At 46.7% G+C, this 142,328-nt stretch overlaps 1 protein-coding gene across 1 annotated transcript; it reads right to left on the reverse strand.

The window, feature by feature from the left end:
- Window positions 1-46,442: 46,442 nt before the first annotated feature.
- On the reverse strand, window positions 46,443-104,969 carry WNT9A (Wnt family member 9A). Its single transcript, XM_086614916.1, has 4 exons — window positions 104,875-104,969; window positions 63,985-64,244; window positions 59,347-59,609; window positions 46,443-46,916 (listed from the first exon to the last, which is right to left on the reverse strand). Exons 1-4 carry the CDS (start codon window positions 104,967-104,969, stop codon window positions 46,443-46,445), a joined length of 1,092 nt encoding a protein of 363 aa, XP_086471042.1.
- Window positions 104,970-142,328: the final 37,359 nt, after the last annotated feature.

The raw sequence follows: 142,328 nt of genomic DNA on the forward strand, positions 1-142,328 counted from the left end.
AACAGATACAGATGTGAGAACTCAGAGGCTGGGAATTAAGTGTTTACAGTTAGGTGGAGGTTTCTCACGTCCAGCAACATCAAGCCTTCTTCCACCAGACAAATCAGTCACCTCTGCTAATGACTGACACCATGAAAAGAACTTAGTGGTGTGATTATCCTGAGCAAACCTACATGGCTAGTAGTGCTATCAAGGCACCACACCGTTCTCTGGAGCTAATGCTACATGCACCATGGACTGTGAACCTCACCAGACAGTGCTTCTCCTTCTCCTGCCCATGACAGTGGCAGAAGAAGGTATCTGCAGCCAGTTCAAGGCCAGGAGGAGAGTCTGTGGTGGTGCTGGGTTACCAGTTGTCCAGACCCAGGTAGGAGAGAAAGCAAAAGGGGTCTCATAGCTAAGAGTGCCATCTCTCGCCAATGCCATCACTGTGAGATGAAAGCTCCTCTGAACAGGTCCCACACTCCAGGTGAGCTCAGAGCAAAGAGAGAGCAAAAGAGAGTTTTCCCACTCTAATTTCACTGACATATCCCATTAAACTTCAGAATTCATGAGATCTCCAGGCTAGTGAAGAAAATAAGAAGTTTTGCAGCAACACGCAGAGTAGCAGAAGGGCCATTTGCTATTCTGTTCAGTCCATTGTACACAAAGTTTTATGAGATGAAACAGATGAGATTCACTTTTCCATTCTCAATACAATCTTTTGCTAGACTTTGTTAAGCCACTATCAATACTTCAATGGAAATCACAAGTTCAGTGTCACAAGTGAATGAATCTCTGGTTACCTGCAGGTACACACCTGCATGCTCCCTTCTTGATTCCTACAGGTCTTCAGCTCAAGTCCCAAAGCATGAAGATAAGCCGAACTAACCACATAACTAAGCACACAATCTGATCTTGTCAAGTTGCTCTGAAGTTCCTCTAATCAGGTTTTGTATCCTTGATTTCTTGCAGCTGAGCTCTCCAATACCAGTGGTGCTCGTGGGAGAGGCAGCAATGGGACAAACGAGACAAAACCAAACAGAATTTTTTTGAATTTTCAAGGATGTTTTGAAGAGAAGACTTCGGGGCGACCTAATAGCTTCCTTCCAATACGTGAAGGGAACCTACAGGAAGGCTGGGGAGGGACTCTTTACAAGAGTGTCCACTGATAGGACAAGGGGAAATGGGTTTAAGTTGAAGGAGAACAGATTTAGATTAGATCTTAGGAAGAAATTCTTCAGTACGAGGGTGGTAAGACTTTGGAATAAATTGCCCAGAGAAGTTGTGGCTGCCCTCTCCCTGGAGGTGTTCAAGGCCAGGTTGGACAGAGCCTTAAGTAGCCTGATCTAGTTGAGAGGCGTCCCTGCCCATGACAGGGAGGTTGGATTAGATGATCTCTGAGGTCCCTTCCAGCCTATGCCATTCTATGATTCTATGATTTTAAAGCTCCTCCCCAATTTCATGTAAACTTATTTCTTTTCTTTCAAACCAAGTTCAAAACTGACATGCTGAAACTCAGAATTTAAAAAAAAAAAAAAAGTAAGAAATTTGAGGATTTTCCCACCCCACCCCACTTTCAACAGTTTCCAAACCTTTTTACTACGACAGCCTGAGAGGGCTCTTTATTTTTACAGCTGCTGCATACCTCGTTCTCCTTGCTGGAAGACGCACACACAGCTCCAGCGATTCTAATCTTTTCATTCCAGGAAAGGAACCAGCTGTAAATCCACTGAAGCAAGATCAGGATACAGCACCAGGGCTGTTGTTCTGGCCTCCCGCTGGTTAAGACTTCCCTTGAACTGCTCTCACACAGTCCTGTCGTGGGTCCAGGAGCCTCTGTTTTAAGAATTCCTTCCCACCTCCCAGTTCTGACCTCAGTAAGCCTCCAAAGGCAGTGGTACTATGATTTTCATGATCTAGTGAGACACCTCTGCAAAGCAACAGTTGAGTTAGATTTGGAGGACTGGGGAGTGCTTGATTTCTTCCATCCTGAAAGCACCTGAGAGACATCCTATGTTTGCATCCACTCCCAATTTCCAAACAAAGGGTAGGGATAAAGTTACTCCATGCACACTCCCTGTCCCTGGGTGATGCTGTAAATGATTTTGTGTGATGATGTTGTAGCACTCGATAGCACAGCTCCTTCCCTCTTTCACTCTAAGCAGGGCTACCACCATCCCTGCTGACATCATATCAGCTTTTCACTATAGGGTAGGCTATAAGAACAACAAAAATTTTGGCACCGATTAAAAAAAAAGTCAGATCAATGTTTGCAAAGAGTGACAATTTCCCTGCACCTGTGGAAAACTGCTCAAAGATTCACCTCATGGTGGTGAGAACGTCACCTCCAGGATGAGTTTTTCCCCAGTCTTTACAGTAACCTGGCGCTGAGTGTGTACAAACACTCACAATGACTCCTTAGCAACATCTCCTGCCAACCCAGGCAGTGGCAGAGCGAAGAAAAATGTGCGCTGTGCTCTCCAGCTATTCCTGCCATGAAAATATATCATCAAAGAACAGTAAAACCTGTGTTGGGTTGATGGGGATGAGGTGGAGCAGGACCTCCTGCCTCTCTTTCCACACCACTAACACAAGTCTGACTTTGTCTTCTCGAACTTGGCAAGTCTCGTTTGGGCTCCGGTGAGCCTCATGTCCCCAGTAAAAGCTGGCACACATGGAAGAGAGCTATATATCTGTAATTGTTGTGTGAGAGGATGAGGGAGGAGGAGATAGTTCTGCAGCAGAAGCCAACAATAGCTCCTACGGGCCAACGGTCAAGAGATCTGCAGGATTTTTCTAGACATAGGCTGTCCCTTCTTATCCTGTTTAGATCAAAGGTGGCTCAACAAGGGGGAATGTGGCCATTTGGCATGGAAAGAGGCTATTGCTCTCAAGACCAGGGAATGAATATATTCTGAGATCAAAGGCCATGATACACCTCCCATAGCAGTCCTGTAACCTTCTGCAGAGCATCCTTCAGTACTGTTCAACATACAGCAGGACAGGTCTCCACTGAAGGCTAGCCATAACTTATCTCAGGTTATCCACCTTTGGGGTATCCATTATGATTGGTTTTGGTGACAGTTTTGGAGGTGGGAGTGCCTGTACCAACTAGGGAAGACTAATCCAGAGGGTCCTGAGCTAAAATAGGGGTGAGCACATAGGTGATATGCAAAAGTCCAAAAGCCTACTAGCCATTTTGTGGGTAGGAGGGATGCTACTAATCAACTACATCGAAAGGAAATAAAGTGGCTTGTTCTAAACCCTGCTGACATTGTCACATCACGGCTAGCTTAGGGGCAGACCTGTGCATTGCTGAGTCTTTCATCCTCACATCATACCTCACCATAAAAAGCTGTTTCTTTGGTTTTCGGAGAGGCCAGGCAGAAGACTTTCCTCACTGGAGGACAGTTACAGGAGATGGACTTGTGTGTCAATAGGATAATCTCCATTTGCCACCAGCTTAGCTGACAGCAGGCTGCAGGTCTATTTTTTTCGTAGGCTCTCCTGAATGTATTAAATTAGCTTAAAATCCAGGGCATGGTATGTGAAGCCCTACTGAGTGCGTGCTAATGATTCCTAGTCAAAACTCAACGACAAGGCACCGTGCAGTTTCTTAACAAGCGTTTAGTAAGTATAGAAAACCTTGCAAATATTTTTTGTAAAAACCCCTCGTATATTTGGGACTTGCAATAATTTTAAATTACTACTATTAGGTAGCTTCTCCTACAGATATGCTTCTTTCTATTGCTGTTAAATAAATACCCCCGGTGTCCTTCACAGGTAACTTCTCCACGTCAAGACTGTGACTGTAGGACACCTTCAGAGCTGGAGAATAATGGCAGGATCTCAGATGTTCACCTGTTCGAAGGTGGACATCTCTGTCACATCCTATAATAGTGTCCTTTTGAAGAAGAGCTTAACTGAAGACATTTACATTTACTTCCACCCCCAGCAGCATTTCAGTCTTGGGATTAATACCTGCCTTAGCTTCATGTAGACAATACAACATAAAGCTATAAAAAGTGAACCTGGACCACACAATACATATTTCCTGGTCCTGCATCCACCAAATCTTTGTCTGTAATTTGTATTTCCTGCCCCTGCCTGTGCCGTTTGTGTTTCAGTTGTATGAATGTCAGCTAAAAGTGACACCAGCTGTTCTACAAGCTTCAGAGGCAGTTTCTAAGCACAGCTCATAAATACTGTTTCTTACATTTGGCTTCATCTGAGCCTTTCTAGCCATGATACGTTGTCCTGCTCTCCATGTCTGCAAGAATTACAGCTCCCCAAAACCCTTGCACCTCCCTATGTCTTTGATCCTTTTGTCTGGACTAAAGAAATCCAAGCTGATATATAAAGCACGTGTGATACATCAGCCTGGTAGAAAGCTCCTTCGTGTATTAGCCCTCTTCTCGAGGAGTGAGATTTTTGTGGTATGATGCACAGAGCCAAACCTGCCAGCGTTCCCTGGAAAGCAGGAATAAGGGGGAAAAAATCTGAGCTCATTATTTGAGATCTGATCGTATAATTATACATATATATCTTAATTATTAAACAAAACATCCACCCAGCTAATTTCCCAGTTGCCACCCTGGCAAAAGGGCCCTGGGAACTGAGTATTGGAGTCAGAGAATATTGATCCATTTGGAGGGTAAGGGCTGGGTTTGTCCGTGACGGTGAGCAGAAACATCTGGAGGGGAAGGAGGGTGCGTTCTTGAGCACAGCAACAGCTGGCTGCCCCGTACGTCCACCCCAGACACAGCTGGCGCAGGCACAGCAGCACCGCCGCAAAGCTTCAGCCTCCCTCCACGGCACCGCTTCCACATGCTATTGCCCTCACATCATATCCTCAGCTGCTCCATGTGCTGCTTGTCACTTAGACTGTCCCCACATGGCAGTGGCACAGCGCGGCTCTGGCCTCCAGCCCTATGCAGCATAAGGATACAGGGTGACGGGGGACCCAGGAGTTGTATAATTTGCATCCCGGGGGCATGAGTAAGACCGTTTCCAAATACAGCAGCAACATGCTGTCAGGGTTGCAGGACCATTCATACCAGAAGCAGATGATTTGTGTATACTGTCATACGACATTACTAATGCTGTTGGGTTCCCTCCCAAGTGGAATACCTCCTCCTTTGAGGCAAAGCCCGGGTGGTATTTAACTGCACAAAGGATCCCTATCAACTATCCCTTCTACTAAAGCTCTGACAAATCACTTTCCTCAATGCAAGTCACAACAGGCTTGTCAACCTCCCGACACCGTCCCAGAAACCCTTCTCTCCCCAGTCAACCACTGGTGTTCAGAGCCAGCCCATAAAACCAGCTCCCCCGGGATGTGCAGATGACTTCTCTTTGAAAGAATCCCCATCCCACCACTATGCCACAGAAGAGGGGGTTAGGTCTCCAACCCATGAATCAAGAGCCTCCTGTACTTGCTACAAAGCCACAGGGCTGTTTGGTGATTCAAAGATTTCCTTAATTAAAACTAGAAATCAAGTTCTCAAAATAGATATGATTTTATTTTGGGCCGAGTCCCAGATTTGATTTTGATCTTCCTAGTCAAACTGTCCCCTTCCCTTCCACTGGATTTCACTGGCTGGAAGCCTTTGGCACCCAGTGGAGCAGGCTTATTATAAAAGTGCTAAAGAGCAGACCAATAATTCCTGAAATCTGAAATAATGGGACAGGAGTCAGTTAAATTGTTGGCATTATCGTGCCCTTGTCCAACTCGCTAGATATGTTTGTCACCATGAAGTGTGGAGATTTGTTGTACTGCTGAGGTGCTAAAGCACTTTTTACCCTCTGCCACAACATGTGAGCTGCTCAGGACAACAAAGCAAAGACCTTTAAAGTCATGGGCAATATTACAAAACACAACAGTGCATGCTTATTTTTTTCATGTTGGGGAAACTGAGGGAAGACAATTTATCTGAAGGTTGTGGTGCCAGTTTGAGAAGCTTAAAATCTCTCTAGTGCACTAAATCCTACAGCTTTATTATAAACAAAATGATAAATGGATGAGCGGGAATATTACTAACATTTACTTCTTCTAATTCCACCATTAGAAGCCAACACAAACAGCCCCCAGGAAAATCTGGGCAAAAGAAAAGATGTTCTCAAACTTTACAAGGCAATAGGTTGGGAAGTACAAAGCCCTCCAAGATGTATTCAATACAGACAGGTCACGTAAGTCTTGTAGTTGCCCTAATAACTGACCACCATCTGGGAGTGGCCTGAGCATATCAGCTGTAAACTACATCACTCGCCCAAAGAACCATGGGCTAAAACCTAATCTCAGCTGTCTTGGAGGTAAATCTAGGCTAAATCTTGCAGATGACAAAAGACTCACTCCTGGCTGGGCTGAGAACCAAAATTGGGCTTGAACAGCTACATTCCATCTCTACAGGCGCCCCATCCTTAGGGTGGAAGGTCAGTGGAAGAGTCAAGGAAGGAATCAGGAGCTGCTGACTGTCTCTCAGCATGACTTCCAGGTTGGTAGCTTCCCACTCCATCTTCCCAGTACCAGCATTTTATTCAGCCCATGGCTCTTACACTTGCACCAGATCAGCCTTCAGCTCCAAGGTGATATGAGCATTTTGGAGCATTTTTTTCAAAAGCAGATGTTGGTCCCTCTTGCTCCCCTTAATGATCGAAATTGTGACAAAACTATCACACGTCTGGGTTGACCTGTAAGTGGGAATGGGAGAAGAGGAAAAGAAAGGTACTTAGGCACTGACATCTTTTTCTGTTCTTTATGTTGACTCTCAAGTCCCCTCAGAGCCAAAAGAGCTCTTCCTTCCTGTCGAGCCTAGGCCGTAGATGGCTTTCTACCTCCATGGCCTTTGATATATCTGGAGAACTGCTCATTGACTTTCCTGAGCTTCATTAAGACTGAGTGTTCATGGGCATCCATGAATATAGCAAACATGTTGAGCTGAGGACTGACAGACAAGCAGAAATTCAGATTCTGCTGGTTTGGGGTTAGTGACCACCTTATTTTGGGAATCATTTTCAGACTCCGATGGTAAATTCTGCATTCTACAAATTTCTCTTACAGAGATTATTTTCATTTTTCAAGCAGTGACTTTCCCCTTGGCTTCTCTTTGCTTTGTTTTATTTGGTTTGCTTTGGTTTTCCTAGAGGTTCAGAAATGGAGATGGCTTTATCCACAAACCCACACTTAATCAGGGTCAGAGCATCGTACCTCTTCCCACTTCCCAACCACTGCATCTTCCTTTGCAAAGACCATTAATTAATCCCCTACACAGAGCAGGGTTTGGCTCCTCTGCTGAATACCCTGAGAATTAACGCCAGCTGTTAAGGATGACACAGCCCCTGAGCGTACTGAGAAATGGGCTGAGACCACAAATTCATTTCACGTCAGTCACCACTTGCACATTAGAGCCCTTGACCACTGCAGCCAAAATAGACTACTCTCAAACTAGCCATCTAGAAGAAATAGGAGAGGGATATTCTGCATTATGTTTTCCATAAGACAAGTGGATCCACCTTCTTAGGTGGTAGGGGCTGGATGTCAACATTGGGACCCTTTCTCAGAAGCTCTACAGCAAATGCTGACCTTTATTTCCTGGCCAATTGTAATTCAGACAAATGACAGGACATGTTTAGCTGCAGGACTCCATGCATTACCTTCACAGCCATTTCTCCAAGGCAAATGCAGCAGGTTAAAGGGAATTGTCTTCATGGCCAGATCCAACCCTTGATTCCCCAGTTGAGTCCCCGACTCACTGACACTGCACGTGTGATCAAGCCAATTTATCCAAGGTAGTAGCCAGTCCTCTGGAGGCGTGCAAAAAAAACCCCAAAGGCAATCCTTTCTGTTTGTCTAGTGAGCTGGAACAAAAATGTGGCAACAGAGCAAAACGACAAATCCAAAAGAAAGGCCAAGACTAGACTTAGAACTGGATTCTAAGAACTCTTAGTTCTTGAGAGTCAGTTCTTAGATTTCATGTTTTATGGGAATTGTGTGACCAATTGGGATGAAAGCAAAGGTTTCACCTCACTCTTTCCATTATCCACAATGACACTGCTTGGCCTGTGATAAGTTCCATGTAACGTGGTCAGAGAACGCTGTAAACTACTTCATTTGATGACTTTGTGCTCTGTGCACTGGTCTACTCAGCTGCATTTGAGATTTGCAGTAATAGCAAAGACATATGGAGTTTGGAGCTGATCTGGAGAATGTAGAAGCAGAAGAGGCCCTTGATGGAAGCTGTGCCTGAAATGCCATTTCTACTCAATTATTGGACATTTCATCTTGAGCCTTCTTTCCATCTCCATTCGGGATCTTTCCATACCCTTTCTTTTCAAATACAGGCAATCCATACCTAAAATCATCCCAGATAAAGCGTATCCATCATCACCAGGATGTGTTGCATAAAATCATTCTTTCCTGAGATCTCCCAGTGCTGGTAACCGCCGAAAACACTCAATATACCCTCTCATCTTCTTTACACTCCTATACAATTCCTGTATGCCGCAGTTTTATGATCTAGAAAGATAAAAAGAAGCATGGCCAGCAGGTCGAGAGAGGTGATTCTGCCCCTCTGCTCTGCTCTCGTGAGACCCCACCTGGAATACTGTGTTCAGCTCTGGAGTCCCAACACAAGAAGGACATGGAGCTGCTGGAGCGAGTCCAGAGGAGGGCCACAAAGATGATGCGAGGGCTGGAGCACCTCTGCTATGGAGACAGGCTGAGAGAGTTGGGGTTGTTCAGCCCAGAGAAGAGAAGGCTCCGGGGTGATCTTATTGCAGCCTTCCAGTACCTAAAGGGGGCCTACAGGAAAGCTGGAGAGGGGCTTTTTACAAAGGCATATAGTGACAGGACAAGGGGCAATGGCTTTAAACTGAAAGAGGGCAGGTTTAGATTAGAACTAAGGAAGAAATTTTTCCCTCTGAGGGTGGTGAGGCACTGGAACGGGTTGACCATGGAAGTTGTGGCTGCCCCATCCCTGGAAGTGTTCAAGGCCAGGTTGGATGGGGCTTTGAGCAACCTGGTGTAGTGGAGGGTGTCCCTGCCCATGGCAGGGGGGTTGGAACTGGATGATCTTTGAGGTCCCTCCCAACCCAAACCATTCTATGATTCTATGATTCTATTTTAATCTATTCCAGATTCACAAAAATCCCCTAAAAATGCATGAATCATGTTCAGAAAACAAATTTGCTGCAAAGACAAAACATGGTGTCTTCTATCTTTATCCTTTTACAGGACTCGCCTTGGTCCATCACAACTGAGACTATTTGTACATGTCTTCAGTAGCCCCTGTCAAATGAGCTAGTAAATTCACAAGGAGAAAACCAGTCAATAATCCAAGTCAGGTCTTACATCAAATCCAGGACCTAGATAGAGGAAAGGAAAGCGGACACTTCTGCGCTTTGTAGATAAGTAGCAATATTTTAGTTATTAGTAGCCCATCTAGTAACCATGACAGTCCTTGAGTAGTGCCCTTGCCAGGGAATCCGAGTAGACAGGCAGTGGTAGAACAAACCAAGGAAAACAACATAATTTTTTGCCTACAGTTGAGGTCTCCCTACAGTAGAACCGAACCAGCCACAGTGGGGGAGGATGGAAGAGAGCTCCTCTGCTGTTGCTATGGTCTATTAGCCCTGTGGTTAATCAGAGGGTTTAAGGTCTCCACGCCATCAAAACAGGCCTACAATCTCACATTACGAATAGCATCAAACTCACAAATGTACACTGTACACAACATTCATGGAAACAAGTAATTCTCCCAGACTAATAACCATTCCGTCATTCCTTCGGGTCTCGACATGCCATGGCCCTCAGGCTCAGGTTATTTCATGTTCATTTGGCTTCTTTGTGGCCCTGTGTGAGGTCTTTCTGGAGTTTAAGCTGGAGGACAGCCAAGGTGTCAAAGGGACACCTTTCCTCTGAGCTGTTGAGTGGAATGTCCTAAGTTTATGAACACTGGAGTAATTCTAGGTATATGGCCCTCGTGAGCACCATCAATCATGGATTTTCATTTCAAACTCTCCCTACTTTTTATGGCACTTCCCATGGCTGGGTAGGAGAAATGCTGTCACTCCCACCAGATCACTGCAGCTTACTGAAGTTGCTGAGCTGGGTGCTAAGTTATTTTTAATACCCAGAGCTGAGACTCCAGCAGATTCCTGAGGAGGACTGTGGAAATCTGAGACTGAAAAAGAACTCCTCAAATATTCCAACTTGATCTAGCTTTAGTGTAAAACTAACTGTCCTGGTGCCTGCTGGGACAGGACTCGTGTAACTAAGTGAGACTGTGGACCATTTCTCATGGAGAGCTGTATGTGCCTATTCCACAAAAATCCAGAGCAGTGATAGATGGGAGTCTGTGGGACAAGGTGCTAACATCTCAGGCACTTTTAAATATACTGATTTATCCATATCTGTCTTAGACTATTATAGAAATTCAAATAACCAAACAGGCATGAGGGCTATCTAGTCCAGAGCAGGAGTAAAGACCATTCTTATTTTATGAAACTGCTCATGAAATAACCAGAGCAGACAGAACTATTATTATGCTTTGGAGATATTATAATTTATTGGAGATTTTCCCCTTAAAAAAAAAAAAGTCTGACTTGGCAGAATCAAATCTTCCCAGTAGACCACATCAGTCCTGCCCAAACTCAGTAGGAATTAACAAGACAGGTAGACAACATGTAAACACCTCCTCCAGTTTGCCACTCAGATAGGGCTGTTTGGGGATTTGCTGATGGGGCACCTCTTGGTTTCAAAGAATTTATTATTTGCTTTTAAGGGGGAAATGTCATTTCACTGAAAAAAAAAACCACCTCTGTTTTCCAGGCAGATAACACCTAAGAGTCTGTCCGGTTCAGGGTAAAATTTCCCATCGGAGTCTGAAAAAGTTTTCCAAGAAGTTAGTTCTAGGTTGGCACTCAGAAAAGCAGATTGAATGAGAAAATCAGAGTCAGTGACCAATTTCTAAGATTTATCATGAATCAGAATTCTTATTCCATAGCCAGCTCTCCTTCCCACCTTCTGGCCTGTGCAGCTCTCTGGCTTCCTGCAAGGTTCAGCTGACCGGCTCCTCAAACAAAGAAATATATCATTTCTCAACTTTACAGGTAGGACATAAAAACACGCTGAAAGCATCTATTTGACAGCTACGGACTTCCAGGGAAAAGCTGAACTTGGACCTGTATTTCCTATGATTCAGCCCAGCACGCTAACTCCAAATTCAACCTACTTCATTTTAACACGTGGCTCGGACAGGGGTATGGAGCATGTTTATTTCCAAAGGGCACATGCAAATGTAGTCCTCAATCCTAAAAGAGGGCTCCTTTCCAGAGAAGAGGATGAATAAACAGAGCAGGGCTAAGGAATCATCCATCCCACCCTTGAGTGCAACAAGCTGCATCAGCAGCAAGGAAGCACGAGACCGCACATCCCTCCTAGGTGCTCTGGAGAGCCTTGTCCTTCCCAGGACACCCAGGGAACGAGAAAATGAACCTCACCAGCTTAGACTTACCTCCCCATGCCAAAACTTATCCTTGCCAGTCCAGATCCCTCCAGAATCAAGTCCCTGAGTTACTATGCAAGGTGGCTTCAACAGTATGGTATCTCAGGCTTTCCCACCCTCCTCTTTTACAACACAATCTTCTTCCTCCCCGCATGCCTCCTGCTTAAGCCTGCCTTGAACTGTGGCCAATGACAGCTGAAATGGCAGAGGATTAGTTTCCTCTGACACAGAGGGGGCCAATGCAGGGCCAAGGTGCAGACAGGAATTTTCCCCAAAAATGTCATTACTCCTCCAGCCTTCCCAGACATCCAGAGGCTCAGCAGTCTCCATCTCCCAAGGCTACAGCCCAAGGATCCAGTGGCTTTGTCCAGTTATCCTGCTGCATTGAGGGAAACAAGGAGGGTATTTTCTTTGCTTGTCCCTTAATTCAGTCAGCAAACATTCCCTACACAAAAAAAAAAAAAAAAATAAAAACCCTGGGCTGGGAAGAATGGATCTATGCACCATCTTGCGTTTGCCAAATGGATTAGCCAGTAATTGCTGGGTGTCTCAAATGCAAAAGGGCTCCTGACTCTTATGTATGGCAGAGCAGGGCTTGGTCTTTACTTAATTTATTTATCATTATTATTTCCCTCCTCCTTTCTCACCCTTGACAAGACCCTGACCTGTTTCCTAAATCCTTTTTTTGGAGGGAGGAGCGGGAAGCAGGGGAGGGGTATGGAATTCTTTGATTAGCAAAGCCTGTGAGCCTAGAAGTGACTTTAGAAGGCAGGATATTAACCTTTACGGCTCCTAATGCCACATTACAACGTCTGATCCTGCATTCCGGGGCATGCTGAAAAATGAGGAAAGGATAGGTAGAAGAGAAAATATCACTCATTGTGCAGAATTAATTCACTCCAAAGGAAACAGAGGTCATTGCAAGGGAGGTAAAGAGACAGGACTAAAAAGGGACCAAAATAGACTTGGGTGGATTCTGCTGGACATTTACTGAAACTTCCAAAGAGCAGAGGGGCTCTGGAGGGATGATCATTTCATCTCCTCTCCTTGGTTTCACACCATTCCTCGTGTCCTCCCAAAAGTTATCTGCTCATGACTGTTATCAAGCATTTATCACCCAGGTGGTGGGGTCGGAGCAGTAGCGGTTGTGACGAAAAGAGCCTCGACCACAAGGTCCCAGCACACGGTCTGTTCGCGCCGCGCTCACAGGTTTCACTGTAAGGTCCGAGACAACAATTCCCTCGAACTGCGCTGGCAGATTCCGTACGCCACTATCGCAGGTTCTCATGGGTACAAGGGAGGGACGCGCTATCGCGATTTAAACCCCAAATACACACTATCGCAACACACCATCGCAGCACACGAGTCACGGGACGCGCTATCGCAGCCCGGCAGAGTCACACGACGCGCTGTAGCACACGCGGAGAGAAAAAAATCCATCCCTTACCCCCCAGGGAAGGGCTCCCAGTCCCAGGGAAGTGCCCTCGGCCGGCGTCCCCAGCAAGGGGGGAAGAATCTCCTCACAGACCAGCCGTGGAGTTGGAGAAGCAGCTCCCGATTCCCAGCCCAGATCGTGGGGCTTTTGGCCCCGATGTGCGTGACTGTGTAGGCACCGTGCCGGGGGGGTCTTTGGGGGGGTGACGGGAAGTTTCCCCTTATCGATTGTACCTGGGGGTGGGAGGGGCCTTTGAGGGTCTTCAAGGGTCGTTAAGGGTCTTCAAGGGTCGTTAAGAGTCTTTAAGGGTGAGACAGGAGCTCCCCCTTATCGATGGTGCCTGAATACCTTCTCTCAGGCAACCGGGCACTGGCTGCACTGAGACTCGGGGCACGTTCTTGGCTGAGGGATCCCAAGGCTCAAATCAAGTTTTGGCTCTTTGTATCACGCAGCACGGACCCATCAGACAACTCGGGGCTGAGCGATCTGCACAGCTCCCCGTGGGCCGGCTCTGCCCCAGTGCCATACAAAGCTGGGTGGCTTCTGCAACCCCCCTGTGCCACCTGTGTGCTGGGCATTGCCGAGATACTTGATTTGCATCTATGAGCTGGATAATCCATACAGCAGCCCTCACCAGAGCCAGGGAGGACCTGGAAATACGTTGGACAGCAATACAGCCGTGTGGTGGGATGGGAACATCCAACAACAGGGAGGAAGCAGTGGGGCTTCACAATGGCTCTCAACAGCCCTCTCCTCTGGATGAAGCGTGGGATGCCCCAAACTATTTTTTCCTGTGGGATGATAGGTTGGATAAGGCTTTGAGCAACCTGGTGTAGTGGAGGGTGCCCCTGTCCATGGCAGGGGGGTTGGAACTAGATGATCTTTGAGGTCCCTTCCAACCCAAATCATTCTATGATTCTATGACTGATAATGCTGTAAGCCAGGTAAAGCTCTCCTTCTGTCGATGTTACTTTACCACCAGTCCATCTCAAAGGGTGACAGCGTCTATTGCAGCTCTAGGACAAGCCAGCTCTGCTCCTGTAATCTCCCTGCTCAAATATTTCACTCTTTGTATATGGTAGGGATGTCTGATTTCATGTAACCAGACGTGACTGAGCCATAAGGTCATCAGACAATATAAGTCTTACTTCATGCTGCTGCCATGCATGCACACATGAAGTGGAAAGAAGAGGAATTTTGGCAGAGGAAGGAGAAACAGGCAACCCCAAGTAAACAATAAAACATCAGCCACAAAAGGAAAAAGAGAGAAGAAAGGAGGGTCAGCACTTGAAAATACCTGTGTTTGAAAGTTAACGTTGATAGCTGTGACCTGAAGAACATCTCAAGGTTTTGGTGTGTACCAAAATAGACTCTGAGCTTGAGTCAGTGATGTCTTCAGCACAGTCTTTTCTTTTCCCGTGGTGCAGAGTGAGGGACTACAGCAATGTCTGACAAGGGTTTGGTTGGTTTTATCAGTGCTTTTTAACCAGCAGCAGTGACAAAGCAAGGAACAGTGTCAAAATTTGTGATGATCTTCAATAGCAGTTGAGCCTCTGAGACATTTTACTCTGAAATATTCATTTTCAGGAAAAGAGATGAAAACATCACATAGGAATAAATTGATTTTGATAGCATTTTGTTCCAGGGAAAAAAAAAAAAGAAAATTAATGCTTTAAGATGAAAATTTCCATCACTGACATGTACAGGGTAGAATGATTCATGTTATTCAAGCAATCCAGGGGAGAGAGGGTAGGAGGGGGATTAGCTTCTTGGTAAAGTTTACAGGGTTTTTTAAATTACGGAATTCTCTTCAAAGCCAAAGTCGGATCCCACACATTTCGTGTGCCTTCCAGTCTGCCTCTCTGCAGATGAATGCACTGATACATACCCTTCTATAAAGCCAGACATCCAACTAATAATTAGTTTTCGTTACTGTAGACTCAAGAAAGCTCCTCATGTCTTGCTTAGAGTCCCAACTCCCCATCAAGTCTGATGGCAAGTGGGAAGCCAGAGGCCCTGGCTTGAGATCTGAGAGCTGGGTAGCTGCTGTAAAATTGCTCTCTATTCATGTTCCTTGATCACATTCTCGCTTCTCTGCTCAGACACCTCGCTTTTAAACCATTTTTCTCTTGGTTTACGTTCATGCAAATTAAACAAAATAAACCAAAGCAAACCAGCCCTGACTATCTTTGGGTTTGCTCCCTTTCTGCAAGACACACTCCAAGGATTTGCTTACAGCATAGCCAAAACCAAAGGACAATTAGACTTCAGGTTCCCTTTTCAATTCAACGTTCTCATCCAGGTCATGGATTCTGCTCCAAACAAGACAGCAAATCCATGAAAGGGTAGATAAAAGAGTTCAGCATTTTGGCACTCCGTTGCACAGCTCCTTGCAAATCACTGTCACGCTACAGACTTCAGTCACGCTGACCTGATGAACTTCTGGTTCAGGATGTGAACATCCTACTTTTTACCTAGGTTTGCAGACAGGGAAAGCATGTTTGTTATTCTTGAGGACAGATTATTATTTTTTTCCTGGATTCACAACAGCTAGCGAGGAGCAAAGGGGGTTGGAGAAGCTCATTGCCTTGCTAATGTGTGGTTTAGCTGCGGAGAGGCTTCGTGAAGGAAAACCAAACTGGCTTCAGGAATGAGCCAAACCCAAGTGTTTGGGAGGGATCCAGGGGGAGATAATGAAGAGTGGGGATGGGGAGAGGTAAAGGACAGTAATAAGAGCTGTGTGTGGTACTTCTACATAGAAAAAAAGTCTTGAGGAACAGATTTGAGATTCCTCCTTTTGGAAAGAGTCAGAAAAAAGGAGCAGAAGCTTGCATTTAAGAAGAGGTTATAAAGGCTTAAAAACAAATAGACAAAAAACATACAAAGAAACAACCTTGAGGTTTCTCTCCCATCAGCACTCTCATTTCAGGAGAGCACACTGAGTAAGGCTATGTGACCAATGAATGCATCCTGACCCCAAATGCACCACAAGAATAATAGATCTTATATTGCACTTTGCTTTGGTAGAGTTCAGAACAATTTATGGGAAAAGTTGTGTTTTCCACAAAAAATATTTTCCAACAGGAACTGAAACCATAAAAAAAAATAACAATAATAAAAAAAAAAAACTTTCAGAAATTTTCCATCCAAAGTATAGAATCTAGAGGGAAAAACCATTTGGGCAGGGGGGAAAGTTTTTTTTTAAAACCAAAACATTTTGCTTCTGAGAGGAAAGCCAAGGCATGGGGAGGTTCAAGTGGCTTGTCCAGAAACCCACTCAGGACTTGCACCTAGATCTCCTAAGCCACAAGGCAGTCTGCCTTCAGTTAAAACTGTAATGTCAACAGAGATTTCAGGCAAACATCGAAAAAAAAGAGTGTGGTATTACTGGTAAAGCCGGCGGGCTATAAACCAGCCTCTTCAGAGATCTCCGTGCCCACACACGTACTATTCATCACTGGGATGTAACAGAAAAGCGAGGCAGGCTGTTCCCAGTGAGACCATTTACCCCTCATCCCCCTGTAATAACCAACCCCCTAAAAGTGCGTAAAACATTCCTTGCGCAATCCGCTCATCTGCTGTCTATAATATCACACGTACTGCGGACATAAGGTCAAGCTGTACAGGCACAAGACATTCCCAAGGCTCTGAAATTCCTGCGTGAGCCACTCGGGCAACTTCTGTGAGTGAAGCCCCCTGAACGACGCCGAGTTTCAGCCTATCCAAGACCTCAAGATTTTCTCCTGAGCAAACAGCACGTTAATCCTGCATGGAGTTTTTACAGAGCACACGGATCATGTCACGTATGGAGACTCTCAAGATGTCATCTGCCACTTAAGAGGTACTAAGAGAGCCAAGAATAGCAGAAACCCAGAGCAGCACATACCCTTGGGTGCTCTACAGCTGTGCTCGAGTCTGGAAGACATGTAATTTTCACACCATTTCTCACCAACATACATTCAGTCAACTCCATTTTCCCAGTTCTGTGGTCTAAACACACAGATCTCCAATTTTCACTTTGTCTTCTCATTCAGAAGAGTTGGCAGTGTCTGTAGGCAAAATGCTTTCAGTCCACTGCATTTCTGTGCTCTGATTCACGTTTGCTCCTGGAATTGGCTCCCCTATTTTTAATAACTATTTAATTAAGCAGAGAACAGTGTAAAAAAACCAACCAACCAAACCTACCTGGATGGATTGATCAACATCGGTTGATGGCTTTACTACACAACATCTGGGAGTGAGAATGAGGTGGGATGCTGAGATTTGGAGATGAAAGATAGCCATAGCAAGGTGAAGCAGAAAATGTGTCACTGCCTCTTTCCCACCTCCTCCTTTCATGGGTGAAGTCATCTTTGCCACTTTCAGCCCTAGCCTTACCCATCTCTTCAAGCTAACCATACACACTGTTTTAGCTAATAGAGGTAGAGAGGCTCTACCAAGAAAGTCATTAATTAATGAATAAAAAAAAAAAAAAGAATTCTTTATTTGAGAGGTAAATTTGTAAATTGTCAGTCATTAGCCACCATACACATGGTGACTAGCATATGGTGGCTAATGACTTCTTCTCTCAGTCAGAACCAGTCACATACCATCAATACCCTATCCATAAATGAAGCAAATCTGCTCCAGATGAACAGAGAGATGTTCATGAATTTTACACATAAAAGGAGCAATAGGTGTAACCAATCTAAATTCTCACCAAACCTGACAGAAGAGGATACAGAAAAACACCTTATAAGGTGGATCTCTTTTCCTGACTTTGTGGGAATTGAAACATAAATGTTGGATCTGCAATAAGACCCAGACACAAACCCAAGACCTGTGGAGACAGAAGGATATTGTTGGGTTGGGTTAAGGGTATATTGTACAGCCATGTCCCCATTGTGTGATGCTGTCAGTAGGTCCAATCTCCGAGGCTTTCAAACCAAATTGGGCTTAGACATTTAGACTTGATATTTTTTCTTAGGACCTAAGTGAGTTAGGCACTGAGATCTCACTGAATGCCCTTTCTACACCTCTTATGGGCCTCTGGAAGCCTTAACTTTCTACTGCTGCTGTGCTCTCCAACTAGCTATGGTCCAGTTCTATAGAAAGTGCTGCAATACAGCCTGACAATGAAAGGGTTAACGAAATACCTAAGGCATGCTTTCAACATACAAAGACATTAAAAGTTAGACTTCGATGTGATTTACTGGCAGATGCAGCACGCAGAGAAATATCATCCTTTACCAGTCCCGATGGCCAATAACTCATTGCACTCCAATCCTCTCAGGTTCAAGAACTTCATAGATCAGATTCTTGGTGCATTTTATCTGCTTTTTTTAAAGGATGAGCCTACTATATAAGCCTTAAAACAAACTCCACATGAGAAAGAAACTTGTCAGCAACTGAGAGCAAAGAGAGAAACTGCAGATTAGTCCTTGATAGTCACCACGTCTGTCAGATATGCCTTCTTCAAACACCAGGTGATCAAGGTCAAGAAGACCTCTATCTCCCATGACAAACCTGGCTCACAACAGAGAGGCCCATACAAATCCATCCTCTGGCTAACAGCTCCTGTGAGGCATGAGGGATGAAACTCAAGTCCAAGAACCTCCTATAGAGGAGTAACATGCTGATGCATCTCTGGTAGCCAAAATGCTTAATGTTGCTGGACCCCTCTGTGCAGACATGGGGCAGGGATCTGCTCTGGATCTGTTGTCTCCTGCTTTTCTTCTGCTTTTGGAGAAGAGCTGGCTGAGACAGACTGCACATCCAGCATTGTGCCTATCTCAGCAAGATACTTCACAAAAGGGCTCTTGTCTGCCACCCTAAAGATGCCCACTGAAGTCAGTGGAAGAGCATCTGTTGAAACAATAGATGTTGGGTCAAAATTTAAGACAAATAGACCTCACTCTTAAAGATCCTGTATCTATCTATGAAGCATTATGTCATGTGTCAGCTACTAACAGGACACATTGGGTAAATGTGAAGAATAGCATCCCATGAGAGAGAGTCCCAGTGATTGGAATTAAAAAAAAAATTGCACTAATTTAAATTGAGCCAGACTTGCCCAGGAAAATTAAAGAAACAACAAAATGGATCTATCCACAGATGTACATTTCTATAAACCTCAAAAAAAAACTTAAAAAAAAAATCCCAGTTTGGTTTGGATTGAACTGAATTGAATATGAAGACCAAAACCAGTCATTAATTAATGGTGTCTGGTTTTCTGGTATTTATGCACCATAAAAATTAATAAGGACTTCTCTGGGAAAATAAAAGGTTAGCTGGAAAGCCCGTTTTGGCCTTTGTTTTTCTCTGTTAGTCATAGCCTCTCGGTGAGATTCCTTGAAACTTCAATCTGGTTACTTCCCAGGAACTTTCAGTGATTTCCCAAAGCCAAAGTTTCAAACAAGGAACTGATGTAGTCTCCCTGATAGCGGCATGCAGAGACTGGGCACAAAATTTAACTGTTCCTGCTAATTCTCAGACCTCATATTCTCAAGGCACACATATGCAGGAAGAGCAGGCACAAAATTTTAAAAACCTCCACGTATTTTTAGATGCATCTACATATATTATTTATCTGGGCTGTATCAAAAGGAGCGTGGCCAGCAGGTCGAGGGAAGTGATTCTGCCCCTCTGCTCTGCTCTCATGAGACCCCCCCTGGAATACTGCATTCAGCTCTGGAGTCCCCAACACAAGAAGGACGTGGAGCTGCTGGAGCGGGTGCAGAGGAGGCCACGAAGATGATCAGAGGGTTGCAGCACCTCTGCTATGAAGACAGGCTGAGAGAGTTGGGGCTGTTCAGCCTGGAGAAGAGAAGGCTCCAGGGTCGTCTTATAGCAGCCTTCCAGTACTTAAAGGGGGCCTACAGGAAAGCTGGAGAGGGACTTTTTACAAGGGTGTGTAGTGATAGGACAAGGGGCAACGGATTTCAACTGAAAGAGGGCAGATTTATGTTAGATATAAGAAAGAAATTCTTTACATTGAGGGTGGTGAGGCACTGGAACAGGTTGCCCAGAGAAGTTGTGGATGCCCCATCCCTGGCAGTGTTCAAGGCCAGGTTGGATGGGGCTTTGGGCAACCCGGTGTAGTGGAGGATTTCCTTGCCCATGGCAGGGGGGTTGGAACTAGATGATCTTTGAGGTCCCTTCTAACCCTAACCATTCTATGATTCTATGATTTCTTGGATATCAACATTTAGGCACCAAAGCCTCCATTCTTAGCAGTGGTAACCACCTGTAGTGGTCATATGGAGGTCAGCAGGGTTTGGTTTTTTTTTTCTACATAAGAAGCTCCAAAGCTAGGAAACATTTGGCTGAGCAGTGGAGCATGGTGCAGGGTTTTACACTAAGTTCCAGTTAGTCCCCTCCTATAATCCAGTCTGGCACCATGTAGAGATACCACCTTAGTCCTTTAAACAACATAGTGTAGGAGTATGGCACTAAATATTGTACCTGAGCTGAAAATGTCTGTTTTCCAGTCTGTTTAGCTGGTGCAAAGCTGTGGAAGCAATAGGAGAAAGCCACTCAGACAGCAAACAGCAGATTTAAAACAGCAAATTTTGCTTTGACCTCACCAAAGTCTCAGATATCTGCTATTACCCGCCTTCCTGGTGGAGTTCCCATACTCCTTATCAGCCTCTCAGTCTCCCGAGAGGCAAATCCATTGCACCACCACTATCTCCACCCGTGGAAGCAACGTATAGCAGCCTGGGTGGGCTGGCAGAGGGAGAGCGAGCGCATTGCTTTCTGCTGAGCAGACCTTGGTGCAGATCAGCAGAACCCAGTGGACATGGAGAAAACGAATGCAGGACCCCATTTGTAGGTCTTTGTCAGAAAAAGCAGTGCTGACACTGCATCCTTGCATAGCCACCGGGAGCCTCAGATTGAAGGTCCTCAGCCAAATCTTCAGCTGCAGTAAATCAGGATATTTTTTGACATTAACAGAGCTCTCCTAACTGACATCAGCTGAGAATTTCACCCTCCTCTTCATTTTTTGTTGTGTTTTTGTATTACTCCTTGTCATTTTCCTGGAAACTGTGACTTGAGCTTTTCCTCTTAAAGAATCCATTTCTTGCGGAGGAGAAGAGGAGGAGAAGAGGAGGAGAAGAGGAGGAGAAGAGGAGGAGAAGAGGAGGAGAAGAGGAGGAGAAGAGGAGGAGAAGAGGAGGAGAAGAGGAGGAGAAGAGGAGGAGAAAAGGAGGAGAAAAGGAGGAGAAAAGGAGGAGAAAAGGAGGAGAAAAGGAGGAGAAAAGGAGGAGAAAAGGAGGAGAAGGAGGAGTCCTGTTTGGGCATTTCTAGGCAGCAAGATCTTCTTTGAGGCCTGTGGAGAGCTGCAGGTGTTTGGCTTTGGATGAAAGGAGGAACTAACAATGCCAGTTTATTCCTGACATTAGTCCTGATATTTTGCTAGAAGTATTTCAGTGATGTCAGAGCCAAACCTTACGAAAAAAAAAAAATATATGTAGTACACAGAGTTGAGACCAGTGGATGGATTAAAGGAACATGATTATTTTGATTACCTTGATTTAGAGCGCCAGCGGCGCTGAATCATGTTCAGCCAAAGAAATATCACAGAGACAAAATTTACTTCTCTATGTGCAGAAAAGCAAAAGAGGAGGAAGGCAGGGAGGAAAGAAAAATTACTCTGAATCAAAACGCAAAAACATACACCAGTTCAACATTTTCTTCTTCTAATGATTCCATTTCTTAAGAAGGAGACCACAAAACATGGAGATGTTTAAACCATTAAAAGTGTAGTTTTCAGGACAGAATAACCTGAGTTTAGCCAACCCGCTAGCCTGCTTCTCACTGGGTGGGCTCTGGCTAGAGAGGGGATAGACTTTCACTCGATTCCTTCAGAACAGGTCAATGTGCCACAGGCTTTATGGACAGTATCTAATAACCTTTGCTGGCAGATTGTCAACATGAGCACTATGGGAAAACAGATTTTTATCAGAGAGCAGCACAGGTCTGAATGGAACCTTGTACCATGGTGGCAAGGGGGAGGATGACTTTTGGTGACAGCATGTACCTTGGGGGAGAATGAAATTCAGTTTGCCTTCTGATGGTTTCCTTCACCAGTCATACAGCTCTTCCCATTTTCCTCAAAGGCTGGAAAGGCAGAAAGATCCCCTGCTTTTTGCAAGGCACAGATGGATGGAGAGAGGTTTTGAAAGCTTGGCTTGAGCCAGAGCACTGCAAAGCATTTCTTTAGAAAAAGTGACTTTCCTTAAGTATTAGCACAGGCAAGGACAGTAAATGGATGCAGATGTCTCCTGACCCTTGCTCCACTCCTCTGAAACAAGAACACCACCAGGACCATTATGTTACAGTATTTACATACAAATACTGAGGGCTTGTTTGGAAGATAACTTGGGAACACAAAGCAAAGGCTTAGCTGGCATGGTATGAGCACCATCAAACCGTCACCCTCCCTCCAGCAGCTCTCATGTGTGGGGCTGAACTTCATCTTGGATGTGTGAGGTCTAAATTCAAATTTCAATATAGCCTTGGTCACTCTTAAGCATACCTGATCTTTAGCTGTTCTGCCATGGACCTACATGTCTCTTATTTTGTGACAAGTGCTCAAGCTTTGTCTTGATGTAAGAAAATACATGAAAGCTCACAAAAAAGTAGTACATCTAAGGTACTTGAGAAAAAAGAATGGTTTCCTGCTCATATTATATCCAACCAGGCCCGTATACAGCAGATGGGTCAGGAAATGTGGGCCTATATAGAAATGCTACATCTATAGGTACCAAGAGGTCTCCACATGGAATCAAGTCCTGACATCTTGGAGAGGGTCCAGAGGAGGGCCACGAAGATGATAAGAGGGCTGGAGCACCTTTCCTATGAGGACAGGCTGAAAGAGTTGGGGCTGTTCAGCCTGGAGAAGAGGAGGCTCCGGGGTGACCTTATAGCAGTCTTCCAGTACCTCAAGGGGGCCTACAAGAAAGATGGGGAGAGGCTGTTCAGGAGGGCCAGTTGTGATAGGACAAGGGGTAATGGTTTTAAAATAGAGGGAGGTAGATTCAGGTTGGATATTAGGAAAAAATTTTTTACCATGAGAGTTGTAGAACACTGGAACAGGTTGCCCAGAGAGGTGGTGGATGCTCCATCTCTGGAGACGTTCAAGGCCAGGTTGGATGAGGCCCTGGGCAACCTGATCTAGTTGGAGATATCCCTGTTCCTTGCAGGGGGGTTGGACTAGATGACCTTTGAAGGTCCCTTCCAGCCCTAATGATTCTATGATTCTATGATTCTATGATCTCCGCATCTCTGGAGTGAGCAGACACCCAACAAAGCCCTTTTGTTGCTGCATCCTGCTCTGGCAAGGCTGATGCATTAAGGGGCAAGGTAGGAAGGATTAACTAACAGAGGCTGAAGGTTGGAATTTCCTGGAAGGAAACTAAAGGACAACCATTTGCCTGGAACTCACTCTGGTGTCAGGCATCTGGCTGTGCCTCCTTCCTCATCAAAGTCATCCTAACTCTCTGCCCTGCATTTCTACCTGTCTTTGGTCATGGGACAGACCAGGCTTGCCCACCCCGGAAGGACCACAGAAAAACAGTCACTTCCTCCTGTTTTCAAGCATTTGAGGCTCAACGTTGGACCTCACCTCAGCTATAATAAAGATCCAAATGAATGAACACCTTGCCGGACTTAGTAAGCCAATACTGATGGGTAAAATACATGCAGGCTTAGGACCACCATGTACAGGCACAAACTTTGTGAGGTGGTCCCAAAAAAACACCTGAACACACAGGTGTTCTCTTTTCAGAGATGGAGCACATCTTGTGATGTCCATTTGGTACCATAGGAAAGAGGTCTTCACTGAGGATTTTCCCAGAAAGGCTACAACTGCCCAAAAAGCCCCACGCATTACCCAGGCAATAAACCACCCACAAACTGAGCCCCAGAGGACACAGTTAACTGCTCATTTCCCAGATCCCTCAGGCAATTTGTCGCAGGCTAATTAAAAAAAAAGTAATGGATCATAGGGGAAAATCATAATTAGGCTTACAAAACACACTCTAGGCTTCTGGTTTTGTTTCAAATATCAGACTCACCCAAGAAGGAGTATTTTGTGTTTCTATGATTTCCTGAGTAAAACTGGGAGGAAATCATAAAATGTGAAAAACACCCACAAATGAAAAGTCCTTATCTTGACATGAAAATATTATTAAGAATCTCTGTGGATTGTTTTGCTAATTTCCAAAATGGATGATCAAATACTGAGTGATCCTTCTTTGGCTGCCAGTATTTTTAATAGGCATCTTAGTCAATGTTAGTACAGCTGTCCTTTCAAATCAACTCTTCTGATGACTCACACTTGGATTCAGAGATTTCCCGAGGTTTTATCTGCTCTCCTAATGCTCTTGGTGGACCCGTCCTCGAATCCCGTCACATGAGAGAGCAGGAGGTTCCTCCTCATCCAAAACACACAACCCACTGGGCAGCGAAAAGGACACACACAATTAAAAGAGGCAGGAAAGGAAGGCGGAGAGGAGGGAAAGAAAAAAGAGGAAAAAATATTAAAAAAAAAAAAAAGAAAAAAAAAATAGACCAGCAGGGTCATTTCATGCTCCAGCAGATCAGCATTTATATATAAAGCTCTTGGAACGCCGTAGTTCTGCAGCCACCCTCCAGCCTTACTCATGGCGAGTTCACATCACCTGTTTCTCCTTTGAGTCGACATTTCCAAGGACTTTGGCTTCCTGACATGCAGTTGGAAAATTGAAAGGCGAGAAAGTCTTCACATTCTGAAGAAAACACGACTGCTTGCAAAGCCCCAGGGAAATGTAAAAAGCCAACGGAAACGGCAAAGAGGAAGCCATGAGACACTATCCCTCCTGTAGAAAACAACCGATGAACTAATATTCATTTGAGGAATTTTATTTCTCCCTGATCAAACTTTTCCCATGTCAATTTGACTGAAGGTTGAAGGAGATTCAATAGTGCAGTTGTGGAGGTGAGAAAACATTCCTCCATAACAGCTCGTTCTTCAGGTGGAAAAGTTGCTTTGTGGCCCAGAGTGTAACGTGAGAAAGGTTTTGTACAGATAACTGTAGTTTTGTTACTGCCCAGATTGCTCCTGATCCTCCTGAAAAAAAAAAATAAAAAAATGGAGAATTCTCTGGGCTGAATACTTTAATTTTGAATCCTCCAGTAGCTTGAAATATCTCCAAACCTATTAAACCCTGAAACCAAAATAAACATTTTGTCCTCCCTTCATAGAAGCATAAAGAATGTCTTAAGTCAACCTGTCCACTTGCCTGCCAATACCAAATTGCCCTCAAGAACATATTCTCCAGGGCTTTGTCAAATCAGCTTTAGCATTCCTCAAGCAACAGGGGGTTCTACCATGTTCCTGGAAAGTCTATTCCACAATCTGTTCCCGTATCCTTTTTAAAATGCACCATGAAGTGCCTGTTACCTGCAAGCACCATAGCTGGAGAGGAATCAAATTTTCCATTCTGTGCTAAATCCCATGCTTTCAAATATCTTTCCAGTCTGGATCCAAAGGAAAGCAAAATATTTTCAAAATTTCCTACTAAACGAAATTTTGAGAGAAAAGGACACTCGCAGTTGATAAAAACGTTATTGTCAATACAGACAAATTTTTGGATGGAATTCAAGGTTCATTGCTTCTATGCAACCAATATGCTACAGCACCTAAAATAAAAAGTAGAAATGAAAGCACATTCTGAAACTGAAAACCAAATTTTTTAATAAAATTAAAAAGTTCATAAGAACTAACATTTGCAAACCATTTCGCTCTTATCAAATTGGCTTTTTCCAAGGGGAAAACATTCCTTCAGAAAATTTCTCATTGGCTCTCAGAGAGATCTTTGCAATATCAAGGTCAGAAATAGTTCTTTTTGTTTCTGCTTTCCAAGAATTTAAACTGCCAAACTATTCCTTTCCCAGAAGATGCATTTCACAGAAAATTATTCTAGTGCAATTGAAGAATTCCTTTTAAATTGAAGGAATTTAAATATTTTAATCAGTGTGTTCAGCAGCAGTTCAGGATCTAAGACTAAATTGAAACAGACTTTAAGTAGAGCCGATTCTTTTTATTTTCTCATAATTTTAATTCTTGTACCCTTTGTTTTCTAACCATGTTTATCCAGTTAAGAACCTAAATGATCCTTAAATTAAAGAAAGTGTCAATACACAATTTGAGCTACTCCAGAACTTAAAATCAAGTCTAGGTTTGATCATCCTTGTCAAATATTGAAGAATGGAGAAAACCCCACAACAATAATACAAAAAAAAAAAAAGAAAAGAAAACCAAAATGATAAACCAAAGAAAAAATACATTAAAAAAAGAAACAACAACAACAAGCAAACAAAACACACCAGAAGGAATCTTTCTCATTCAGCATTGGCACAAGTGACATCAGGTCCTGGGTACCAACACAGAGCAACGTTCATCTCTCTGCTCTTGAGATCGTGTGACCATAGAACTGACATAAACACATATCCCCTCTGCCAAAACCCAATTCATGCAACCTCCCATCCGCTCCCATCTCAAAGCTTTGTTGCACACCCTTCACCATCAAAGCCCCCCAACATTGATTAATAATTGTTTGCAGAGGGAAGCTGCTTGCACTCTCAACCATTCAGTATTGATTGAGAAGCACTCTAAGAGGAAAGACTGGGTGGCTCCAGCTCTGGAAAGTGCCAACGAAAATAAAGCTGGTATTAGTGGTCCTCAGCTTCTTTGCTGGGGCTGAGAAAAAGGCAGTATTGTGGGCCTGGAGACTGCTCACCAAGATGTCAGTCTTTGCCAGTTACCTAACAACAATAACAAGCGTTGGGTAAATAGGTGGGATACTCACAAGGGCAACCAGAGGCAACTAAAAATGAATACAGACCAAGGAGGAGAGGAAAAAAAGGAAGGCGTTAGACTTTCCAGCATTCTGAGAGAACAAGGTTTTATCCTCAGTCGGGGGAAAAACAGTTTTACTAAATTCAGTGACCTCACTTGTTTGCACAGCATTCGGTAACGTGTATTTTATTACCTATGCTACCTCCATGCTAGCTTGCAAAGCCTTTCCAGCGGCCCTGTGAAGGATGCCGAGCATATGGAAAAGAAATAAACCACCCTAAGGAAGGAACAGCATAGCTGGGTGAAACAAAAAAACCCTACAGGCTAGAAACATATTGATTGGGCATAAATAAAACTGAGCGGGTGAACACCCTGGGAGAAAACATTTCTCTCCTCTGCCCAGTGTCAGCTCACCAGTGAGGGTCATTTGTACTGGTGATGGGGAGGTGCACATGGTGGTGAGAAGAGACCTCCTCCTTACAATGAGAACTTCTTACAAGAGAACTTCTCCTCCTTACAATGTATGCACCATGGACTCGTTGGGCATTGGAGGATAGAGGAGACATGTTAATGGGAAGAGGCCTGGGACCAGGCTGCAAGGTGAGAAGGTTCCATCTGGAGAAGGAGGCTCCTTTGAGGGATGAGCCTCTGCCTGTAACACAACTTCTGCTCCAGGAGCAATCACACCAGTCAGTGACAGTACTGGGTATGGGTAAAGGTGATCAGCCCTGCCTGATTATAGAATGGTTTGGGATGGAAGGGATCTTCAAGATTGTCTAGTTCCAATCCCTCTGCCACAGACAGGGACATCTTCAACTAGATCAGGTTGCTCAAAGCCTCATCCAACCTGGCCTTGAACTCTTCCAGGGATGGGACATCCACAACTTCTCTGGGAAACTTGTTCCAGTGCTTCATCACCCTCATTGTAAAAAATTTCTTCCTTAGTTCTAATCAAAATTGATGTGTGAGCACCAAAAAATAGGGAGTCAGACCATTGCACCACACACGTGAAGCAGAGCCTGTCTGCCAGCTCATGTGACATACATTGGTTATTTTTGGTGAAGGAAGTACCATCTTTATACTCAATCAGAGGAGAGAGTCCACCAAACGCGACGTAGATGAAATCAGAGTTGAGCATTTTTCTTACTGCAAAATTTGGACCCTTGGCTGTGGCCCCAAGATATAACCATAATGTATGAAATCGAAAAATGGGTGGTCTGCAGCCCAGAGAAGATCCAACAACAATTTCCTAGAGCCCAGCTCCACCTTAAAGATATCCTTTTCCATATCTTTGCACTAAGAGCATCTGTGAGCTGGAAGGAAGCAAATGAGAGCCTGTGAACCGAGTAGTAAAGTTCAACAGCACTAAAAAATATAACAAAAGGAAAGCAAATCCCACTGGAATAAAAATAATAATAATAAAAAAAAAACAGGGAGGGGAAAAGACTAGTATGAGGTGAAGTCAAGCGATCTCAGGGTCAGTCCAGTTTAAAAAAATAAAAACAAGCCATCAAATGACTTGTCTAATTCCATGTGTTACAAGAGCAGAGGCTCTGCCTGCTCCTGGAGTAAAGATCACACAGGAATCAGTTCAGGCAAGAAATCACCTATGCTGCTATTTCATATGGAGCTTAAAGTCAAAATAGGAGATGCAGATGAGAACCAGGTGGACCCTGTGTGCAGACAAATGGCATTTGGTCAGGTTGGGGTCTCCCCCATTTGAGAACAGGGCACCAAACTAATGCAGACCAGACCCATGCAAGCATCTGTGCATCACTTCTCCATCAGCTGATGAACCTGCCACTGCTTCACCCAGACAGGACTGGAGGTTTGCCTCGGCAGAGCATGGATAAGAGCAGAGTGGCTGTTCGAATGATCTCAAATACTTCATCTTGCCTCAGCCACGCTTGCTCCGTTTCCCAGTCCTGACCCTGTGTAATGCATTTTCTGACCTTGGGTCTGTCCCAGGACCATGCCTTTTCTTTGTCTTCCCCTTTATTATCTCCTTCCCCTATATCCTGGGGTTTAGTTAAACATGACAGCCATCCTTCTGCCCTGAACCTTAATTTAGTTTCACCCTTGGCTTCTCCAGCTCCTGATCATGAATGGCCTTGAACACAGCCCCACAATCCTGGCTCCAAATGGCAGGCCAACCTTCTGAGCTGCTTGCCCTCATCAATCCAATGAACTCCTAACTGCACACACAAGCAATGTACTTATTCTTTGACCTTCTGCAGGTGAATCAGGTCTTTCTGGGCCTTAAACAGTCATGTTACAGCAGATGTGACTGTCATGGGATGAGCCCTGCTCAGAGGAAGTAGCTATTAGCACACACACAGCATTATGTTCAGCTGCTCAAATGACTTTCAGCTCATAGCCCATTATCATCTGACCTCTCCAGCATGTTGCTGGGGCAGACAAATAGGAGCTGACTTCATCTGCGGAGACCCAGCAGACCTTGTGCAATAGATCCCCTCTGCTGATAATGCATATTAATATAAAGTCTCATTAAGGTTCCTCAAGACCAGGGTGAAAGTCACAAAGCAGCAGGTCACAACAGTGAATGAGGCCAACAGAGAATCATAGAATGGTTCGGGTTGAAAGGGACCTTAAAGATCATCTAGTTCCAACCCCCCTGCCATGGGCAGGGACACCCTCCACTACACCAGGTTGCTCAAAGTCTCATCCAACCTGGCCTTGAACACTTCTGGCAATGGGGCATCCACAACTTCTCTAGGCAACTTGTTCCAATGCCTCACCACTCTCTCAGCGAAGAATTTCTTCCTTAGATCTAATTTAAATCTCCCCTCTTTTAGTTTAAAGCCATTCCCCTTTGTCCTATCACTACATGCCCTTGTGAAAAGTCCCTTTCCAGCTTTTCTGTAGGCCCCCTTCAGGTTACCAGAGAAGATTTCCCCGGAGCCTTCTCTGCTCCAGGCTGAACAACCCCAACTCTCTCAGCCTGTCTTCATAGAAGAGGTGTTCCAGCCTTTGGACCATCTTCATGGCCCTCCTCTGGACCTGCTCCAACAGGTCTATGTCCTTCTTATGTTGAGGACCCCAGAGCTGAAAGCAGCACCGCAGGGGGTCCCTCATGAGAGCAGAGTAGAGGGACAGAATCTCCTCCCTCGACCTGCTGGTCACTCTTCTTTTGATGCAGCCCAGGATACAGTTGACTTTCTGGGCTGCAAGTGCACATTGCCATCTCATATTGAGCTTCTCATCAACCAATGAATGGCCACATATGATTTTATTCATCTAAATTGGGCCTGTGTGTGACCATCAGACTAGACACTAGCACTGTGGTGAGGGTGAAGGTCAAAATATACAGCATAGAGAAAGGAGAGGCATGGCAGGGTGCTTCAAGTGGCTCCTATAAGCTGTTAAGTGGGAGAAGCTGTCTTGGTCTCTACTGGGATGGGAGAAATGTGTCAGTAGAGCATTTCCACACGCTTTGGCTCAGGGCTGAAATAACAGAAGCAGTCAGCAACACTGCATCCAGCACCGAATATCTACCGAGGGATGAGGGTAGAAGCTCCATGAGACCAACTTGAACTCAGCCTTGTTCCCAGCAAGCCTGAGCGGGCAGTCCCAAGCTGCAAGGTGACCGCAGGCAGGAGCGAGGAGAAGAGCTAGCAGTCATGCACAAGATAAACAGCACCAGCAGCGTTGCATTAGCTGTTCCTCCCAGCCAACGAGTCAGCCATGCCAAGGAATGGTTGCAATGGCCAGATTTGCATCTCGGCAGGAGTTTGTTCTTTGAAAATGAAACCGCACGCGATTCCCCTCTTTTTTGATTTTCTGGAGGAAATGTCTCAGTAAGACAGACATGAATTCACTGGGCTGGGAGGAAGGGGGAAAAAAACAAACAAACAAAAATTCCTCTTTTCGGTTAGCCACAGGAATTGTGCAATCGTCCCAGGGTGTTGTCAGCTGTCCCATTCCAAGGAGCTCTCTCCCAGCTCCACCTGGTGGCAAAAGGGACGTTTGGGCTATCGCTGTGGGCATCGGACTGGGCTCCAAGGGGACGGGGATTCAGTTTCTGCTGCTGCCATTTCGCATGAGTGCCCCCCCACCCCACTCTCCTGTTCTCTCATGAGGTGGCAACAGCCCTTCGCTGCATAGGCAAGTAAACTCAGGTGTGCGTGGCGAGTGTGGTGCGGTTGGGAAGTCACAGCTGGGAGGAAGGCACCTAGCAAGGTAGTGAAGGGAGCCTTGGGCTGGGAGCCAGACATAGCTGACAGCTGTTTGCAGTATTTGCCTTGGAGCTGTATAGCTCCTGACTGTCAAAGATCATGAAAGACCATCTAGAGTCTTCTCTGAGTGTGGTTAGAGCAGTGATATCTTCTAGTTTGGCATTTAGGAGGTCCAAGCCTGAACTCAGTTGCCCAGACATAAGCATCTCATAGAATCATAGAATGGTTAGAGTTGGAAGGGATCTCAAAGATCATCTAGTTCCAAACCCCTGCCATGGGCAGGGACACCTTCCACTAGATCAGGTTGCTCAAAGCCTCATCCAACCTGGCCTTGAACGCTTCCAGGGATGGGGCAGCCACAGCTTCTCTGGGCAACCTGTGCCAGTGCCTCACCACCCCCAATGGAAAAAATATCTTCCTTATATCTAATCTAAATCTCCCCTTTTTCAGTTTAAATCCATTGCCCCTTGTCCTATCACTTATCCTTGTCCCTCTCCAGCTTTCTTGTAGGCCCCCTTCTGGTACTGGAAGACTGCTATAAGATGGCCTGAAGTGTCTCACCTGTCCTGCTTTCCATCTCACATGAAGGAGTAGAAGTTGCACCACCACCTCATGCTGGTGAAGATACCTTCAGGGCCATCAGTGTATTTGGCATGACCATAATGGTAAGAAGTTGTAAAAAGAGACAGATATAGACATCCCCAGAAAGCACTACATTAGTCCAGGACCCTTCAAAATCTTGACCCTTTGAATGAGTCAGACAATAAATCTTGATCAAGATAGCCCAGGTTTGGTGACCTCCTGGTCCAAAATACAGCTCAGGACAGACCTTACCACAAATTTCTCCACCTACAACAATCAGAACAGCAACATCATTATCTGGGGTTTTTTTGCTATGTTACCATCTGAGAGAGGAAAGAAAAAGAACAAGAGAGAAAGAAAAAGAAAGAAACCAAGAAGAAAGGAAGAAGAAAGCAAAGAAAATCCCGGTAGCTCCACATCAAATGCAGAGCACCCCTCCCCTAAAACCAGGAATTAATTACAGCTCTTTTTTGAATGCCAGAAATTGGATATTTTAAAATGTATAACAGAATATATTTCCTGAGAAAATAGAGATAAAAAGAAATCATGAAAAAGTCTCATTTTTTTTCCCTGAATATTAAATATCTAGCTTCTAAACATCAAAAATTATCCAAAATCATGAACTGGCAACATGTCTCATAGGTGGCTCTCAGCTAATTAAGACACTACAGACCCAAGCATGCACTACTTTGACTTCTAACATAAAGCTGAATACAAACACTGCTATCTATGGTTGCTGAAAATACTCCCTGGAAGGCTGCGTGTATCCTTTGGGGATCTTCCTCTAGTTTACGAGCAACAGACCTGGCTTACACACTCTAGGAGATGAAGTCACCGGTATGAGAAACATCAGGGCGTGAGAAGTGAAGCCTTTGAAGGAAGTTATAGGAGCTACAGAGGGCTAATGCTGGGTTCAGAAACACTGATGAAGCTGTGTAGAGACAGTATGGCATAAGGAAGGGCGAAATAAAAGAGGAGGCAATGTCATGCTGCCGACGCTTCCAAAAAAGGCTGCATCCCACTGGAATCCCACTTATTCCATAAACCACCTGAGTTTATCTTAAGCTAAAGCCACATGGAGACCAGCAAAGCAGATGTCAGCTCAGCCCAGAAAGCCAACCGTGTCCTGGGCTGCATCCAAAGCAGCGTGGGCAGCAGGGCAAGGGAGGGGATTCTGCCCCTCTGCTCTGCTCTCCTGAGACCCCACCTGGAATACTGCATTCAGCTCTGGAGTCCCCAACAGGAGAAGGACATGGAGCTGCTGGAGCAGGTCCAGAGGAGGCCACGAGATGATCCAAGGGCTGGAGCACCTCTGCTATGGAGACAGGCTGAGAGAGTTGGGGCTGTTCAGCCTGGAAAAGAGAAGGCTCTATGGTGATCATCAAGCAGTCTTCCAGTACCTGATGGGGGCCCGCCTCCATCAGGTAACACAAAGCTCGCTCGGTACTGCCAGCTTCTCCACAGCAAAGCCCTCACACTGCAGATCACTCCACTGCAGCACTTTCAATTCACAATGCAATTACTACCACAATAAAACAACGGTTGACTTCTCTGCACGGAACCAACTAGATCTGCACAAAACAGAAGTTTGCCTTCTTTTCTTTTATTTATCCAGTATTTACAAATACTTCCATTTCACTAGCTACCACTAACTATTCTTGAGGGAATCAACAGTATGAGACAGCTGCTAGACTTCACAGAGTTCCTTGACTGAAGATTTCCACCACCTCTAAAGTGGCGACTCACTTGAAAGAAAAGCAATTTAGGACAAGCATCTTCATGCCAAGTCCATCATGTGTGTGGTTACGTGTTGCATGCAGCCTCCACGCACGCTTTGCTGTGACCTGAAAATCAGCAAAAAAGTGATTTGACTGTCTGTAAAGTAATTTCTCTTGATGGTAGATGACTGATAACATTTCGGCGCCATTGCAGCTGTAGAAACTGAGGTGAGCCAGCCCAGAAATAAAACTCATTTATAAATATACTCCCTCCTCACTGTGTTCTGGTAGAGCCAGCCTGTGGTTCTGAGCTGGGTACATATCCCAGTGACCTGTCACAAGGAATAAAGAAAGGCTAACAGGCACACGTGAGCTCATTCACACCTAGAGAAGGGAAAACTTTGGTTTTGTTGAGGTTTCCTTGCCTCAGGAGACAGAAGAGCAAGAGAGAGGTTGCTCACGGAAAACATGATAGCAGACCAGCCTTGATCCTTGGGATAACTTGCCAGTTTGTAAAATCAACCAAGACACCAAATCAGGTAAAAGCCACCCACTAGTGCCTCAAATGTCTTATTCACATTTGTTTGTTGTTTTTTTTTTTAAGCTGCATCCAATACTTCAATTTAAATGCTATCTTGTTAGAAGTAACTAATCCCATTTTTTTTCATCTTTAATCCTTATAAAAAGCAGTGAGATCTCAGACGCGCTGAGTCCTCTGTCTGAATCATCAAGTAGGGTTAGCTGGTAGACTTTGTCAGCAGATGTTGAGGGATTCCCTAGGGCTGGAGGACCCTCCAGTTTACACCTCAGTGCCCAACCACCTTTGTTTTCTTTTTATTCCCTCAGCCCTCCCAGCAAGCTGTCAGCTCTCCTGGGACATCGCTCACAGAGAGCCTGGTCCTGCTGTAACGAGCATAATCCCTTGAGGGATTCTTCCGTGCAAATGAGGGGGAGAAATGAGTGATAATTTATGACGAGCGCCCTTGCAATTAGCACCTTGGAAAATAACGCTGCCTGGGGAAGCTGAGAAGGCCATAAATGAAAGCGTAGCCAGGCCAGAAGTGCCATTCTGATGCTAAGTCTAAATTCTTATTAAAGTCAGCAGGAGCTGGAGGTGGTGGAAGAGAGGGGTAGCACAACCTAAAGATGTGGGGAAGGCCCCAGGCAACCTGAGCTTTGAAACTCTTCCCCCTTTGCCTTACTTCATATAACATCAAGCTCTTTAGGGCAGGAACTCTTGGCCAGAGGGCACTTAGCAAACCAGGGCTACTGTCAGAGATTTTTCTATGAGTAGCTCTTCATCAAAGGAGAGGTGAAGAATGGACTGAAACACAGGCTGTGGACTTGAATTCTAGTATTCGTAACTGATATTCTAGTATCACTTATGTGGATGTGGGATTTCACACTCATCAGAGGCCCTTCTGTTGACTCCAGGAGGTTTTGTATCAGTCCCTTGGTTTGGTATTCTTGCAGCGAATGCTGCCAGTCATTAAATTTATAGGATATGTAAATATAAATATATGTACACACACATACAGATAATCCAAGGCATGAACAGTCAACGGAGAAAGAGACTTATGAGGAGCACTACTTACCTTCTCTGTCATTCTCTAGGTGTGACTACATCCCCATTAACTACAGGTGAAAGTTGTACTACCTACATTCCTTATATAGGTACCTCATTAAATAATTAAAAGAAGCTGTGACTCTGCAGTCCTTGAACATGTTGACTGAAGCAGGAAAAGGTTATTCAGGGCCCACAAACAGTGATAAGCACACAAATTAATTACCCCCACTTCCTCTTTTGGCATGAGGTCTTTTGCAAGGTCTGGCCATCTCTTATCCAAAAACTGATGAGTTTTGTGAAGTCTAGTTGTAGTTATTCACCACTACAGAAATCACATCAAGGGTACCTGAAGGCTGATGAGCTGGAGGAGCTGTGATGGACTTGTTTCTTGTTTCAGTCCTGGCCAACCAGGAAGATCAACCTTCCCTGAGATGTGGTTTCTCAACTAGCAGAATGACAGAACTGACCAATAAACACTCCAGGCTTAGTGTGTGAGAATTATTGGTAGAACACTTGAATTTCTGAGTCTATTTTAGCAGACTTAAAGAGTAGCAAGGAACACTCATGTTCACTGGAACTTGGTCAAATATATTGTTAAAATATTAGAAAATCCCCGGCGTGCTTTTGGCTGAGGTAGAAGCACACCCCCAAGTAATTCCTGGGCACGGTTCAAGAGTTAGCATAGGCCAAGGGCCATTCCCAGGAGACAATTTGCATAGAGCCACCTTGTTGTGGAAGGTAAGAGTATTTGATAGGTTGGATGTGGGCTGTTTTACGCCAGGTGGCATCGGCATGAGAGCTATGCTTAATTAACTAGTAGAGATGTAACCAGAAAGTCTAATCCATTCCCCATACTGACACTATGACTCTTGGAAATAGGAGCAGAGATGACCTGGGAGAAGATGTAGAAAGCGAAATGGCTCCTCCTCTTTTCCAAACAACTGGCAGCATTTCCTCTCACTATCTCTATATCCCAGATCCTGAGGGAAATGCTTCCTTTTGCATTTGACAGCAGCTATACCCTTCATTAGCCTGGCCACAGCCCACCAGTACCATAGCCAACAGAGCACAAGGGAGTCATATGTTTAGTGTCATCTCCAGACAGCTTTGATTCCCACTTCCAGACTGGTAATTGGCAGAAGTGGAGGACACAGCTTCTACTATAAGCCTGGAGAGCCAAGCTTGAAGCAAATCCACCGGGAAACACACGAATCATCCTGCTATCCCGTCTGCTTCCCGTCACAGAAAGGCAGGATATGAACACTGAAGTGTATCATGATTTGTGTCTCCTTCCTGGCCACTTGTGGTACCCCCACATCTCAAATAGTGTTGAGGGCACTTACCACTACCTGGTTCTAGGCCCAGTTCTCAAAATGACCAAGGTATGAGTTTGGGCAAGTCATATCTCCTTTCTAACCCTCTTTCATCTCTCTGACTCTGTGTCTGTACCTCTATTTAGACCAAAAAAGAGTAGGCATCACATCTGTCTCTTAAATAATTCAATTAGGACCTCTACAATGAGATGTTCAAAAGCACCTACACAGCTTGAGCTGTGTTAATGATGATGAATCTGGGATCTGACCCATCTCATCTCTTGGTGATTAATTTTTTGTCCAAGTAACAGTCAGATTTTCGTCTTTCATGTCTATTGAAGAGGAAGCTCTGTATAAAAGTTGTCCCCTTGTTAACTTTTCTCTCTTTCTCCTCATTCTGTTTTTTTGCTCCCAAATGCACATCCTCTTCTACATTTGTCTGTGCTCAGCCATTAGTTTCCTAGCTGAATCACACACACAGTTCCACACAAAACACATTCCTCAGACCTGTAGCTAGAAGCTTGTAAGAGGTTCAAACAAGTCCTTACTTCTTTCTAAGCTAAAAGTACCTTTATTTTTCATTGGATTTTACTTAGTTCTCATGCTCCCCTGCTGCTCAGCACATCAACAGATGCAGGCTGAAACCACCTTCTTGCAAAGACCTAGCAGTGGCCCTAAGGAAAGCAATAGGAGAGAAGGGGGAAGGAAACCTATTTTATTTTTCTGGAGGTGAAGTCTCTCATTTGATACTCTTTTTTTTAATGATTATTTTTATTCTTACAATTCGCATTCTAGCTTCACCCACTTCCTCTGTGGGAACAGCTGTCAAAACGCTGTTACATCCTCGGCTACTGCTGCTTTATGACGCACATTAGCAGCTCTTTAAGAGTCTGGTGGAGGCTGGCTGCGAGGTTTCAAGCCTTCGATTTCTCATTACTCAACTGCCAGGAAGTGTAATGCAAGGTCAGTTGGGAAGCTGAAGAAGGCAGGGAGATATGCTGCAGGGTTTGATGGGAGGTAGACCAGAGGTAGCTCCATGGATCCCCATCTCCAACCCCATCATCTCCAATCATCCATTCTTCTTGCTTAAAACTACTTGGACCAAACGTCAAAGCACCTGCCTGGTTCCTCAGAGCTTGGCGCTGATGATTCTCATCACCAGAAGAGGCAAAGCAAAGCAAAAGTAGCATTGGTTGTGTAGGGTTCCCACTAATTTAGTAAACATTTCCTCAGGTAGATGCTACAGATAATAAGCTGTGAGAAGTGCAACAGCGCGATACGATACCCACGTGGTCATGATACTGGATAAAGATACCATCATCTGTGAGGATGACCAGTGCTGGCTCTGTGTAAAGTACCGAGGAGCCATCTCTTAAAGGGTTGGTTAAAGGTCTGGAGGTGATTGCTGCACTCCAGAGGAAAATGAGATTGGAAGATATAAGAAGATGAGATTGGAAGATGATCCGAGGGCTGGAGCACCTCTCCTATGAAGACAGGCTGAGAGAGTTGAGGCTGTTCAGCCTGGAGAAGAGAACGCTCCAGGGTGATCTTATTGCAGCCTTCCAGTACCTAAAGGGGGCCTACAGGAAAGCTGGAGAGGGGCTTTTTACAAGGGCGTGTAGTGATAGGACAAGGGGCAACGGATTTAAACTGAAAGAGGGGAGATCTTGATTAGATATAAGGAAGAAATTTTTTACATTGAGGGTGGTGAGGCACTGGAACAGGTTGCCCAGAGAAGTTGTGGCTGCCCCATCCCTGGAAGTGTTCAAGGCCAGGTTGGATGAGGCTTTGAGCAACCTGGTGTAGTGGAGGATTTCTCCGCCCATGGCAGGGGGGTTGGAACTAGATGGTCTTTAAGGTCCCTTCCAACCCTAACCATTCTATGATTCTATGATTCTATGATAAAGGCAAATATTTTGCATGTATGGGAAGAAGAGAATTGGATAACCAATTCTGATTTTGTGAAGCGTTTTGAAGACACAAGCCACAGTTTTGAAAGTCCTCCAGCACCCCATCAAGAACACAGTAGCCCTTGTTTAATAGTCTAACCTGGGATGTACAGAAGTCTATCACGAGTATGCTGAAAGGACAGCTGTGGCTAGAGCTCTTTCCCAGCTCAGTTTTTCTATCACATGCCCAGTCAGCCTGCCAAGCAATTTGGGTTGGCTGTCTGCTTGTTTGAATCATTTGGACCACACTTAGCTGCCTCAACAGGGTGCCAAACTGTTGAGAAGGATTACCTGGACACATGCATGAAAGTCATTAAGTTACTGCAGGATAGGAAGTTACCTCCTGCCAGCTGGACTACCATTATTGGTCATGTGGTTTTTCTTACCCCACCCCATGAAGATGCTTTATGTTAACACGATCATTTGACCATTGAGGGAGATGACAAGGAGGCCTGTGCCTGGTTGCCTGCCTCAATAGACAGTAGCCCAATAATCTAAATAGCCTCTTACGTAATAGTCCGCCACATGCTATCTCGATAAGATCTTTTCTGCCACAAGTTTTGTCTACTCCAGGGCTGGGTTTTGAGTTGGGTTGTTTGTTTGTTCGTTTAAAACATCTTGAGCAGTTGGACCTCAAGTGGCTGCTGGTTGATTTCTAAGCTTTCTCCTCATCCACATGAAAAAGCAGCATCTGTGAACCATCCCACACCTGTGGTCCAGAGAAGCAGCATCTCATTGCATGCACCCACATATGGGGGTACTGTGTCGTTTCTCAGAGGCTTTGCAAACCCAAATCATCCATGTTTGAGTCATTAGTAGGTTGTAAGATGAGCAGCAACAGGCTCTGGTTATTTAAAGCTCAGCTGAGATTAATTTTAGGTACTAAATAGCTCCAGGGGGCCATTGTGAAGAAAAAGACATTTGATCAAGCAAGACAATATGTAGCCTGGGATAATGACAATTTTTTTAATTGTTGTCATTCAGCCAGACTAAATTTGGCCACACCCTCCCTATTCTGAGCTCCAGCCAGTTATTCAATCAGAGTAACTTTGCAATCACATCATGACAGTGACATTTTGCCAAGGTAACATGACTTCTCCAGCAAAGTACGACTAACGCAATCCCATGAAGAGCTGATGGAGTCCATCAAGCTCCTGAGCTTGTTTAACATTGTATTGTTCAAAACACGGGCACAGCATCTGGCCCAACCAGAGCACTCTTAACAGTCCTGAGTCAGATCATACTTTTTGAGCTGTTTCACTGGGAGAGTAGAAGATTTGGAAGGGAAAGCAGGAATCTGGGGTTTTTGGCCTTGCTGTAGACGGGTCAGTCCATCATCACGCAAAATCAGTGCACGGAAATTTCTCCAGCTCACGGTAACACTACGAGGACAACTACATTTAAACTTCTGAATCATAACATTGTCTGTGATTGGAGGGCCAGCTCAGGTACCTAAGATGGACAGATCCCAGAGTTCACTTGGCAAGGGTCAATTATTGCCAAGGTTGGGCTTGTTAAGGACCTGTTTCCTGAGCCATTGACTCTGCTTTCTGCAGGCATAATTACTGCAGAGAGAAAAGGAGAACACTTTCTCCTATGAAGGTTGTGAGCATCCCTTCCCCTGAAAGCCTGGGGGCTTTCAAAGGGGGGATGACTGCGACGAGACCAAATAGATAAGGATCTCCACCACCCAAACAAATAACGGGGATCATTTCACCTCTTCCAAAGCATACTGCAACCTCAGGCTGGAAATACACCATCCTACTCATGTAAGTAACATGCTTGCCACCCTACTAAGCTTTATGGTCTTTCCAGGCTCACATTAGCCACAGGGATAGGCTGGCTCCAGGACCAGAGGTCAGGAGTAGTGCTGAGGGAGGCACAGGGGCTCCCACAACCACTGAACATAGACCTTTTTCAACACATGCAAAGAAGGAGGAGCACACTTCAATTATAATTTAAAATACATTTATTGTTTCATTTGTTCTGGCTTTTTTTTTGTTATACAAAGATGTTAAATAACTTAAATACATTCTCAACAGTCACTCAGAATCAGATTTATACCTACAAGCTGTACATATGAGGTAGAGAAAAATAACTTAGGCTCCCATAAGACATTGGAAAAAAAACAAACAACTAAAACCAAAAGAAAAATACTAATCCTTCATGTTAGTATTCCCACCTCCCTTTAAAAGGAAATGCCATCCCAAGTGTGCAAAACAAGTCCCAGTCTTTACATTCAGGCCTCAAAGGGCATTGGAGTGGAACAAGTGAAAATTCCTCTGCTAGTTTGGTGATCGCTGTTTCGGATGGGTCCATGCCCAAGGGCAGGTGGCAGTTATCCACACATACCTTGATTAGTCCTGAATTCATCCCCACCTCTATTAACCTGAATGTCTATGTCTTTATCCCCTTCTATTGTCAGTGGGGAGAAATTGGCACCTCCACATGGGCCAAAACACCTTCTAGTGGTGCCTGCACTGATTGCAGACCATGGGCTCTTTATCAAAGGGAGGATGACTCCAGGCCCATTGCAAATGCCCCACTATGCCAAGCATGTCAGCATCTATCCCAGCTTTCCTGAGCAACCCTCTGATGAAAGGGAGGACTAGTTGAGGGAGAAATCTCCTGTCCCTTTGGGTAACCTTGCCAAAAGCTGCTGAGAAGGGTTTTGCCCGTTTCGGAAAACATTCAGCAACAACTGAGAAAAATGCATTGTTCAGATATGTCCCCTGATAGTCTGCTGAATTTTATGTGTCTGAATCATTTATGGTCGTAACTTGCACCCTACTCACTCCTGCCCATGAAGAAATGTAGTTACAGGAAGCCTACAATGATGCCAGAGCTAAAACGTGCTTACAATATCCTTTTGCTTGTCCTACCCACCCACAAATATTAGAGATTCTTCTCTTTTTTTTTTCTTAGAAACATTCTGTTTCTTGGGGTTTCCTTTAACCTGTAAATAGCCTGGTCAAATCCAATGTCCATCAGTGAAAAACAGATTTAAAAGTTATTCAATGGTAATATCCACGGCGCTAAGCTTGACTGCTTTAGCAATGACCAGAATTCTACAGGCCTGATCCTGTGCTGCTCTGAGTCTCCTTCAAGTTAGATGGGCAGTAACGGTCATAAAAGGCACTATTTCTCTGCAGGAAAATGTTGCTTTCCAAAAGTCATCACCTAATTAGCATCCTGAAAGCCAGGACAAGCTGACCACGGAAGCCAAACTGAACCCAACAGATGTGCACAGAGCTGGATAAACCAGGAACGAAGAGCTTTGCTGCACCTGTTTTATCGAGTACAGAACGGACCTAATTTTACTGCAACATCAACTGAGGAATTTTTCACAGGCACTATAATCCACCAGAAAATTACCTTAAGCAGCATCTACTCCATGAAAGTACCCTTGAGAAATCCGTCTCTTCATCTGGGTTCTCATCCAACCCTACTACAGCCAAACCAACCTAATTTCTCCTCATGTGTTGGCTAAAATAGGGCAGCTGAAAAACGATTAACAAAGAAATTCAAGACCTGGGCTGACGGAAGGCAGATGTGTATGAGCTGGCCAACCACAAAAAAAATCCTCCGAAATTATTTCACCCCAGCTCAGGTCTCCAAACCAGCAATCCCAAAAGCTCTTTTGAAAACAGATGGGCCATAACTCATCCCCTGCTTCCAAAGGTGAACGGCAGGCTTCCTGATCTACAGCAGACCAAGTTCCCAGCTCCACAGTTTTACACTGCCCCGTTGAAATAGATAAAAATTGCTTCTTTTAGATCAAGCCTGGGATTTGGTCCTCTTCGTTTAACCTTCCCATGTACTCAGATTATTATTTTTTTCCCCAACACCTTCTTAAGAGTCATTCTTCCCAGGCCAACTGCGATCAATGGCAAATATAAATTTTGGCTTTCCTCCATCCAGACGCATTTCAAGACTAGGAAGCACAACTAAAAAGGGTAAGCTTGAGGTTTTGAGATAAGTTTTTTGTACTTTAATTACAAGCTACTGATTCCTCATTAGTCATTTTTAGTGTAACGCATAAAAAAAAAAAAAACAAAAAAACCACCCTTTGATTAGGCACTGCTTGTTTCACCAACTGGAGTCTTTTGAGAGCTTGGAGATAACGAGAACGTAATGTTTAGGACTTGTTTTGCACTTCTCCAAATCCGGCATATATGAGTCAGTCACACAGAATAGAAGCTTGTTAAAAAACAGATGACGGGTGCAACAATTATTTGTGTGGGTTTTTATTTCTTTTAATAGAAAATTCTAATATAAAACAGCAAACATTTTCAGTTTGCCTTGTTTACAAAAATATTATATATATTTTTTTTATATTTCTGACATAACTAAATGCACTATTCAATAAAAATATTCTTCCATCAGCTAACTTCTCTTTTAAAAAAATTAATAAAAAAGTTATATAAATAATGGTTGCACCCCCCCACCCCAAAACTGATCTCGCAAGTCTTGCTGGATCAGCTTAGGAGAACCAATATTTTGACACTTTTCGGGGGACAGGGAGTGAAAGGGGATCAAAAAACCAGGGACCTCCCCTACACCCATCCATCCTTCTCCAGTTACAACGGTTGCAAAAACCTGTTTCTCTAGGGGTAAGAAAAAGGGAAAAAGTTGCTTTGCACTTTTTTTTTTTTTTTTAAGAAATGACATTATGAAAGATTCAGGGACCTAAATTAGCTCTTGTAGTAGTTTTACAAAAATAAGCAATTTCATTGAAATGCACTGGAGATCCAATGGTGCGGTGGTAGAATTGGCCTCTCTGGAAAAATCCAATTTCATGCAGCTGGAACCAAAAAGGTTTTACAGGACATTATCCAAAATCTTATAGAGGACGTTAGGGTCTCTTATGCAGGGTTTTCCGAACTCACGTATGGAGTAGCACAAGCAGAAGCTCCAGCTCCAGGGGCTAATTCAATTCCAACATTCTATCACCAGCAGAAAACCCAGGTTGAGCGCTTGAGAGGGTTCTGAGAGGGTTTGACATCTTTCCTACCACCTGCTACTTGTTTCATCCTACTCAAGCTCTACTGGATTTTTCCAAAACGAGGCTTTTACCCCCATTCTTTCTTCGAATATAAGGCAAACACCAGAAAACGCTGGAACTCAACACCCCCCTCCATCCAAAACACACACAACACGGTGGGGGGAAGAAGAAAAATAACCCACATATGTTTTACCACCCTAGGTCAAAAGGCCAAGAAGACAAGTTCTCCTGATTTCAGAGTGTTAGTATATTTTATACACTGCCTATACATTTAACACATGTGCCTCGCTACTATTTAGTTATTTATAATTTTTTTTTTTAACCACAGGAGAATAAACCTTGCTATTTACAATATATAACAGGCAAGTAATATATCCACATTAACATAAATACAATTTGTTTTTTGTGGGGTTTTTTTTGTTGTTTTTTGTTGTTTTTTTTAAATACTTACAGAAAGCATCCAGGCTTCAGTGCGTGAGTTATAATACACAGAAGAGCTCTTTCACTCAGTAGTTCATTCACTCTTTACCTCTTTCTTCTAGTCAAGCTTTGACAGTTTGTCTTACTGCCCACCCATCTCTCTCTCTCCCCCCATTGTCAAACACATCAAGCTACCCTACCCCATCCGACCCAGGCGTTTTCTCCGCAATGATATTGATGTCAACGCTGCCTTCTCTTCTGCATCTAGGGACTCATTCTCCTCTCACACCAGTGCAATGTGGAGTTACTCCAGCGAGGTCAACGGAGACAGAGACATCAGTGAAAAGAAGGAAAATGAGGCCCATGGTTTAAATATAACAATAATAATAATAATTAATAATAATAATAATAATGCACATAAATTGCGGCCCATTCTTTAATTAAGAACAAATATTATTTAAAAAGAATGGAGCCAGAAATAGTAATTCAGACCCAAAAACGCTCGCGTTTTGAGCAGGTTTGGATCCGGCTTTACTTTGCAGGGGAAGAGCTATTCTAGCACACACACAAAAACGTAACAGTGAGTTTGCACATATGTGTGAGAGAGAGAGAGAGAGAGAGAAAGAGAATTTAACATAATACCACATTGAAACCATAAGAAGGTCCTTCTGAAGGGCTTTACAATAAATAAATGTTCATTCAATATTTATATATATATATTTATGTGTCAGCGTGTGTGTGTATATATATATATACACACATGCACACACTGAATAATAGGTTTGTAGTCAGTTTATTTTTTTAAACCATTAGATAAACTGCTCGTGGGTGACTTTCAAAGCACTGCATCTCCCAGAAGCTGCAAGACCTTCCTGCAAACTTTCTGCGTCGAACACCTCACTGCACGTTTGCCGTGGTGGAAGGGACAAACACCGTGCGTGGATTCCTCCTTTTCCAGCACTACTCCAACCTCCAGAATCATACAGCAAATAAAAAAACATCAAAAAGAGACAGTATGCTTCACTTTGCAGGACCATGGTGCTGTTAACAGAAACATCCAGTCCCTTTCCCATGCCCCCACCTCAAGATTTGATGCCAACGAGCCAGGCTGGACTGCAGGTATTTGTTACCAAGAAGAAAAAAAATAATAAAAAAAAAGTTTTCTCCTCCCAGTAGATGCACATGAACACTTTAAATATTAGTGGCTAGTGTTTGGGGGAAAAAAAAAAAAAAGAAAGAAAAAACACCTTGAAAAATAATGGTCCATCTTGGAAAACTGCTCTCTTTTTGCTTGGATAACATCTACTACAGCTTGAAAAACTCCAGCCAGCTTTCCTCTTTTGAGAACCAGATCAAGGGTTTGATAAAATTGGTGGAAATTGCTACTAATGGACAATCAAAAACTGCCACCTAAAATAAAAGGCCCTCCGCTCTCCAGTGTTGCTTCAGAAAGCTTTCTAGAGGGATTCAATGGCTGCTTCCAATCTGCTTTTATATGACTGAAGGACATTGTCGCATCAAGTCCTGGATTGTAAGTATCCTCTTCAAAGAAAAAAAGAAATGTTGAAGGCTGTCATCTATTTCACAGCATCAGAGCCATCTACCACTGCAGTCGATTTCTGGCTTCTCTGGCCACTTGATAGCTTGTCTCTGTGTTGGCTGGTTGTTCTGAATCCAATAGTCAGTTACCATTTAGCAGTTGTGTTTTTAAAATACAGTTCTCAATCTAGTGGTTAAAAAAAAAAAATAATCTTAAGGTCATAGGGTTTACGTACAGCTTGTGTCATGTACCACTGCCATGGTTTAGAGTAAATGGAATGATGACCTAGTAAAAGAAAAGTCAACTCCTCCAGAGGTCTGATCCAGTCCAAAACGGCTGCTATACAATGCAAGACAGCACTGCGTTCCAAGATGCACTCGAATTTCTCTTGTCCTACTCAGAAAAACACGTCCAAATTCAGCTGGCATAAGACTAAAAAGTTCCAGTTCGGATTTCTGAAGCAGTTACCACAGGTTGAATTCAATGAACAAGAGGTGGGAAGAGGAGAGAAAAATAAATCATGCACAAAGTGAAAGTAAAACAAGAGTAACTAGTGGTTTTTTTAAAAAAATAAAATAATAATCATTAAGACAGTGATAGTGCTAAAGAAACTGCATTCAAAGAAATTGTTTCAAAAAAAGAACACGATTGGACTGATGGGACAGGCACGTCTGGTTTTCTACTGTCTTCCCAACCTCTTTCTTGGATATATTTCTGTCTGCAACATGGTGGACCCAACGTTTTTTGAGCTGTATTTGGTGATCAAAGCACGCGGATACGGAGCTGTCGTTAAAAAGCTTACCCTCCCAGTGGGTCTCTTTGTCAGAGCCTTGTTTGCTCGATGTGCAGAAACTCCACTAGAAGAACCATCAGGGCTGTTCCTGCTCAGCCTACATGTCTTTCTGGTTTTAGAAGGGAAAAATAAATGACTGCTTCCCGTACCATCGCATTAAAGCAGAAAGATCTTTCTTTCGTATCTGCTTAACTCTCTAAGCAGTTGGGTAAGCTTCAGGAATAAAGTAGTATAGGTTATTTATGCCAAAGAGAATATATTAGGCCAGGAGTTCATGGAGGATTGGTGAAATGATAAGATGTTCCAAGGATAAATGATCCATCGAACTGTGTAGACAACTAAGGTGAAGGTCAACTGGTGTCTAACCCCAGTGTGACAGGCACTTATTTCCACATGGTTGGACCTCATTAAAATTCAGTCTACAGGAAAAAAAACAAAACGAAACAAAAACAAAAGAGCAACACGGCTGGGTCACCTGTACCCTACAAAGTGCTTATGTCTCAACATAGCTTTCAGATCCCAGAAGGTCAATCAAACCCTGTTTGTCTCCGTATTTAGTTCTCATAGATCGCCATCGCCCGTCACCAAGAGTTGCCATCAAGCAGAAGACGTGTCAGTCTTTGCAGGTGTAAACCTCTTCTCTCTGGGTGCATTGCTTGCATTCCACATAGCAGCACCAACGGACCTGGCACTGGCACGGACGGGTGACCACCCGGCTCTGCGTATTGTGCCCTCGCCCGCAGCAAATGCTATCACAGTTCTTGTCTTTGTAACATTTCCTTCCCGAAGTCCCAGGTGAGTATCTACTCATCATACAGAAGCTTGGGGAATCGTCAATGTAGACAAGATCCGTAGTCCTTGGGATTTGATCACTGTGACCAGGGATGGACTTCTTGGGTGGAGAGATGTCTCCTTCCCCTGTGGCCTCGTTGGTAGTGCTGCCCACTTTGAGCGATGTCTCGTACTTTTGCTTCAGCTGCTTCCCTATTTCATGGAATGGAGAGAGCTGCCTCCAGCATGTTCGGACAGTACAGGATCCAGATACACCATGGCATTTACAGGTTGTCTCCACTCCAGCTTTAATGACCTGCAGACACACACGGCCCCAAAAGAAGATCAGTTATGGGGGAAGAAATCAAGGCACAGAGTGAAAAAAAAAAAAAAAATTTGCTAGAAGACACTCCTGGAACACAAAGTTGATGACAACACAAAAGCCATCCATTGGAAGAGGACAGAAAACACACCCTACAGGAAATAATTGTTTTAGAAGGGTCCTCAGTTTCCATAAATGATATTTACCTGCTAGAATATTGCTTTATTGGCTAGCTAATGCTACTAGCAAAGTGTCCAAAGGCTGTCTGGTGCTGCCACTCATCTGCGTAGGCAGAGGTCTGAAGCTATGATACAACTCAAGAGATGAATACATATCCTAGCACCTATTTACATATTTTAGTAAGAACAAGGATATAAGATGTAACAAAAGTGGAAGGAGCTGGTTTAGCGGAGGCAAGAGGAAACTGCAGTAACACACACAAACACACAGGTGGGGTGGCACATGCTCTAGAACATGAGCGTGCACAGTATGATCCTTCTCCGTACTGCAACGCACAAGATACCACCTTAAAACTCACACAGATCCCAATTGGCAGCACGGGCACAGTGGAAACATGGTTAAGCTGTGCTGTTTCCACCAGCAGCAACTAGGCATAGCATCCCACCCAGGTCACTTTGACTGAAGAAAAACTTTTGTGCAGCTGAAATACATATATAAAACCCCTCAAGAACAACCACCCGAATCATCATCACCAAAACCAGCAGCTCCAAAAACATCCAGGTAGCTTCCACCTCTTCAACCTGTGTTCAAGAGCCTATTCTGGAGCATGGTAGCATGTTCAAAAGGACCTGCCAATTTTTTTTTCTGCTCCAATGAAGAAGCCTGCATGTGCTCTTAAACCAAAGAATGCCATCGCACGCTGGCCAAACACGTGTTTAATGAAGCACGTTTTCATGCAGGGGAAAACCCAAGGTTGCTCCAGTCTTCTCTGTGTTCTCCTTTTCTCTGAAAAATTAAGCTGTGAAGAAATGGAAAACAGACCTCTGCGTGAAGCGTTCAGTAATTCCAGGTGCTTTAATGCAGCCCCCAGCATTTGCTCTGCCTGTGGCACCAGCTGTAGGCAGCTTGGAAGGCTGGTTTCTCACACAGAGAGTTTCGAGGGGAAAAAATATGAAATCTGGGTTGATGCTAGAGTGAGAAGACTCCATGCCAGCAGGTTTCGTGACCCCTCAGGCAGTGACACTTTATGCCTGCTTATGCCTCTGGACTACAACTATCAAGGGCAAGGCTTGGTTTCAAATCCTTTCTTAACTACTTAATTTTTATATTTAAAAAACAAAACCAAAACCAAACATTCAAACACTTGCAGTGAGTGTTGTATTGAGAAATAAGACTCATCTCACAGATCCCTGAAGGAGGGAAATAATTTGTCTAAGATAACAGAAAGTAAATGTGTATCCTTGATTTATTCCCAAACCAAAAGAAAGCCAGTCTCCATACAGAAAGACATCCAGATCTTGCTTGGGGATAGCTTGCACGGGAACAGCTCTCTTGAGACCACCACAAAGCATAAATATAGAAGGAAGAGCAGAGCCAGTTCACATACAAGATGGAGGGAATAGTAAGAGAAGGCTATATTCAACAGAAAAAGCAGCATGGAAAGGAGATGCAGTATCAGGAAGGCAAGAGAAGAAAGCAAAGAGTCAATAGTTATCCATCTTGAAGACAGACAAAGTTGGTAACAGCCCCCTGGGTGCTGTAAAGGACCCCACACCCATAAGCTGACTGATGCTAAACAAAGGATGTCATCCTTTTTGAACCAGACTGCAATAAAGATGCTTCGTGGCACAAAAGCATATCCATCTCCTTATAAATGGCATCTGGATGTTCTCTCCCATCTTCTCCAGAGACAGGTTTACACTTTGGTCTCCTCCACGGGCAACACAAGAGCAGACGTTATTTGGACAATCACAGATAACCTGTGATTTGCCCACACATTATAAACAGATATTTATAGTTCTAGTTCTCTCTCTACCCCCCCAAAACAGGCTACATTTTGACTTTAAATGGATAAAGCATAACCACCCCTTAAAATAGCAAGTTAGAAAAGAGTTTGTTTTATACAGCTGCCTCCTGTCAAGGTACTATTGAAAGTGCTCTTCCTTTGGGCATCTACGGTATCCATAAAAAAAGAAAAATAATAATCTCCCCCCGTGCCCACTATGGCATCTGCCAACATTGTGGCCTCATGACAGCAGAGGGCTGGCTCCAGTCCATTTCCTGACCATCCAGTTCTTAATTATTTGGCTGCACGAGCCCTGCTGAGCACCATGTGCAAACGTGCAATAGGTCATGGACTCAGAACTGGGGCCCGGCCCAATCCTGATATTACAGAGACGTTTTTAGAAAGACACGATGCATAATACGGCCTTCAGCAAAGCCTGGCCAATGGTCACACTTCATTCCTGCGACAGCCAAGACCTTTTCAAATGCAATCCAATAATACACAGTAGCATTCAAACAAGTGACGGGTTACAGAGGGAGATGTGTTACTGCTTATAGTAGTCAGCTGGGCCGGCTTGGTCAGGGGCTGTCACGCTTTGCGTGCCAAAGCGTCTAGCCAACTCTGCAAGAAATCCCACAATGTTAGACAAGAGCGTACAGAACACATTTCAACACCGAGAAGAAAAAAAAAAGAAACAAAAAGCAACCCTCACCCATACTGTCTCTCATGTAAAGTCACATTTCACTGGTTGTTCAGAAGTGAGAGTTGAGTTCATGAGAAACGAAGCTCCTATACCTGATTTCACACCCAGACCATCAGCAAACTGGGCAAAATTGCTGAGATACTTGCAGAAGGGTTGCACGCTGCAGTCGTTCATCGGTTCGGGGTTTTCTCAACCCTTCCACCTCCCCCAACCCCATTCGCATCTGCTCCGCCTGGAAAAGGAGATGACCACCGTTGTACAGGAGATGGGAAAGTAAGAAACCAAGAGGAATTGGCTCGTCTGGTAGCCACGCTCCTGTGCACAGGCTTGGCTGGATTTACAGCTGGTTGAACAAGGCATTGGTCGTGAAATGCAGGAAGGGAATCTGGACATGGGGCTGTTCTCATCAGGAGCCACCTCTCCAGAGCTCAGTAGGAGAGTTGACGTTGCAGGTGCAGTATATCCAAGGGATCCACATGGGGCTGGTCGATATGGCACAATATGTGTTGGAAATACGAATCATGACAGATTGGCAGCTAGCAGATGACAGCAGAACTTCAGTCAAGAAGAGGCATGTAGGTTTAGGCACCTGAATCACACCATCCAGCCAGGCCTGACCTCACTGAGGCAGACTTTTGAGTTTAAATGTTTACATTTGAGAAACATTTCTAAACTCCCATCTGATTCGGTGGAGCCAAAGCAGGCAGGGGATCCGGCAGTGAAGGAGACACCTGCACGTGCTCAGCTGAACAGCTCTCCAGGCTCCACCAACTGTGCTGACCACATCTCCAGCCACTGCCGAGAGCCTAGGGACCTGGCTCACATGAAGGCACCTCAGTTTAGATATCTTAACCCACGAGCAGAACCCCACCCTCTGGGCAGAATTCAGATGTCCAAATATCAGCATCTAGCATTATTTGAGGCACTGTAAAACACTGCACTTCATCACCAGCTGCCCCTCCAGGAGCATAAAGGTCTCTCAAAGGGTACTAACATATATCTAGGTAGATGAGCCCTACTCTCCTTATCTGTACTTAAACAGTGATGAACAAAGTGCCTAATGAATACCAGTCTGTTTTTTCCCCTGACTCACTTCTAGCTTCTTGTTAAGCAGTGGCTAGGACAGCTTAGATGTCATGCACTGGTGGACCAAAGCATAAAAGATTTCCATTGTCCCCATTCACATGAATGCACTAGTTCAGGAAATTCAGCATGTAGATTTTCATATGGCCACTGTGCAAGTGTGGTGCATCCCAACTGCCCCATAAACCTCCGTGAAGGGCTGAGAAGGGCTCAAGAATGTTAAGAGGCAGCTATAGTGAAAATCCTAAAAAAATTTCTCCCCTAGCCAGCCTCTCCTGCTGTTGTCAGTCACGACGCAGCTACTCAAGGCAACGTGTGATGGAGAACTGCTGCCTACGGGCCCCTAACCACCCACGAACCAAAATGAATCTTGGCAAAGCCCTTCTGTTTCCCGTCTCGTCCCCCAGCTTCCTCCTCTTTGTTGCCGGCTCCTGTCAGAGACACTTAAATCCACCTCGTACCTCCAGGAAGCAGAGCAAGACTTATCCAAGTCAGCAGGTTGCTTGGAGAAGTGCTGGAGAAACCTTTCCTGGCTGGGCCCTGCGACAAATGGATAAATGTCTAGACCATGCTTTCAAGCTTGGAGAGATTTCCAGGATAGAATAACTTCACTTTTATTGTCAAAAAAGTCTACCGTACACAAGACAGGATAAGAAGCTCAACATGAGCCGGCACCGTGCGCTGGCAGCCCAGAAAGCCAACCGTGTCCTGGGCTGTATCAAAAGCAGTGTGGCCAGCAGGTTGAGATTCTGCCCCTCTACTCTGCTCTCGTGAGACCCCACCTGGAATACTGTGTTCAGCTCTGGGGTCCCCAACATAAGAAGGACATGGAGCTACTGGAACAAGTCCAGAGGAGGCCACGAAGATGATCCGAGGGCTGGAGCACCTCTGCTACGAAGACAGGCTGAGAGAGTTGGGGCTGTTCAGCCTGGAGAAGAGGAGGCTCCGGGGTGATCTTATTGCAGCCTTCCAGTACCTAAAGGGGCCTACAGGAAAGCTGGAGAGGAACTTTTTACAAGGGTGTGTAGTGATAGGACAAGGGGCAATGGATTTAAACTGAAAGAGGGGAGATTTCGATTAGATATAAGGAAGAAATTTTTTACATTGAGGGTGGTGAGGCACTGGAACAGGTTGCCCAGAGAAGTTGTGGCTGCCCCATCCCTGGAAGTGTTCAAGGCCAGGTTGGATGAGGCTTTGGGCAACCTGGTGTAGTGGAGGGTGTCCCTGCCCATGGCAGGGGGGTTGGAACTAGACGATCTTTAAGGTCCCTTCCAACCCTAACCATTCTATGATTCTAAGACTTTAACACAAGCTTATTTCAAGAGTCGTAGATAGCTCCTGTTTTCTTCTCAAGGCACATCACACATCATCATCACTTATTCAATAATCATATTTCATTTACACCATGGTAAGTCACCACGTGCGTGCTTCTATCTCGTCATAAATGTGAAGCAAAACATATTAGCTTAAATCCAAAGCACAATCCTTTTCATGTTCCCGATGGGCTAAACATGATAGCTACCACACACCAGAGTCATAGTAACTCAGCAGTAACACCACAAGTGTGCATTTGAATCCTTATTGTGTTATATGCTGTAGAGAGCACCTACCATGAAGGCAAAGTTGAACAATCAGTGGATCAATGATAGCATCACCCACTGACATTATGTCCTCCCACTCTCCTCTGAACAACCACCTTGTCTTGTAGTCTTACAAATAGGAGAGCAGTTTGAGATGAAAATAAAGCTCTTTGAGTAAATTTGTTTGACTTAGGAACACAAACTCCCATTGATCTCGTCGTGAGAATCCCAAATCCTGACAAAGGCACAACGAGGAAAACGATTATGATAGAGTGAGGCTGAAGTGTCTTTACTGGTGCTTGCTGCTAAGAGGAAATTAGATAGTGCTGCAGGAGCGCCTGCCCAAATGGCTTTACGAGAGCCATAGGGAAAAGGGATCACAGCAGAGCATTGCTATGCAACATGTAATCCTCCCTCACAACAATGGTTTGCTACGAAGCTCAGACTAAGTGCCCCCGTAATGATCAGTCTCAGACATGCTGCAACACACAATTTTCTCAGTGTTTTAGCTGAAACGCTGAGGACAGATTCCCATTCATTCCCAGCTGGGTCACGGGGCTCTGGCAGTGGTTTTTCAGACAACTCTTGTCTGGGCAGCAGCAGTCCGAAGCGGACGCGCAGCCGTGGGAATTCTTCGGTTATAGCTCCGCTGTCGTCATGGCTGGTCTGCAGCTCCAAGGCTTCAAACCATTTGCTATGGTTTGGGGGAGAGGAGGGAGCAGATGAACCTCCTTAGAGTCAGCTCATCCAGGAAAAAGCCTGCCCTCGTCTTGTCTTACTTCAGAAAGGGCCCTGGGATGATGTTTTACAAATCAAACCTCTTCCATCCTCTATATACATGTCCTCCTTCAATTTAAATAGGCTTAGTTATTCTCTCAGCTCAAGTATTCATGTTTGTTTGGACAGCAGCCATGGCCCCCGTGTCTTCACAGTGCTCAAATGACTAGAAGACCCTACTTGTCCCTTAACACTGGCCTTTACCATTGGCTGAATTATAAAAGTTTCAAAGATTGTTGTAAGTTTTCTGTTTGTTTTTTGTTTTTTCCCCTTTCTTTTTCCTTCTCTTCCTTTTTTCCTTCTCTTCCTTTTTTCCTTCTATCTTGTTAAAGAAAGCCCTTCTTTTGAGCCTGTTCTCAAACTGGTTTTTTTTTTTCAGAACAGTTTTCTCCTTCCACTACTCTTCCTTCTTTAAAAATCAGAACACATTTTAGCAAAATATGCATTAAAATACAAACACTTGAACATAGAATAACATAATCCTACATTAAATTGAGAACTCTAAAAGTATTCTTTTTCCCCTTCAGTATCCCTAGTGTGCTTTACGCGCTAAGAAAGCTCCACGTAAACAACTAACTGCAACCACTTATGGGACACAGCAAGCAATTTTTTCCAGAGTATTGATTTCCAGGCGTTAAAAAAAACTTTGCCTGAGTCAATCTCAGCCTGAAAGGAGCAGGGAAAATTCCGGAGAGCATGCTTATGCATTCCTACCTGTCATAACCTGGAACCATTCATACTAGTGGCCCTGCAAACTGATCTGTACTACAAAGTCAAGAGCTCGTCTCAGAGAGGCTGCTATTTGCTAGGTTTGATTTGTACCTCGTTAAAAGCGTGATGCTAGATTTCTCACTGCAAACCCCAAAAGAAACTACCTAAAGGACGCATTTTGTCTTTTTTTTTTTTTTTTCCATGCACCAACTGTATTAAGTAAGCTCATACAGATTTCTGGCATCAAAAAGAGCAATCATTACACTTCTCGAGGGTGCAGAAAAACAGAGATCAGCATTTAAGCTTGCCTGTGTGACAGACTGGAGTTTGACTGGAATCATGTTTGCTAGTAGGAACCATATGAGAGGGGATGGGCAGTGCTTGTAAACAGTGGCTCTGCAACAGGAGACCAGGGTGCAAGTCTCTGCTTCGCTACGCCTGTGTGTGACCTTTAGTAAGTCACTTAATCTTTCTGGGTCTCAATTTCCCCTCTGTAAAATGGAGATACAGAAATGAAGAGGGTGGTGTGCTCTGATAACGTTATGTGATAGCTCGTGAAGTTCCTCAGACAGATGATAGCTGGGCAAACATCTACCTGATATGGAGAGTCTGTCTCCAGAGCAGAAGGCACGCTCAGCCCTTGAGATAGATCCTCGCCAGCACTGCCTAAGGGGAAAAGCCATTCCTTGCATGAACTTCCAAAACGAGCAAGTCAACAGCAAGGAAAAGTCCACGCACCTCCCACTATCCTCTCCAGAGCATCCCATATGGTTTCAGAGATGCAGGCTTCATATGTCCCAGGATGGGTCTGGACTCGAACCCTACAGCAACAAGGTGACAAGGACCCTTCAGCAACGTGCATACAGTCTGCACGGGCTAAAACATTTGGATTGATATTGTGCAGAAACAATTAAGGAAGCCTTGTGAAGGGAACCAGATTCGAAGGGAGATATTGCCTAAGGAGAGACCTTTTGAGAGGGAGGAATTTTCTCATTTTCCATTTCCACCCTCTCATAGTTTTGCATCAAACACTCTTGGCTTTCAAGGAGACTGTGGTTATACTCCTGACTTCAGGATCCTGAAGGCAAAGGCTTGGCTTTGCCCCTCATTCTGGAAGGATAAAGGGAAAAGGGAATGAGAACACGACATTTTTTTTTTTTTTTTCCTTGGGTAACAGCAGCCCCCTTTAATAGTGCCCCTTGGATCTGTAAGACATGCTTGACCAGACATACCTCTGGAAGAGGTCAGCACTCCTGGGATTAAGAAACTTAGCAACGCTCCAGAGAGGGAGTTGGAAAGTCATGTTTAATGATACTTTGCTGAGAAACTGGGCAAATTTAATTAAAACATCACTTACTCAAGCCCAGTGGAACTAATTGAGTGCTCTAATATTCCGACTTTTCATTAATGGGTTACAAAAGAGGGCTGCACTTGTGTGTACAAGGGGGGGAAAAGAAGGGGGAGGATATAGAGGAGAAGAAAGCTTTAGCAAGGCTGCCTGTGCTTCATTTAATACAACCAAGAAACTTCATTGCTGGCAACGGAGCTTTAATACAGTTGACTTCTCTCACCACCGCCGCCCCCCATCCCCTTGACACATGCACACAACTTCCCCCCAAACACACACCCTCTCCACCCAAGACCCTTCTGAAAGAATAGCTGAATGAGCGAGAGTAGATTTGGCAAAGGAAGGGAAATTGCTTTTTTAATAAGTGGTCTATTCAGAGCTCCTACTTTTCAATAAAGAGAAGGCTGGAGAAGTCCTGGTCTAATTACCTCATCCTCACGCTAGACAAGCTCACCCTTTCATTAGCGATTGAGGTCATATCATATAACTTTGTGAGCCATCATGGGCACAACATGTTCAGTGATTATTTCATTGGTGGCAGCAAAACTACAGTCGGCCCATCAAGGTTGTAAAAAACAGAAGTAAAATAATAATTAAATGAGAACGTCTACCAAGAGACACTAAAACTAGGCGGGATAGGATAATGTCACCCTCGCAGAAATACGCAGATTGTTTGCTAGTGTGACACCATGGAGAAACTGCCGTGTTGACCAGAAGGGTATACTGCTGGTTGCCAAACCAGTCAATTAAGCACAGGTCCTTTTTTTTTTACTGGGACTCAAGGGACTATTTGTACATTTTGCCATGGTTGGGAGTCATTTGATGGGAAGGATTATATGTTGTTAAGAATCAGTGAGAGACCACCAAGCTTGTGCTATACCTTTAATAGATATTCCTCCACCCCCCTCAGCGAACACACACGTGCACATCCATACGAACACTGTAAGCACATCAACGTAGGCTGGAGCTCCCGTAGCAAAGTACTCGAAAAGAAACTCTCCTTGTGTATTCCCAGCCCAGTCCAAAGCAGTCTGTAGTGCAGCAAAAGGTTTTGGTTCACGCATGTATGGCTTCACTAATAGACATAAAACCTGTGGTTTGGTTAGAAAAAAACCCAACACAGCGGGTGCTGAGCAGGAATTCAGGAGAGCTGGCTTCAGTCTCCTGCTCCATCATGAGCTCACTGCACAACCTGGGGAAAGGCACTCAGTTTGCATCTCAGCTCCTGCTCAAAATGGCCATAACGATCTTTTTGGAACTCACAAGGACATATCAGTCATATAACGAGCGCTGCAGTTCAAAATCGTTCAGTTCCAAAAGGGCACAGATCAAGGCTATCTGCATTCCTTCTATATTGCCTTTGATTCACATCAAATACATATGAGTTACTGCCCAAATAACCAAACTAGGTTAGTTCAAAGTGGTTTCAGACTCTCCTAGTCACTAGGTTAGCATCTCTTCCTACTCAACGGTTAGAGAGTCTGCAAGGCAGTAGTTAGTTGACGGGCAGCTTCTTTGGAGAAAGACAAGTGGAGGAAACATGCCAAGGTTCATATTTAACCCAGTGCCTTCATCAGGGAAAATACCAATAAATTCAGCTAGGCAACCTAGCTCTGCCTGCTGAGAAATTCTCATCCTCCAACAACGCTGCTCTGGCGTGAGACCAGGAAAAAGAAGCAGATTGAACCTGATATTAATTTACACTCAAGTGTAAGTAATATCAGAGACAATCCATCAACCACACCAAGAAGCTCAGGCTTCAAATCGGTTTTGATATTTTGAAATCTTAAGGAAGTGTTGCAAGTTTTGACCTTGCAATTACAAAGCCAGTCTGGGTCCTCATCTCAGACTTGAGCATCTCTGTTCATCTTCTTAATGACACCATATTGTGTCAATGGTTGAGGTCCACACATCCTGCCTATATAGAGGGATGTTCTCCTGATCTTGAACCATCATCCTCCTAAGAGCTTCTATCTCAACATGCAGCTTGCTTGTTCTCTGCCTGGCTTCACAGTGCTGTTGTGAATTTGGTGGGCTGCTTGGCTCCCCTTTCAAGCAGACTAAGGTACAATTACTCCAGGAGCATAAACAGAGAAATCGTTTCCACCACTGCTGCAGATGGGCAAGGAAAGCTGTCAGACAGCAATACCAACTCGACAGACACGGCGTGGGTGGACAAAAATAGGAACGCCAGATCACTGACCTGCAGCAAAGGTCTTTGACTTGGATTGCCATGAGGGCTCTCAGTGCCTGGACAACCGTCACAACTGTTACTCAGCTGTTTAGCTGCAGATATTACACTAATAAAACCACTGCCAATGACCACGGCCTGACCGTGCCAAGTAAAGTGGAGGCAGAGGATGCAGGACAGTCCCTGACATCTCCTCTTCCCCTGGGAACTACCTCACAGTGGGATCAGGTCAAGAAAGGGCAGGCAAAAAGGGGAGATTTGCTCCATCCAGCTCATCCTTGGAGTATGTTTAGCTCAAAGTCACATAGAGACGGTAGAGCAGAGATGGCATATGAGGACACCTAACCTAAATCCCAGACTGGGTCTCAGCCATAATGAGCATCCTGATTGCAGCTACTGGGGTGGAGAGCACTGGGAGTTAGGACAAGTCCCTTGGTCAAGTATTTTAGCCCTGTCACTGCTGGAGAGGAGATATTGATGGAGTTACAAGACCATGTCAATGGCATCTAAAGCCACAGTCTTGTAGGTTTTGAGAAGATTGTTTTATATGACTCTGGAAAGGAAGGAGAGCAGGGACATCTCATAGCAATCTCCAGCATGAAATCGCAGCCTCCATGGATCACTTTCTCCATTTTTAGTCCCATCTGCTACACAGCCAACTCCAAAGAGTTGGGACAGGCCCTTGGGAACAATCGACCACAAGGATTAAAACAAATTTCATCACTCTGCAAAGCCTGTTTCACACACCAAAGAGCTGCAACAGGAGTTCAGAGGCACTGAGCCTTTTAATCCAGAGGCAGAAAAGCTGTCAACCGAAGCCAGACACCAGCTAAATCCAGGATATTTCTAATCCTGATCTCAGTGCTGTCTAGGAGCATCTGGTGGTGGGGAGAGGGGGAGACTTTCTGCTGGCCAGCAGTCGCTGGTGCGTTCTCCGATGCCCCAACGCTGTCGTGAGGAATGACATTTTATGCATATGCACAGGAACAACTGAGCTGGGGTGGTGATTCCTAGAATGCACAACTGGCTGGGCTGCATTTGCCTGGGAAACTGGAGACCTAGGTCCCCCCATCCTAGCCCCAACCCTCCATCCAATCACATGGACAATAACAAGGCTGGAGGGCTATTTATAGCCTTACAGTATGTCCCCCTTCGAGGCTGGCGCAATGAAACACTGATCCTAGGCACCTGTGCTAGCCAATCCGAGGGATTTTCGTGTTTGAGCAACTCTAGGCTAGGTACAGCCAAACAGATTACAGGAGACAGTGGAAAGCCCCTTCCTTTCCCTTCTCTTGCTGGGATGACCCAGCAATTGCAGATACTTTGTCCTTTACATCAGTCCTACAGGGAGGCCCCCAAGCAGGAGGGTAAAGTCTCATGGGAGGAACATGGGGTAAAGAGCAGAAAGGCTTCCAGCTGAGAGGATAAGGATGAGAAAAGAAAAAAAAAAGTTTTTTTTTTTAAAAAAAAGAGGGACTACACACCCAAGCACTGTCAGCTGCAAACCCAGCAGCTCTAGGCAGAGCGGAAGGCTGCCAGAAAAAGCTGAAGGGACTTTTAGGACTGAGGTCAGACAGAGAAGATATCTCCACCCTGGTTCCCCGCCAGGTGTTTGTCCAGCCAGTTTTAACGAAACCTGGCTATGGAGATGCTACACTATCCATGCTCTACTGAACTACTGCAAGAAAAGCATCCCTCAGCCTGTGTTGTGGCAGCATAGATCCCTTCCTCTGTGTCCTACCTCATGTGAGCCTGGAGAACCTGCCTTTCCATCCATTTGCATTGTAAGACTCTCCTCTCCCTGTGGAAAACCAGCCATCTTTCCCCCCCAACCTCATGTTTTCTAGAAATGAACAGTCTTTTTCTTTCCCTTTGGTCTCCCTCCAACAGTTTTGCACAACTCTTGAAGCGCAGTGACACAAAACCAGGTCACAGTCCCATAACTGAGACTTCACCCCTCCAGCAGAAGGACCGCTCTGTGCGTTTTGCATCCAACACTCCTATTTCCACACTTAATTGCCCCCACAACAGCGTGAACCCCCACCCCGAGCAACCTGCAACACACCTTCATGCCCACGAGGTTATTGTGGAAGTCCACCCTGGCTCGCAGGTCCTTGTTGGGCTTCCTCCCCAGGAACTCCTTGACAAACTTGTTGCTGTATTTCAGGTTGTCTCCGCAGCCGCCCCACTGCCAAGCCTCGCGGTTCTCCAGGTCGGGAGCCTCGTCGCAGGTGCAACGCTCCATCCGCCCCGCGCTGCACGCCTTGGCCATGGCGTGCGTCAGCCCCGCGGAGGAGATGGCGTACAAGAAGGCTGTCTCCTTAAAACCTGCAGGAGAAAGGAGGAAGTGGCTTTAATTGCAGCTGGAGCAAGGGTTAAAAAAAGAAAAATACGAGGAAACCTAGGCAAAACCCATTGTGAGAAGAGCATGAGCAACATCATATGCCCATAACTGACAGTGGAGAGCAAGGAATGAAGGATAGAGGTGGTACGAGCCAGGATTCAAGAATGCAAATGAAACCTGGCCAGCTCTGTCACTGCAGACAGTCTTTGCCTGAAAACAGAACGAGGTGAGCAAGAGCTGGAGAGACCATGGAGGTACCATGACCATCGTACAGCAATACTGCTGCCAAGGGGACACCAAATAGCAGAAACTCAGCATAGACTTCCAGTCTAATGGTTGGGGTAGAAACCTGAACTGTTGGAGCGGGTCCACAGGAGGGTCACAAAGATGATTTGAGGGCTGGAGCACCTCTCCTATGAAGACAGGCAGAGAGTTGGGGTTGTTCAGCCTGAAGAAGAGAAGGCTCCGGGCTGATTTTATAGCAGCCTTCCAGTACCTAAGGGGGCTACAAGAAAGCTGGAGAGGGACTTTTTACAAGGATGTGTAGTGATAAGACAAGGGGCAGTGGCTTTAAATTGAAAGAGGGGAGATTTCAATTAGATCTAAGGAAGAAATTTTTTACAATGGGTGTGGTGAGGCACTGGAACACGTTGCCCAGAGAAGCTGTGGCTGCCCCATCCCTGGCAGTGTTCAAGGCCAGGTTGGATGAGGCTTTGGGCAACCTGGTGTAGTGGAGGGTGTCCCTGCCCATGGCAGGGGGTTGGAACTAGATAATCTTTAAGATCTCTTCTATCCCAAACCATTCTATGATTCTAAATCATGAGGGCTCCTTGTTCTTCCCTCTCCCCCAGAAAAGTGTCACTGGGTCCTACTCCAGTCCAACAAAATTGTTCACAAAAGGCATTAAGGGCTGGGAAGCACACAGCAGCCAATCTGTCACCCAACGCAACACCTCACTCAAATGCCTCAAAAAGCAGTTTACGACTCAAACCTTTCACACCCAACTCTTTCACACCTCCATGCTCACCTGCAGGGATGCAACAGCATCCGCTCCCACCCACAGGTAAACTGAGGCCTAGAGAGAACCATGATTTCCATCCAAATGATAAAAGCCAGAAATAAAAAGCAAACATGCCAGTATTTATAGCTCCTCGTTCTCCAGCTATGGAAGCCATAAACAACTGCATATTTGAGATGCAATTCCAGAACAGCTTTGGATCCGACTCAAGAAATCCCCCACTCAAAAATAACTCAAGTGGATGGTGACAGTAGTGGATATATCTGTAAGCTGGTGTGTCAACCAAGGACATGCAGAGACACTGCCAGGTCATTTTTGGAACTGTTCCTTGGGAGGTTCATGGTCATCCAAGCAAGTTCACAGGGTGCTACCCTGGCCCATCTCTAGAACCCGCCTTCCCAAAGCACTCCCAGGTGCACGATGCTGAACTTCAGCAGAACACATCCCGAGGGGGCTGACTTAAATCAGATCATGGTAGGAGATGTCCAACCGTTCTACCACTCACCTGGAAAAGAAGGGCAGGAACACTTCCTTCATTGGAAGGAAGGTTATAATAAAAAAGGTTCAACTTCACACTCACTAGAGACATCATAAAGAGCGGTAAAGGTTGAGAAACCAAATTTGTTCCTTTTTTTCCCCCCTCTTTGTTTTCTCCATGAAGTCAAACCATGTTGCCTGGCACCCCAGAAACATCTTCAGCATTGCAAACTCTCATTGGGAGCAGCAGGAGAATACTTAATTCACACAACAAACACTCATGGGAATGCAGACCACCAAACTCTTCTTCTAAGCTTCTAAGAAGCTTTCATCTTTTGTAGGCTAGTTCAGCTTTTTCTAGGATACACTCTAGGTCAGGCTGCCCACACACCTGTCAGAGGGATGCCACTACTAGAGAGAGAGATACTCCCAAGCCTCGGTGCTCCTGAATTGTAGAGTTGGCTCTTGCCATTGCTACTACTTGTGCTATGAAACGGAGAGGTACCAGAGTGCTAAGAGAAGGTCCTCGGTGGAATAGGGCACGCAAACTCTTCTCAGAGTCTGAGGCATTGCAATTAGCAGCAAACAGCCTGGATGTGGTCCAGTAGATAGTCCGGATCTACAACCTCCTTGAAGACCTCCTGGTTTGAAGCACTGAATTCAGAGCAGAAAGTCAGTGCCATGCAACCGCGACGCATACCAGGTTTGACAAGAAGCCAGGAGGAACGGTTCATTTGCCAGGTTCTCCCCCTCCATCAATCTCCCCATCAGCTTTGGCTCTACTCCTCCCATTCTCCATCACTAAAAGCCTCACAAACTCCCGGTGCCCATCAGCACGGGTATCATCTCACCCACGGGCAGCTCAGGCAGCTTCCAAGCAAGTCCATGTGACATTTGGCTCTGGCCAGATTTAAAGCCATCTCCGCCATGCACTATTTGATTGCACCAAGATATTTTGTAACAAGATAATGAGCTTTAAATCAGTGCAGGCATTCTAACCCCCAGCGCATCGACAGCCTGCCATCCACAGCTATCCAGTTTCAGCCAAATCCAAAATTGTTCGTGAGTATCCAAAGAGGATAACAAGTCCCTTAAACAACCCCCCCGTTATTTTAAGAAACGGGCTGCATCAGCCCAAGTTGCAAACCAGCAGCCAGGCTGTTGTGGTGACCGAGTGTAAAAATGGAGGGAGAAACTTTTCTTGAGCAAAATGTGGGGTATTTTCCTTTCCTTTTTTTTTTTTTTTTTCTCTCCTCTCTCTTTCCTTAAAAAGCTGCAATAGTCCTGGAGGAGAGGAAGCAAGCCCACACCAACATATTTGAATAGCTGTGTCTTCATGGGTGATACATGTACCCCTTTGCCCTGGGGTATCACTTGCTGCAATGCTGAACCAGGAACCAGCAGCTCCCAGAGAGGAGGAGAAAAGATTTACAGGGCAGCGTGTTATGCTGCAGGATCACCATCTGAAGGATTTACAGCATCGGCGGAGGGCAGGGATGTTGCAGGGGCATAAAACATGGAAGAATGAGACAGCAGGCAGAGCCTCGCAACCCTCAGAGCTGCCGTTTATCACAGGGGGTCCTGACAAGGGGTGGTGGGGGAGTTGATGCTGGACGGTGTATTAAGGCAGCTCAACTTCAGGCTGCTCTGAAATACCCCTTGCCAAGGGCTGTCCATGGGGGCAGGAACATCTGAAGGAACAAGCTGTGGCCTCCAGGTGTCAGCATGAGAAAGTGCTTGGCTTTCCCAGGGCGTCAGGAATCCAGGGACTCCTCTGGCATGCAGGGATATTTTTAAATGTCTTGCAGCTCTGGCTGGACCTCTTGGGTTTCATAAGGACTTTCCTTGTTTCCACCGCAGTCAGTGACAGTGCAGTAGTTAAGCCCAGTGCTTCTGAATTACTCCTTCTCGCTAATTAGTGAAGGAAGGCACTTTGCAAACCTCTGCTCTTATCTTCCAGCAGGTCAGACTGCATTTCTAGGTCCGGCTCCATCGCTGAGCATGGGACTTTCTGAAGGTCACTAAAGCTCTCAAAAGCCATGCAAAAGTAATCTCATCCGTAAAACAGTCCTGCTGCACTGTTAGCTGCAGTCCAGAAATAAGAACTGGATTTTACTGGGAGGGTGCAGGAAACTGGACTATATGAGGTAGCACAAAGGAAAGAGATAAAACCACCACCTGCTCCTCCAAAACTCTCTCTCAGCTTCTGGTCATCTCCATTTGAGCTGCTGGGAAGGGAGGTAGGAATTACCCACCACTCACATCCAGGGAGCTTTTCTCTGGGTAGAGCAGTAACAGGACACACGAACATTTGCACGTTTTGCCCCGCGCTGTGATGGGGCTCCCCTTGCCCCCACTAACAGGACAGCACAGAATAGCCCGTTTTGCTTTATTTCCCTTAATAAGGCACTTTCTCAACTTCTTTCCTGAAAGGCTGGCATAATAAATGAGAAAAAAATAAAACAACAAAAACAAAAAGAGAGGACAGCTTTGGGAACTTCAACACCTTCACCAACAGCTCAGATTCCAGCAGAAGTGAGGAGCAACTGTAGCTGCTGGCTGCAGACACATGAACAAACATCTCCAGTCTCTGAGGAGAGGAGTCATGGCCAGCGATGGGAAGCAGACAAGAGTTGCTTCACTAGTACAAGCACATAAATTACCACCATATAGCACAACCTTTGCCTGCTGAGCACCTTCATGAATGAGCTGAGCCTGGCTTGGTCCTCTTCTTGGACCTCTGGGGAGGTGGTGACCCACCACTGGCACAGAACGAACCAAGGTGACCACTCTGCAAAATGCCAGGGAAGCCAACGGGTGCAAGAGGTGTCAGCACCTCCAGCTGAGCCCCCCACCCTGCTCACCTCTCTTTAGCAAGCTGGCCCGGTAGCGACCCTCCAGGGTGCAGTTCCAGCGCTCGAAGCGAAACTGGTACTGGCATTCCAGCGCGCTCATGCTGATTGCTTCCATCAGGGTCTCAGCCACGCCAGGGTCCCGCCGGCACATCCTGCGCTGCTTCTTTTCCAGCTTCAGGCGGTCACAGACTTTGTAGTGGGCTTTGACGGCAGCTTCCTCCATTTCTGAGGTCAGAGGGAGGATGGTCAGGGGTTCGTTCCCCGTCAGCCTGCAGAGGAACAGAGGGGCACAGAGGTGAGGACAGAGAGATACAACCCATGGTAGCAATGGGGGCCCGTGGTGGGATCAGGCTCCCCCCAGTTGAGCACCCATGTAGATTTGAGTGCATCCTCAGCACGTTTGCTGACAACACCAAGCTGTGTGGTGGTATGGACACGCTGGAGGGAAGGGATGCCATCCAGAGGAACCTCGACAGGCTAGAGAGGTGGGCCTGTGAGAACCTCATGAAGTTCAACAAGGCCAAGTGCAAGGTCCTGCATGTGGGTCGGGGCAATCTCAAGCACAAGTACAGGCTGGGCAGAGAATGGATGAAGAGCAGCCCTGAGGAGAAGGTCTTGGGGGTGATGGTGGATGAGAAGCTCAACATGAGCCGGCACCGTGCACTGGCAGCCCAGAAAGCCAACCATGTGCTGGGCTGCATCCAAAGCAGCGTGGGCAGCAGGGCGAGGGAGGGGATTCTGCCCCTCTGCTCTGCTCTCGTGAGACCCCCCTGCAGTGCTGCATTCAGCTCTGGAGTCCCAATATAAGGAGGACATGGAGCTACTGGAGTGAGTCCAGAGGAGGGCCACGAAGATGATCAGAGGGCTGGAGCACCACTCCTATAAAGATAGACAGAGAGTTGGGGCTGTTCAGTCTGGAGAAGAGGAGGCTCCGGGGTGATCTTATAGCAGCTTTCCAGTACCTAAAAGGGGCCTACAGGAAAGCTGGAGAGGGACTTTTTATAAGGAAGTGTAGTGATAGGACAAGGGGCAATGGATTTAAACTGAAAGAGGGGAGATTTAGATTGGATCTAAGGAAGAAATTTTTTACATTGAGGGTGGTGAGGCACTGGAACAGGTTGCCCAGAGAAGTTGTGGCTGCCCCATCCCTGGAAGTGTTCAAGGCCAGGTTAGATGAGGCTTTGGGCAACCTGGTATAGTGGAGGGTGTCCCCGCCCATGGCAGGGGGGTTGGAACTAGATGATCTTTAAGGTCCTTTCCCAAACTATTCTATGATTCTATGACTTGCTGGCGTCTGGGCAAGGAGTGATTTTACAGTAAGTCTCTCTGCAGTGTGTGTGCAAGGGGAGAGCAAGAGAAGAGTAAGAAGCAATATTTGGATTTGTGTCCTTCTACCAGCTCCCACAGAGCTTGGTTGGACGCAAGACCTTGGCAACTTCCATCACAGGACTGTAAGGAAAATCAAAATAGAGAAGAAATAATGGAAGGTACCTCATGCATGAATTAAGAAAACTAGCAAAAAGACAACAGCACTATAGCCACTCTCATGTGCGTTAAAAAAAAAAACCACAAACATGTTAGCACATCAAGCAGAACTGGCTTGGGAAGGGGGAGAGGGTGATTCGACCCACCAGATCCCAGGAGACACTTTGAGACAGCAAGTACAAACACTCTGCCCTCAGCAGAAGAGATCCCGACATAAAACCCAGTGAGCCGCAGCCTGAGGCTTGAGAGCAGGATACGCTTTTACAGGCGATACTGCCAAAAGATTTTACAAGGGAGAACGAGCTCAAAATCTCAAAAACGACCTGAAGAAATACGTGTCCTGTTGCCTTCTCCCCTCTCCTGCCTTCTCCGAGCACAAGGTCCTTGACTGGTACAATGTGCAACAAAAGAAGCCAGCGTACTGTTCCCGGTGTCAAGTGACGAGCTGCTGGAAAAGGACCAGGCTGGCATCAGCCCCAGGGAGCAGAGAGGCTTGCAGGAACATCTGCTGGGCTCATGAGCAGTTTGTTGGCCGAGCTGCCCGCACCCCATTCTCCTGGCTCTGCCCTTTTCCGGCCAGGTGCCAGTCCACGCAGTCAATGGGAATCACTATGTAGGGTTTTGAAGGACCTGAAAGACATTTCCCCAGCCAAAAAGGAAGAATTGTTTAAAGCCAGAAGTAAAAACATGCTGGAACATTGCAATCCTGCACAGGCGAGCACAGGGATGGGTGGCAGGCTCGGACCTCTCCATCGCTGCAGGACCACCAGGGTAAATGGGGTTGGGGGCACAGGAGGGGAGCACATGCTCAACCCCTTCACTGAACACAGATGGATCCTGGAAACCCTTTAAAACCCCACCTGTCCTGCAGAAAAAGTGATTTATTGTTTCTTTTTTCAATGAGGATTTCTCTCTAATCAGTGGGATGCATCCTGCCAGGAGCACAGTCCCCGAGGGCAAGCAGCTAGGATGCTTTAATTCCCAAACTTCCTTGCACAATGGGCACAAAATCCTGACCTGGGCCACAGCCAGCAACCTCCTGTACAGATCCAATCACTACTAATGATTTAATGAGGTGATTTAATATAAGACATCTAAAAGAAGGAGAAAAAAAAATGGCTAGGTTTGGATTTTCAAGAGAATAAAGAGATGGGCAGGGAAATATTGTCCTTCATTTACCTTCAAAAGTCTTCAGATTTCCAGAAAAAAAAAAAACGCAATGGTAAAAATGAAGAGTCAGAGTGATTTGTAGGAAACAAGGAAGACCAGTGTATCTAGTGCATCTAGTGCACATTTCCCAAAAAATAGGTTTTTCTCCAAATTCTGCTCCCCCAAAATGATAAAAACATCCAAAAGGCCCAGCAGCAAGATCCATCTGAAGCACTGACAAATGTTAACCCTTACGTTTTTGCTCTGTCTGGACTGGGACAGAGTGTGGACTTGAGCTTGACTTGCTCCCCAAGGAGAAGGGACATCACCCAGCCCTGGTGCCTCGTCAACCGAAGCTCCAAGCAGGCTTGTCCATGAGAAAGGTGGCTTGGTCTGAGCTTCACCATAGTAAAGAAAATCTCCAGGACGTTCGTTCCTGGCCTTCATCAATAATTCTGCTCTGAAGGTTCATTGCTGCAAGCTTTCACATTTGATGCAAGAGATATTCTCAGCTGGCAAAGAAGAGACAGGGAGGTATAAAAGCATTTTCTACAGCTCCTCCTCCCCAATTTACCTTCCTGACTGAGGAGGTACTGTTCAGCTAAACATTCTGGAAAAGATAAAGTTCCAAGTATCAAGTAGCAGATTACTATCGCAGTGAGGGGGGATACAGGAATTGATCCTAGAGCCAAGATTTCTGCAGAGTAATTGGTGATTTTGAGCCCCTTGCTCACCCTCCCCCTTAGATGTTTGGCTTTGAGATACTTTAGAGTAGAGTTGCTGATAGCACAGTGCAATTGCATGTATCTCCAAAGTAGGTCCCAACAAGAGTCACCTAATTAAAAGCAAAATAAAGAGCCTGGCATAGGGAGAAGGTAGAAAACAAGATTTGTGGTAAGCACAATGCCAGAGGACAACCCTCCAACAGCCACTTGGAACCAGCGGATGGAGAGTCCTGAGAAACAATAGAAAATTGTCAGCAGTGTCCATTTTCACTGCTCTGTGCAAAAAGCTTAGGTAGGAGTTCATCAGCCCTGATGTCTGGGACATGTGGATAACAGCCACGGGGAGCTGAGAAAGCTGGATCAGCATGCAGACACCCACCTTCACCCCTTCCCAAGAAAACGACCCAAAGACGAGACATCAACATGATGTTCTTACAGGGAAGGCAGAACACCACCTTTCTCCACCTCCTGTTTCCTCACTCAGCTCTGCTCTATTGTCCTGGTTTTGACCACTACACTTGTCCTCATCCATGAGAGAAAAAGGGAAATGAAAATCCAAACTGGTGAAAAACGAGCCATGGAATGCCCACGCTGAACGGAGACGTGTCCATCACTACTTGGACTAATTCCACTGGCTTTCAAGCTGGTCTGAACCAGAGTGAATCAAGTGAACTAGGAAAGCATCTCCAGAACAAGACAAGGAGTAAATTTAGGGGAAGAGAGGCTTTTCCTACCCAACAAGCAATGAAGCTCTTCCAGCTGAAGACCTCCATGAGCAAAAGCAGCACACGTGCACTCTCACATATGTTTTCCCTGCCCGGTGCTGGACCCGTGCCCATTTCAGCGGGGTGGGGGGGAACCGATGCAGCAGCCTCAGCTCTGCCCACGCATTCCAGCAGCCCCAGGAAGAAGAGTGAGGTGGCACTTTTTGGAGCGTGGTATCAATAATAAACAAGTGCAGGCAGAGCCAGGGAGAGCCGGTGCCCCACCTGAAACGCTGCCTTGGAGCTGCCGCTGCATGGAACCTTTATAATCCTATAAAGCCCTTTTATGCAACCGAGGCTGAGTGAGGTCCCGTAAGGCAACGGTGTCGCAGTCGGATGCTTTCTCAGCTCCTCACAAAGACTGAGCTGTTCCTTTCAAGGAAATTTTTCAGGATGGGGGATAAAGGGAGGAGTGTTTCTTATTTTGTTCTGTTTTATACACGCTCGATCCACAACTGTTACGACTAAATTGCCAGCCAGCACTCTGTGCAATTGTATTATTTTGAATTGAGGAGGTTGAGGGTGAGACGAAGGTGTGTTTGTCCACCAGGAACCTGGAGAGAAACCAAACAGCTCATTGCACACAACTCATGATGCTTTAACTCTCTGAAAATTAACTTTGGCCTCTAGGAGAGCAAGAGTAATCTATGAAGTCAAGAGACTCTTCTTCAGACTTTGACCTAATCTTCTGTGCACTTTGCCTGACTTCTTCGCTGAGTGGCACACTTGCACTGTCCAGACCTGGTTGCTCAGTGTCACACTCACCTACCTGAGAGAAACCTTTGCAACATCATTTGCACTATTGTCCTTCCAATTCCATCTGTCACTAGTTTGAAGCCAGGAAACCAGGTTTATTATCAACCAGCTGTAAATAGCAAGACCCACCTGGTTTGAACATACACTACTGGTGCATTTGGCTACCTTGGTTGTGAACTTCATGTCAAACATTGCTAATTGCTTTGCTCTCCTGGAGCTCAGACTCCAATCAGCCAGGCTTGGGAGAGATCCCAAACACAGCCCCGGCCACTGCACAACTCACACTCATGGCTGCATAGCCAAGTTTTATCTGTAGCACCATAGAATTATTGTCCTTCCAGAGAGGTAATTCAAGATGAGTCCTGCTTTCAGCTCATCTCGGAAGTTTTTATTGCCTCATAGAATGGTTTGGTTTGGAAGGGACCTTAAAGATCACCTAGTTCCAACACCCCTGCCATGGGCAGGGACACCTTCTGCTACACCAGGTTGCTCAAAGCCTCATCCAACCTGGCCTTGAACACTTCCAAGGATGGGAAATGTTCACCTCACTCTCTCATCAGGGTCCCTGTATTATTCCTTCTTTAGCTGGGAATTTTCCTGATGAGAATTTGAGGGGGACAAGACAGAAGTAAGGCCCCTGCAAAGACTCCGAGTGCACTCTTGTTTTTGACACGCTCAAGAATCTCCCTTGATAGTGCTGCCAGAGACACGAGGCAAGGTGAGCTGCTTTCCTGCAAGGAAACGCCTCTGCTATACCTGCCTGGAATGACAGGCCTGATGGAATATTGCATTCCTATCCCAGTGCTGCCTTCTCTGTCAGGAGATTTATCTTTGGTACATCTGTACAATAACCAAATTGATTCTATTCTCACTTTTTACAAAAATGTTTTTTCTGCAGTATTTCTACCTTACAACTCTTCTCTTTCCAGCACTTTTTTCCTTTCTTTCAATAATTAAACAAGTTTCTGATAAGCTGACAACTTGAACACTAAATTTCTTCGCGGCAATACCTAAATAAATGACTCCACAACTCAAGGGGTCAGATCGATTTATGCTGGACACCAGGCCTATATTATTATTTTTTGCATATAACAACCCTCAGTTGACACCTCTCTCTCTTCCCCCCCCCGCCCCCATCGCACTCCCACACTGTGAAGAAGCTTTCCTAAATTGATTTACCATGGTCCTCCCATCCCACAAAGGCTAATCACTATTTTAAGTGTAAGAAGTCAAAAGTCCAAGAAAACTCTGAATTCCATAGTGAGCGATGAAGACTTGATATTTGGAACAAGAGTTGACCATTGAAGAATCAACTATCTCATTCTGCACTGTGTTGTTTGAGGTTTTTAAGTGTTCACAGGTACAAGGAAAAGCGTTTCTTCCAGCCTGAGAAAACGTGGACCATCCAGGGCTTTACAGAATGGAGCTAAACAGTCTACAGTCCACCTAGAAATCAAAGACAACTTTGCTAAAACTCCATCTATCTTGGCACTTTGCAATGCTTCTGCCCCTTGTCATCATCCACAGACCACTGTCCCTATGCACATGCTCGTTCTTTTCCTTCATGGTCATTCCCAACCAACACTCTGCTTTGTGCTCACCTCTCCTTTTTGCTCTCCATGTAATTCTCCATAAACAGTGGTGTCTTGCTGTTGGAGACTGTCAAACAAAGCAAAAAAACATTTGGAAACTCAAGTAATGAATACAGCGATTCTCATCACAAATATGGCCCAATTGCTATTCTGATCTTTGTCTTCCTTTCAATGGCATGGTACACACACCCAGAGCTTTTTTTTTTTTTTTAGGTGGCAACCCCTCAAACACAGGCTTCCTCATTATTCAATAGTGCTTAATTCTCAGTTGCAGCTTCTACTTGCAAAGAAACAAGTAAGAGCCCCCACCACAGAGTCCACTACAACTTCATACACTTCCACCAAGAGATGTCATGGGCAATAGGGCCTTGCAACCTCACTTCATGCAGGTGGAAAGCAGTCATACCCTAAGCTCATGCTCCAATGAAGATCATGTGTTTGAGGAGAATGCCTTCAAGTCCTTGATTCTGCTTCTGAGTGGTGGGAATCAGGAGGATAGAAGAAAAGCTACAGCATGAGCGAATTTCCAACCCAATAGATCCCACTTACTAAGGAAGGAAGCATCAGACTCCTGAAGAAGTATGCTCAAACAGATTTTCTTATTTTAGAAGACAAAAAGGTGCAGATTCTTGTAGGCTTCAGTCATTCAGACTCATATTCAATCACTCCTCTCCCTGGATAGATCTATACAGTGGTTTCCTCTGGGCCTCTTTGAGAATCTTGGGCAAGTGAATGGAGAAGTGTGCTTGTAAGGATCCTGCTACACATACCTGACAAGCTCTGGGGTCCTATCAAGAGTTACTTCCAGCATTCAGCAAAAAGAGAAATAACAGCTGCTTCTAGAAGAAAGAATTCACTGGTGCAAATCTCCAGCTCTTCCCTTTCCAACACCACTCTCCTGAATGTGTCTAACACTCACATCAGCCACTGATTCCGGATTATTAAACTCTTTTCAGGCCCAGGTGCTACCGCAGAGCTAACTTATGCCTGACTTTCCCATTTTAGCCTTAGCTGAAGTTCACACGGAAGTCAGAGGACTTCTCCCAGGCTGCTGAACACGGCAGCACAAGCATGTGAAATCTCCCCAGGCCAGCTGTCCTGCATTGGGAAGAGGGCTGGACCCCAACACTCTTACCAAAGGAGTCATAACATCAGTTCAGAAGGGATGTTTCTGTGAATGGAGCAAGACAACATGGTTGCCTCCCAGATACAGGGTGGTTGCTGCATGTATAAACCAGCTTCCCTGCAGTTTCCTGCCAAAACATGCCCTCAACTTCTCCTGTCCAAATTACCAAAAAAAAGTTTGGCACATAGTACGTGAGGGCAAAATTTAGCAACCAAAGGAAAAATACTTCAGTGAATGAGCAGGGAATACGTGACTCGGTTCAGATGTGGAGGGCTGGGGATGTTCTCGTTATGGTGCATTCCTGCATAGGGCCTATGAGACCAAGGAGCCACGAGGAACGGCTATTTTTTGCACTGTGGCAACCAGAAGCACCACAAGCAAATACTTCAAGCTGCTGCAGCGTTTCCCACTCATGCAAGGCAGAAGACCTGCACAGGTTACAAATTACAGTTAATAGCCCTTCACCAAAGGAAGGAAGCATTGCCTTCCCTCCTGCCTCCCTTCCCCCACGGAGGAGGGCACAAGCAATCACAGAGAAACCCCACAGCAGAGGAAGGAATCAAACTTGGGTCTTCCAGCCCTTGATGGTGTGCCTAAACCACAAGACTGAACTACCTCTTCTTCTTTCCTCCTCTTCTCCTTACAACAAACCTTATTCAGGAAGTTTCCAGTCCACCAGAGCAGAAGACATTTTTATTTTAGGCAAATATCTCAGAGTTGCAGCATTAAGATTCACCAGCATGGAAATGATACAAGGAGAGGGCAAATATCAGGACCAGCTCTACAGATGTTTGCAATGTTCCCTTGCAATTCCTGTGGCTTGTGTTGAACAGCCCCCAGCACCAAACCACCTTTGGAAAACACTGCTGGGTTTTTGAGGAGTGGGTGGTCAGTTTTTCACAACTCAATGACTATTAGCTGCCCTTCGTTGGGAGGTGCCAGGTAGCTTGGCCCCAAGAGCTGCCTGCAACCTAACTCCACTGGAACCAACCCATCTTGTCCATAAGCGAGCAGAGGTGGAGAAAAGAGGCGAGGAGGGGGAGAAGGAGGGGAAGGTTGTTTCATTTCCCCTTCATCCTCTCAAGAATGAAACAGCAATCAGCGAGATTTATGAAGGATTTTCAACCCAAACTGGCCGGTGAACCGCAGTGCCAGTGGAATGCACGGGCCAGGCGGCAACAGGGGCTTTAACTCCAGATTTAAGACGGCATTAGCTTTGCCCTTCGCAGCCTGTGCCAGGAATTATCCCTCCACCATCATCCCCCTCCCCGGCTGGACAGCTCCCAGACCCCCACCGGACCCCCATCCCACAAACTCACTGCTGCTCCTTATCCCAGCCACTGCTTATGTTTATTTTTTAATTCTTTTTTTCAGCTTAACATCATTTCTTTTGGCATGGGTCCCACTAGACTGTAGGAAACATGTAGCTGTGAGTTTCGATGCAGGGAAGCATTAAGTGGGGAGCAATGCGATGGAAGAAAATGGAGAAAAAAGCTCAGAGAAAAAAAAAGAAAGGCTTGTTTTAACCTGTTTCGCTTTCCATGGTGTGCAGCGAGGAAAGAGAGAGATTTTCAGAATATATAGCAGTCTTGCAGCAGTCTTCCAGTACCTATAGGGGACTACAAGAAAACTGGAGAGGGACTTTTTTCAAGGGCATGTAGTGACAGGACAAGGGGCAATGGCTTTAAACTGAAAGAGGGGAGATTTAGATTAGGTCTAAGGAAGAAATTTTTGACTCTGAAGGTGGTGAAACACTGGAACAGGTTGCCCTGAGAAGCTGTGGCTGCCCCATCCCTGGAAGTGTTCAAGGCCAGGTTGGATGAGGCTTTGGGCAACTTGGTGTAGTGGAGGGTGTCCCTGCCCATGGCAGGGGGGGTGGAACTAGATCATCTTTAAGGTCTCTTCCAACCCAAACTATTCTGTGATTCATCAATTCATCGTGGAAAATCATAGAGAGATGTGCACATGCACAACATTCTATGCATATATAGTAAAACCTCCTTGCAGCAGGAAGACAAAACTACCACAAAGTAAAGGGGTTTATTTGATTGTTGTGAGGGTTTTTTGTTTGGTTGGGTTTTTTTTTTTTTTTGCGGATTAGGGTTTTTTGGGGGGGAAGTATTTTTACACTGCTGAAAATCCTGCCATCCCAGTATCTCAGATCCCTGCTGCAGTAAAAACCAGCTCAGCTCCATCCCTGACATGGTTAGAGTAGTTCAATTTATTCTAGAATTGGGCCCAAAAAGCTCTCTATGATGTAGAAAACAAGGGACATTTCTAGATCACGTTTGCAGGAAATACACATAACTACTCCTCTCCTCTGCCTTGCTTTTGAATTGTTTCTGGTGGAGTTGATGACCAGGAAAAGACCGTAGATATTATAGAAATACAGCAGAATAATTTATACCAGATTTTAAAGACAACAGACCAAAGGAAATGGGTCAGGTGCTCAATGGTATGATATTCTAGCAACGAAGAGCTGAGCCACATGCAAACTCTGCTACATCAGCTCCTACCATAAAGCCCGAATTCCTAAAAGTCAGAAAGTCATCGTGCTGTAAACCTGTAGCAATAGTTTTGGTTTTCTGTTTCAAGCAAAGGAAATTCAAGTTCTTGGTCTTTCTTGGTATCTTCACTTGTCTGGGAAGAGCTGCACATAGTAAAGGATGTTTAGCATTTGAAATCTAAACAAGGAGGACCAAAAAACCCCATAGATGTTTGCTCCTTGCTCTTTTTGCACTGCACTTGCCTTATGTTTATTCACAGAATCACAGAATGTTCGGGATTGGAAGGGACCTCAAAGGATCAGCTAGTCCAATCCCCCTGCCTGAGCAGGACCACCTAGATCAGATCACACAAGAACGCGTCCAGGCGGGTTTTGAACATCTCCAGAGAGGGAGACTCCACAACCTCTCTGGGCAGCCTGTTCCAGTGTTCTGTTACCCTTACTGGGAAGAAGTTCTTCCTCATGTTTAAGTGGAACCTCCTATGTTCCAGCTTATATCCATTTCCCCTTATTCTATCATTGGATGCCACTGAGAAGAGCCTGGCTCCATCCTCATGACAGTCACCCTTTACATATTTATAAACATTAACGAGGTCCCCCCTCAGTCTCCTCTTCTCCAAGCTAAAGAGACCCAGCTCCCTCAGCCTTTCCTCAGAAGGGAGATGCTCCACTCCCTTAATCATCTTTGTGGCCCTGCGCTGGACTCTCATTTATTCCAGCATGGAATAAATGCGGCATTAGGAAGCATTGCTTCGGGGTAAGGGCACTCCTTCACAAGGGCACCTCCAGTTCCCAAAACACCTGTCTGTCCTTCTGGCTCTTTACAGCTCAAGCTGCTGACATGAAGCCTAACCAAGTCCTGCAGATCTGCCCAGGGCTGGGGGCTCCACAGGGAACGCTTTCCTCAGGGCAACGTAGGGATCGAACCTGCTGACGACAGCCAGGCACAGCATTAAAAAAAAATACTAATAAACATAAGACACTTTGAGAATAGAGCCTGTTTTCCAAACGGTGCATCATTAAACTGCAAGGCTCATTGCCACCGGATGTTGTGAAGCCCAAAACTATGAATAGATTCCAAAAGGGATTAGACAGATTCAGGAAAGGGAGGTTCACCCAGGTGGGTGATGAAACATGAGGGCCTGAATGCAGCCTCTGGCTCAAGAAGCCTCTAAACCATGGACTGCCAGGAGCAAGCAGGACATGCCAGGAGACACATCACTTGTCCCGTTTCTCCTTGGCTTCCCCAGATGTCTGTGCCTAGCTGAAGAAACCTTTGGTCAGATCCCATATGACAGTTATGTTCTCAGCACCGAGACAGGCGCCTGTAAGATGGACTGCAGGACCTTGCTTCGGCTGCAATATTTAACCCACCTGCTCTCTCCAACTCTTTGGATGACAGCAAGAAACTACCCAGCAGCATCAAGCACACGCCACATACTAACACGCTGCAACACCAGGTTGAGGGATTCATACGTCCAGAGCCCCCCTCCCACCTCTTTCCTTGGAGAAGCTATTGCTGCCACGCTCGCTATCAGCATCCCCACCTCTGCGGTTTCAGCAGCAATACTGCCACATCCAAGATGACCCAAGGGCTGGAGCACCACTCCTATGGAGACAAGCTGAGAGAGTTGGGGTTGTGCTGCCTGGAGAAGAGAAGGCTCCGGGGAGACCTTCTAGCAGCCTTCCAGTACCTAAAGGGAACCTACGAGAAAGCTGAAGAGGGACTTTTTACAAGGGTGTGTAGTGATAGGACAAGGGGTGATGTCTTGAAACTGAAAGAGGGGAGATTTAAATTAGATCTAAGGAAGAAATTCTTCACTCTGAGGGTGGTGAAGCACTGAAACAGGTTGCCCAGAGGAGTTGTGGTTGCCCCATCCCTGGAAGTGTTCGAGGCCAGGTTGGATGAGGCTCTGAGCAATCTGATCTAGTGGAGCATGTCCCTGCCCATGGCAGAGGGGGTTGGAACTAGATGATCTTGAAGGTCCCTTCCCATCCCAAACCATTCCATGATTCTATGAACATCAGATTGAGGGATTCATACGCCCAGAGCACCCCACTCTTTCCTCGGAGAAGCTACTGCTGCCGCGCTCACTTTCGACAACCCCACCTCTGCGGTCCCAGCAGCAATCCTGTCCCATCCTCAGCAAGCCTCCCACCCACAGCAGCCCTCGGCGCACCGGGAGGCGGGCACGCCTCGCACGGCTCCAGCGGCAGCGTGGCCAGCCATGTGTTAGTGTCAGTCTCTCCCACCCGCCCCTGCCAGGGAACGCATCTGACCTCGTAATGAATTGCCCGTTTGTCTCCCTAACACCTCAGCCAGCCCTTTTGTTAAATTTGGGAGATAAAGGCTTAACGACTCCGCAGCACACATCATACAGCAGGACTTGGCCCGTTCCTTTCCCCCTCCCTGTCCCGTCTGTCGGATGAATCGTGCTGTCCCTCCCGAACACTGCCCGGTCTGTTCTAGGCAGATGCTGCAGTTACACAGCTGCCCTTGCCCAGACCACAGAGACTGGCAGCCAGGGAAGAAACTCCTTGTAGCCAACGCAGCAGCTTCCCTCGCTGCCTGGAGATATCCCTATGCACACACACACACACACACTCGAGTGGCACAGCAGCTAGAGAGAAAATAGAGATTACTCTGCAGATGACAAATCTCAAAAGCTAGGAGAGAGTTGAAATTGAATCTTTGAGGGAAGCACGGTGAAGGCAAAGAGCTCCTGGAGTTCATTGGGACAGAAAAAAAAAAACAACCAAACCCTGGAGAATGATCTTCCTCCTCCTTCCGCAGCCCCAGCTTTTATATTCAGGACCTGGAGGTCCCAGCTGGAAGCAGAGGCAGGCTCCTAATCAGCTTCAGGACAAATGACAACTTCTAGAAACAAGCATGTGGATTCAGGCAGAAGGGGGTTTTCCCCTCCCCCTCCCCTCAAAACATTTTACCCAGCCCCAATTTTATATCGCACGGAGGTCAGCTCGTGGAGTATTTAGATGGTTGGGCGGTTTGACACATCATCTGATCTATTTTGGGAGCAGTTTACGGCTCTGCAATTCCTCCCCTGCACAGCAGCGATAGCTTTTCCACTCTAATGTCATGTTATCCTTGTGGCAGGTTTAAAAACTAAACAGGTGAAAAAACAAACTTTCTGGGCACTGGAGAGATCAGGATGCGCAAGAGGCACGATATGGTGATGGGAGAAGTTTTTCCTTGTTCTGGGCCCCAACAGAGATTATGGGAATGAACTGTGAACATAGAGGCTGGTTCCTTAAAAAACTCAACAGGAGATTACTCAAAGGCTCTTGCATAAAGGTCATCCCATGACAAAAGTTGTCTCATGAAGGTCTTTCTGAAGGAGCTTTGCACTCCTGAAGTTTTACAAGCTTCAACTGAAAACTTCGACAGTCACATCTCCAGCTAAGCAAACTAGCTCTGGCCAAGGGTTCAAGCTCATCAGATAAGGATAAACCATCAGTACAGGAGACAACATTCTCACTGATGTATCCTAGAACAGGTTCCCATGAATCCAACCAACATCACAAATCCCACTGTGTCCTGCTCCAAATGCAAGGTCACCGCACGGTCCTTCCCTCACCGCCATCCATTGAACAACATGGCTCTCTTTTCCTTGATCTCCCCCAGCATCCCAAAACTCCACTCCTCCACACCACAATTTGTCCCAGCAAGAGGAAGTGGGAAAGAACAAACAATGTGAACATCTGCCAACTATCCCCTGATGTCCATTCATCACCATCAAGAAAGGCCCAGGTCCCACACCATTATAGGAATGGTGCAACCCTTCCTCAAATAATTGAATCCATGCACCATTTTGTGGAAGGCAAGCAGATGCTACAACAGTGGCCAGTCACAGGTGACTAATAAATTGATACTGGTAGCCAAGATGCCTTTAACAGACCCATGCTGCTGGCAGGACCCTCACTTTCTTACTGGCAAGCCCCTCAGCCAGCCCTACTTTCGCCAACACGACAGGTGAATACCCTCAGAATACTTGGTGACTTCAGCATATACATCTTTTTTATGATACTATATAGAGTCTATATGAACAAAGAGTCACATTAACCAAAATACTACAGTCCAGGGAGACCCGAAGCTTTACTCTATGAGCGCTGCTGAGCAGACCGGACTGCATATCATCCATCTTCAAAGCAACGCATTTGTACTCAGTAATTAAAAGGAAAATCCTTTATGCATTGTGCTAGAAAGGCACGTGTGACACAGCCAACCAGCATTAAGGAAAGTATTTCCTTCCTGTATTGATCATCCATCCATCCATCCAGCTAAGTTGCATTAAAAAGGCAGGGGGCAGGACAACAAGTCAAGTGTTATACATAGCAAATTCTGATTAGATTATGAAACTTTAAGAAGATCTTAACAAGTGGACAGTGTGCATTTTACATAATTAGCTTGTTGCTTATAAATGCCTTCCATAGTGCCAATGGCAGATTTTCACCACCTAAAATAGCCTAAAGCTGTTGGATTCAAGAACTCCTGCCATCCCAATTTAGATCAACTCAAACACAGAAACCACGAGGTGGTTTCGTTACACCAAGATTAAGAATTGAATCGGCTCTTGTGTGCCTGGATGTTGGAAGGACTAAAAGATTATAGAGGGCAAAGACATATTATGTCACACTATGCCTCGCCAGCCCAATCCTTACCGAATGTGAAAGCTGTTCTTCACAGCATTTTGACAGATTTTAAGTTACTTTGGGGGGATAGAGCCTTACTTTAAGACTGGACATAAAGATGCAGCACTGTGGGATGCCACAGCTCTATCCATATTCATTTAGCAGAGAAATGTTTCCCAGCTCCATGAACATATGGTTCATGAAGGTGGGACTGTTTCACCTCCATTCCAAGAAGCTCAGAGCAGGCCTCAAGTTACAACTACTGCCTGTAAAATATGACCTTAGAAGTAGCAAACCAGGTGAGGAAACCATTTGACTTGCAAGTTGCTAATGTTTGACAAGGAAGTCCCAACAAATGCAGAGTTACAAAATGTTACTCCTATGCCAATCCCTACACCACTTTTTCTCCATGCCTGAAGACATCTAAAGGAAGAAACATTTTCAATTCTAATTAAAAGTGCACAAAAACATGCTAGAAAGCATCTTGAGGAAAAATTGTCTTGTGGGAAGAGGATCCACAGGCTTAGAGTTATCCAAACATCATCGAAGACACCGTCAACCAATTTGTGCAAGTTCCTGTTTTCTAAGTCACCCACCAACAGTTACCAAAACAAGCAGAGCAGAAAGACAGTCCTTAAAACATTGGTTACCCAAAAATGCCATGGAGGTAAGCTATGAGCTCTGTGGGTGCACACTACCATGATGCCCTATCTTCACCTACTGAACAATGTTAAGATAAACACCGTGGTGTAACATCGAGGATGCCATTGCAATATGTCACATAATGGCTCTTTCCAAGGACTAAAGGGGAAGATGGTGGCCATGTATCTAATGCAGCATACAGCCCCAAAGAATTTGAGGAAAAAGGAAAATATTTCCCATCTACCTTTGTCTTAACAGTTTTACTCCTTAGATTGGGTCCACTCTCTGCAACAAATTTACAGTGCAGGATTTGAATCTTTTTCTTTAGAAAGATTATCAAGTTACAGCTGAATGAACAGCATAAGGTCTTAGCTGATTGTAAGAAACTATAGCAAGGTCAGAAGCTCCAACTGAGAGACGTCCCACTAATCTATACGTTTGGGAAAAACCAATAGGGAAGAACAAAAACCAACCAGTGCACTTTCTGCACTCATTTACAAGAATGACCCAGGTTGATACTCTGTCTTACAGAATAAATTGTTTGTGCAATGGTCTGAAAATACATGATCTGTCTCCCAGTCCAGGGTTGGATGATCAGTTTTTCCCAGATTCACAAAAGCGTTTATCTGATACCTCATTTGAAATAATTATGATCTATATCCCTAAATTCATCTAATTCAGAATGCTCTAGAGTCTACCCATGAAACAGAGATGAAGAGATTTGGAAGTTTTGTATCCAAATTATTCTAGAAGTGGAAGTAGTGAAAAAACCAAAATTTTGGTATACAAATTACTTGCAATTCAGTCACTCGGGGGCCAGGAAGCATCAGCATAATTATAGGTATGTGTTAGGAGATCAAGTCTATCTAAAAAAGTTGTGTGATCACATTCTGCAAAGGAGCACTGCATGAGACAGATACTCATTTCTGAATTCCCATCTTGTCTTCATTCCTTCAGGACAACTAGATGGAAAGGAGACAGGGGACCACAGGAAGAGCCAACTATGACCTTATGAATACCACGGAGAATTAAAATCCATTCCAGCAGGGCCACAATACACAGCAAATTCAGTCAAACAGCTTTTACAGTCATTCACAAGTCATTAGCACGCCCCATTTTCCAGGTACTGAGCCTTTCTCTTTCCCTAGTGATGACAACTAAACATGGGATGACCCATAATAATTCTAACTACTCAGAAGTAATGAAAAGAAAGCTGAGTTTCAGCATCAGAAGAGATGCTGTAGATAAGTGGACTCTTGAGAGCTTTCTCTTTGAACTCTGTGTCTTGGACAGCATCTTAAAAACACCCAAGAGGAACTAAATGTGTTTTCCATTGAGTACAGAACCTGGATAATGCGTTCTAAATAAGCCTTGGGGCCACACGGTTAACGAGAACGGTAAAGAGAAATATTTAGCAATTACCCATTCACTGAAAGAGGCAAGGATTTTGCAGAACAAAACTTGCACACAACCACGAAACAGAATTCCATGGCAGTGTGCATGCACAAAGGAGACGATTTAGGTTACTCGTACAGCTCACCTCTGAAGTTTCCCAAATTAAACTGTGAAGCCAGTTAGTGATTAGCAGCAATCAAATATTAAAAGGTATCTCCAGATGCTTTAGGTGCTGGCATTAAATCACACTGCTGCTGGATTCACTTGCAGGTGCACTTCAGTGGTTATGCTCAGTTTTCACATGCATTTGCCAGAAACCGTGTTCAGCACTACAAAGGATGAGCAAATTCCAGGGACTCCAGCCTATACCTGGGGGGGGAATATACTCCAGGGAAATCCTGTGGCATGTATAAACAATCAGACAAAGCTATCTGTGACAATGCTTTAGCGCAGGTGGAATTTGTCCGATACAGAAATACTACAAACAGGAAAAGAAAAATTAAAAATATATTGGGTATATTCCATAAGCTTTGCGGTAAGTCTTCCCGAACAACCTGTATCTTCCTTTTCAGCTTAGCCCTTCATATCCTAACACGATCAGTAATAAGGAACACTGAGAACCCCCTCCCTGGACTACTCCATCAACAGATGCTCATTAGAGCTACTCACAAGCAGAGCAGCTCCAGCCTGAAATGGAGTTTCCATCTGTCTTCAAAATGCATGTGGGCTTGCTCTACAATTCCCACATCCCACCTCCTTCAGTCTGGAGACTTGAGTCACCATCCCCAGGATGATACAGGGCACAACTACATGGAATCTATCCAAATTAGAGCCTATAGGTTAAAAAAAAAATAAAAATAATAAAATCAGCACAGAATCTAACTTAATTTCCAAGTGTCACAAAGGTTCTCAGCTATATAGTGAAATCTCAAAAACTATGAACAGTGGTACCGGAGCAAGAATACAGACATGTTTCCAAGAAAAGAAACAATTTGCCTATGAATAAGTCTCCCCAGCAAGTCCCACCAGATGGGAGAAGCAGGACCAGAGCTGTCTGCTCAGCGTTGAGGAGCACGCAGAAGGCAAAAGTCAAGGCAAAAGAAGTTAAAAAGCTGGCTGGACCACCAGCTGTACCCTATTTGCACTCCAGTGTAGTGCGAGTTATTCCCTGGAATCCTGTGGCAAAGCATATTAGAAATGCAAGTCGAAGGGAAATAATTAGGAGAGTCAGAGAACTTCAAACAGATACATACACCAAGATGAGATATCTCTTGGGCCTCTTCTACAAACCTGAACTAGAAGTCTCAGCACTTGAAGCAAATCACTGCAAAACAGCACTGCTGAAGCAGCAGCTGAAACCCTATAGCACTGCGACAAAACTTGGCTACGTCCTTCTCTTCGGTTTTACGTTCTTCCTTGGTAGACGGTATCACATTCCCCTTCCCCTTTCTTCGTCTGCACTTGAGACTTTCCAGTTGGCCCCGTGTCAAGAAAACTGTCCCACCCCCAGTCTTCATCTCATCTCTGCAAGAGCGTGTGCCTCCTGCCAAGCCTTCCACCAACCTCCCCAGCTCCCTCCAGCCCTCCCTGAGGTTACGGAGGCATCCAGCATCCCCTGATCCACATCCCAAGGGACACTAACCCACAAGTCTCACACCTCACTTCCTTGAAACCTCAGGAGCATGGGTTACACTTGCAATTCTGCAGGCTGAACCACGGGAACAAGAGGGGCAGGATCTCACTTGCTTTGCCAGCTTTCTCCCCACCACGATCCCCAGAGCGACGTTTGTTTTCTTGGTGGTGGAGAAAGGAATCCCTCTAGTTTACACCTCTCCAGCCCCAAAATAGCAGTGGTTGAAAGCACCCCAATAGCATATAACTTGCACACACAGCTGGAGCAATAAGCAATACTGAAACTAAAATCAGGGAAAGACACCTTATTTTGTAGCAAAGGAACAATCAGGAGACATTCCTTTTTGTCATTACAGGCTGACTAGCAGGTCTCAGGACAGAAGGGAGCCGGAATAACCCATCCTCGCACACAACTGTGGCTATTCCTTATATCAAAATCACTATTTATATTCATTTCTTCCACTCTTTGTCGGAGTTTAAATACTCAAGACTAGTTTCCTCGGGTCATGATTTCCCACCCAGCTCTCTGCCGAAGGATATCCATGTTGATGGTCTTGACATTTCAGTAACAAACTCTGATCTATTCTGGAGCTGTCAAGAAACAAAGTCAACTTTATCAAAGCAAACGGCAGCTTCAGGGAAGAAAGTAAGGCCCAAGTAACACAAAGATGAGAGGAAACCTTTCTACTGGAGCTCTCTAACAACTTCTTTGTGAATCAAAAGCATTCTTCACGCTGGAATTTTCCTCTAATTTAAAGAGGGCTTGCAACTAATTAAAAAAGCCCTCCAAGTTTCCAAAGTATTTCAAGTGATAAAACCAAAGTTACAGCCTGAAAATAAATCATAACAGTAATATGCACGCACTTGAGAGAGAAAAAAAAAAAACACACAGATATAAACCTACCCCAGAAAAATCTTACACTTAGTGCAGCCAAAATGCCAGTTGATACATGTCACATTTGGGCACCCTAGGCAACGCTATCACAATGGCTAATACAGGCAGAGCTCCAAGACGAATGTCCAAAGCCCAAGAGGACACACAGATGCTCCCTGGAGCCTTAGAGAACAGCGATGGCATCTCAGGCCTTTTGCTGAAGCTTTCACACACGTTTAGCATCTTGAGCAGCAGAACAAGTCAAAGCAAGGCTGCGACCTTTCAGACGCTGTTACCGGCTAATCCTTCTTGAAGGAGGGCCTCGGAAAACATTTAGATTGAAGTATCCGTGAGATTAAGATGTTTATCCATCTTGTATTTTGCACATTTGTGGTTTCAGTGTCTCCTGGCTGCAAGAGCTCAGGAGGACCAAGGGCCAAGAAAGAAAGAGAGCGACTCGGGCAAAGGGAAAGGATAGCAACGCTAACAAATGCTTTTGTATGTTTGCTAGAAACCTGTCGTCAGCCTGCAAATAAAAGAGTAAAACAAAATTAGGGGAGACTTTTCCCCAGATGGAAATACCTTGTGCAGCTGAGTTGACCGATTATTGGTCGTAATGAGAACTAAGAGCATAATGTGAGAGGTGCTCCCTGCTAAGGCTTTCCAGGTGTTTGTGTCTGGCTTCAGCCAGCAGAAGTGCAATGAACCCCTTCAGATCTCCCCAGTCTACCAACAGCCCAAAGCCATCTCAGCACGAACACTGAGAAGATCAATGAAATCCCGCTACGGCTGGAGATACTGTGCTAGCGACCGCAAACAGAGACAAGGGCCTTCCCTTCTCCCACCCCAAACTGGAAGGGAGTTTAGCACTAGAGTCCCCATGGACACACTCAAATCCCTGGAGAATAATGCTGACCTTTTCCAAACACAGCTCGCAGCATGAGAACAAAGGTCTCCAAAGCAGCTTTGGCCATGTACCACAGAAAAACATGCATTATGTGACTGCAAAGTGGAGAAAAGTTTACGTACTACAACAGAAGAGAGGACGAAGACAAAGCAGACAGACAGGAGGGATCCTCAAAACACACATGGAGCAGGGAGGACGGGCATTTATGGCAAGACAATGAGTAAAAGTCTTTCTAATTCAGTTTGCCACCTTCGTCCTAGAATAACTGTCATTTACAGAGTGCACGTAACACAGTTTGCAAACTCCAGGCTTAGGAAGCTCACACCAGACATCTTTGGTTACAGATGATGAGACACCATAGGACGGTTTGGGTTGGAAGAGGCCTTAAAAATCACCTAGTTCCATCTCCCTTGCCACGAGCAGGGACATCTTTCACTCACTACAACAGGTTGCTCAAAGTCTCATCCAATCTGGTCTTGGACACTTCCAGGGATGAGGCATCCACAACTTCTCTGGGCAACATGTTCCAGTGCCTCACCACCCTCAGAGGGAAGACCTTCTTCCTAGTATCTAATCAAAATCTCCCCTCTTTCAGTTTAAAGCCATTACCCCTTGTCCTGTCACTACATGCCCTTGTAAAAATCTTATCTCCAGCTTTTTGTAGTCCCCTTTAGGTACTGGAAGGCTGCTAGAAGGTCTCCTTGGAGTCTTTTCTTCTCCAGACTGAACATCCCCAACTCTCTCAGCTTGTCTTCATAGGAGAGGTGATCATCTTCGTGGCCCTCCTCTGGACCTGCTCCAACAGCTTCATGTCCTTCTGATGTTGGGGACCCCAGAGCTGAACGCAGCACTGCAGGGAGGGGTCTCAGAAGAGCAGAGCAGAGGGGCAGAATCCCCTCCCTCGACCTGCTGCCCACGCTGCTCTGGATGCGGCCCAGGACACGGTTGGCTTTCTGGGCTGCCAGCGCACGTTGTCAGCTCATGTGGAGCTTCTCATCAACCAACCTCTCCAAGTCCTTCTCCTCTGGGCTGCTCTCAATTCATTCTGTGCCCAGCCTGGACTTGTGCTTGGGATTGCCCTGACCCATGTGCAGGACTTTGCACTTGGCCTTGTTGGACTTCATGAGGTTCTCACAGGCCCACCTCTCCAGCCTGTCAAGGTCCCTCTGGATGGCATCCCTTCCCTCCAGCGTGTCCATAACACCACACACCTTGGTGTTGTCAACAAACTTGCTTCAGTCCACCACAGCAAAGCCGCACTGAGCTACAACAGTGCTACAGTCATACCTTTGAGTGGGATGCTGCATGGCAGGAGTTGCATGAGGGCAGGGGACAAGTTATCCAGGACTTCTGGGAAGTTTCTGGGCTCAGTACCTACTGTGACTCATTTAGGAGGATGGGGAGCTAGTCCTGGGCAAGGATGGTCCCTGAAGTTTTACATTCTTACAGGTTTGGTCGCATCAAATGGGCAAGCTAATTAAAGAAGGGAGAGAAATTCAGGACACCACCAGACACTTCCCAGGCAAGGCTTTACAGCCTGCCCAAAATAATCTTCACTGGTCTCGCACTGAAGGCCCCAGAGCTTGTGAGGTAGGTTTAATTTTAGAGCACACTCATCGGATTTGCTTACATAATTTTCTTGATTTGGAAGGCTTTTTATTTTCCTTAGTGAGAAAAGCTGTCCAAATTTATCACGTTAAGCAGGGGGGCTGCTTGCTCACAAGGATCTCAAAACACATTGGCTGCGATTTTCCTTTTTAAATTTGCATATCACAATTAGGGCAATATGGAATTAGAGCAGCTTTAAGAAGTGAGGTGAGAAAGAAACCATTAAAAAGGACAAATCCTTACCGAGTTATACCGGCATCTAAATGCAATGGCCCACAGGGTGTCCAGAGGCTGCTGAAAACAGGGCAGCAAGAGATCAAGAAAAGTTCCGGTCTGAACCCATTAAGCAGGATGTATAAATATCCCACCACAGGGGACAGCAGTTTCCAGTGAATTTAAGAGAACACCATCTTTCCATTAAAGGTACATATGTAAGTACCAGAGAATATGCCGGCCTCATCATCTAACTGGACAAGGAAGTCTGTCCTGGTAGCCACAGAGACAGGATTTGGTAGCAGTCTGGTTACTACTCCAGGTTTAGCTCTGCTCAGCTCCTCCTCCCCGTCTTCCTCCTAGTCATCACTCGATTAAAGCAAGAATTCAACTTCTGAGGTTTGTACTTATCAACATGATATCACAAAAAGCCATAAAACGCTTAGACCGATACCTCACTTGATCTGTTTTGACACTGCTTAGTTCATTTTTGTAGATGAAGTTGGGCATTTTCTACAGCAGGTACTTTCCAACCCTATGGACAAGTTGCAGGAGTAGAAAGAAGGGATGGATTGACGCAGCCTGAAAACAAACCAAGGAAATCCCACAGACCCCATGAATGCCACAGGCCAGCATCCCTCAGACTGCAAGCTCACAGGAGGGAGAATTCAGTTCAGATGTTGCCAGATTTCTTCTGCCTACTGAAAACCCATTTTAAGGGCCAGCTCCAGCAGCTCCTTTATCATTCTGCCACATGGTCAAAGCAATGCACAATGCAAGAAGTCACATTTCAAGAAGGATCATTTAATTTGGGTCCAAAACACAGCTCACAGGTCTTGCATTTAAGTTTCCAGCACTCCTAATCACTTACAAGAGTAGTCCTGGAGCTGCCACCACCCTGGGAAGCCCCAAGGCTTGGGTTACCCTTTGATGTAAGCAATTCCCACTTCACAAAGACAGCTCATTAGCCTCCCTCCTTCAGATGATGGTTACAACCACAGTGAAAAGCCAACTGCCTTCAATCACTGAATTCTGAGATCTTTTGGCCACAAGCTTCAAGTAATGGCAACATCCCTAAGACAGAGGCAGGAGAGTAATTAGTTAAAGCAGATCCTCACCTCCAACTTGCTGCACAGAGGGATGGCAGCTCCTCCAGGGAGCTGGCCTCCCTTTTCCATAGACGTAGCTTTTCTCCCAGCACCTGCAACCCTATTTGTTGTCTTCTACTGAAAAGCCTACTTCATACAAGCATGGCCTCAACAGAGAGGCTTTCAGACAGCTATCCTGGAAAGGTCCTCCAGACTTGTCCAGGCATCCCTAGGAGAGGAGGAGGTTTTCCAGATGTTTGGCAGGACACATTAACACATCTCTTCATAGATCATAAGGCTGGAAAACAGCAACACCCTCAAGCAAAAAATTTGCACCCAAGTGAAACATCTCCTTTCAGCGAGACCTTGGTGTTTTCTCAGGAGTGAAGTTACAAGTTTGCTGCTTACACAAAAAGTGATGTGCTCTCAGTCATCGTATTTTTTTCAGTACTGCCCAGAGCAATAGCCCCCAGAAAAATCTTAAGAGATGATAAAGATGAGGTTAAAGGCCTCATGTCTTAATGGAGGAAACATCAACACCTCGTGGTGCTAAACTCATTAGGGTTTGGCACCAAAACCTAGAGAGACAGAAGTCTTGGCTCAGGTAATTAAAAACCTAAGAATATAATGAATTTATAGGACTGTTTTATTCCCCCCACCTTGGTAGACAATATTCTTTGAGTAACAATAAGAAGGAAAAAAATCTCCCAGGACCTGGCTGCTGATTTACATTACTGCTGCAAGAAACTTAGCCAGAGAAACCAAATTTAATGCATGACTACATCAACAAACACCCATGTTGTCATTGTTTGTGCCCACCCATAACCAAGCCTGAAGGCGGCCAGGGACTGAAGAGCAACATGATGTTCTTCAGCCATGCACAAGCTGCTACAGAGAGGGAAGGAGGAGTTCCTCAGTGGTAAGAAAATAAAATGAAATCAGCTTGTGGTTCAGCCAGAGACATTTCCATCACCTGTTAGAGGAAAATCTTTATTTCAAGGAAGTGAAGCACTGATGAAAGCGGCTAGGTTTACAGCGGAGCACCTTTCATTGAGCATTTCAAAGCTTGGTCTGTGAGAGCATCTGCCAGGGATTGTTCAGACACTTGCAAACAGGGGCTTTTCCGGACCTATTTTATAATCCAGCCATGGTGGGCTGCTGTCTCTTTCCACCTCTGCTCTCCCAATTAAAATCCAACAGACCCTGAGCATCTCCAAATGCCTGGTTAGAAAGGGATTGCTAGCAGCTTTGGGCATGCCTCTCCTCCACCATCCCCGTGGCCATAAGTGAGATGCAGACTTTGCACGGCAGCACAGTGGGTCCTTTGAGCAATTTCAGAACTGCAGCACAGAACAATCCCACAGCCCCGGCGCAGCAAGACAGCAACATCTGCATCCCACTTTTGTGCAACGCCTGTTCCCTTCTCCGCAGCCTGCAGAGCACCAGGGGACTTTTTCACAAGAGTTACAAAAAAAACCTAAAGAAATTGAGTTTGTTCCCCTCATTCTAAAAGAAAAAAGACCTTGTATAGCTGCCAGCTGCTTCTGTGACCACCCAAACCGCTCACCTATTTCTTAAGTGATGCTAAACTAAGTAGATGAGCTGAAATATCATAAGCAGGAGGAGATGAAAAGAGGGGAGAGCAAAGTCACACAGGGCTATTAGCAAAATAAATCTTCACTCTGGCAGCCTGAAGAAGCTGTACCAAGAGCAACATCAATATTTATTTCAGTCATTGGGTTTAACCCTTCCTTTCCTCAGCCACTGTCCCTGTGAAAGATGGCAAAGCTGTGCCAAATAGCCATCTCCTCCCTGGTTTGCTGGCAGCTGCTCAGCAAGTATTGAATTTGGACCCAGAGCAGCAAAATAAGGGTCTCAGGTGAAGCCCAAGGGTATTAAATCAGTTAATGGACTGCAGGGATATAGGCAGGGAGATGGAAAGCCTCATTTGCAGAGGGGTCAGTGCCACCTCCTGTCTCCCCTTCAGAAAGCAGAGTCAAAGAATTTAGGATTGGTATGGAAGTAAAAATATACGTTGTGATAATTTTTCCCCCTGCTCAGGGATCCTCCCCTCACTTGGTGTTGGCAGAATTCCCCTCTTCTCCCCAACACACACATCATCAGACACTTAAAAACACAGAAGAAAACTCCTGTCCCACCCAGCTCTCTCCAAAGCAAGACTTCTCCTGCCCACTTGCTCAGGGAATCACATCTAATGACTGTTCTTCACTCAAGCTTTAGGGAAGCAGAAGCCAACCTCTTTCACAACCACAGCTCATCTTCAACTGGAGAGTTAAATTACTGAGCAGCAAGGATGAGCATGCTGCTGGTGAAGCACTCCAGTTTCAGCCAGGGTGTTAAGGACTGCAGCAAAAAAGCAGCGTGTGACTCACTGCCCTGCGTTTTTAAGTGAAAAAACAAAAAGCTTAGTTTGAAGATTTGAAAAAGCAAGATACGGAAAAGGAAAAAAAATTAAAGGGGCACAAACACCTCAAACACCCCTCAACTGGGTGATTTTAAGCACTGAGTCAGCAGATGCAAGAGCTGGTTCACGCATTAGCCCAGGTAAAGTGTTTGCAGCTTTCTATCGGAGAGGCTGCCTATATTAGTCATCTGTAAGGGGACACTTCAACAACACTAACTGGAACCAATTGAGCACAGGAATGCAAAGTGGGGTGGTTAAACCACACCAATTTTGAAGGAGTGCCTCCACACAAGGCTCTAAAGCGCCCTTAATTCAGTTTAGCCTGATTTGCATTGAAATCAAGTATGTTAAAGTGAATTAAGGATCTTTAATCCCCCAAGGAGAGTGTTTCCACCAGGGCTAGTTAAGAGTAATTGAACTAATCCACTTTAAAAGTCAGTTCAGATTAGTTTGTGCTAAGTGGCTGTGCAGATGAGGCCTGGGAGCCCAGGGACTGTCTCTAGCATGCAATAATCCCATTAATCTGCCTTTGGGGCTGCTCAGGGAGGACAGCTACAGCAGGGCTTTTTGCTATCCAGAGGCTGGGAGTGGTCCAAGGCACTCAAGAACACTAATAGAAACATCTACTTGTGCTTGACAGGTGCCATCTGGTTGCAACTGAAGGCATTTTCCACATGTATTTTATGTACATACCATGTGTGCTAGGTAGGGCCAAGGGGGAAGCTGTTTTTATGGGCAGCTCAGGGACCAGGTTACTGATCCAAAAAGTGCTGACAGCATCTCTCATTCAAACCATGCTTGAAGTTCACATCCCCTCACTGAACGGTGTAACACAGGTTTGCAGGTCTCCACTCCCTCTGTCCCAGAGATATCAGGAGAGGGACTTTTTGTAAGGGTGCGTAGTGATAGGACAAGGGGAAATGGCTTTAAACTGAAAGAGGGGAGATTTAAGATTAGATATAAGGAAGAAATTTTTTTCATTGAGGGTGGTGAGGCACTGGAACAGGTTGCCCAGAGAAGTTGTGACTACCCCATCCCTGTTCAAGGCCAGGTTGGATGAGGCTTTGAGCAACCTGATCTAGTGGAAGGTGTCCCTGCCCATAGCAGGGGGGTTGGAACTAAATGATCTTTAAGGTCCCTTCCAACCCAAACCATTCCATGATTCTATGTATTGTGGGTTCAGAGAAGGACTGAAGAGACCATCTCCACCATAAACTAATGGCTGGAGGTGGTTAGTTTCCCCATTTAGTGCTATCACACCCACTTCTCACTGGCTTCCACCCCAGCTTTCCTACTGGACTAAACTGGTGAGAGTAAAACCAGTTCAGCCCCTCATCACTTCCCACAGAAACAGGGAAAGGAAAGCTAAAAAAGGTACAATTATAAATCAAAGAGACCTAACAACCACCCCCCAAATCCCATTCTGCCCCAGTTTCTACTGCACGTCCTCCCCACTCCCAGAGCAGGCAGCAGCACAGAGCAGGCTCAGCACAGGTTTTGCCTTTCTAGGAAAGCACCAAGCCCCTCTGATCCAAGCCAGTTCTTCCCCAGCTAAGAATAATCCCCCCCAGCTGCTGTTTGATTTACCCATTACCATGGATGCACAGTGTTTTTTATCTGGTAGAGATACAGGGGGAGAGGGAGCAAGTCTGCGTGTGTTCGTTCCAGTTCATGTTTCCTGTGCGGTTCGAGCCGTTATGCCTACAGGTATGTTTATTCCACTACTTTAGCAAACCAGCAGACTTTTTAATGGAACTGTTGATATTTTTCCTGGCTGATCCTCCTGGAGAGGCGAGGCAGCGTACAAACGAAGTTCATTCCTAGCTCCAGCTTGAAGCTACTCTTCTCCTCCTGGGACTGCAGGGAATTGAAGGTTTCCATTGCACTGGTCAGATTTCTTCCTTCTCCAGCCTTCAGGTTTTAGATACATAAACAGAGGCTCTCAGGCAGCTGACAGTAGCAAGAGCAATGCGTGGCTGGCACTTCAGGCAAGGGCAGCAGCTGCACTGAAAATCCAGCCGTGCCTCTCCCAGCAAGGCTCTGGAAGAGGATAGTGGGTGCAACATTGCACCCCCAAAATGAAGCCTCAGCTAATGAGGCTTGTTTTGCAGTCAGATCTTGCAGGCTGAAGCCAAGCATGATCTTCCTGCTTCATAGCATTTCAGAGGTCACTAAGCCATCAGTAGGTCTCCCATATGTTTGTCTTTATTGCACCCCTTTAATTGATGCAACAGGAGCAGTAACTCCAACCCAGAGGGCTGTGCTTCATCAGGCACCTATGGAAGACACTTTCAGGTATGGTCTGTAGTCCAACAGCCCTTTGGGGTCCTGAGAAGAGCCAAGGGATGTGCACCAAGTCCCTGGCTCTGCTCAGTCTGAGAACAGCCCTGTTTTACAAGCTGAGGTTAATGGATGTGCCCAAAGCCATGCAGATGCCTGGCAATCCCTCTGCTCCCTTCACCCCATGGAGCAATCAGGTAAAGCTTATCCCAGGCCTCCCAGCACATCCAGACAGATCAGGCACCAGCTCTAGAGCCAATTAAAGTGAAGGCAATTGAAAGGAGTTCTCCAAAGAGCTCCAGTAACAGAGTAAACAGCCCCATGCAAGCAGGCAAGAGCATCTGTTTGGACAAAGCTACCCAACCGCCCCTGCCTCTGCCCCTGTGCTGTTGATCTGTCCAACAGCAAGTGAAGCACATCATCCCCAAAAGCAGTTCACCAGCCTCATGCTATGCTTAGTTCCAGAGCAGTCAGCCTCTGGGAGCAGATAGGGTCACCATCCACCTCCCCACCCACCATGAGGCACATCACCCTGCAGACCACATTTTTACCGTGTCCCCTAGCAGCTGGCTGGGGTGGGATGCTCCCAGCCAGCTGCTAGGGGACGCAGTAAAAATACAGCCAGCGTCACCACGTAACAGGGTCATCAAGCCTGGCATGGTCTCAAACTCCAGTGAGTCAGAAAAGACCAAGCCTTCAAGCTCACCTCCCCTCTCCCAGTGCCAGCTCCAGCTCTCAGATTTTCCATGAGCCTCGCAGCAGCCCAAGCAAGTGTCTCAAGGGATGCAGTGCTGAGGGAGGATGCCCTTCTCTTACCCTGGTACCTCCTTACAAGGCAGGGTCTGGGGCAGCCCACAGGGAACCTAGACCATGCACCGAGGAAGACTGAGGCCACAAGCTCCCCAGAGGCAGGCTGCAGTTTGAAGGCATCTCCACTACATCAAGTGAGATTTGTTCCTGCATGGCTATTGACCCCTCTGCAAGCTCAGGAGACAAATGCAGGATTATGCCTGGTCCCACTCCCCTCTAAATGTCATCTCTTTGGCCCAGTGTGTGTCCTGCATCTTGCAAGAGACAGGTTTCCACCTATAAACACATTTTCATCTGCTACAAAAACCAGCACGGAGATTATGGCTCGTAACACTGACCGCAGGGACTACTCAAAGCCTTCTTTAGTCCAGTTCACGCTCTCCCAAGAGCGGCTCTTCAGCTTCAGTCCTCTCTTCAAACTCACACTAAGCCTCTGGATTTCCAGAGTCAACATGGGACAGGCCAGAAGATAGAAATAGTCACCAGGGATGCAACACAGCCGTGCTAATGAGCCAAAGGAAGTGTTGGATCTTTGGTTAGACCCTGTAATTCAGCTCAAGTGGCTGTTTCACCTCTGGCCCGTCAGATCAACTTGCTAACCACAGACTGGGAAATAGCTCCCTGCGAGCTCCCAGCAGGAGATTTATCTTTGGCAACGGCTGAAAACATCCCTACCCCCACCAGCCACCACCTTTGATTGCAGAGAGGCCCAGAGATGCAGAAAGAGCTATGCTAGAAGTTTGCCAGCTATTTCAAGATCTCACCTTACACTGGAAGAGGATTAGGGCTAGAAAAGAATTTTGTCAAGATTAAGCAAAACAAGTCAGTTCTTTTAAATAAAGTATCAGTTCTGGTGAACTGTCCCCAAAGGGGACTGGGCTCCAGGATTGGGTTTCTCATCAGAGGAGATGGGCAGCCCTGGAGAGCTGTAGCACAGCAGGGCTTACAGTTCAGCAGTAAGCTGAACTCTGTGTCACTGAGCTGGGCAAGCTCTATCAAAGCCATCAATTGCTCTGGGAAAGGTCCTTGTAGCCAACACCAATGGAGCCAGCCCAAAAGGATTTGCCCAAGTTGGATCTTCATCCTAAGTCCAATCACACTCAGCTGTTTCCCAGGTGCATGCGAACCAGGGCAGCTGGTGGGACCAGGTGAATACCCTACCCTGAGCTGAACTTGGCTCCCAGACACTCTGATGTCATAGCACACATCATAACTCTCACCTGAGGAAGACCAAAGCTGGTCCCACACAGTGGAGAAGTTCAGCTCTACAAGCAGTGCTGCTCCAAGAGGCAGGGGCATGCAGTGCTGAGACATGCCCCAGGCCAGTGGGGTACAGATGCTCCCATACCTGAGGGGAGGACACTAGAAGTCTCCTTTGAGACTACTTAAGGAGATATCCAGGCCTCCTCAGAGCCAGGTGGGTTGGGATACTTGTGCTTGAGGCTAGCAAGCAGTAGGCTGTAAAGAAGCTGAGAAATACCAAAACACACGGCAGCCTTCCTAGAATAAACTCAAGTAGAAGCACATTTTCTTTGCCTGCCTGGGTGTTTTGCAATGCTTTGCCTGATGTGTCCTCACATCCACTCTCCAATGCAGAAAGTCACTGCCTTAAAAGAGGCTCTGCACCCACAGGAGACAGGACCAACCAATTTTCCATGGGAATCAGGAGACATTGAAGTCAACACAAGATTGAGGGGAAGCAAGTCTTCTGGGAAAGGATCTGGCAGACCTCCAACAGGTAAGACCCTACCCTTCCTGCAGGAAGATTGAGGATCTTGTGTTAAGGCCAAGCAGGGTAGATCCCCACCCAGAAAAACCACAACCAGATACCACAAGTCTTGGGAGTGATTCAAAGTGAGGCATTGTACTGGTCACCAGGGTAAAATGAAGCCCCTGTAAGCACAGCTTCAGGTGTAGCCAAGGGAGCACTAGCTCAGCATCCAGAAGACTGAACACTTCACCTTGGCAGCTTCAGAGAGCAAGGTGTTTACTAACAGTAAACCTAAAAGGTGGAGCTGGAAAGCACCATCGGAGGTCCTCTGCAACAGGCAGAACCAGCTTCACCTGCAAACTCTAGCAGAAGTGCAGTTGTGCCCCCCCCCCCCTCCATCCCAGGGCTGCTGGACTTTGTTTCATTGCAATATCAAGCATGAAGTCACCAATCCAAAAAAAAAATCAACTCACAGAAGACATTACAATGAGGCTATTTAAAGGTGTGAGCTCACCATGATAGTGAAAACCACTCAATGCACCCAACTCAGCAGGGGGTTCACACTGGGGGGTTCACTGGGAATTAGCTGTGGGCAGACCATGAGGACCAGGGCACACCAACACCTCTGTGCATGTTTCTTTTAAGCAATCAGGTGGGGGAGTCTACAAAGACTGCAGCAAAGAAGTTTGAGAGCAACCTGCCAGAGCTCAGCAGATGGGTGCTCCTCCATAACGTGAGCACTGGGTGATCCTGCAGCCCCCACCAATGGCACCCTCCGGCCAAGCCTGCAGAGGGGTCAGCTAGCACCAGGGCACTGCCACCTACACTGCAGCAACACACGGCACACTCCCACGTGCAGTGCTGGGGAAGCTGTCACAGACAGCTGATGGATGACAGCAGGGAACATAAATAAGGGACTTTATGGAGGTGGAATTTAAAGGGTAATAACTTGGTTTGACTAGAAGTTAGAACAGGTATTCTTGGAGAAATGGGTGAGCCCACCTCAGTAGACACTCACCTGGCAGTGCTGATGGTTTTGGAGCAGAGTCATAACCAGCTCCTTTTGGGAAGAAGTTAAGAGGTGCTTAAAATACAGAAACCAAAAACCCAGTGTCAACCCACAGGCTCATCGCATCAGAGGAATTCACCTTGGCAGCCTGTCTCACCTACCTGTACATTACACTTGAAGGCATCACTTCATCAAGACACACCCTTGTGTACCTCAAAGTAAACTTATTTTTTTTTCCTCCATTGTTAGAGTCCAGCAAAATTAAGTAGACCAAGTACAGATGGAAGCTAATTCTTTTGCTCATTAGATGACCTCTTCCAAAAGGACTCAGTCTTGAAAGTAGCTGTTTGATCCTACTTGCTTGCTCTACAATTCAGTTTCAGAGAAGTTCAACAGCAGACCAAAGTTCTGGCTAAACTTCTGTCCATTCCTCCCAGCATCACCTTAGCCAGACAGGGCCATGTGACAGGTTTTGAAGCTAAGCTCATATATTCCTACAGACACCTCAGTACTTCATTCACACATTGGGGAGATCACACGTTGCTCCACAGCACAAGAAGCTACCTCCTACTACGCACAATAAATGGCCAATTATGCTACTTCAGCCTCTGAAAGGCTCACAGCAGTTTTTCCAAGAAAGGAAACTTTTGCTACAGTTGTGAAGCTTGTCCATCCAGTGCCCAGCAGCAAACACAGAAGTCAGAACAAGCTAGTTCCCCCCTCCCACCACCCAAACTGCATAAGCATCCGGCTACCCAATTAATGCTATTTTAATGAGCTAGGCCAAATGAATCTGCTCATAAAATTCATGCCAGCTCCCATACAGCCTGACATCCCATCAGCAGGAACTGCACGCTCCATGCTACCTTCCAAACCAGCACAGACTCAGCATTAATGTCAGATACTGTTGAGTTTGCATGTTCTACAGTGGATGTATAGAAGAGCTGTTTTGCTCTGTGTTCTTTCCAAAGGAAGGGTTCAAGTTTTTTTAACCTGCCATTTCCCCTTCCCCCAAAAGAAATCCTTCAGCAACTGAATTAACAAAATACTCCCCACACCTTAGAGAAGAATGATTTAAGGTCACATGCGGACTGGGAGACCACATAGCACACGCAAGGGCTGCTTGATCCATTTGAAATAAGAGTTCTCTGCAACAGCTAAGGGAAAAAAAAAGTCAGAATAGATTTTTCTATCAGCTAAGGCAAATCCTGTAACTGCAATGTTTATCCATGTAGTCAAAATACTCCCTGTTCCACTTAGCACAGTGCAAACACGCATTACAATAAAACATAAAGCTTACTGAGCTGATAAACTTCATAAGTGTGTTTTATGACAGTATCTCAAGAGATAAGACTCATTAGCACTTACAGCCGCAATCTGAGGGAACCTTAAAAAGCACAGTTAAAAACAGAAGAGGAAACATTTGTGAACAGATGTCAAAAAAACCAACTTCTAAAGGGTTAACCCTTTCCACTCAGCATTATCATAGTTTCTAGCTCCTACTCAACTTGACCTGAGCTGGCTCCCCAGCTCTGCATCCAGTAAGTCAGGAAAATGTATCCCACCTGCAGCCAGACCATGTGCTGGTCCAGGACCTGCAGCATCAGTTTCTGCAGCCAGAGCAGTAGCCCTCACATCAGCATTTAACAGTGCAAGAAACAAACCTCCTGCTTGAAGGCTTCCCAGATTGAGAAACTAATTGCATTAACATGCTGCAAGCCACTAGAGAGCTGATTTTTTTTTTTTTTTTTGGCTGCAGAGAGAAAGGCTTCTTCATTATGGAGAGAAGCCAGAGGCTCAGCATGTTTGCAGTGTGGAAAGCCAGGTACATGAGACTTGTTGGATTGCTTCAACGCACACTCCTCTGGGAAGCTGGCAGGTTGCTACTTGGACAGCCAGGGAGCTTGCGGTGAAGAAGTTTGTGTCTAACATAGGCTTTAGTGTGAACTAAGCAAGCACCGTCCCACCCAAGAGTATCTTCTCCAGGAGGTAGCTGCAGTTGCATAGTTAGGCTGAGGGAGCCTTTACATACATCAGATGAAGAGTATTTTAACACATTGAGCCTTCTCCTCTCAAATGCCTCATACAGCAAACGTTAGGATGAGTTGTCCAATTTGTACTCTAGAGTACTCAAGTGACCAGAGAAATCAAGCCCTGAAGGTGCCATATTGCTCCGTGAAACTGGAGAAGAGGACCTATACGGGGCTTCTGGCAGCAGAAGTCCATAGACCTTTGGTGGCCTGATACCATGTTCAAGACAGTCTCCTCCATCAGGATATTCCAATGTTGCATCTCCTCAATTTCCAAAAAAGATGCCAAACCCCCTTCCAGCCTACAACCCTCTTAGAAAGCAGCCATGCACAGGGACATAAGAGGGAAACAGGGCAGGCAAGTCCAGCCTTCAGCTATGCTGGGCTTTCTAGGTCCCACTACCCCTGTGCAGCTCTGCACCAGAAACCACATCATGTTATGGAAGCACTGGTGATGCTCACTGGTTCAGTTCCTCCTCTGGCTACTCAGACTCCTCCATGAATACAGATAGCTTAGCTCAGCAGTGTTTTCTGGCTTTCTGGCTTGGCTCTTCTACCAAAAAAAAAAATATCTCAAGGAGCCTTTAAATATCAACATTTCACAGAGGAAAACACCAGGAATAAAAACACTGCCAGCATCTCACTAAATGAAGGGAATGGAACGGAGCATCTCTGGGACAGGAATATCTTCTCCAGGAGGCAATGACACCAAGTCCGCAAGCACAGCTGATTAAGCAGACAGAAAGATGAAGAAAGCAGCAGAGACTGACAAAACCCAGTGCTGTCAGAAAGATTCAAACTAAGGAGCATCATATTGACTTCTCCATGCAGTCTTCCAGACCTTCCATTTAACCCTCCCCCTTCCCAATCCCACAACCTAATTCAATTACCTGCCACTGAATAAGCCTTAAGGCGATTCTCATCACCCTGCGACAAAGCACGAGGTCTTTAATTATTAAACACTCATGGGCTTTTTGTGTTGGAGTTGTGGGGCTGGACTCCCTTTTATTGTTGTTAGCAGCTTCCAGAAAGCAAGTTAATTATTGACCAGGCCTTTCACCAGGAGACCAGAGTCCTATAGATTCTTGGTCTCCAGTTCTGCATCACCTGTCACACTAAAGAGTCACTGGCCTCTTGCTTTGCCAGGTATACACCTAATATTCTCCTAACAAGCCATCTTCTTCCCTAAGGAGTCATCTGGTGACCTCTGCGAAAAAAACATGCAATATTTGTACACAGAGGCTGCATACAGTGTTCACCATTACATTGAGTTCAGAGAGAATCAGCCCCAATGCCTTTCTGAGTAAGGGAAACTGAGGCACAAGGTAGTGGTTCCCAAGTCTCAAGCAAGACGGTCAATCCAGTAGATGAGTCTAAGACCTACTAACATCTGTCTGAACAAAGTTTTGCACCATCCTTTAAGTACACTGCAGGTGGAAGGAGCTTTCAGGTACTTCCCAGCCTGATCCAGGACAGATCTGGGCCTCTGGAGCTGAAGATGCAGGTCTAGTGGACCACAGCTGCACACACAGATGTTTTTCCAAACGCTCCTGGGTTTGTTCACCACCTTATGGCACTTCAATTCCAGTGTCATCTTCAAGCACCTACAAAGCAAATGCTTCTTCTGGATGTTGGGGCTCCCCTCTGCAAAGGAAGGGAGGTGAAACACTGCTTTGAATTGACCCAGAGAGGCCACCTTTGGGTGAGAAGCCAATCAGGACTCAGACAGATCAGTCTCTACATGACAATTCACCCAGCTCAAAAAGAGCAGGAAAAAAATATAAAAAAGCAGCAGCCAGGCACACCCTTCCTATTCCAAGGAAAACCAGAAACCCAGCACCTTAAAACCAGCATCACCATCTGGAAAAGGCAGAACAGCACCAGTTGGGATGGCAAAGCCACCCTCCCAGCCCCAGGAGCTGCCTCCTGACGCTCCAGCTGTGTTTGCCCGCACGCCACATTCCTCCCTCACCACCCGAGCCCAGGTTTTGTTTTTTTGGGTTGCGCCGAGAACCAGCTGCTCCATCTCACACGCGCCAGGGACGACCGGCGCGTCTGGAAAGCCAACGCGCTGTGGGCTGGCGACGCAACGGCTTCCCGAGAAGTTCACACGCCTTTCGGCCGGAGCTGCAAAAAAAAACACCACCCCACACACACCCCTGTGAGCATGTGGCCCCACACTACCATCAAGTGACAGGTACAGAAATTCTTCCTATGCAACAGCCATGTTAGCACCTAGCATATCCCAGAAGCTGGGAAAGAAAAAAACCCCACCAGGCAGCAAAGCCTGCCAGCACCAGTGGGCTTCCTTTTATTGGAGATGACATTCAAGCTGATGCCACACAGTTGCAGCAACAAGAGTTCAGAAACTCACGCTAAGTCTTGGCCCCCCCTTTAAGAGCCCACTCCATCAGGATGGTCATGACCCTTAAATGTCCCTTAAAAAGCCTAGTATTCAGATCTTTAAGTAATTTTAGCAGAATCACACCCCGAATTGCAGGGCATATAGTATTTCTACACCAGCAGCACCTAAAGCATAGCAGGGCACATATTCTGCACCTGCCAATGGGAACAAAAAAATATATTGGACTTCCCACACCAAAAAAACCCCACTGTGCAGCAAGGAACCTGCTGTGGCAAGCGATGTGTTGGTAAATTAGGGCAAGCTATGCTTCCCCTCCCTCCCTCTCCCCCACACAAGCATTTAAGGGTTCCTGTTGCCTGCGTGCAGCGTGCAGATCAGTTACGTTGATGAAGAACATTGCAATCTGTCAATATAAACACTATGGAAGCATGAGCCACTTGTAACATTACTACTGTCTTGACAAGTGTTTGCAGAGGGAGGCAGAGCTGCTCGGGGCTCCTGCTGCTGCCGGAGCAAAGCGGAGCAAACTCCCAAGCTGCAGAAAAATCAACATTTCTTCCAGCGAGGAATAAAAGAAAAAAGGAGGGGGTGCATCAAAACTGAACCAGACTATAAATCAGAACATGCAGAAAGAAATAGAGGGGAGGTGATTTATGGCCTGGACAGGTTGCAACCTCAGAGCCATAGAGCAGGAGAGCAGCAAGCTCCTACGGACCCGTTCACCTTCCCACTAGCACCAGGGCACAGCAGGAATGAAGCTCATCAGCCTGGCTGCCACCCCAGCATGGCTCATCTTATCATCTGCCACTTCCAAAGCCCAGCAGTGCAAGCCCCAACACAATTCCCAGATGCTGCTATGGCATTTCCACCACACCGGGGAGACGAAGGGGAGGCACCCTGGGTCTTAAAGCTTGGAAGGCACAAGAAAAGCAAAGCAGGGAGGAAAAGTGAGAAGCAATGCTTTCCCAGGGATCCCAGCAGTCTGGGGCTCTTCCAAACCACCCCCCCTCGGCCAGTTGTAATACAGTGCAAATTTAGTTTTCAGACAGCCCAGCTGCAGAGGAGACGGTGGGACAGAAAAAGCAGGCTCGCTTTTGGAACAGCCGGTGCATCTCGACGAGCCAGTCTCAGCCGACGCTTACCTCGAGGCAATGCTTCCCCCTCTGGTGTAGACTCCACCAGTAACAGTCTCCCCTACATACTCCTACCCTAAAACACCCCCATCGTTATCAAGCATCCTGATGGGCAACTCTGAACCTACTAGAAGCCTCCAGGTCCTGCTCAGTTCTGCAGGCGTGCCTTTTCCTCTCTAGCATCGGAGAAGTCTCCTATCAGACAAGGCTGAGGAGTTGTAGCATCATCACATCCCTGCAGCCAGCCTCTTTCAGCTGCTTTCGAGTAATCAGGGCTAGCAAACCCCTCCCAAACAGATGCCTACAGGGCCTCAGCTCTGCTCACAGCTGCACACCAGCATCGCTCCGGGTCCTGGCTTTGCTGTGTACCAGCTCCAGGTCACACCAGTATCTGCTTCTCTCCTGCACCAGAGAGGTCAGCGTCACCCAGGGAGCAGCACCGAGGCTGTCAGCATCATCTTAGGCAAGGGACAACCCCAGACAGTGAACCATTAACTTCAGCACATGTCCTAAACCAGCTTGGGGCTGGAGCAAGACAGCCACAAAAGCCCCATCCGCACCAACACTTTCTCTCACATACACCAAGCTCTACTTCCAGAGGGCATTTACCATTTTGGGCTTCTTGTGCCTCCCTTTAACACCACCAGAGCCAGACATGGAAGAAGCAGCAGCCTCCAGCCGTGGCCTTCCCACCCCAGCATCCCCTCCCCCTCCCTCGCTGCCCCAGACAGACAGACATAACTACATGCTGACACAATCTTGTTATCATGTAACCATGCCCGATTTTTGTCCCCATTCACCAATCCCCCGCCGTGCCACGCATTTGGAGACACTGAATTCTTTCCCTGAAATAAGGCAGTGGGGATGGGGTGGAAGGGATCATCCACAGCTGTCCCTATCCCCTACCAGACTGCAGAACAGAGCAGCTAAGCCGCAGCTACAGCATAACATCTGTTTAACACAGCTGCCTGCTGCACTGTGCACCCCACCACTTCCTCCAACAGGGATGTTCGCACCCAGAGAAGAGGGTCTAGCAGGCCACCAAAAGGTGTCTTGGTGGCTTTGATGATGCCACCTTGGATTGGGACGCAGTGTCCCTTCCCCTCCCTAGAAAGGGTGTCGCATTAACTGAGGCCACTTCATTTCAGCTCAGCCCCTGAGCAAAGGGTGATGCATCCAGCTTTTTAGGAAAGATTTATATTATGATACAGATGTGGTTCCTCACCTGGAGCAGCTCCTTCATAGAATCATAGAATTGTCTGGTTGGAAGAGACCTTCAAGATCGAGTCCAACACTCACCCTGCACTGTCAGGGTCCCTAAACCATACAGCTCAACACCAAATCTACACGGTTTTTAAACACCTCCAGGGATGGGGACTCCACCAGCTCCCTGGGCAGCCTGTTCCAATACTTCACAACCCTCTCTGGAAAGAAATTTTTCCTGATATCTAAGCTAAATTTACCCTGGCACAACTTGAGGCCATTCCCTCTCGTCCTGTCATTCATAACATGGGAGAAGAGACCAACCCCCATCTCCCTACAACTTCCTTTCAGGTAATTGTAGACAGCAATAAAGTCCCCCCTGAGCCTCCTCTTCTCCAGACTAAACAGTCCCAGCATGTGGCTACATTTCCAGGCATAACAAGACAGGCTAACATCAGCCTTCACAGGGCACTTGCAGAGGGCACCAAGAATCATAGAATGGTTAGGGTTGGAAGGGACCTCAAAGATCATCTAGTTCCAAGCCCCCTGCCATGGGCAGGGAAATCCTCCACTACACCTGGTTGCCCAAAGCCTCATCCAACCTGGCCTTAAACACTGCCAGGGATGGGGCATCCACAACTTCTCTGGGCAACCTGTTCCAGTACCTCACCACCCTCAATGTAAAGAATTTCTTTCTTATATCTAACCTAAATCTGCCCTCTTTAGAGGGGATTTTAGTTCCTGCTCTGCAGGAACATCCAGCTTTTACCAGGTAAGATTTTTCCTTATCAATATACAGAAGCCTGCAACGAGGAGGGCTCAGCTCTTCCACACGCACTTGTTGGATCACATATTGCTGGGGATTAGCAGGGACCCTGGACCTCAGCACTGACTATTCCCCCATGTCCCCAGCAGCTCAGCAAGTGCAATCTCTGCTTTAGGCCTCTTGGAAGAACAAAGAGGAGATTAGCAGCAGATGCTGCTCCTTCGCTGTGGCTCTAACCAGAGAGCAGGATGCTTTACATAAGCAAACTTCACTGCGTACCGCAGCAGCCCTGGAGCACTTGGAGTGCACATCTGGCTGGGTGCACATCTGGCAGCATCTCCTCTCCCCTCCTTATTGCCAGAGAGAGAGTCTCAAATCAGAACCAGCAGCTGTACTGAGACAGAGGGAATAACCCAAAGCGGTCAGGACAGACCCAGCAGCACACTTTCCCCCGCTAAACGTGTTCACGCTGAAGTTAAAAAAATCTACACCAGCCACACGAGGCCAGGAAAGAAATCCCAGAAGCAAGCAACTGGAATGAGTTACCTGCTGCACTACAACAGATACCAGCACTGCACAGATTAACAGGAGAGTTACAGCCAAACTCCTTACAAGCCCTGTCAGTCCCCGAGGCACAATCCAACTGCACAGTGCCGGTGGTCCTCAGCAGACACACAAGCTAACGGGCTCAGGACAGCCCTCTGTGCACTACTAGGGGAGAAAGCAGCTTTTCCTAAAACCCTATGCACACAAGACAGGCTGTTTCCCTACAAAACCAGTCCCAGAAGCAGGAAGTTAAATGGTTCTTGAGTTGGAAACAGAAGATGTAAGTAGCACTGTTTGGAAAAGTTTGCCAGACCACAAGCAATGGACAAGCCTCAACACCAGGATTTGTTTTACTGGAAAGAGGAGGGGGGAAGAAACCTCAAGTCTGCTAAAACATTCTCCAGGACTGGTCCAGTGGCTCCTACCAGCGGTCACAACGCAACATCCCAAAAAGAAGCAAAAACCATCACTCTCGAATAAACTCCCACCAAAACCTCTTAATCAGGTGCTCGCATCCCACTCCCCTCGCCAACCGACCCCATCCTGGGATAAGTCTTAAAAAAAAAGAAAAAGGACAAGAAGCAGCTACACTGAGACCCAAAAAGCAAAGGGGGACCTGTGCAGATGGAAACCCAGCTGTAGCTTCGTGACACAGCTCCGGGGGGCTTGAAAGAGAGGGGGTGAAGGGGTTTATTTAGCTCCTCCAGCCCAGCTCCCCCCCACCCAAGGAAGGGGGATAAGGGGGAGCGGGATCCACCTGCGCGGAGCGGGCGCGGGTCGGGCGGGTCGCGCCCCCTGCCGGCCGCACCCCCGCACCGCGCACAGGTGAGCACCGCGGGATGCGGTGGTTCCGCACCCCTCCGCGCTCAGCCCGGAGGAGACCCTCACCTCGGCCGGGAATAAGCTTTGGGCCGTGCAAGGCTGGTGACAGCACCATACACTCCCCCTCCCCAAAACAAAAAAACGACGCCGCCGGGGTGATGCCGGGACCCACTTGCCAGGACCTGGTGCTGATGCACGCGCTTAAATTAGAGGGGGAAAAAGAGGTTTTTGGGGTTGTCTCATGCTGCTGGAGGTTACAGCACGCACCTGGAGCCGAGCTCCCCGGCCACCCCGCTGCGGGTCACCATCGCCCACCCCGTCCGGGAAGGGTAGGAAGAGCCGCTCCCTCACCCGCAGAGTTTCTGCCTGCGGCCCCCGGGAAAAGCACAGCAGCCCCCGGCAGGCAACAACCTGCAGCTCCCGGAGAGCCCGGCGGTGCCAGGCAGCACGCCGACCGGATTAGGGTGGCCCGGCTCCGAGCGGCGGAACGGGGGACAGACGCGGGCACGGGGCTGTCCCTGTCCGGACCCCTCTCCTGTCAGCGCCGGCGGAGGGGATGCCCGCACCCACCGGGGGAAGGAGGCTGCCGGCAGCATCCCCACGTCGGAGGGATGAGGAAAAGAAAAATAAAAAATAAAGTTAAAAAGGAGGAACGGGGGTGCGGGCGCGTCCGCGCTGGGCACCTACCCGAAGTAGGCGGCGGAGGGCCGCGGGGCGCAGGCGAGCAGCCCTAGGAGCGCGCAGGAGGAGAGCCATCCCAGCAGGACGTGTCCATCCAGCATCTTGCAGCGGCGCCGGCGCTGCTCATCTCGTTCCCCCGCCGCGCCCGCTGCGGCCCCGCCGCCCGCGCCGCTTCTTATAGCGCGGCCGGCGGCGAGCGCCGGGCCGGCGGGGGGGCGGGGCCGGGGCGGGCAGGGGGCGGGGCCAGCGGGGGGCGGGGCCGGCGAGGGGAGGGGGCGGGGCCGGCGGGGGGCGGGGCCGGGGAGGTTGGGACACGCCCCCGAGAGGCGGGCGCGGGGAGGGGGGGGGCGGGGGGAGCGGCGCGGCGGGGCGGAGAGAGCGGGGCGGGACGGGACGGGAAGGGGTGTCCCCGGGATGGGTGTCCCCGGGATGGATGTCCCAGGATAGGTGTCCCCGGGATGGGTGTCCCGGGATAGGTGTCCCGGGAATGCGTGTCGCCGGGAATGGGTGTCCCGGGATGGGTGTCCCGCGAATGGGTGTCCCCGGGATGGGTGTCCCGGGGATGGATGTCCCAGGATAGGTGTCCCCGGGATGGGTGTCCCCGGGATGGGTGTCCCGGAATGGGTGTCCCGCGAATGGGTGTCCCCGGGATGGGTGTCCCCGGGATGGGTGTTCCCGGGATGGGTGTCCCGGGATAGGTGTCCTGGGAATGGGTGTCGCCGGGAATGGGTGTCCCGGGATAGGTGTCCCCGGGATGGGTGTCCCCGGGATGGGTGTCCCAGGAATGGGTGTCCCCGGATGGGTGTCCCAGGAATGGGTGTCCCCGGATGGGTGTCCCAGCCCCGTAGCTGGGTGTGCAGGGGCTGGATATGGCACAGCCGGGCAGGAAAGGGCTGAGTGTGCAAGGAGTGGTTGTGCCAGGGATGGGCAGTTGATGTGCAAGGGCCAGATGTGCAAGGGGTGGATGTGCCACATCGGGGCAGCTGTGCAAAGGCTGGGCAGTCACACGAGTGCTGGGCAGGGCAGTCGTGCAACGGCTGGATGGATGTGCCAGGGATGGGCAGCTGTGCAAGGGTCGGGCAGTTGTGCAAAGGATGGCTGTGCCCGGTCTGGGTGTGCCAGGGCTGGATGTGCCAGGGATGGGCAGTCGTGCAAGGGTCAGTGTGCCAGGTCTGGGTGTGCCAGTCGTGCAAGGGTCAGTGTGCCAACGGGCAGTTGTGCAAAGGGTCAGTGTGCCAGGTCTGGGTGTGCCAGGGCTGGATGTGCCAGGGCTGGATGTGCTAGGGATGGGCAGTCGTGCAAGGACCAGATGTACAAGGGTCAATGCGCCACATCTGGGCAGCTGTGCAAGGGCTGGGCAGATGTGCAAAGGATGGGCAGATGTGCAAAGGATGGGTGTGCCAGGTCTCAGTATGCCAGGGATGGATGTGCCAGGGCTGGGCAGTTGTGGAAGCGCCAGGTGTGCAATGGGTGGCCTTGCCAGTGCCAGCCATGCAAGGACTCAGCGTGCAAGGGCTGGATGTGCCAGGGCAGGACAGTCGTGCAAGAGCTGAACGTGGCAGGGATGAGCAGTCGTGCAAGGGTCAGATGTACAAGGGGTAGATATGCCACATCTGGACAGCTGTGTAAAGCCTGGACAGTTGTGCAAGTGTGATGCACCCCGGCTGGGAAGCAGTTAATGCCCTAAATGTCAGCCCTTGGGACCGGTGCTCGGTGGACACGTCTTTCCAGGTGCTCCAAGCACTGGCTGACGTCACTCTTGCCGTCATCCAGGAGGCATTTCTGCACCCGCTGCCACCCGGGAACAAAAAAGTTTCCCTCCTGAGCGTGTGTGCCATGTGCTGAACCGCCTCGTGTCCCCGCGGGGACGGAAACAGGAGGACGCGTGGGTACTTGGCACTGGACTCTCATCCCAAAAGCCACCATCCCCGGAGGTTTAAGCCATTCAGCTCTGCAGACCTGTGCCCAGCAGGTGACAATTGGGTGCATGATGAGACAGCGAGACCCTTGGATAACCGGGGTGGGTGGGGGGGTTTCTGTGTGTTCCAGACCCCAACAGTCCATGGACAAACCCATTCAGGAACCACGCAGCAGGTGGGTTAATGGGGATGAACCTTTTGTCCTGGAAGAGCCCCTGGAGCGACACTGGGAGCTCACTGACTTTATTCTCACCGCTGGCCATGCACTGGGGCATTTCCAGCCTTCCCAGCACTGTGCAAACTATTTGGGTCCTGCTTATTTTTGGAATAAAAGCATAAGGAGGGAGGAAAGCTGCTTGGATTTTTAATGTGTAAAACATCCCAGCCTGGTCCCTGACCGATCCTTTGCAAAACAAACTTGTGGAAAAGCAGCCTGCTTTGCACCACGCGAAGCTTTGCACATCCACATGCCCGTGCCCGTGCATGGAGTTTGGGGGCTCCCATCGCAGCTCCGCACCACGAGCCTTGGCACCCCTTGGAGCTGGGGCAGAAGCATGCTGGGGGGGTGGTGGGGTGTCAAATCTGACCCAGCAAACGGCTTCCTCAATTCCACGTGATGTGCCAGAGTCTGGGTATATCCCAGTTCCCTTATCCCCATGGCTGGGGTGAAGTGGCATCATGCCACCATCCCGTGTGCCCCCATGGGTGTTGGAAGGTGAGCAAGCCCCCAGGCTCTGCGGGCGATCGCAGCCCAGCAGAGGCCAGCAGCAATATTGCATTAAAGCCCCATCTAGAGGCCTTTCATTAAGGAAAGTTTGGGAGATGAGGACCAGCTCGGGGGTCATGCTGGGTGTCCTTATCCTCCTGCTCCAGCTCTTCCAGCTTAAGAAAAGGCAATGAAAGACGGCGGATGGAGAGGAGGACAAGCAAGGTTATATATATATATATATCACTGGGAGGCTTTGCCGGAGTGTTTCTCTGCTGGAAAAGAGTCATTTTTCATACACGTCCCCAAGAAGCTGGTGTGCCCAACACGTGGAAGGAAACTCCGGCTACGCCAGGCAGCCCCGAGGCAGAGGTCCGGGTCGTGGAAAGGCAGCGCGACCCTCACCGTTACTCATTTCCTCTGCCCGGAGCAAGGTGCCGTAGCCGGGGTGATGCTCTTTCCGAAGTGAGACAGCGCCAAAAATAGTCACCACTTCTGCTTTCAGCCACGGGAAAGGGGAAGCCCAAGCAGGCACTGACTCCTCCAGGGCTTTGCTGCCCGTGGATGCTGCTCGTCGTGCCCAGGGAACCGTGCACCGATCCTGGGCGCAGCATCCTCCTGGGACAGCTTTGTGGCTTTCCAGGTCCTTCAGCAGCCCCCAGGGTGACAGAGAAGCTGGGTGTTCCTGCTCAGCGGTGGTGGCCTTGGCCGATGTCCCCGTAGCCACTGACAGCAGAGGGCAGTGGCACATCGGCGCAGTGTCCTGCTGCCATGGGCAGGGTGGATGGGCTGGCGTGTGCTTGGCTTTTGAAGTGGGCATTTTTCAGCGGGGTGGTTTGTATCCAAGAGGAAGGAGGGACACCATAGCCGGGGTGAAGCAGCCAGGGAGCTTGGTGGGCCGTAACCACCCCAGGGAGCGGTGCTGCTGCCAGCACCATACTGTCTTCTTTAGGATCAAGGGAAGATGCTGGGATTCAATGCTACTGTTGGACCAGGAGCCCCAAAGTGGTGGTCACCGGACTTGCCTCTGCTTTGGCATCAGCAGAAAACCTGCATCCTCCCCCTTAACCCCGACCTCGCCGCTGTGCGTGTCTGATGTGCTCCTGCGTGCAAAGCTGCTGAACGGGTGACCTGCCAGGATCCCAGCAAATGGTCCTGGCATCCTGCAAAGGGTCCTGGCATCCTGCACCCACTGCCAGAGTGAGCCCTGCCTCCCAGCCCCGCTGGTGACACCGACCTGTGAGAGCCAGCGAGCACAGCTGATGGGACATCCTCAGACAGCACAAGGCTGCTGTGGCCACCCCGTCAGGCTCTTCCTGGGCACGTTAGACCACAGAGGGATCTGGACGGTGACTTCAAGTTTTCCTGCTCCATGACTCAGCTCTCGAGTGGGGCTCAGTCTGGCTGCATCGCTCCAGAGGCTTCCCCACCCCACAGGAGCCCTCGTTACCATTTTTTTTGCAGGAAACCCAGCACTTCTTTTGCTTGGGGTTCCCCTTCCCTCCCTGTGGCTTTGCTCCAAGTGCTCTTCTCTGCAGGGCAGAGCTCCCGTTAGCGAGGCGAGGACTTTGACCAGCTCACTGAGGTCTCGTTGCATGAACCAAACCTCTCCATGGCAGCGACTCCAGCTCAGCGGCGCGACTGAGTCATGGGAGTGCGAGAGGGAAGGAAAATACCTGTGAGGTCATCTCGTTCATCCCTCCTTGCCAGTCCTGCATGGGTTCCCCATCAGATACTTGGCACTCGCTCCCAGATGGGAGTAACTCAAGCAAGGCGGCAAGAGGTGGGGACCTCACCAGGCTCAGTCTGGGCTGGGCATCCCAGGCTGAGCCTGGGATAGCTGAGAAGCCTTCAGCTGCGTTTCCTCCTGACAGATCGCCTCCGAGATGAGCCACTCACATTTCCCTTCCTCAGTTTCCTTAATTAGAAGTGGGCCTGGCATTTATCTGCCCTCCGGATACAGTCTGAAATAACAGACAAGACCCGGGAACGCCGCCTGCCCACGGGACGTCGTTTATTCCACTGTCTCAGGGATCACGCCGTGCAAGTCCCCCCTGCCACCACCGCCTTCCTTTCCAGTTACTCTTTTTTCACCGTCACGTGGACTTCCAGGGTGTTTCCTGCCTTCGAGTGATCACACGCGGGCTGGAAGCCAGATTCTCACTTCTTTTCCATCAGTCTTGAATGCAGTTAGAGTCACCCTGGGGACAGCTCTGAGCTTCAGGCAACTTGATGTTGTGTTATACCTCCATCCTTTCCCTCCATCCTGCCAGAAACCAGCCCTCTGGCCAGGGAAAATGATTTTGAAGGGTAGAGACGTGGTCAAAACATGCCTGTTGCTTTCAGCTGGGCTGCTGACAGCCAGGCTGAGAGCATCTCCAGGGCTCTGGATAGTGCAAATCACGGCAAATAAGGAGCAGCATGGCCCTGATCCTCACTCCTGCCCTGTGTCTCTCCACCTTTCCAAATGAATTAAAGGCACTGAAGCCTGTGGCAGTGCATTGCTTCAACGTTATGGAAGGGAAAAAGCAAATGAGAGCCCGGCGTGCCGCGATGTTCTGCAGGCAGTTCTCCATCGTGGAGCCCAGCTCCCTTCTATCCGTCCAAGGCAGAGCTGGATGGAGGGACGTGGAGGTGCTGGAAGGCTGTGCGTGTGTCCCTCGAGCTGCAGAAGGTGGGAGGCCACCAGTTTTGTCCCCTGAGATCTGCAGGGACCATGCTGGACTCGGAGCCATAGGTCATTGAGATACACATACTGAGTTTTTGCTTGTTGCTCTATAAGTCCACCCCAAAATGAGGCAATCTGATGGAAACAGAGTCAGAAGCAGGCCAGGGCACCAAGCTGCTGTGGGACTGACCCGTTGCAGGGCCTCCTTCCACCAAATATCAGCAAGCCATCAGTTTCCCTAAACCTCACTCCCACCAGAGATCCCCTCTCTTAACTGATTACAGGGCCCATATTAAAATACTTCGAAAGAGACTTAACCAACAGGTCCCAGTAGGCATCTGTTATTACACAGCAGCTAAATCTTACTAAGCTTTAGCAAGCACCTTACTCCTGGCCCACGGTAACAGGCTCATGCAGATCCTTTCTGAGCATTGCCAGCTCTCCGTATAATCGGGCAATCTCATAAAATATGTTTACAAGGGGCCTCAGGAGGTCATCTAGTCCAGCCTCCACTCCACAGCAGGAGCAGCTCCTTTATTTAAATTTTTTTTAAGAGTGATCCATAGGCATTCTGCTCTCCTGTTATGCCACCGAGAGAGGAAACTATTCAGCTTTCTCAAGGCCACTCCAAGAATTTTATCTCTTGCAAGAAGAGCAGGGGTGATCTTAAGGAGCACTCACCTCTTTCCCCCCTATTTTAAGAGGTTATTTCTTGCAGGTTAAGCTAAAGGAAGGACCAAGTTCATCACTTATTTGCATGAAGTGAGCTCAAGGTGGCTGCACAGACTCCCTGAGAGGCATATAAGCGTTGTATGCAGGTGGAGATGCTTGCAACTGGTCTACCCTTGTGCATCCTTTGCAAGGGCTCTTACATCCCAAGGCACGCTGTACAAACCTGGAGCCACAGGAGCTGCTGATGCCTCGTTACATTTGCTCTTGGTGTTTGGAGCGACATGAGATGGCAGTGATAACCCAGCATCTGTGTAGGCTTGCAATAAATCCAAATTAAGGCAGCCCAACCAAAAGAAGCTCAACAGGCCTCAGCAGTAGACGTGTCTCCCATTTAGGGGGGGACTTTCTGGACTCCTGGACTATAAAGTCCCCATGGTGGTGAAGAATGATGCCTTTGCAGAGCGCTACATCCATTGATGAGGTGAACCCGTGAGCAAATCATGCCCAAGGGCAGACAGGGATGCTGCCCTTCAGGCAACGGGGCCTTGCAGGGAGGTGGAGAGCAGAGGGTGACTAAGTGGGACTCCTTCAAATGGCTTTGATGGGCCTGAACCACAGGAAAGCACTATCAAGGGTCCCTCAAGCCTCAGGGCTTGCTGATATTCTATGTATGTGTGTGCGAAACAAAATGTTTTTGACCTTTTAAATTGCTCTCCATCATTAAAAAATGGAAGTCATAAAATATCTCCCACTCATGGAAAGCCCAGTAAATGCTTCTCTTAAGGTCCAATCTTTTCTCTCTGGCAGCAAAGGATACCTCTTTTCACTGATGTTCACAAGAGCCGGTAAAATTGTTTGAAAATTACCTAAAAATGGAGATTTTTTGCCTCCTGCTTCCACGCATATCTTTCCAGAGTTGTGCTCTGCTCTTGCAAAGGTTTTTCTTCTTAAGTAGACGAGTACTATCAAAACGGCCCCTCTGAGTAAACGCAGACAAGTTGTGCCTTACATGGACACCTTTCTCCTGGTGATTTCACGAAGAATCAGGGACTCTATAGTCTGGGCCAGAGTGATTTTTAATGCAGTGCAAAATAAGGTCCTTATTGTCTTTATGACAATCGGGCATGCGAGGAGTGAATGTGGTTTTGTTAGACAGAGCTGCAGGAGGTGGTTTTTTAGGTCTGAAGAAAAAGTGCCAAGCATGCAAGGACTCTTTTCACATTCTGCCTGTGCCCGTGCTGTAAAAAAGTGATTTAGGAGCCATTATCTGAGGGCTTTTGGTGACAGTCTGCTTCCTGAGGAAAATCAGATAGGAGAGAGAGACCTGAATCGATGCACGGTGGAGACTGAGTCCCCTGTTTGAGCTCAGCAGCTCCTTTGAGCTGATTACGGCGCTAATGCGGTGCCGGCCCTGGAGCAGCCCTTGGCCGTGCTGCTCATGGGCTGACTGGGGAGATGATGGAGATGGTAAGGAAGCAACTGGAGCAGGGAAATTGAGAAAGTGATGTTGTGCATGTGTGGGGGAAGGTGTTAGGAGAGCTGAAGGTGAAGCGAGGGTTACTGCGAGGGTAGATGTTGAGATGCCATCTGCAGATCCATAGGAGACCTCATTAGCCCTGCTCCCATGAGACCTCTTGTTTACCTCATCCTTAGGGTGACAGGTGCCCTGGGATAACCTATTCCTCTATCTTTAAGGTCACCCACCTTGCCTCTGTATCTTAGAGACTGATGGCAATGACCAGGAATATGATCAAGTCAAGGGTCTTTGACCTTGAACACATATTAAACCAGTTAACTGAAGGACATGCACCATCTCTGAGAGTGAAAAGGAGAGAGAAGATAGTGTGCAAAAAAAAAAGAAAGGAGAAAAAAAAAATAGAGAGAGTGGGAGTAGAGGTTGCATTTCTGGAGTCCAGTTGGCCGCTGTTTCTGTGTCCTTGGCTGCGGTCACTGTTGCCCATTGGAGAGAGGTACACAGAAACCTCTTTAGATCCCTGAAAATTAATTTTTGGTTGATGTTTTGTAACTGTTTCTAGCCATCTCGGTTGTCTGTGGATGTTGCCAGCCATTGGGTTTTTTGAAGTTCCCCTAATTAATTATTGCTCTGATAAAATAAATAAAAAAAAATTCCTCTTATTCATTCCTAGTTTCTTGCCACCATTTCATTTTGGGTCTCTCCTTGATGGTAGATGACAAGTCATAGCATTTGCTTTTCCTGGACTGCATTTATGCACATGAGCAACAACACAGGGTTAAATGTGGCTGAGATGGGCTGGTGTGCCTTGAATGTCAATGTGTGGTCACAGGAAGCAAGGGAAGAAGCAGGGTGTGGGCTGGTGGATGGGGCTGGGGATGCTCCTCCTGGATCCAATTCCCTCCTTTGGCTCCATCAAGAAGGGATACAGGATGTTGGGTCAGTTTTTAACATGGCAGAGAACAAGAAACCATAATAATAGTGGATGAGGAGCAGGTGTGGGTAGTGTCTTTTCTCTCCCCCCCCCCCCCCCCCCCCCAAATATTGAGTTTTCTGGAAATAGAGAGGAAGAGAAGATATTCATAAATTCGTGTTGAAATTCTGTGGGCTGGAGAAAAGGTGGGAGAAAATTTCTGGGGAAAAAATGAAACATTTCCCTCAACATTCTCAAGGCGGGTTTGAAATGCCAACAGATTTCCTTGGATATTTCAAAATATGACCTTTTTGTTTGAAAATTACATGCTCTTTAAAAAAAAAAAATAAAACCTATGTGCAAAGGAAAGGCAGTAAAGGGAGAAGTGAAATGCCCTCAGAAAGAAACAAAAGCAGCAACTGCGCTCAAATGGACTGTTACGAGCTGAGCCAAAGGGACATTTGCTGTTCTCTGATTTCATTTTTTGCTGAAAAGCCCAGAAAACAAAACAAAACAAATCGAACCTTTTTTCTCTTTCCAATCTACCTGAACTTACTTCTGTCATCACTTTCCAGACCCTGTTTTTTGAGTTCAGCCTCCTTGGGCTGTCCCTCAGGAGATCCACCTCTCTTCCCCCAGGCTGGGGCCGCGCGAGTTGGTGGAGAGGAGCCAAGAGGATTGTCCAAAACCTCTCACCGCCAGCGCTTGGATGGCAGGCATCTCCCCAGGGACCTGTCCTCCCGTGCTCCTCCATCCTGCGAGCAGCCACACTTATTTAAACAAAAAAGGGAAAACTGCCACTCCTCAATCCCGCTACACCCTGTTCGAAATGCCGAAGCAAGAAGACGTCGGTGGTTGTTTTTTAAGCAGCTCTGGGAAGTTTCTCGGAAACTGTTGACAGTTGCAGTGGCTCAAAATGGTGGGATATTTCTAAGAGATTTACCAGGGAGGTCATTTCCCGAGTCCTGCGGCACCGCCGTCTCTTCAAGCCAGCAAACCCATCTTATTGAACGTCGAAGCAGAAGGGATCCAGCCAAGAGATCTGGCAACTCGTCAGCTGCAAAAAAGCCAGAAACAAACTGAGCAAAAATATTTCGTAGTCACAATATCAAGCCCACCCATTGAACACGCGTCCGGTATTTTCCAGCGCTGCTGAAAACTCTCTCTTTGCTTTTATTTTTAGATGAAGGGTGATTTTGGTCATGTTATTTCACTTTTTGGATGTTTCATGCTAATAAAAGGGGTTTATTTCACAGTGTTTATCCTTCTTTTAGAGCAGGGCTTATGATTTACGGCTGTAACTGAAATCTCATTGTCTCGAAGGTCGTCATCTGTCTGGTCTTCAGCCAAAGGGTCTAGGACCTGGGTGTTTTTACCTGTCTCAGTGCATGAGTAGACTGCCAGGTTTTGGCTCATGATCCCTAGATTGGAAGAAGCTTCCCATGAGTAAGTCGCTGCTCCTGAAAGGAAAATGAGCCTTTTGAAAGAAAACTCAAGCTCAGAAGTCAGGATCACAGTCGTTGGGCTGACCGGCACTGATGCTCCTGAGTGGCAAAACACAGAATCCCCCAGTGGGATCCAGTCCTCTCCATTCAGAGGTCTCCAGAGAAGGTGTCTCAAGTCTGCTGGGCACCTGAGCCCCCACTGCAGATGGAAGGCAGGTGTCTGTTGTCAGCAAGCTGGCCTTGGGCACTTTGGACTTCCATGCAGGGCTGGCAGATATGATGCAGAAGACCCGTGTCTTCTGGAACAGCAGCTGAAGGTCACCAGGACACCTTAGAGCATCTCAAACAGCACTAGGTGACCGTGTCTGGACATTTGAATCCCACTCCATTAACTGCACGATTTCCTTTGGCTGTAAAGAGAGCTCAGACATCCAGGGTGCTTATAAAGACTTAAATGTTCCTAGGGTTAGGTCTGCCTGAGTGGAGAGTAGAGGATCATTCTTGCTACGCTACCTGTCTGCTGCCAGACCTGCTCTCTGCTCGCTTGCTCAATGTTTAATGTCTCCCTACACAGCCAGAGTGATGAAATAATCATTTTACAATGTGCCAGCTGCTGCTCAGACTCTTGCAAACCTTACCCTGGCCCACCACATCTCCGAAATCCTTTACCACTTCTTTCCATCTGAGTAACGGACAGAATAAAAATGTCAGATCTCAATAGGTAACTCACTGCTGGGGAAAAACTGAATACCAGTAGTGAGCTAGCTGGTGCAACTGGGGTGGTCTCCAAACATAGCCAATGGAATGACTCAGGGCTGAGCTGTAAGATACCTTCATATTTAGGCGTTCAGATACCATTGATTGTGGGATACCCTCATGATGACAAAGGACGATGACAGCGTATGGTGCTTGATCCAGCGTAAGCCCTTATGAGCACATCATCATGCTGAGCGAAGCCATCTAGCTCTTTCCTGTTTTTTTTTTTTTTTCCCTTCCCATAGCCTATTGCCTTCTGTCTTAGATTGCAAGCTCAGCACCTAATACAGTTTGAGGCACAACCTGAAGCTCTGTTATCTCACAGCATCCAGCTTTGTGTGTCCACGAGGCTCTTGCAGATGGGCTGAATGTGCCCAGAGTCCAAATCTGAGGAATAGTCCCAGGATGTATTGTGTGGTTGATGTTTGTGACGTGACATTGCTATCTGGACAGTGTGGGGGGTTGGTAAGCAGAGCACTGAAAAGAAGGGTCCATCCACACTGGTAAGGTGAGATATGCATGCAGTCTACAGGGCAGGATACTCATCCTAGATGTACCACCTAGGTCACTCCAGATCTGGCCCAAAATCCACCAGCTGGTGTGTATTTGGTTAATCTGTCTTCCATTTGATCCTTAAATGGGATTCGCCATGTTGGATGTAGATGTCTACAGTGTAGATTCCTCCGACACCAACATGTGGCTGGCAGATATGACCCAGGTCCTTCTGAATCAACACCCAAACTGACTGAGACAACATCTCCTGCCTTTCTGAGGGGCAGAGCTTGAGAGCAAAAATACACTTAGTTTCTTACAGAGCAGCTTTAGTAGAGTATCTGATGCCTGAGCTGAGCTGAAGGTGCACTTAACTCTTGCTGTCCCTGTCTTTGAAGGACACGCATACACCGGGTTGAAAGAGAGCTGGGCAAAACTTGTCACCTAAAAGAAGGGGGAGTTGTTGGAAATTAAAGGGGTTTTTTTATTTTTCATAAGTTTGTGGGGGAAAGTGGAGGTTAAGCTCAATATGTAGAAAAGTTTGTCCTTGTGTGTTTCAAATAGGTGCTTAGTTTCAAAGTTTTGATTCAAACACTGGACTTTTTTCCACTGTTCTTCCCAGTCCCAAAACAGATCATTGGTTTTCTGTTTTCGTCTTTAGTACACTAAATACCTTTGGAAATCTGACTGTCAGATAACTTTTAGGATCCCAGACTTAGCTCTGCCTTTGGGGAACTTCCTATTCCAGTATTCCTGGGAACCCTGAGATACACCAAGGAATATCCCATATACCAAACGCACAGCTTGCAGAACATCCACTCAGTCTACCTCCATGTACTAGCCTGGGGAAAAAAAAACAACCAAAACATATCTTCCCATCACAGCATCTGGTCTTTGTGTCACATCATGATTTTGATGACATCCAGAGGGAAGTTCATATAGAATCATAGAATCATAGAATGGTTTGAGTTGGAAGGGACTTTCAAGATCATCTAGTTCCAACCCTCCTGCTATGGCAAAGGACACCTTCCCCTAGATCAGGTTGCTCAAAGCCCCGTCAAACCTGATCTTGAACACTTCCAGGGATGGGGCAGCCACAGCTTCGCTGGGCAACCTCTTCCAGTACCTCAGCACCTTCGTTGTAAAAAATTTCTTCCTTATATCTAATCTAAATCTACTCTCTTTCAGTTTAAAGCCATTGCCTTAAAACTTAAAAATATCATCACATCACTGGTTTTCCTCCCCTTTTGAAACTAGAGAGGTGGGAAATTAATTATCCTGAATTTTCAGTAGCACTCACCAAGGAGAATGACCGGTAATAAGGACTGGACAGCTGAGTACGCACAGAGCAAAAGCACAAGAGGGATGGTTCGATTGGGAATGCATCTGACAGACAAGACAAGGATAGTACACAATGCAGGGATTAATTAGCAATGATAAGCTAGAAGGGAATGATTAATTCTGCCTCATGCAAGGGCTGATGGGTGTTTGGCCAGCACCTCCAGATGAGTAAATTTGTGTGCTTTAGCAGCTCCTGGATTCAGACGTAGCATTTCTGCAACGCACTGCACGCAAAAGTGAGGGTGAAAAATGAGTGGCAGCTATTAAGTCTCCCGGGGTTTGACACAAAGCATGGATTGGGGCAAGATTAGTCTCCAAGGTCAACACGGTGCAGATGAAAATGTGGGGAGCACCGGTCTCCAGCACGCGATTGGTTGTGTGAGAGCCTGAACTGAGTCATTACATCGCAATATCCGCGCGGTCCGTCAGCAGCGGCGCTGACGAGGTGGACAAGCCAGGGTGCTTTCTGTATGGGACCCATTGTTTAGCAAACCAGAGGGCCTTCCTCTTTGGTTAATGGGTCAGCAAACTCTGTTGCTTTAATGGTTAATCATCTACTTACATTGTTCAACCAGTAAAGCCAGGCAGATAATGCTCCTTGCCTACAGTTCATGTGACAGGCCGACTTTCCAGCTGTGAGCAGGGAAAGTATTTGACACTGGGAGAATAAGAGAGAGGAGAAATGCCAGGCTGTGAGGTTCTGACTTCAAACTGGTGGAAACAACTGGAGCAATCACATACGTAAGTGCGTATCTGTGTACATACACAGAATTGTATGTGCGTGCACGTGCACAAACGTGTGCATGGACATATACAGAGATTTAGATAAAATTAATATTTCAGTCCCAGACCATTTTCCAACAGTTAAATTGGCTGACTGTCAGATATCACACAAATGACTGCAAGTTGACGTGCAAAACTCACTCCAAACTCTTCTAAGCAGCAAATCGTGTCAAGGACCATCACTGTTCAGGATTTCAGAGTCTCGGTGGTACCTCTTATTCTGTATATGTGTGTCACACAACTCCAGACTTCTAGATCTCAAACTTGCACATCTCACCCTTGCACCCAGCAGAGATGTTGTGGATCTCAGAGTCAGGCGGCCAAATTCTACTCACAAGTGTCCCTGATTTGCTGATGCTATTTAGGAGGCATCTCTTGCTTGGACATCTCTAATACAGAGAATACACCATTACTTTGAGTCTTGGAAGAACCTGAAGTCATCCAGATGACAAGTCAGAGCTTTTCAGACACAAGACAGGAGTCACTGGGTCCGATTTTCTGATTTACTGTATTCAGACTATCAAACTGCATAATTACTTCTTGACCTAAAAATCTCTGTTTGTCTGTGACAGTAACAAATATGCACATTAGCTGGTTGAGGGTAATGGTGATAACACTCCAAGCTCCCCTAATTAGACAGGAGTTTAATTCTACACGTAGTCTAAAGTGAGCATCCAGCCCTACTCTCTCTTGATGGTCACTTCCAGGGCACGGATCTGTCCCTTCCCAAGACAGGTGTCTATGAGTTGATGGGAGGAATCACCAGCTCTCAATATGCTGGGGAGATGTCCTTTACAACTACCCTTGATACATTCCTGTTGCGCTGAGTAGGATGAAACGACTTTCCTATCTGCTAAAGCACACAGCCAGGCAACCCAACACCAGGAAATCCACTAGATGAAAAAAGACACATCTCGGACAAGAAGGGCTAACAGGCCAGGCATGGTGGTCTTGAAATGCTTGTGACTCAATATGGTCAACACACTTCAAGTCCACTTAGGAACGATGGCCTTGACTTCATGTCATCATCTAGGGTGGTAAGAGGTAATAGGAGAACGGTCTACAAACACTTGGAGTGTTTGTTCCTGCCTGGAGGATACTTGTCACTTGGGAAGTACTTACAGCCTTCCAGGGCATGGATGGGTAACCTTTGAAGTAAAGGTTCCTTTCCCATCTGGAGAGGCACGTCAACACTGCAGCCTCACCGGATTTCTTTGTTGTTAAGCAGAGAACATTGCACCGGATGATGGGGAGAGGTCATGGCCGCCAGGTTAGAAAGAGGATCAGCAATAGAAGAAAGCCCTTGTCTCCAGGGGCAAAATGTGCTTAACTTGCATCCTAGAAACAGGGAGAACGGGACAGTCTGCAGTTTCTCCACAAGGAAGCAGACTGAAATAAACGCAGACGGCCTCAGCTGGCATCGACTTTTTTGCCCTGGTTTCAGGCATGAGCTCCTCCACTTGCCCTTGTACCAGGGTTTCTGCCCTCCTGCAGGAGCTTGTGGGACAGTGCCCACAGCCCAGCTACTCCATATGAGCCCACTGCCTTGGCCAACATAGATGACCCCACTGAGAGTGAAAGGTAACAAAGAGATGGACTTCCCTCTTGCTTTTTCTTGGGAACCATTAGGCAGAGCCCTCTCACCCTGTAGTCCTGGATTTGACCCGTTTCAACAGCCCTTCCTCATCCCAGCATAGGAATCCACATCCTTCCTAGCAAAAATAAGCCTTGACTTGTCTCAGGCTTTCCACTGTTTCAAGGAAGGATGTGTCCCCTCTGGAGAGGGTCATGGGACAACAACCGAGATGAAAAGAGGTCTCGAAAAAGGATCTGTGAAGGACAATGGAATAGCCTCCTTTGGTGTAGAGGAGACCAAGAGGTGATGGGGTGAGTGTATTCACTTGCACCGATGGGAGAGGGAGGGAATAAATGGCTCGTCTAGAGGGGATGCAATGACGGGCTCCGAATGCAGTGGCACAGGCTGAAGTTAAACATTAGTGTGACCCGTCTGCCAGCCCGGCTGGCAGCACCATGGACCAGGCTCAAGTGTGAAGGGGTCAGTCAGAAAACACCAGCCTGGGCCACCAACTCCAGGGACCTGAGGACATCCAGAAAAATGGTCTGGTGCCCAGTGAGCTACAAGTCCTCTGCTCAACGTGGTGAATAATGTAGTTTAACAAATAATATTTTAGTCAAGGGAGAAAAGGCAAAGCTAACAAGATAGGAAAGTAAAGTAACGTACAAAATTCCTCCCCAACACAAAAAAAAATTAACCTATATAAAATAAACATGGCTCACACCTGCCTGATTGTCCCCCCTATTTTATCTCTGCTCCTCTCTGTCCGATGCCAGCACACTCTCCTGCCTTTGGGATCCTGTCTCCATTGAGGACACCTGTGATGAGTGGCTTGCTTTGTCTTTCAACCCTTGACTACTGAGGTTATGGTTTTTTTAACTGGGAATCCAGTTAAAGCCTGGAAACAACTTGCCTGTGGAGATCCTTGAGGATCATCCTGCACAGGGTGATTTGGGCAAATGCAGTACTGTCTTGGGGCAGGGCGACAGAGTAGATGAAATCCTCAAGACTTTTTCCCAACCTGGCCAGTTATAGCTTTGTGAGAGCCATGCTTCCCTTTTCTGAGGACCCTAACTCATGAAATATGTTTCAAATTCCAACCTACCTCATTTTCTGCTGATGATGCCTGCATGGTACAGAAAAAACATGGAATTGAGCCATACATCAGTCATTCTAATAGCAAACCTTCTTGCAGATCACTCTGCTGCTTCTTGTAGCCGGTTCCCAGTTTTCCCATCTCACTCTTTCAAAGCTTGCTCTGGAACTGTCTGAAAAAAGTGGAAACTGAAATGCCTGGCTATGCCAGGGAAGAAAGAGGCTCATAGTCCTCCCCGAAACGCAGATCATTGCAATGCAACGCAAGCAACCAGCGGGTCTCTCCTCACCCAAGTTCCCCTTTCCAACAGATCCAAGGTGTTTGCCACACTAATTGTTAAATAAAAAAAAAAGCTTCAGAGTTTCAACTTCCATTCCTTTACGATGTGATTGCTTTTTAGGGTGTGATTGCTGTGAAAATGGCTTAGGTAAAGCTATTGACATTGATTCTCGGTGGTTCCCCTTCTGAAATGTCCTCCACTTTCCCGTAGCAAATGGTTTTATTTTATCGCTTCCTAAGTGCTCCACGTGAGCTCTGGGACTGTCAGGTCTATGGCCAAAGGCAAGACTGGCATCAGCCCAGGGCAGCTCACTCATAGCTAGCTAGGGGACTGCTGGTGATAGAGCTCATATCCAAGAAAACAATGCAGAGGGTGAAGACCCACCTCCAGGTCCCAGTTGACAGATATTCACCAGTTTGGCTGTTTTTTTTCTGATGTGCCACTGCCTTTAAAGCTCTGCTGACCATAGGAAGCCTTTGGATTAACCTCTGCCTTGAAAGAGCCATAGGAGTGAGATTTGGCTGTACATGTAAGCATCTAAATTTCGGTGTCTACATCTGGAGGCACAACTCAGTTGCTTAACCAGAGGTACCACCACCTAAAATGCTCTGTGGTATGACCCATCAGACTCCAGCTGCCACCCCATCTGAATGCAGTCCTCCAAAAGGTCCTGTGTCCTGCAGATCAGCTCATGTGGATGTCTTATATGACCCAGGGTACCTCAAATAACACTAGACACCTACACTGAGGCAGCTGATTCAAGCTTTGGGGTCTTCATTTGAATAGGTATCTAAGCTCCCATCATAATCAGCTGAGTTCTGGAGTTCTGATCAATGGGGACTGTGGAAGAGTTCTGGCAGCCACATGTTGCTATTTCTGAGTCTCTTGGTTATACCAGCATGGGGAAGAGCAGCCTGGATTGGCGTCGGTTAAAGGGACTCAGCTGCCACAGCACTTGCCACAATCACAAAACACATGGGCAATCACTCAGCTGATCTTGGCAGACACACAGCAACTGCTTATCTCCTACTCATGTGCCTGGACCCCATCAAGCCACATGGAATGACCTGAATGTAAGGAAATGTTACCTGAATTTGTTGGATTCAGCAAAGTGTTTTTCTCAGGGAGGTTTCCAGGGCCCAGAGGTCCATAAGTGGCAGGTCAACTTGCACATCATTGCCTGATGCCCTCAGCTTTGACCTGGAATGAGAATCAAATTTTGACCTTGGAAACAGCCACAAAACAGACTCACTGTGATTCTGTGTTCACATCCTTCCCTGCCTTCCAGGGAGGTTATGGGAGCCCTGATCAGTAGTTTCCAGTTTACTTTATCTCCACATTACTTTTAGTGCCTTCATCTTCTGGCTTTTTTGAATCAGTGCTGGGTTTCCAAGGGCAAGCTAGTAGGAAAACGTTCTGCTGTGTGCATTGCAGATGGTGGGTGCTCAGGCCTCTTTCTTTCTGTTGCTCAGAAATAGTCACACCACACCACCAGACCATGTGCAGGGTCAGGAACATTTGTCTAATCTTTTTGTTGTTGCATCAAACAAATGCATGTGCATATTTGGAGGAAAGTATCAGTGTATGTGTGTATATGAATATGTAATTATTCACTAGGGACTCTCATCTTCCGGTGTATTTCTAGGGAAAACGTAGTTTTCCCGGGAGCCAATTTGGGGCAGACACTCTATTTGGAGGGAGGACACCTTGCAGGTATCTAGATGTGCTTTGTGCCATGCTGCCTACCATTCAGATGCAGACGGCATGCTCCAGCTTGTTTTATCTGGTGGCAGAGATATTGCCGCAGGGTCCTGGCTCAGACCTCAGGTTGTTGGGCAAACGTGGGCAGCATTGTGGCCAGCCTGGCATACATGAGCTCAAAACACCATATGACCTTTCAAAATTGCTGCAGGCGTTCTCGTGCGACGTGCAGGGTTCACCCCAGGTTCCTCCTGCTGCCGATTCCCCGTCACCCACCTGCCCTCCTGTTTCAGTCGTTGCTAAACCTCGATGCAGAGCAAGAGGGGAGCAATCTACTCTTGCACAGCTGATGGCGCTGGACCAGAGAGGTGGAACCTGCCTGTCCCACGCCAGGGCACCCCGGGGGGATGGAGGGCAGCGCATAGCTGCCAGCATGCAAGGGCATTTTGGCACCTGTGAGAATGTGTGTGTGTGTGTGGGCATGCAAATCACTCCTGGCCTGTAAATCATTGTCAGCGTTCACGCCTGTTAGGCCATAGTTCAGGGACTAACCACTGAAGCATCCACTCTCAAACATGCCACCGTACAGCTGATTTACGAGCAGTCGCGGCACAGCGCTCCCAAGACGGTTCCTCGTGCAGGTTCAGAGGGGCATCAGGCTATGGGGAGGATGAGACATTTTCAGGTGCTCCTGTGGAGGGGACAATATGCAGCTTTGTCCAGTTCAGATGCCTCGCACGTGGAAGATGATGGTTTCACCAGCAAAGAAATGATAGAGTGCACCTACATCCTCTGTCAAGCATGAGCCCACTTGATCACTTGGCCACTAGCTGGCCACACTCTCATTCTTGTGATCTGTGTGGGTGAGACATGGGCAAAGTGCAGTATACCACGGTCCATCAGTCGTATGCCATGGATCTCCTTCAGGTTTTCTACAGAAAGATTTTGTGCTTCTTAAGCACAATGTTGATTGTTAGCAGGAGATTGAGCCAAGTAAATGGCAAGGTGGATGGAAAACACAGAGATCACCATAGCCAGCTTGCATAAGCCTCTCTTAATCCCCTCCTTAACCTTTTTATCAGCCCAGGTCTTCTCTTTTTTCCATTCCCACATTCTTTCTGCATCCCACCTCCAGGCCAAACAAATGTCTCCCATCCATCTCGCCACAACATCTGTCCTCATCCCTCCCAACCTCAATCATTCTATCTTTCTGCAATTAACGTGGAGCTAATCACAGTCCTAACCCTAACCCAGTTAGGAGAGGGTTGTGGCAGGGCTGGCATTGGTGTCACGGTAGGTCTCTGTGATCCCACATTCAGGATAAGGGTGCAACAGCGAGGCTTCCTGCAGAGAAGAGTCTGTGCCCTTCACTCCCTCCACTGTGGCACGTTAAAGAGCCAAAAGGCATGTGCAGCTTCCAAGTGCATGTTTCTGCTGGCCTTTGCTGTTGGGCAGAGGAAAGTAATTCTCATCTATTTTACCCACTCACTTTAAATCCTCAAAAGTATGTATGAGTTGGCCAAGGTTTGTTGGCACTTTTAGTACAGGCTGGACCTAGTCCATCCTTCCTTCAGGTCCTGTCTTGAAGCAAAGCTGGTCTGAAATTTGTAAGGGCTCCTGCAATTGCAAGTTGCAGCAAAGCCTGGGACTGTCAGGCCAAGGTGGAAAGTGCTGAAATAGGTCTACAGCAGCAGATGCTCTTATGATGAATGAAGGTTTAGCTGCTGAAAGTGGCCTTGATGCTGAAAATAGGTGTCCTTGTCTTGGCCAGAAGCAATAGTAGGAGCCTGGAGCCTGGGAAGAGGATTCTGGGTGAACCAGTTGACCTTTAGAGATGATGAAGGACATGGGGATTGATGGAAGAGAAGAACTAGGATAATGCAGTACTCGTTATTGTGCAAAGTTTGGGTATTTCCTACCTGAGAAACCCAAGGCCTGAATTTCCAGAGAGAGTGAGAATAAGTATCTTCTTCTTGTTGGCAGCCAGGAAGACTCTGATCTCCAGAAGGTGGAAGGATTTATTTGAAACTTCAGCTTCCTCCTTTCTGGAGGAGCGAATGCAGTTCACTCCTCTAGGAAGGGAGGGTTTCCTCAGCTGAGCATTTACATAAATCTGTGGTGCACAGATGTTCTCAGACACTTATGGCATTGGTAGGACACCTGGTCTAATACGTGTATGTGGTGTATACATCTGATGTATGTCCTGGGTCATCTTGTCTTGCAGAAATTGCCTTTCTGATGGACACTAGGGCCATGCTCCTCTGTCTTGCTGTGACTGCTGAGCAACAGGAGTAATGCTGTGAGGGGACACAAGGCTGGAAGCAGAAATACTTCCACAAGTGTGTCTGGCAGCAGCCCTAAATATAGGACAAATATAGGACGAGCACTCACCTGTGCTGCTGGGTTATGATTGGGTGACTCAGAGCTGCCCTGGGTTAAAACTGAAGCTTGCTGGGCTGTTCTTTGCTGTTGAGGGATTTTTGCTTGGTTTGGGGGCTTTTTTTTCCCCCACGGGACATGATTAACAATAAAAAGGTCCAGACAATTAAGTCCATGCACAGGCTGGTAGCTAGCAGGCCAACACAAGTCACAGCACTGCTCTCTTCCACTTGGCTGTTGCATCAAGTCTAAGGGCAATTAATCAGCAGGAAAATTCTGCTGCGGCTGCCTGTCGTTCTGCTTTTTGCACGTCCAAGTCTTAATGCACGAGGGATCAAAAATGGCTGTTGAAGCTGGAATAAAAAAGGAGCTCCTATTTTCCTCTCCAAATAGTGTTTCTCCATTTTCTCTGCTTTTCCAGATGTGGGAGAACTGGGTTTTTCTGCCGTTCTGATGGATCCACTGCTGGTCCCAGATCCCAGTCTGGGAATCCTGTGATTCATCAGTGAGCACCTGACCTCTTCAAACTGCCATAAGGTATTAAATTATTAATAGTTTAGTTTCATCAAGGGAAAGAGAAGTCCCATACCACTACAGGAGGAAAGTTTGGGGACAGAGCGAGTGCATCGTCTTTGGTCCTGGTGGGTGTGGAAAGCATTGAGAAAAGTTCAGGTGCTGTTCTCTGCTGGGGTCCTCTGCCTTGGCAGGCTAGGAAAGCCTTGATTCCCCTCTGAGGAGCCAACACTGCCCTCGGGTAGTTTCTCCAGGCTTCATTGGGAGAACTGGCAAGTTTTTATCACAGGAAAGAAGTGGAGCAACAGACTTGCTCCTGCCTGTCTGCTAGTCTTTTGCAAAGGGAAGGAGAGCCCAAGCATTGACCTTCCTCCTGGCAGCATTTCCTAACCACATACATAGGAAGCCTTCATCTCATGAAGACAGGAACCACCTTCCTATGGGAGCTGGGAGAACCTGCTCTGGTGGACCTGAAGGTAGTAGGTGTGGAAATAGCCCCATCTATTGGCCACAAAACTCATCCAGAGCACAAAGACCTTCAAACCATGCTGAAATCGTACAAAATTGCTCTAGTGCTAGATAACAGACCTCAGTTTCCTGCTTCTCCCATGATCTCTGTGGGCTTCTCGAAGCACGAGCCCATCATCTACTGGAATGAGCAGATGCGTATCTCCAGTGGCTGCCACTTAGCTGCAAGCGTAGAGACAAAGGGCAATTAACCTAAAGTGTTCCTCGTTCTTGCCAAGCTGAACACACTTATTTCATGTGCTTTTTCTCCTTAAGAAAGCAGGGCTTTGGGCTGAGAGAGTGAAATACTACAGGAAGGAAAAAAAGAGATGGCTTTTAATACATTCACAAGTAACTCACTCTTCAAGTTCGACATTCCTTATGTTGGAAGAGATGTTAATCTCCAGGACCGGGGTTTTGGCTAGATGGGGATAAAGCTGTGCTTGTGTTCCTGATAATCCAGCAACCCGCAGGATCCCCGGGAGGGAGCATCTTGGGGAAGAGCTTTAACTCAAAATGAGGAGCATGATCTGATGGGACAGATGGGGGATGCACCTGTTCCCAGAAGCAGCTCCATGGAGAACCAGTGCCATCTTCTGGCACACTAGTCCTTTCCCAGACTAGAACAAGCAGGCAGCACACAGCCTGGAGATGGTGGGCTGGTCAAATCATAAAACCAGATTTTGAGGGTCGCTTTGGACAGGGAGGTCTCCAGAAGATGCACTGACATCGTTTGTGTTACCACCACACTTAGCCTCATGTCAGAGCTCCGTTTTGCTAGGTTGTGTGCAGATGTAGAACGGTGGAAGTCCTTCCTGGAAGAGCTGAACATCTACTTCTTTGCCTTGTCCGTGCAGCGTTATGTGGTTATACAATGTTGTGCTAGCTCAATTTTGGATTTCTCAGCAACGCTGCAATGGAGAGTGATAACACTTCAACTTTCACCACGAATGATCCAAGGATGAATTGTAATTTCAGTCCCGTTTTGCTCATCTGCTGTCCCATGGGGTTTTTGAGAGTGAGACTGAAATTTAGGGTCTGAGAAGTGGCTTGGGAACCATCCTGAGCTTATCTCATGGGATGCTGAGGATGAATAGCTGGGAAACAGACTCCTGTAATCACAGTCCTTCCTAGCAGTAGGTCCCTCTTACACTGCAAAAGGTAACACTGTCTGTTGATTTAATGACTTTAACGCTTTACTAAATGAAACTGTTGGATGCACCTTTGTGGCTCAGCTCTAACTTGAGCCAAAGTGACAACTATAGGAGGCTGAAAAGGCAATAGGTGCATAAACCACCCCCAGATCACCCTCTCCATGGATAGGAGAACTTTTGCTGAGGACATGAGCAGCTAGTTGAAGTCCCCAGAGATGGTAGGTATTAAGGACACTTCAGTAAAGTGTATATTCCCTTCTCACCTGCTCAAGAAAGGCAAACCAATGGACAATGAAATGCCATCTCCTGCTGCAACCCTAAATTAGCTTCACATATAGGATTAGTGTCATCGTCTGAGGACCACTGAGCATCTCCTTTCCCACGTCCCCTTAATATTACTCCTCGGGAAGCCAGAAAGGTTTTCCAGGAGTTGTGAGCTGTTTCGTGGTCACTAGATGGCAGTGACTGTTTACATTTGGCAGCCCTTGGCAGGTGAGGGCGTCTAAGGGTAAGAAGAAATGTGCCACTGGGAACGAAGACTCTCAGCAGGGACGTTATGGTGGGCTGCAGAGACAGAAACTGACTGGTAGCCCACTGGAATAAGCTACCTAGTGAAACTGAGAAGCTCGTTCTTCAGCAGTTAAGAGCAATTTTGGATCAACGTGTCACAACAAGTTGGAGCTGGGGGCTCTGCTCTCCTTCCCCACTTCTGGTCATGGATATGACCAGTAGCATCAAGAATTACAGCTGCTGCCCACTTAGTGCTGAAGTCTGGATGGGCTCAGCTTTATGTCAGCACAGGACACAGGAATCCTGCCAAATGTTTAGATCTGTAGCTCCAGGGACTCTGGCAGCAGATGAAATGGAATGGTCTGACCTCGTCCAGCCTCCCTGCATCACAGGAGATGTAAATGTATGTTTACAGATGTAATGTTTTCCCTCTGTAAATCCCACATTTGTAGTCATGTTCAGGATATACTTGTGGCTAACAGTTTGGGGACCTCTAACTAAAAGGTTGCAGTGCTGTTCTAGACACTACGTGTGAGATGTTCCTCCTGTTCTGAAGTCTTCTGAACTAAAGGTAAGTTTTGCCATACATCATTCACTGGTGGAACTCACTGCTGCAAGATACCAAGGCAAAACAGCTGCCAATAATTTATTTCAATAGCAAAATGGATTAGATATTTATCCTCATTACAAAAGCATAGGAAATATAACAATAAATGAAAAAAAAACAAAAAACATTGCGACAAGGTGAGAAGCATTCTCATTCCAGGGCAGAAAGCAATCCATTACTGCTGGGTGTGAGCCATCTTCCACAAGATCATTCCCCAGGAGAACCCTTAATTGGGCAGAGTTTGTAGATGGCTATTAAGTGAGGCAGACAACTAATCTGATCAATTATGGTTGGCCCAATGGTTGTATTCTTACCAGGTTTATTTATCTCCTGAGGTAGAAAAGCCTCAGGTGATCTAAGGTTACCTTTGAGAATCTGGGCCTCAGGACATGGAGAAAACTATCTCTTCTTGGTTAACCACTGCTCTGATGTCTTTGAAGACCTGCTTCTGAGATGCTGAAGGCACATCCGAACACGATGTGTTCGCTTTTGTGTTTGAATACAGAGCATCAGTGGAGCCTGGTCATGTCCTTTTCTGAGTTTGTCCTCAGCTTGGTGTCTGGCACAGATCTTTCCAGCTCTGCCAGGGGTGGGTTTCCTCTGTGACCTTGAGTGACCATCTCAGTGTCTCTGTCAGTGCAAGAGGCTAGGAGAAGAGAAGATGTTGTCCACTGTGTTGTCTGAAGCACCCTGAGGGATGGAGAGGAGGTGAGGGAAGGAAGGGGTCTGCTCCGCTATAAGAACAGCACATGAGCACTGCAAGCCCATGGTGGTGGCCAATGCCATACATTGGGAAAGGAAAAAAAAAAAAAATCTTAAAAATTTTTTTTTGGCAGTTACGGAATGTACATTTCATTCCCTCATTTTTCTTGAAAGACCTGAGACAGAGTTTAAAAATATTGTCAGAATCCAAATAGCTGTTGTAAAAACCACCCCTAATCTGTCCCATAGAGTAAGGCTGTAACGGTGGTCGGGACTGTAAGGTCCTACCCTAATAACAACAAGAAAATTTGGGGTTTTTTTGCAACATATGTATCAAGGTGATTTTTAAGATGGTGGTATGTTTTCCTGTCCAAATCTCACCCAGTAATACAATTCTTAAAAACCAAACAAAAAAGAGATTGGGTGATTTAGGCTTGATAATTTTCTAACCGAATAAAAGGTTGAGATGGCTGAAGGAATTGTTTTAGTGTAATTTTTTGGGGGTGGTCAGATCCACAAGCTTATAGTAAGAACAGAGACCAACCTCACCGGCACAGGATGGCCACAGGACAGTGGGTGCTCATCTGGGATGGAGATTTTTGATTTTAGATGTAATAGCCATTAATATTCTACAATTATCCCTTGTAGTCAATGAATGTTCATGTATGAGTGTAGTGAGTATGGGGAGAAGAAAGAGAAATTTCTTTGCAAGTTCACCTCCATTTAATCTGTTTCTGTGCTCAAGTGATCACAGTGTGTCTGTGACCAAACCATTAATTTGGGAACCACGAAGCAGCCTCACAGATGCTAGAAACCAGATCCAATGCAAGCCGAGGTTAAACATCCTCAAGGGATCTCCTTCAAGGCCTGAAACAGAGACACCAAGCCATGCTTGAGGGTGTTATTGCAACACTTCCCCAAAACATAATTTGGAATTATTTAGTTTATCAGAGCATAAAACTGCTTTTTCATTTCTTCTGGGATTTTTTTTTATTTTATTTATTTGAATCCTGCTAAATGCCGGTGCTGTCTTGCGGCAGTGAGTTCCTCAGTTTAATCATTAGCCTTGTATAGCAAAGTGTCTGCTTTTACTGGTTTTAGTTTTGTTGCTTTTGATTCCATTGGGCTGGTATCATGAGTCAGAACAAATTACAGCTTCTTGACTGATTTCTCTCTTGTTCGTTATGTTGTACATCTCTTACTCACCGCCACTTGGCAATGAAACCCTGATATTTTTAATCTGCTTCTCTTCTCTCTTTCTATTTATTTTTTTTTCTATTTTGACACAGAGCGACTGGAGCTGAATATAGTTTTCACGTTCAGATGATTTCATGAGGTACTCCCAACTTTACTCTTGCTTTCTTCCTAGATATATCCTGACTCCCTTTCTCTTTTTCTTCTAGATCACGCATGCACAGGGAGCTGTCCGTCGAGGAAACAGAGGTTTTTTGGAGTGGTGGCACTCCATGGAAAAGCCTTGAGTGGTGACCACCAATTTGGGTTCTTCAAAGGCAACATCACCAGCTACCTGCACTGGATGCTATCAGCCAACCTCGCTTGCACAATGCTAATAAAAACCCAATTAACCCAAATCATCACTAGATTTTTTAGCACTTTTGTTGTGATGTCCATAAGCTACTTTTTAACCAGTGTGTTTGACTTGGATGGTTCCGTCTTCCTCCACTCCCTTTAAAAGGAGCTGACATTTTCTCTCCTGTCCACATGCTTTTACCTCTCCCTTTCCCTGTTCTTCCCATGTCTTCATCGTTTCATGTCCCTCATCACAGTTCACTGTTTTCTTTCTGATTTTGCTATTTTTTTCTTCCGGACAGCTGCTGGTTTCTCCATGAGCCATGCTCCCCCTGGACCCTGAGAAATCCGTCCCACATTTCATGGTTCATGATGTTGCAGTAATCCTCAGTCTAAAGGAGAAGACTGGCCACTGCTTTACATCCAGGATGGTGCAGAAGCTTAAAAAACACCTGAGGAGCCTTTTTTTTCCCCTTTGTTGGCTGTTGTCCGTGGTTCCAGGGAGGACCTGTGGTGTTCAATCTCTCTAGGCATGCCATCAGTGATTAACTGCAGAGACTAAGCAATGATGGCCCTGCTTCATAATGTTGTCCATGGTGGACAGCAGCATTGAGAAATGTTATCAGGTAAACCCTAACAGACTGAGTTATGAAATAGGTTCCCATGACATGCTTTGGTGTTAGAATCATAGAATCTCAGAATGATTTGGGTTGGAAAGGACCTTAAAGATCATCTAGTTCCAACCTCCCTGCTGTGAGCAGGGACACCTTCCACTAGACCAGATTGCTCAAAGCTTCATCTAACCTGGCCTTGAACACCTCCAGAGATGGGGCATCTACAACTTCTCTGAGCAACCTGGCCCAATGCAAACAATTTCTTCCTTAGATCTAATCTACATCTGCCCTCTTTCAGTTTAAAGCCATTTCCCCTTGTCCTATCACTACACACCCTTGTAAAAAGTCCTTCTCCAGCTTCCTTGTAGGCCCTTTAGGTACTGGAAAGCTGCTAGAATGTCTCCCTGGAGCCTTCTCTTCTCCAGACTGAATAACCTCAACTATCTCAGCCTGTCTTCATAGGAGAGATGCTCCAGTGTGTTTGATGGTGCAAAGCTCATGAGAACATATTTCCTCCAACCATCCAAGGCAACACTACATTTCTCACCCCACACAGGTCCAAGAGACCTCTCACTTCCTGCAAACCTTCTACTGGAACAGGAGAAAGGTTTTAACCTTCTCTTGTCACCTACCTCTCCCTTGAAACATCACCGATGCCCTTTCTTCAGCTGTAACCTTACACCGGGAAATACCCTCAGTAGCTTTGAACCAGGTCACTGGGGTCTTTGCTTTAGGGCATTTCCCAACTGCTTAACTGAGATGAGAACTTCTTTCTGTTGACCCTCCTGCATTCAAGGGGCCTCCAGAGCTTGCCATGTTCAAAGCTGTGCAGGAAGTGTCTGGCAGACTTTGGATGGGGATAGATATGGCAAAAAAGCACTTTGGACAATGTGGGATTTTGTCCTCTCCCACCAGCAGTTCCCACACACCTTCACTTAACTGGTGACACTGGGCTGGCGGGGACTTGTTCCAATTGCCCCTCACCCCCAGCTCTGCAAAAGAGCTTGTTAGAATTGCAAAGAAATGATGGGAGCTGAATGCAAACAAAAATGTCTTCAAAAATAAACATGTTTACAAAAATTCGCATTCTGTATGACCAGTCTTGCCTAGTGCTTCTGACTACAGCTGTCACTTTCTCCATTTCATGCCCTACTTCTCCAAATGCCTCTATCTCCAAACTAACTCACCAATATTTGCTAAGGATTTGGGGGTTTTCTTCTCAACACACCAGCTTCTGGAGTCATGCTATTTTGTGCAAACATACATCAAGTTTCACGGTGCGTAAAATATTTCAGAAACCATCTTCCCTGCTTGTTTTAAAAATTCAGAAACTAGAAAGCAACTCATGACTTCAAAATATATTTGATTCCTTAAAACCTTACAAGTTCTGGGAGAAGGAAACAGAGGCAGAAAGAGCTGACTCCTGATGTCTGGAGTGCCAATGGTTTATTGCTTGGTGTCTTCTGAATTTGCAGGTTTGGACTCGTGCGGATTTAGCTCTGAGGAGTCCCTTGAGGGAGAGAGAAGGTGAGAAGAGGACGAGGAAGCTGAGACAGAGAGGTCTCGGGAACCATGAACTATCCTCAGGGCTTTCCTAGCAGGCAGCTGAAGATCTCTCTATCACTTCCCATGGATGGGAGCAGAGCCGTCCCTTTACTGGGAAATGATGGGCCAAATCATTTTGATGGATGGACCACTCGGTGGATAAGGAATTGGCTCAATGGCCGTACTCAGAGAGTAGTGGTCAACGGCTCGATGTCCATGTGGAGACCGGTCACGAGTGGCGTCCCTCAGGGGTCCGTGTTGGGCCCAGCCCTCTTCAACATCTTTGTCGGTGACGTGGACAGTGGCATGGAGTGCACCCTCAGCAAGTTCGCCGATGACACCAAGCTGTGTGGTGCCGTCGACACGCTGGAAGGGAGGGATGCCATCCAGAGGGACCTCGACAGGCTGGAGAGGTGGGCCCGTACCAACCTTATGAAGTTTAACCAGGCCAAGTGCAAGGTCCTACATCTGGGTCATGGCAATCCCAGGCACAAATACAGACTGGGTGGAGAATGGATCGTGAGCAGCCCTGAGGAGAAGGACTTGGGAGTACTGGTGGACGAGAAGCTCAATATGAGCCGGCAATGTGCTCTTGCGGCCCAGAAGGCCAACCGCATCCTGGGCTGCATCAAGAGGAGCGTGGCCAGCAGGTCGAGGGAGGTGATTCTCCCCCTCTACTCTGCCCTCATGAGACCTCACTTGGAGTATTGCGTCCAGTTCTGGAGTCCCCAACATAAGAAGGACATGGACCAGTTGGAGAGGGTCCAGAGGAGGGCCACGAAGATGATAAGAGGGCTGGAGCACCTTTCCTATGAGGACAGGCTGAAAGAGTTGGGGCTCTTCAGCCTGGAGAAGAGGAGGCTCCGGGGTGACCTTATAGCGGTCTTCCAGTACCTCAAGGGGGCCTACAAGAAAGATGGGGAGAGGCTGTTCAGGAGGGCCAGTTGTGATAGGACAAGGGGTAATGGTTTTAAAATAGAGGGAGGTAGATTCAGGTTGGATATTAGGAAAAAATTTTTTACCATGAGAGTTGTAGAACACTGGAACAGGTTGCCCAGAGACGTGGTGGATGCTCCATCCCTGGAGACGTTCAAGGCCCGGTTGGATGAGGCCCTGAGCAACCTGATCTAGTTGGAGATATCCCTGTTCCTTGCAGGGGGGTTGGACTAGATGACCTTTGAAGGTCCCTTCCAGCCCTAACGATTCTATGATTCTATGATTCTATGAAATCATTTCAGCAGAGCCAAGACTTTTGAACTGACCCAAATATCCCCAACATTGTACAGTCCCCATCTGCCACAGGGAAATGATCACAAGGTACCTCTCCCCTCCGGTCCACCAGTCCCTGGGAAGCCCTGCCTGGAGCCAATGAGTCAGGGCCATGAGGAACTGATGAAAGCCCAGCAGCTGCCTAAAAAGAGAAATAATCTCTGTAGTGGGTCCCAGTGTGGGCTTCAGGGTTTAACACCTGTCTTAGTAGGGAAAGGCATTTTCCACACACTGGACCAGCTCATCCCTGGTGTGACATCAGCAGGACAATGGCATATGGGTGACCCAGTGCCTCCTGAAGACCTAAGCACTTTTTCTACCTGATATGGTTCTGGAGAAAGAGTATTATCCTTTTTTTCTTGGAAAAAATAAAAATAAATAAATTTCACAGCTGCCAATGGGGCCAAGCCCTGGAGATTTTACTCCCTTCTTACTCCACGGAGCCAATGGGATTTCTGGGTAGGATAGAAGCCAAGTAGGGTTGTTAGGAGGCAAAGTTCTTCAATCCCTGTGATTTCCTTGCCATTCCCATAAAAAAAAAAAACAAACAAAAAACAAAAAACCAACAAAAAGAAACAACTCCAGCAGAGCCCAGCTCTGCTCCCTTGCAGAATCCAGCCAAATGCAACCCACATTAAGGGAGTTGCTCTACATTCATATTGAAAAGCGGATGCTTGCCAACCTTCCCGTGCCTTAAACTTCTCGTTTTAAACTCCTGAGCACTGGCCTGGGGAAAGGATTGTGTTGAGGAATATGTTCGTACAGTGCCTGGCACTGGGGGGTTCTGGCTCGGGGCTGGGGTTTGTGAGCAGCTCCTGCAAGACTTGTAAAGCGCTGCAATGCATTTGAGGTCTGGTTTCCTTGGGAAACTGGGTTTAACTGGTTATGTTGTGTGTCTCTAGCCGCTCGTTTCCTCCCTTCCAACTTCTGAACCCCTCGGCCAATCCCAGCCCAATTTGGCAGAAAGATAAAAGTTTCGGAGAGATTAAGTTGTATGAAAATAAGTGTACAGGTAGGGAAGAAAGACCTTATTACTGCGTTTCCCTCCTTTGCACCTGGGATAAAAGGGCTGCAATGTGAGTTCAACCTTTATTAAGCACCAGATTGTCCACATAGGAAGGAGGAAGGTACAGGAGACACTGAGCATCAGTAGCATCGTTTCCCACTGAACTACTTGCTGCTTAAACCACTTTGTTTCATGTCCAGAGCTCAGAAACAACGTCTTAAAGCAGTGTGAAGAATGGGAGGATCTGGGTTTAATTTTGGTCCTGCAAACACAAGGTTGAGAGTAAACTGGAGTGATGCAGGTTCTGCTTTTTGCTCCCGTGCACCACCATGCTCCAAATCCCCCAGCAGAAATCTCTCCCTAGGGTGTCTCTTGGGTCCATACAGCACCCAACGTACATCAATCACCCTGTCTGGGAGCACAGCCCTTCCTCAAAGCATCCCGTGGACTTTGCAGACCCACGCACCGATCTTCACCATTGCTTAACACCGGAGCAAAACGGGCAGAAAGAACCCGACTCGTGGCATTTTGCCCCATTTTGATACGTAGACTTAGATGCTGGGCAAGAAACCATCTGCAGGTGTCACTCCTGCACATGAATTAAATGCACCAGAAGAAAGTCCGGGACAGGTGGCCACCCGGCAACTACATTAAGACATCATAACTTGGACTAATTTGTAAACAGGCTGAAAGAACATCCACCCTCCCTGGAAGGGGAGAAATGTCTCTTCAAACCCTGGGGATATGACCTCTTGTCCTCTCTGTTTATAAGAGGGTGGGGAAGGAGGGTGAAAAAAAGGAAAAAAAAAGAAAGGAAGGAGAAAGGGAGAGAAAGTCAGACTTGTTGTCTTGTTAAAACCTCCCCCCCACCATCAGCTTTTGTGATGAAAATGGTAAGGGACACTCTCCAGTGCCTGGTTTTCTCTCTTTGTCATTCAGGCTTTGCAAGGGAGAGCTCCTTTCTGTTTATTTATCAATTTGAATCCCTTGTCAACACCTCACTTGACTGAGGTTTTAACACCTTGGTAGGGTTTTGGAGCAGTTCTTGAGCTTTTTTTTTTTTTTTAAAAAAAACTCTCTGTTTGTTCTTTTTTCTTCCCTGAGTGCAGGCAGATCTTTTCTTCCCATTACTCTTGCAAGAACGCATCTTGTCTCTGCACGAAGCTCTCCTACAGCAAAACACCAGACAATCCCCCATCCAGCCCTGTCCCCCTCCTTCCCAGTGAGAGTGGTTTTTGGTGTGCATGAGAAATATCTTTGCTTATTTCATTATTTCCCACTGTTTTACAAAGCTCTGGCACAGCTCATCAGCGTGTTCATGCTCCACTCTTGCACGGTGAGGAGGGCTGGTAGTTGGTGCAACATGTTGTGACAACTTTGCCATTGCAGTGTTTCATATTAAGCTGTTTTCAAAGAAACCCATTGCCAAACAAGCGGATAATCTAAAAAAATATTGCTGTTCTGCACTTTTAAAACACCTTTGGAGACCTTAAACCAGGGCACTACTGCAATACCAGACAGTAAGAGGAGTGCCAGTCTAGTAGATGCTCTCCTGCTTTCAATTTGTACATTATGTTCCTAGTTGCTGTTTTTAATGTATCTTAATTAGCCTTGATCTGTGGCTGGAGAGAAGACACTCCAGTCTGGGTAGTTTTCCAGTACAGTGCTTGTCAGCAGTGTAGAATAATCCCTGTTTAAAATGCATTTTGATTTGCAAGCACAAGATTGAATCTCGACACTCATCTGGAGTGATAGTATCATTTGGGTTTCAAAGAGTGGTGTTATGAGTGAATCCACAAAGGGAGAAAATTCCGTTTTCAATTTCAATTTTTTTTTTTCTTTTGTTTGCACCTGCAGCAGGAGCGTGGCTAGCCCTTTGAAAAGGGGTTATTTGAATTGGATGTTAGAATGGGATTCGAAAATCTCAGCATCAGTGCGTCGACGATTTAATAAATAACTCTTCCTGTTACTGATCATTCTGGTTCACAAACACTTGGTTTTCCTCTCTTTTTTCCTTAATCCAATATCCCCTCAAAAAAATCACTCCTATAAAGGGATTGGATAGAGCAGAAATTACAATTTTAAAGAAGTCAGTCATTATTCTGAGCGTGAATTTGGAGGGAATCTTCCTCAAAAGCCTTGTTGTGCTCCTGTGGTCTCCTTCTGAGACCAGCAATATTGCATTTGTAGCTGTCTAGGCAATAATTGATGAAGGGGCAGAGAACAAGGACCCCCAAAGGACGTTTCATTCCACCTATTGAAGGCACTTCACTTCCAAGGCCACAAGCTCCCTTTGGATGGGTAACAAGTCATCATCCCCCTTTCAGATGCTGAGACTTGGCGAGATGGACATCTCTAGAAAGGGATGCAGGATTTACCCTCAGGACCCGAAATACCAGACTCTAAAATCTTTCTCTCAAAGAAAGCAGGTGATTATTAGTATTGTCTTGGAAAGATTTCATTGTCTTCAGTTACTAGCCTCTAAACCTGCATCATCCTGTGAATGGTTATTTGCATACGGAATAGCAGGTTTGGGCCCCTAGAGATTATCAGCTTCCACTGCTGATTAATAGGGTTTTTTATCTGAATCTGGCCTAGAGAAATTCCACATAAGCAAATACACATTACACACACAGAGCTCAGGTTATGTAGACATTTATTGAGTTAGGGTCCTTCAGGGAAAACTTACACCGACCAGATTCTTCAGTTCTTATTTCGGGTTATTTCCTCTATAAATCTGGAGTTCTCAATGTGCCAGAAAAGCAGAACTGCTCCTTAATGTACTCAGGGAGTTAAGTTTGCCTTCCAAATAAATTGGTTTTCCCCAAATCTCATCCCATGAGGAAGATTCCAACTTATCCTTCACAACAGTCATTTGTCAGAGGACAGTCTCCACCAAGTGACTTTGCAACAACCAGGCATCTGCTGGTGGAGGCCACCTGGAAAAGTCTTCCTCACCATCAGCAAATGGACCTACTGAGAAGAGCACCGATCCCTCTTGCCATAACCCTGAGGGGCTGTGAGAGGCTCTGGGGAAGATGGTTGAAGGTGACCAACTCAGTGGGTTTAGGAAGAACAGACAATGAAAGGAAATGTTTATATGAACGTAGACATGACACTGACTTCTTGGCTGCTCCTGCTCTTTAAAGAAACTGGATGCGCGTGTTCAGTTCTGTTGTCATTTACTGGGGAGATTTGGGTGAAGTCCATGTTATTTCTGATTGCCACCATCACTCTCAGAAGATATTTTGCCTGCCTGTGTTCCTACACTTCACCAGGGCAGATGGCCAGGGGTGCTGGTGTCCCAATCTACCCTGTGTTGTTGAGTGTGCAGGTGACAAAGATATGGCTGCATGGTGACACCATCCCAGAGCACTAACTCCTCCTGAGCATGCAAGGGAAGAGGTAGCACCCATAATTCATCATCCCACCTTCCAAGGCAAGACTCTACCATCCTTCTGCCTGTCAGGAATCCCCGATACCCCACCAGTGACATACCGTCTTCTCCATCTTGGGCTTTGCCAACTCTTCTGCAGTGGAGAAAGGAAACCAGAGCCCTGGTAGGGCAGATCCCTGTGCACTGGCTGCGTTTTTCATCCATGCTTTTTTCTCTCCAGGCTTTTTCTTCTGCTGTACCACTAGGTGGGCCAAAGCCACACCAGTGAGAGTCCTACTTCTCCCTTAGGAGGTGGACAAGGCAGGTGCCTGCCTGATCCGTGCAGGCCAGGGGACAGGCAGCTGAGAGACAAGAGATGGAGGGAAGGAACACAGAGAGGTGTTAGAGAGTCCAAGGTTTCATCTTGAGTCTTGCTGTAATTCAAGCCCTAACAGGAGAGGTGTCCTGTCCTAAAGAAGTGACTGTCTCAGGAAGAGCAATCCAGCTGGGACATGACATATGTCGGTGAAGGCTCTTGCACAAAGTCACGCCACAGGCTGGTGGCAAAGGCAAGAGCAGAGCCTCTACCACCAGTTCAAGACCTGGCCTTACCCCCTACTGCCTTTCTAAAGCAGCTCATTGATGACTAGGACATGCTCCTCATGAACATGGAAGAAATAGAGTCAGCACCAGTGCCTGCAGGTACTAGCTGGAGGCACACACAATATGAGAGAGGAACTCTCCTCAAAATAACATCTTTCTTCACCCAAGATAGGGTGACATAAGCGCCCATATTTAGAAGTTCAAAGAAAAGTCCATCACCCATGACAGATCTGCTCTACTCTGCAAAAGGTCTGGCACATTGCAGCACAGATCTTCAGATGCTCTGCCACCATTAAACTGAAAGTCGTGACGTGTATCTAATCCCTCCTGTCCCTCTGGGGACATATCTGTACTGGATCTTATGCTTTCAGCCATCCTCCATTTCTGTTATGAGCACTGTGATCAGAGGGTAACACCTTTATATAGAAATGTTTTGATGGGAATCCAGAAGCCACCAAAAATTCGGGTCTGTAATTGGCATAGAATAACTTGGGATGGCAGCCATAGCCAAAGGTGTTTTAGGCAGTGTCAAATGTATGCTGTCCCCTTGCAGTTGAGGACATCTCCCTGCAGCTTAAAGAGCTGAGAAACCCACCCAGAATGTGCTCCTGATTTGTTCATTGCTATCAGTGCCTCTTTAGAGCCCAGAGAAGAGGCATTGGCCTGTAGGCTTGTCACCTAACCTCAACTATCTGAAGATTAGGCACCGAGTCTAGACTAGATACCAAAACAGAGGGAAATGCAACTCCAGAAGAAATTCACCCCACCTATCATAGACTACTGTCTTCCGTGGGCTGAGTTGCTCAGGTCTCCACTGCACCATTGACCACAGAGGCAGCCAACGTTATGTAAGTAGGACCTGGATAGCTGTAGTCAGGGAAGGTGAAACCCATGTTATTAGTATATCTGGCACATTTCTAAAAACCCTCTCCATCCCCAACATTGGACCAACATCCACTTCTGGACAGCAGTGATCTTTCTACAGTACAACCAGACGGTTGGAGAAAGACCTGTCTTGGAGAGGGGACACGAATGTAGCAGCAAAATCCATCTTTTCACCAGTTCTTTCACTGAATCACATCATGAGTCACCTGTCACCCAACTTCTGCCTTGTTCTCCACATCCGATGAGATCAATATTAACCTACCTTGTTGTTATTTGTACTGCTGTGATTCCTCCTCAAGATGTATAGACAATATGGATGACATGGATTGCAGTCTTCGGGGACCTTAAAGGCACAGCAGCAAAATGAAAGAGGGAAGCAGGATGACATGCCACAAATCAACAAGTCCATGGCAATGCCAGGCCTCCAGCAACCCAGCACCCAGGCATCTAGGATCCCAGAACTTACATAGTATTTTCTAAGCATCAGTGGAAGGAGGAGGTTTAGCACTCACCAAGTGTTTTGATATCTGGGTCTCCAGATATGTCTAGCAACTCCTACATGTGATTGAGGTTCCTCACCAGGGGTGGATTTAGGGAGGATGGGTTACAAAGCTGCCTGGTGGGGATTTACTGGTGGTCCCATCATCACAACGTGCCACAGTGTGAGCTTCTTGGCACTGAAGGAAAAATAGGCCATGGCTTTCTCAAGCTGGCGTGGTGGCTATACCAAATCATGGACACCACAGTCCAGAGAGTGATGTGTGGGGCAGACAGTGAGTAAATTGCAAATGGGGAGGATAAACCATCTTCCAGTAAGAACTAGTTCTAGTTGCAATTTGCAAAAGCAGATAATGAATCAGATTTTACTAGTGGGAATCCGAATATTAAAGAGGGAAGAGGCAGATGTACTTCTATCCTCCGCCAAAGAACAGCAAAACCTTCTGCCCTATGAGGAGCTTTCCCTAGCTCTGTGTTTGCTCTCCTTGAGGATGATGTCTCCCATCCTGCAGCCATGATGAATCTTCTCCATGCAGGGCAGAGGGGGAAGGAGAGCAAGAGGAGAGACACGAAGAGTATTTGAGAAGGGTGACGGACTGCATTGCACCAGTCTGCCCACCTTCCTGTCTGCCTGGATGCCTCCAAACCTCCTTTCCTTGCCCCTGATCTCTTTACAGAAACATCTCTGGGGTGGAAGCACCCTGGGCATGCCTTTTTTTGAACATGGGCGAGCACAGCTGTTGCCTCTTGTGACTAACTGCACCGTGAAGCAGTCATGTTTCTAAATCCAGCTCTATTTGCACACTCAAGTGGGCTCTGAAGATGCCAGCTGGGCCATCCCCATGAGTAAGCAAGATAGGACCAGCTTGCAATGCCTTCATAAGGCATTCCAAACCCGCGACTATGAGGCCTGCTCCATGTCCTCCCATCCCCTTTTCCCCATGCCAACCTGATGACTGAAGTTACTCACCTCCTTTCTCAGCCTGCTCATGGGGGCTGAGGAATTGGCCTCATGGCTGTGAACATGGTCAAGACTTTATTCTCCCTTTTGACAGTCAGGGTGATGGACCTTCACCTCCAAGGGCAGTCATGAACCAAAACTGGTATTCTTTTTGCTGGGCACTGTGGAAAATCTGTGCAAGGCAAGTCGCAGCTCCACCAGGACTGAGACTTGGCGTCTACCACTGAGGATTCACAACCCTCCAACCTGGGCTTCCCTCAGAACCTCTCCCTGGGCACTGATGAGCAATGCCAAGTGCAAAGAAGCCAAAGCCATGCTGCTGTCACCCCACCGAGGGCCAGATCCTGCCCACTGCGAAGCGTACATCTGAATGCACGTCCAAATATTTGGGAGAAGGGTGGAAACCAATGAACCAGCACGGATGAGCTTAGCCAGGTTTTGACACCAGGCCCTACAGCCAATGTTTGGGAGAAAACACTGCCGATTTGGGCAGCCAAATGCCAGCAGCCTTGTATTGGCAAAGCCCGTGGCAGTCTTTTTACTGACTCTAATGAACTGCAAAATCTGGCCCTTAAAGGGCTCCGGATCAAAGGTAGCGTCGATAATAGATGGCTAATCTACAGTAGCGTTCCCGGCGACGGGAATAGCTATTAAACACCCGACTACCTTTTTCTCAGTGTAATTAAAAGCAGTTGGCATCGGAGTAAGTAGCAATACGATCCCACTTGCGTGTGTGTGTGTGTGTGTGTGTGTGTGCGTGTGCCTATGACAAAGTGGATTATCTCCATCCTCCCCAAATAGCAGCTGCAAAGCAGAGAGGAAAAGGGAGAGTGGCTGAATTTGTACCTTCAGGTGAAGTTGCCTGGTGCTTCCTGGTGGGAGGGGCAGAGGCTTTGGGGGATGTTTAAATCTCTCCCCAGGAACAAAAGGAGGGGAGATTAGCTCGACCCCTGGAAGGGATGTGTGTGCTGCTCCTTCT

The sequence above is a fragment of the Tauraco erythrolophus genome, chromosome 7, assembly GCF_009769465.1.
Source record: "Tauraco erythrolophus isolate bTauEry1 chromosome 7, bTauEry1.pri, whole genome shotgun sequence".
Lineage (NCBI taxonomy): Eukaryota > Metazoa > Chordata > Aves > Musophagiformes > Musophagidae > Tauraco > Tauraco erythrolophus.

Excerpts from the sequence above, each read along its gene's own strand:
- WNT9A (XM_086614916.1), bottom strand. The coding sequence starts at position 104,969 with ATGCTGGATGGACACGTCCTGCTGGGATGGCTCTCCTCCTGCGCGCTC. Across the intron at positions 64,245-104,874 it reads CCCTCCGCCGCCTACTTCGG|GCTGACGGGGAACGAACCCC; the intron begins GTAGGTGCCCAG and ends GTTCCTCTGCAG. Across the intron at positions 59,610-63,984 it reads GGCCAGCTTGCTAAAGAGAG|GTTTTAAGGAGACAGCCTTC; the intron begins GTGAGCAGGGTG and ends TTTCTCCTGCAG.